At 38.8% G+C, this 144179-nt stretch overlaps 9 protein-coding genes and 2 long non-coding RNA genes across 25 annotated transcripts; 10 read left to right on the plus strand and 1 right to left on the minus strand.

The window, feature by feature from the left end:
* Positions 1–5086: 5086 nt before the first annotated feature.
* Positions 5087–6787, plus strand: LOC112554117. The gene is made up of 3 exons (XR_003097202.1): positions 5087–5257; positions 5894–5959; positions 6494–6787. It is a non-coding gene; the product is annotated as an uncharacterized LOC112554117 (long non-coding RNA).
* Positions 6788–8277: 1490 nt separating this feature from the next.
* Positions 8278–10611, plus strand: LOC112553767. Of its 2 annotated transcripts, none has more exons than XR_003097103.1 (3): positions 8278–8292; positions 9744–9903; positions 10354–10611. It is a non-coding gene; the product is annotated as an uncharacterized LOC112553767 (long non-coding RNA). The 2 variants fall into 2 exon arrangements; XR_003097104.1 differs by having other exon boundaries at positions 9748–9903.
* Positions 10612–11848: 1237 nt separating this feature from the next.
* LOC112553763 lies at positions 11849–18514 on the minus strand. Of its 2 annotated transcripts, none has more exons than XM_025221200.1 (7): positions 18301–18514; positions 17208–17637; positions 16707–16913; positions 16062–16201; positions 15091–15245; positions 14451–14568; positions 11849–13520 (listed from the first exon to the last, which is right to left on the minus strand). In XM_025221200.1, the coding sequence occupies exons 2-7, from the start codon at positions 17608–17610 to the stop codon at positions 13275–13277; spliced, it is 1269 nt and encodes a 422-aa protein (XP_025076985.1). In that variant the 5' UTR covers positions 17611–17637; positions 18301–18514; the 3' UTR covers positions 11849–13274. The 2 variants fall into 2 exon arrangements, with proteins under 2 accessions (XP_025076985.1, XP_025076986.1); XM_025221201.1 differs by having other exon boundaries at positions 17208–17651.
* Positions 18515–18622: 108 nt separating this feature from the next.
* On the plus strand, positions 18623–30812 carry LOC112553766 (major facilitator superfamily domain-containing protein 4A-like). Of its 2 annotated transcripts, XM_025221204.1 has the most exons (5): positions 18623–19125; positions 19931–20139; positions 20730–21015; positions 21794–22014; positions 30709–30812. In XM_025221204.1, the coding sequence occupies exons 2-5, from the start codon at positions 19975–19977 to the stop codon at positions 30727–30729; spliced, it is 693 nt and encodes a 230-aa protein (XP_025076989.1). In that variant the 5' UTR covers positions 18623–19125; positions 19931–19974; the 3' UTR covers positions 30730–30812. The 2 variants fall into 2 exon arrangements, with proteins under 2 accessions (XP_025076989.1, XP_025076988.1); XM_025221203.1 differs by lacking the exon at positions 30709–30812 and having other exon boundaries at positions 21794–22262.
* On the plus strand, positions 23278–53412 carry LOC112553761 (leucine-rich repeat-containing protein 61-like). Of its 10 annotated transcripts, XM_025221196.1 has the most exons (9): positions 23393–23698; positions 33001–33203; positions 46706–46792; positions 49531–49677; positions 50269–50329; positions 50728–50879; positions 51233–51301; positions 51657–51782; positions 52671–53412. In XM_025221196.1, exons 2-9 carry the CDS (start codon positions 33107–33109, stop codon positions 52757–52759), a joined length of 828 nt encoding a protein of 275 aa, XP_025076981.1. In that variant the 5' UTR covers positions 23393–23698; positions 33001–33106; the 3' UTR covers positions 52760–53412. The 10 variants fall into 10 exon arrangements, with proteins under 10 accessions (XP_025076980.1, XP_025076981.1, XP_025076977.1 ...); XM_025221197.1 differs by lacking the exons at positions 23393–23698; positions 33001–33203 and adding an exon at positions 45079–46183 and having other exon boundaries at positions 46700–46792; XM_025221198.1 differs by lacking the exons at positions 23393–23698; positions 33001–33203 and adding an exon at positions 45080–46183.
* Positions 30721–32400, plus strand: LOC112553764 (sodium-dependent glucose transporter 1C-like). Its single transcript, XM_025221202.1, has one exon. The coding sequence runs from the start codon at positions 30759–30761 to the stop codon at positions 31752–31754; it is 996 nt and encodes a 331-aa protein (XP_025076987.1). The 5' UTR covers positions 30721–30758; the 3' UTR covers positions 31755–32400.
* Positions 53413–55016: 1604 nt separating the features above from the next.
* Positions 55017–57732, plus strand: LOC112554289. 2 transcript variants are annotated; one of them, XM_025222008.1, is made up of 5 exons: positions 55017–55115; positions 55270–55419; positions 55601–55850; positions 56159–56405; positions 57011–57732. In XM_025222008.1, exons 2-5 carry the CDS (start codon positions 55288–55290, stop codon positions 57492–57494), a joined length of 1113 nt encoding a protein of 370 aa, XP_025077793.1. In that variant the 5' UTR covers positions 55017–55115; positions 55270–55287; the 3' UTR covers positions 57495–57732. The 2 variants fall into 2 exon arrangements, with proteins under 2 accessions (XP_025077793.1, XP_025077792.1); XM_025222007.1 differs by having other exon boundaries at positions 55025–55419.
* A 2404-nt stretch (positions 57733–60136) lies between these two features.
* On the plus strand, positions 60137–66931 carry LOC112554685 (probable G-protein coupled receptor frpr-1). The gene is made up of 5 exons (XM_025222629.1): positions 60137–62899; positions 63197–63446; positions 63993–64239; positions 65471–66117; positions 66912–66931. The coding sequence occupies exons 1-4, from the start codon at positions 62774–62776 to the stop codon at positions 66006–66008; spliced, it is 1161 nt and encodes a 386-aa protein (XP_025078414.1). The 5' UTR covers positions 60137–62773; the 3' UTR covers positions 66009–66117; positions 66912–66931.
* On the plus strand, positions 66021–71268 carry LOC112554686. Of its 2 annotated transcripts, none has more exons than XM_025222630.1 (4): positions 66021–67113; positions 68111–68358; positions 70069–70315; positions 70753–71268. In XM_025222630.1, exons 1-4 carry the CDS (start codon positions 67070–67072, stop codon positions 71234–71236), a joined length of 1023 nt encoding a protein of 340 aa, XP_025078415.1. In that variant the 5' UTR covers positions 66021–67069; the 3' UTR covers positions 71237–71268. The 2 variants fall into 2 exon arrangements, with proteins under 2 accessions (XP_025078415.1, XP_025078416.1); XM_025222631.1 differs by lacking the exon at positions 66021–67113 and adding an exon at positions 67207–67259.
* A 3442-nt stretch (positions 71269–74710) lies between these two features.
* On the plus strand, positions 74711–78570 carry LOC112554214. Its single transcript, XM_025221881.1, has 3 exons — positions 74711–75004; positions 75269–76118; positions 76950–78570. The coding sequence occupies exons 2-3, from the start codon at positions 75832–75834 to the stop codon at positions 77434–77436; spliced, it is 774 nt and encodes a 257-aa protein (XP_025077666.1). The 5' UTR covers positions 74711–75004; positions 75269–75831; the 3' UTR covers positions 77437–78570.
* Positions 78571–97183: 18613 nt separating this feature from the next.
* LOC112554173 lies at positions 97184–112703 on the plus strand. The gene is made up of 3 exons (XM_025221803.1): positions 97184–97313; positions 111511–111757; positions 112132–112703. The coding sequence occupies exons 1-3, from the start codon at positions 97244–97246 to the stop codon at positions 112625–112627; spliced, it is 813 nt and encodes a 270-aa protein (XP_025077588.1). The 5' UTR covers positions 97184–97243; the 3' UTR covers positions 112628–112703.
* Positions 112704–144179: the final 31476 nt, after the last annotated feature.

Raw genomic sequence — 144179 nt, forward strand, 5'->3', positions numbered from 1 at the left:
CTCTCCCTTAGGCCCTGTCTGTAGAAGACCGCGGCGCTCAGCACGTTGCCAGGGAGACCGAGGATGGTGAGCAGTGGTGTGAGTACCCCGCAACAGACGATGTCTACCCAGTGCAGCACCTGGATATAGACGTTAGGGTAGGTTAGTCTTAGCAAGATATTTTACATGAGATGATAGTTTGGTTTTGTTCAATGGCCACAGCTACCCTGGCGCCTCTGAGTCTTTTACAGCTGTTCTCACCTGTGTGTAGGTGTTGTTGTCCTGACTGGTGGATGTATGTACATCAGTGTGCTGTACCACCAGCTGTTCTCACCTGTTTGTAAGTGTTGTTGTCCTGACTGGAGGATGTATGTACATCAGTGTGCTGTACCACCAGCTGTTCTCACCTGTTTGTAGGTGTTGTTGTCCTGACTGGTGGATGTATGTACATCAGTGTGCTGTACCACCAGACACGGGCCGCTGTACTGCTGCTTCATGTCCCACACGCTCTGCTCGGATCTGGTGAAGACCGGGACTTGTGTCCACGTGGTCATGACGACCAAAGTACGTTGGTGCGCCTTGTGCCAGCGATCGCACCGCCTCCAAGAACACAGTGTACCAAAATCACATCAACTTAAAGAAGTCATCTCAGGTAGATGTCTCTGTGTTGTTTGCAGATCCTCTTTAAACTTATTAGGTATAAAATCGAAAAAAGCGAAAGAATTACTTACTTAATCGCGCGCACACACACACACACTGGTGTAGGGTGTGAAGGTGTGATGAAAAGAGTGAGCGCGAAACGCATGCTGTATAAATATAGAAAACTATTATCAGAAAGTACACACACGCAAGCACACATAAACATCATTAACGCTAGCGACAAACACAATAGTTGCAAAGATTTTTATGGATTTTAATTCATCCAGAGTCTTTCTCCTTTTTGTGTAACACTTCACATTTCTTTTATGAAACACTGTCAACACATTCCCAACAAAGTAGAATTCTTTATTGTCATTTCTTTCCTTATTTTCCTTCGCGGAATATTGTATTATTCATATTTCCAGCAAGGTAGGATTTGAAATATCATTATTAAAAGTAGGACTTGATTGTGTCTGTGGCCATGATGTAGCGATGCTTTGAGCAAACACTGACTCGCCAAACATTTTACTACTTTTACAGGTCCTCCACCTCGACAGCCAGAAAACTTCCCTTGATTACGATGTTTGAGTCTTTTCTGGTAAAAAAAATAGTTACAAGATTTATTTAATGGTATCCAAACAGTCTCTCTTTCTCAGACACAATCCACTAGTAAGCAAATAGACTTACAGAAATCAGGCAATCATTAGTTTATTTTTTGGGGAGGCGGCTGGAGGTAAGGCGTGCATCCCTACAGGCCAAGAGGCGAGTTTGAATGTCCTCCTGACATCGATGTGTATTAGTTTGACATGTACATTGTCTTCTTCTACAGTAGTGACATCAGCTGCCACATCTTTGTAAAGGACCGGGTCTTTCAGACAGAATAAGTTATTCTTATAAACCTTTTGCCTTGCTGTGGTGTCTGTTGTAAAGGTGTTTGTCTACCTGCTTGAGTAAGTGACCTTGCATACAAGCACTGGCACAGCTGACATGTTTGTAAATCCTGGCTGTCTACCGTTGCAACACATCCTTCAGTTTCAAAATCGTTGCTTTTAACTTCGGTACAAAGATCTTGTGAGCATGTACTTTAAGGTTCAAACGTCTGAGGTGACAGGTTGTGTTGGACAAGAACTCCATCATCTCCATCATCAACTGTGACAGCCAGGCCTGACGAGAGGGGGGGACAGGGGGGTCTGGTGTACCCGGGCCCGCGGCTGTCAAGGGGGCCCGGCCTTGGTCAGTGGATTTTTTTTCTTCTTCTCCTTTTCTTTTTCTTTTAAAGAAAGGTCTAAGGACAGAACACCCAAGCATTACACGTGCAGAAGTTGAGTTTCAAGTCTGTAGAATACAATTTCGGGGTGCTGGGGCCTGTCGTGAGAAGTGTAGTCAGCGGGTATCATATTCTCGCTGGACAAGCCAAGAGGTGACGGCCGCTGGACACTGAAGATTTTATGGCGTGTGAACCGCCCTGAAGAACGTTGGTGCCATGAGATTGCTGGCTACAGGTGCCACTACGGGGAAGGGTGGGGTGGAGGAGGGGGCGGGCCCTGCAAGCAAATCGGACTTAACAGTGGAGATCAGGCAGGTATGTTACTGATGTGTGGCCACTCTGTGAACCGACATGGTGGGGGCCCGCCCCTGGCGCTGCAGCCTGTAAGCGAGAGACATCAAGGCTGCTTTTTTTTGGTAGTTACTAAGCAACACTGAGACTCTTTTTAACCGTATCTCCATCACCAAACAAACAACTACATTAGTCTACACAGTAGATCCTTGCTACAATGAGACTATTTTATCCTGTAATACTATCGCAGCCAGCAAAATAGAACACATTATTGCAAAACATTTTAAAAACTGCTGTCCCGCAAATATTAGACATAAATTGATCACGGTGGTGTTGCGGGAAGTTTGGAGCTGGAGGAGGATGATAAAGAGGAGGCTGGCATGAGAAAGGTAATTTAAGTGTAGAGACAGTGTTCGCACGGTGGGTGGATGGCCCGGATAGAGGTAGGGAGGAGAGTTATGTCACCGGAAAGGGGAGGACTCTGACTACTGTAACTAAAGGTGTGGGACGATCGCACGACCTCCGGCGATGTACCAGCATCGTCCTGTAATAACACATCGGCCTCCGACCTTCTTTTGCTCTTTGCCGACAAAGCCCCCGGTAAAAAGGAGATACTATCTACCCACCATCCGTCCCCCAAAGCCACCTCGGAATCTTTCTTATTGTGCGCTAGTTGTCTTCAAGGAAGCTGTCATATATGATGCTGTATACAGTCAAATCTCGCTACTATGCCACCTACCGGCACCGAGCAAAAGTGGCATAGTAGCGAGGGTTCGTACAAACGGCTTTATTTGCTCAAGTTACTTGTCAGTCCTATGCCCTCAAGAATCGTCGGCTGGCGCTAGCTGTCTCCTCTCATTCTCTCCCTCACCTCTTCATCCTCCACCCCTCCCAACCACATCCGCGCACCTGCATCCTGTCGCTAGTCGACACCCTCCCGCTCTTCCTCTGTCACGTGACTGTCACCCGGCCAGCGACCACCCCCCATCGCCAGCCTCCACCCTCCCTGTGTGCGTGCTATGTTCCATCCACGTAACTGCAATGTCCCACACTACCATACAGTATAATAATCGAGCACTGCGCGGAATTTCACAACTTGTACCTTTTAACAGTCACACAAAAGTGGCATAGTAGCGAGAGTTCGTAAAAACGGCTTTATTTGTTTTTGACATCGCTGCTGACGTAACAGTCCTTACTAAGGGGGGGGGGGTCTGTGGAGCGGGGTGCTACAAGTCTGATCCTTTAACATCATTTGTCCTCATTTACTAACCACTCGCATGTAAACAACTTGATGTTCAAGTAGTGATGTAGATCCTAGTGCACTTGTCCTACTGTTTGCAGTCTATATTTCGTTACTGAATGTCACGGATCAGTCCGTGCCTCCTTTGTTTTTTTTTTGTGGCCATTGCGCCTGAGTTTGGTGAAAGGAAATGGAGGGTGGAGCGGGGTGGCGTAGCCAGCCCTGTGTGTGTTGCCCCTCTGCGATGGACAGTCAACGGCGTAATTAGTTGACGGATATAGAGGTCGTGAACCCCACGTGAGTTTCGGACCTCACGTGCGGCTGAAAGAATGCGACACCTCGAGGGGACTGGGGGTGAAGACCGTAGCGTCGGTCGGGGGGGGGGGGATACGAGTAACAAGAGGAAGTATCAAGCAGCGAGTTGAAGTGGGGGGGAGAGCCATCCAGCGATCGAGAAGCTGATTGATACAGCGGCGGCTGTTAATTGTGTTAATTGTGAGTGGAGTGGATTGATGACGGACTTGCTGTACCGTGTTTGCTACGGAGCCGCTGCTGTTGCTGTGTTTTGGGGATCGCAACTTGAGTAGAACTGCTGCTGAAGGTTCCTCGCCGAATCTGCTACTGGGAGCGGTGGACATCGCCGAGCTGAGAAGTTCCAGAGAAGAACAACCCGAGCCGACGACTATAGGCGGGCAGCATCTCATCACAGCTGGGGAGTGTTGAGCAAGTGGGCTCCACTCTCGTACTTGACAACGACGACGACACACCGACCGCGTGGAGGGCCGTCGCTGTCGTCTTTAAAAAGTCGTGCAATGGAGTGTCGAGGACACTGACGATTTGATTGTCCGCTGATGCCGACAACTCAAAGTAAGACTTTTGCCTTTTGGGTTTACCTCCAGAGAGAGAGAGGGGGAAGGTCGTACCCCCCATTGTTTATCTCCACCGTCAACGTTAGAGGGAGAATAAGACGGTTTACACGGACTGTGTGTATGTGTTTGATGAACATTAATGAGTACACGGACATTGCTGGTGGCTGGAAAGGTGCTCGGAGAGACGTATCGTTAGATGTGGATTGAAACGGACACGTGTATGAGAACTGTTGTAGCAGCCTGCGCGCTGCCGTAGTGTCGATGTTGAACCAACCTAGGATGTATACTTTCTGATTTAGAACGGATAACAGTGATAACAGTGCTGTATGGTTTAATTTGACCTGCTGGAAATTCTTGTATTACAATTTATGGGGGTTTTTTTAGTATTTTTTCTTTTTGGTGTATAATAAATAACAGAACGTCTCAATCTGAAGTGATCTCTTGTCGTTCTTCGTAAAGAATGCGCAATGTCCGACTACCGGTCGTGACACTGAATGAAGTGTAGATATTGAGATTCGAATTGTAAACATACATTATATACTGGGAAAATAATTTACGATTACAAGTACAAGGGGCCCGGAGAGGTCGTCTGTCCCGGGGCCCGGGCTGGCTCTCGGCGGCCCTGGTGACAGCTGGGATCGTTTCTGTGAAGACCTCTTGAGGGGATCGTGTATCGGGTCACGAGGTCTATTAAAGTTAAATTATGCGTGTGACCCTTCTCTGAACCGCCTCCTCGCTTCTTATTGGTGCAGTCATGGGTACAGTGTGCTCGCGCAGACTCTGACGTCAACAGGTAACATGGCGTCACAGAGGAATATAAAGAAGAGTGGAAACGTCACGCATTCTTGATAATATACTGACTGTGACATCTACCACTGTTTTCATCGTCATCATCCTCCCTGCCTCACACGTTTGTAACGGACCAGACTGCTGACATACTCGGTGTGCAGACTGCGAGTAATCTCTCTTTAAGTAAGTCACGAATTATTTCTTGGACACATTATTGTATATAGGGCTAGCAGAGCCGCCCTTAGTCACGTGATGCTTTACAATTGTTTTTTTTATAGAAGTTAGGAACAGATTTTTGTGAATCTTTAGCCTTTCATGGGTGTGCATGCTGTGTTGCACGCGTCTGAGTATGTGTTGTTATTATTGTTAGTTTATATTTTTCGTCAAATACCTTAGCTTACCTTTCACGGTGGGATAAAGAGCTGTATAAACTAACTTTACTATTTTTATTATTATTAAAAATATAACAGACTAATTTCAAGATGATGCATGTGTATGCCACCTTTTCCTCCAAACTCTACACCTAGAAAACTAGTCTATCCTCTCTTTGTTGCCAACCGCCGTGAAACAAATCATCTCGACAGAACATTCTAGAAGAGCCCGAAAGCGGCCTTCCTCTGTTTTAGGAGCAGAGTTTAATCTTGAGTCTTTTGCTGTAAGTCACAGTCTATGTGCAAGTTATCAAATGCCATAAACCGTGTGAAATTCCTGTTATGAAAGGTTTATCGACAGATATTGTTTATCACATTGATTCCTGTACCGTGTTGCTGTGGGTAAATTTACCTCCTCCGTCAGCCATGTGCTGTGGTCTGTCTTCAGATGATGAAGTGCCTGCTGTTGGTCCTCGTGGTGGTGGCTGTGGTGTGGACCGTCTCCGCGCAACATGTAAGTTAGTAAATGTGTTTGATTCATTCACTGAAGTCTTGCAACTTCTAGTTTCAAACGGAAATGAAATTACAGTTTGCTTGTAATGCGCCACGTGATTAATTAATCTTTAGTTCTTGTTTTGATAAATAGTGTCCAGTTCCTTATACTGTTATATTAATTAGACATTTCTCTTCCCGCACGTATATGTGTATATGTGTATATGTGTGTATGTGTGTATGTGTGTGTTCTCCCATGTAATTGTTTGTGTCTGTCTGTTTGTGTATGTGTTTGTGTATGTGCTTGTATGTCAGCCTGTCAGTGTGTCTGTCTTTTGTTTGAGCTTGCTGTGTATCTTTGTGTATGCCAGTTGAAGTCCTAGAGTGTTTACTTGTTTTCGTGCAATAATAATAATAATAATAATAATAATAATAATAATAATAATAATAATAATAATCGCAATATCTCAGGCAAAAATGCGAATATTCGCTGAGTTCCGGCAGTAAAAGGTATTTAAGAGTCTGACAGCAGTTGGTTGTTATGTGTTTTTATCAGTGCATAGAAGAATACGAAGAATGTGTGGTGGATGCCCATGTCAACGTTCCATGTTGTTCCGGGCTGACATGCGGCTTACTTGTCCAACATCATGGGTCTTCGAAGAAATACGGAAGATGTGTACATTAAGACAGAAAGTAGAAGATGTGGCAGCGACGTTGTCATCTCCTCTACACATCCTGCAGCTAATGATGATCTTATCATCGTAGACAAAAGTGCTTAAAGATAAAGAGCAGATCAATAAAATTTTGCTGAACCAGAAACTATCTGAAAAATAAAGGATATTTGAACGATTTCGTCTTCTTTTATGCTTGGTTATCTAGTCACGAACTGTACATACACAAGGTGTGGGACACTTGTTAAGTGAATACATATCTACAGGTACAGGTAAAGAGGGACTAAACTGTTTTTACGTTGAAATGTGTTGCGACAGTTTCACCGCAGACATTTTTCTTTTTACCTTACTCATTATCAAAATTTCATGTTGAAATACATATACAAAAATTGTAAAAACACTTGAAATTAAAAAAAGGAGTGATTGAAATTCTCCACATCCAAATAGAAGACTATCTTGACTAGGCACAGACTTGTTTGCTCGATGTGACGAGTTGTTACTTCTAGAAAGGTATGATCTGGAATGTCAGCACAATGTCAATCATTAGTGAGTATTGTAATCACCTGTTCGAGCTTCATACATCTAAATGTTACACACATTTCCAGTCGATTGTTTGTCAGACTAAACAGCAAAGCCAATTCATCAATCAGTGCAAGATGTACATTGTTGAAGAATAAAGCTCTGATATTTAAACAAAACAAGCTGAAAGGAACTAACATTTATATTGAGGTTCACTTCTCTCAGAAACTCACAGACATGAGAAAGTGTCTGTCTGTACATTTAAAAGCAGGGAAATCAGACAGAAAGAGAGATACTCTTGTGTATGATCAAATCCTGATGGAAGGAAAGAAGTTCAGATGGGAATTTAAAAGAACAAAGCTAGGATTCTACCGGCCAAAAGTTGTAGGGAGTTTGCCAGGTGTGGTTCCTGAGACACGTGATGTTGACGAGTGTCAGATAATTATTGTTAATCAATAATACACGTTAAACATAGTCATCATGTAATGGACAGCCCTCCTTATGAAGTGCAGTTCAATCAACAAACAGTAGGCTATGTTCAAGCACATCCCTGTGATAAAACAAATCATTAAAATCCTTTCTAAAACTATAAAATCTTTTATTTCTGAGTATACCAATATAATGCATCGGGAAAGATATTAGATAGCAGAATAATTAAGGAGACTGGCAGATATAATTCACTACGTACCATAAAGACACCTACTGCCATCAAAGATTGCGCCGGTCTTCATTTCTCACCCAACTCATGGCCAGTTGGTCTCTTTCTCTCCTCTTTCTCTCCTCTTTCTCTCCCTCTCTCTCTCTCTTTCGTCTTTTCCAGGCATTTCCTTCCTTTTCCCTTGTGTTTGTGGGGGAACCAATAATTGAGCAACACATGTTTAGTAAATAAAAATGATGTGCTTATTTTTTCAAAAATATTTTATTGCTTAATAAGATTTTTAAGATCACAGCAGCACTTTCTACACTACTGCGTCGATTCTATGACCAAGTGTGTGTGAGAGAGAGCGTCCGAGGCGTTTGTTGTAGTTGACGTGGCAGTCACGTGACAACGCAAGGTTCATACTTATGAAAGAAAGAAACTTAGACTCCTGACTATCTTTGATGCAGACGTTTGTGAAGTAAAGTCTTGATAACACAATTCAAGAATCTTTATCTGGAAAAGAAAGTATGTATAATGTGTGGATGTTTTCACTTGCCGACAGTACAGAGTTGCGAAATATTCTTGCTTAGACATAAGTATAATAACTTAACAGAAAATATTCATTTACTGTTACTCAATTGCAGAGGCGGCGTTAGGACTACGCGGGGCCTGGGGCCGGGGTATTGGAGTACGTGTATCAATATCCCTATTGATATGATGCCGGAAGCACTGATTTATAGACAGTTAGGCATGGATCAATTTCGCGAAATAACGCACGAATTTAGTGTTTTAATTGTTTGTAACCTTTCCCACAGTTTGTGACAGTAGCGGTTTTTTCTTAAAGCGAAATAATATGGTGACGGTAACTTAAGGTGCAGAGGGCTGCTGTGTTTAGGTACCTTGGTACAGTGATCGATGGGAGGCTCTCATTTAGTGATCACGTGAACCAAGTGTACAGACAGGCCCAGCAACGGCTGTACCATCTGAGGAGACTCCGCAGCTTCAATGTCAGCTCTGGGGTGCTGGAGACTGTGTACAGGTCTCTTGTTGAGAGCATCCTCTCATTTATCATCGCTGCCTGGTATGGTCACCTCCTCGTCAAAGACAAGGCAAGGCTGGCCAGAGTCATCCACCAGGCAAATAAAATTATTGGTAAATCACAGCTGCCACTTTCTGACTTGTACCTTCATGCAGTCAGAAAGATGGCAGATAACATCATTTCGGACCTAACGCACCCTCTCCATCCCAACTTCCAGCTGTTGCCCTCAGGCAGGCGCTGTGAAGTGCCACGTGTACGGAAAGCTGCCTACCAGAGGTCCTTCGTGCCATCAGCCATCACCATCCTAAATAAAGGCACAAGGATTTAGGAGGAATCAAACAGTCTGAAGAGAAGAGGGTGCTGACATCCATTATCAGCCATCACCTTGTTGAATGTGCTCTCTGCGCTCAATCTAACTATAATTAATGAAATGCAGGGATTTCTGTCACAGGCCAATAGATGACATAGATGACAATTTGTAATGCTGTTTGCCTGCAGGTGATGAAAAGATAGTAGTGATTATGTGTGCGTTAAATGTATGTATGAGTATGTATGCCTGCCCGTGTGAGCAAAAGAAAAATTTCTGTCTTGGTGTCTCCTCGACAGACAATAAAGTCTGATTTGATTTGATTTGATTTTAAACTGCTTGTTATTATTGCCGGGTTTAAAGTTAAGACATGGGTTCAATAATTTGCTTAATTAGAACTTAATTAGAACTTAAAAGTGTTTACTGAACGTCAATTTTTTGGTCACAACTTGTTTAACACAGCTGGCAATAAGTCATAAAGATGACACGGGGCTGAAGCGCGGGGCCCCTTCGAGAGCGGGGTCTGGGGCGGCCGCCCCATTTGCCACCCCCTAACGCCGCCTCTGCTCAATTGTCAGAATTTTTCATTGATTCATTAATAAGCTTATTCATATTTTTAATATGTGGAAGTAAGTCAATAAATAGTGCGACGTGAGTGACAAATCGGTTTACTTGACTCCCTCGAGCACCTTTGGCTGACATCGTCTGTACTGAGATGACGACACGACTGCTGTTGGCGCTGGCGGTGATGACTGTGATGTGGCACTTCTCAGTCGCAGAGCCCCCTCCGGTATGTTGCTCGATGTTACATGCGATTAGTTTACTACTTCATGTTTTCAAATTGTTGATAATAATTGAAATTTCACTGTGGTTTGCATTTTATGAGACACTTATCAACGCCAACAACAAATTCTCCCCATCCTGTGTATACTTGTACATTTTGTTGACACATATATTACGTTCAACTTTTAGAAATCAGCTTATTGAAAACGAAATGTATTTTATCGTGAAACAAAGTCTAACACTAGATAGGGAGCAGTCTTGAGTAGAGCTCACCAGTACTAGACAGGGACGAAGACACTGCTGTCATATTCTTAGGTTTATTTTGTATCTACCTTTACCTGCCATATGTTTACTACCCCTTGGAAATCATTCTTAGTGACTGAGTATGAATATGTATTTGCTCCATGCTGGATGAATATTCTTTGTGCGCGTGTGTGTGTGTTTTGCTTTGTTGCAGTGTTTAAAATACTTCGCACTTTGTGAAAATAGAAGAGACTCGTGCTGTGCAAACTCTAAGTGTGTGTACATGGTGACGAGGGACGAGCACGGCCTTCCTCAAAGCAACTACAAATGCGCTCCCTTGACCCCCACCTGGAAGCGGTGAATGCCAACCTCGGGTGGACAAATGTAGCTAAATATGGCTAATTTAAATAGCTACAGACTGTAGTTAGTAAAGCTTTCTGCCTTGCTGAATACAGAATAACTCACAAGAGACTACTTAAGCTGTGATTTAATCTTGGAGTGAGAGGGCGAGTGTTAATCTGCTCACATCTTGAGCTGTATCCAACGACAGTGTCACAAACATTTGCCAAATTATGGAGATTACTTCAATATACAAAATGTTTAAAAAATGTGCACTGCTACTATAAATCCTGCACTGACTGACGAAACGAATTAGCAGTGCTTGAAAAAATTTTGCATATGAAAGCCTCAGTAATTTATTCGGTAAGTACTACGCTAATTCTTTACATGGAAACTTTAAAGATCTCCACATGCTGTACTTGAAGTTGCAAACGACATCAATGGTTGACAGTTAAATACTCAATAACTAAATAAAATAAACAAGCAGTGAACACTAAACCACACTCACTCGTGAAGTATCCTCATTCTTTCAACAAAACGACTGCCTTGTCAGCTATCAAAGTCGTTCTTTATTAGTTTCCGGAAAAAAAAAAGGACGTTGAAATGGACAACATGAAATGCACCCTTCTGTCTTCAAGTTTCCCATACATTTAAGTTGCATTTTAAATACACGCCAAACACAGTGTGAAACCTCAAGGTGAAGGGATGCACAAAATCAGAGTGTGAAATGAAGAAACACATAAATCTCCTCAACCCCCCCCCCCCCACACACACACACACATGTATCAAATCAAATTCCATCCCTCACAGAAATAAACCAAAATCGTAACGATCCTTTCTTCTAACACAAACAATGGACACTTGCATTTTACCCTTTTGATCAGATAGGCGGTCCGGTGGTGCAACGGTAAACGCCTGTCATCAACACAGTGAGGGTTGGCTGTTCTGGGTTCAGCTCTCGTCTCGGGCACGATGTTTCTCTGAATGCAACATGTTTACAGGGCTGGCTGCCTTGCCGTAATATAACCTTAGTTGCTGGTTCGGCGTAAAATACCAATTCCCCTCCACTCACACTTTTTGATCAAATACTGAATACTACAAGTATATTTTAAGTGTCTTCACAGTCAGTTAAGTGTATTAATAATACACAGCATGCCTATCACCCTAATCAGATTCATGCCATCCTACTCATCTCAACCAATCATGCACCCTCACCTCAAACCACATTGAGTCCAATGCATGTCTTGGAATATTTCATACTCATGAATGAAACTATGCAAGTAACATTTTAGCATTTTATAATGGGGAAAAAATTACCCGCCCTACCTTACAGACACATTTAACCAAATGGATAACTGAAACAATCTGGATACATTTATATTATCCTTTATTGTCTGGACTCAACACTCAAATTACATTGTGATAATGTACTGCATAACTACATTGTCAAATGTACGGCATTGAAAATGTAACATGACTTTCATAAGAGAACTACTGAAGAAGAAGAGACTTATATATAGGCAATAAGAGGTGAGAACATCTCTTTTGCTGTAATAACAGTATGATGCATGATATATATTGCCTCTTGAAACAGACTGCTGTCTTACATAAGTTTCTCAGGTTTTACAACATACTTTTCTCTCCTGAACCAGTGTGAAGACAGGTTGTTTAAATTTGTGCATGCATATTAACAAGATATGGATCAGTTTGTCAGCACCATCCCATAATAAACAGTCAGTTGAATTTATGTGACATGTAAAGCCCACTGATCCTATGAAAACAGTTCAAGGCAGACATTTTAAAAAGGTGCTTAGCTGCTTGAAACTGCAGAGAGAACAATGTATAAAAGGTGAACTGGCAAGCAAAACAGAGCAGAATATGGAGTTGGAGTGTATTAGCCATTGAATAAAGTGAGTGGGATGCAGTCTGGAGGGTGGAGCAGGAAGACAGGTACTCAGGAGCATAGAGATGAAGACATTTACAACAAAAACAGTCTATGCAGTAAGTGATATTGTTGGTGACAGTCCATACATGATAGTAGATGATTTTGTTAGTGACTTTGTAAGTGATATTGTTAGCAACATTCTGCTTTGTTGTAAGTGACAAGAAAATGCACCCTAAACCTGATGACAAGAATATATTAGGATTAAAAATCGACATAAAAAAATCTGGATGAATAATGAAGAGCAATGATGCATTAAGTCAGCATGGACAGCTATGACAAGAAAAAAGCAATATGAACTTGACAAAAATGTAGCAGTATTAAAAATCATGCGGCCCTATGCTCCATTGGAGGTGATTAGAACGAGTAGGATTAAAAATCAACTTGGACGAGAAAAAATCATGATATTTTGTAGCTGCTATTTAGATTTGCCTCTGTTTTATAAACTACTTTTTCTCCAGCACTTTCCTTTCTTGTGTGACTTTAATATAACTGAAGTGAGGCAAAACTTCCTCCTTTAAATCTATGAAAGGTAAAATTTATACAGTTTAACAAAAAAAAAAAAAAAAAAAAAAAAAAAATCTGATTAGTCAACAAGCACACAAAATTGCCTCCCACTCCTAAAGAAGCTAAGAATCCCATTGTTTAAACAAACAAATACTTTGTGCTTGATCATCCTCACAATGTTTCTAATTTTGCCAATATATTGACACATGTCATGCTATTTGTGCACACTCATGCATACATGTATAGCTCAACACTTATGAAAAAGACATAAAAACAGTTTTATAGTTCTGCACACTAGCAAACATGGTTTCATTATCACTGCTTCTCAAAACAAAGGCAGACAATGCTTACAGATCCTTTGATGGTGTGGAGTACACAGAGCGCAAAGCTAAACAAAGACGTACGACTGGCGTGATGAGAACAGTTAGAACAGGAAGGCTGTAGTACTGGAGATATGTTGTCAGGTCATGTACAGGTACAAGTCCCAGTACCCATATCAACCCACGTGCTGTAGGTGGCAACATGCGACCCCGCCAGTACTGAACCATGATGTGCCAAGTACTCAGATCAACGTCATGCTCCACAAGCTCTCCCTGATTAAAAATATTTTTAAAAATCACATCTTTGATAACTAGAATATTATTACAATCTTAAAATCAGATACTTAATCACTGAAAAACGTTTTTTATACAAAAATATTAAAATTGATGAAGGCAAGTCTATGATGCATGTGTTTTTCATTTACTTGGGAAAAAAAAGTAGCCAAGTGGCTGTAGGGGCAGTGACTGGGATTTCTTTTTAGTTGTCAGACTTGGGATGTGGAAGAGAGTCCAGCATTGTCATTCTGCTGCCTTTTCTCTTCCTGATAAATGAGGCACCCATCACAAATATAGGAAGCAACATTATTTTCTGGGAAAGAAGTATCAATACATGCTGTCTAGTGTCTTCTTCAGTCTTTCTATAATTACCCCTATTAGGACTTTGCTGGGGATGGACAGGTCTCTTTTCTTCGCTAACTTGACCAGGTGGCCTAGTTCCCAGTCTGTTGGTACTAGCTCTTGTTCCCAGATCTTGTGTAGAAGGGGCTGTAAAATTGTTGCTGTTGTTTCTGGTCTGCCTTTAATGCTTCTAGGGGTATGTTATCCAGGCCTGCTGCTTTGCCACTTTTCATGCTTTTGAAAGCTTTGATGATTTCTGTCTTAGTGGGAGGGGTGCTGGTGACGTGAAGTTTTTCAGATGCTGGTGGTATGTCAGGTAAGGATGGTGTACAAGGTCGAGGTCAATTCAGGATCTCTTCATAGTGTTATTTACTCTTTTACTACTATGTTTCTTTCTTACATCTTTCGACATGGAAAGTAGAGATGAAACACACTAGCAAAGGCCTGTTTAATACACTGGGGCAGGCTATCGACTAATGTCATTATGTGACCTTTGTTCACTGTTAGCCAGTCAGAATTATGCAGCCAATAACTCACATCAAGCACGTAAAAGGCTAGGCTCATGCCAATATTGTTATTACTCACCAGTTTTTCTGACAGTTGCAGCACATTGTCTACCAGAGCAGACTCTAATCTTTGAGCAGACACAAAGAGAACAAACAGCATTATAGTCCACTGTGCAACAATCACCAGAAGACACACCCTATTAGCAGAAAGAAAAAGAATATTAGATGTATACTTATTTGCCACAAACAAAAGATATAACTGTTGATTGTAATGCATGACTTGAAATTATAACTTTAGGAGTACTTAGATAATTTTAAATCAACATGAAAATCAGTGCAAGTATTCAGTGCAGCTCAAAAGCAAATTACAGCAATCATTTTAACAAAACGTTTAGTTTCGGGTATTATAACAATAAGCCTAGATATCCTTGACAATCTGGAATTTAAAGATTGCTTCTACTTCTTTTTTTTAGATTTTCTGAAAACTACTACTACTTACGTGAAACATATGCATTGTTTTGTTTGTGTGAATTCCTGACTCAGAACCTGTTGCTTAGACAGGTATTTTTTTTTCCTGCCTGTTAAGGGCACTCAAACATGAGAGAACTAGTGTCCTAAAATGTTATAAAAACTAAATTTCTTTCATTACTTTATAAGGCTGCAAAATGGACAAACCCTTCTCTTGACTAAGAAATGACGTAACACATTACATGTATTACCATTTCTTGATACGCCCTGGAGACAATTTGCTCTTGGACCACATATTGTCAACCAGGAAGTAAACAAGAATTCCAAATGCCAGCAGGTATATTGCAATGTACACCTGATATCCAAAAGATGGCCTAGACACGTTCAGTTTTGTGTCAACAACTTCCTGTATGGGAAAGAAGGTAAGATGTCATTTAGATCTAAGAAATCAGTTCAACGAAAGGTTAATAATATGCTTCTACTAAAACTCAATTGTTATTTTATGTTTTCCATTTTGTTTGTAAACAACCCATCCTAATCTGATAAGAAAAATGTCTGAAATATATGGCGATTTTAAACTGAAATAAAGCAGAAACAAGAAATTGTACCTGTTTTAATTGTATTTTTTTTGATTGAGTTATAATTAATGCACACATGCACAAATATGTACACATTCTCTTGCCACGTACACACACAGTCCACTGTAATGTAGCGAACACATGAGAATATTTGAACATAAAGAAAAAACTTTTTCGTTTACACATACAAATATTACTTTCAAATAACAAGGAAATAAAACTGCAGTCATCAATGGCATTTACAATCACACTTAAGAAAAGCTACTGAAATATATACATTAAAAGTAGTAACTCAAACCATAATATATTGACTATTATTCATACAACATTTCTAATGCGACCAAAGAAAGTGACATAGTAATATCCATAAGTAGAGCATAACTAGTTAGCACACACTTTAGACACTCTACACAAAAATTATGTTTGCTAAGAAAAGGGAGATCACTGGAGTACTCTTGCTACCAGGGGATGGCTAACATTCTCTATATTCAATAGATTATCAATGCTTGGATCAAATAGATTCTGTCAAGATGCAGGTAAACAGTTGTGTAAAGCACACAATAAACACAGGCTTAAACTTACCTGTCGATGACTTAATTTTCAAACATGTGTGATGTTTGCTGAAGCATATTGTTGTTACTCACCAGAAGTCTCCGAAAATCTGCATGCCAGCCAATGATGGAGGCCTTCAGTCCTTCTGAACGCCCCATGTATTTCACAGAATGGGTTTTCGAAAATTGATTTGCATGTTTTGTAAGATCCAGTATTTCATTAAAGATGTCACCTAGAGATATTAAAGTATTTCAAGTCAATCACCATGCATTTAAAGTGAAATTCGGGTGTATTTAAGATATATCTGGGTACTTTGCTACCAGGAGAATGGCTTAAGTAAATGTTTAAAAAATATAAAAATATAGATATGGTCAAACATACTATATTCTTCATTATAAAATAATGTTCTGTCTGCTTATATGAATGTGGTATGAATGTACTTTCATCTGCATTTAATGGTAATTTCATATGAGAAACTGGAATATCTGGAAAAAACCCAGATGACCAGTTCTGTGAACAGATGTCATTTGAAAAGATCTGAGCCCACTTTCACCACTGTTCTTGTGACAAACTAGCATTTAACCACTGTACAACCAGTTCCCTATTTTTCTGCATAGTAGGTCTATTTAGAAGGACTATAGTTTTGATGACTTGAGACATTTCTATAACTAACACATTATGTAGAATGATAAAATTGGTAGATACTGAAGGGTTAGAAATCCCCTGGAGTTACTCACCATGCAGCAAAATAAACAACCATCCTGTTCCTGCTACCAACATAAAGCATATGATGATCAGGGAAATAATCTCCATCCTGCTTAGGCGCATTTGGTTCATGTTAGGCCAGAGTGTTACTCCTCCTCCAACGCTTAGTTTGTCGCTATGCTGTCTGATTTGCTCATGTTTGTGTATTAGCTCTCTCTGCTTTTCTTTCAAGCCTCTTCCTGTAAACGAATAAAAAACAAAACAAAAAAAGCCAGCATATGAAAAATAAATTCTGAATAATTAACTTGTTCATTTAACAATTTTTAAAGAAATTTTATCTACTTTAGTTCATTAATAGTACATTAATATTTTACCACATGATTCTCTATATGGCCAATGCCAGAGCCAAAAAAAAGACCCCCACCTTTGATTCCTTTATTATGGCATACTAATGCTTTACCAAGGTTCTACTACCATACCACCATTTTTAATGCCTTATCACAGCCATAACTAGTAGCCTTTCGAATTCTTACCAGGAGTGTTGCGTAACTGTGCTAAGCCAGGACTGACTTCAGCTTTGACTCTCGTCTCCTTGTCCAGCTCTGCTTGAATTTTGTTACGTAGACGTATTAACCCTGTTGTTTCTGTAAATGGAGTATCTGCAGCAGGGTCACCTGCTATACCAGGAGCACCTGCCATGGCAGAGACACTTGTCATTCCTGGCAAAGGAATTTTAAGTGGTGTAGCTAATGGGACCTTTTTGTCACTATGTCTGACAGCTTCCTCATCACTCCCTGCAGCTGAGCTTGTTTTCTTCTGATGATCACCTTTATCACCAGCAGCTGAGGACTCCATTTTCAGGTGTGTGACCTCCAGGTCATCATGTGGCCTTGGTTTCCCTCTGGTTGAGACTCTGCGCTTACCTCTTGATTCCATGATGTGTCTGGATCTGATGTCACCAAACTATTTACCACACACTTGAGCATTTATTAACACACACATGCATAAACACACCCAATTACATGTACAATATAAAAGGTATAGATTGTTAATAAGGTAATCTATTTTTTCTATTAGAAACTGTCAGCAAAGATCTTACAAAACAATTTATTCTAAATTGTGGCATAGTACGGTTTATAATTGTTTTAAAATCTACTATTAAATCTCTTACTAATAGATTTCCAAAAGGCTGTAACTGTTAGCAGTGATGGTAATGAATAATTATACTTTTTTCTGTAGTACTTCCTGAAGATCTAAAGTTTCTCCAATTTTAAAATGAAAGGTGTGGTAATATAAATCATACGATGAATTATTGAGCATAGAGTATAAAAGATGCATACCAAAATTATAACTAGTAGTTTACATTAAAAGTGGTAAAAGAATTAATTGATTTTCTCAGTTTCTACATTTACAACAAGGCAATGCCAATTTCCTATTGATTTTTGTGTGTTGGTGTGAAAGCTCGTGAATAATAGCTTTCGTTTATTTAAGCGTGCTGCATGAGCTAGTATAACATTTTCTAAGCGTGATTTGCTTCTTGTCTAATTGTTATATTACCAGAAGTATAACCACTGGAAGCAAAATTACTTAACTATGTAAATGTTAACCTGCCAAAAATATACATACAAATCCTTTGATTTAACCGCCACAGCGAAGACGCTTTTTGGATTCCTGTTAACTCCCTTTGGTGAAAGGGAGACAAATCATGAATATGATGAATATGTACACTGTCCAGAAAGCGATTAACATGCCTGCATTTTATGGAGAAAGTTTGTGGAATCGCAACTTGCAAAAATGTAGCTTTCTTTCTAAAGACAATCTGCACCAATACCCCTCCCCCATCTCCCGACGTCACCCTGACAAATTTTACACCATGCTTTACATATAGTTGCCTGCAGACCTGAAACTGTGGCTTTTGTCCTTTTCTTAAATAAGAGAGTTCTTGCCTTTCGTCTGCTTCACAGTGATCCGAGGTGTTGAACAGTCTTGTTGCTACTCTAATCGTCGAACACACACACAATTAAGCTGCATACATAGTTTCATCAATATTCATGAAATCCTATACTGTGATTGTGATCAACGTACAGTAAACAACACATGACGGAGGGGGATGTCAGAACAGTTCATCCCAACACCGAAAAGTCAATTAAATCATCCCAGGCTCTAAAGAGGAATCGACCAACGATGATCAAGTAGCTACAACATCAAATATTACCAAATGAGCCATACGTTGTCTGAACAATACAGATACGCTAGCTCCATAAGCTGCCTATGGAAATATACATAGCGGGGCGAAATGATCGGTGACGTCATCAAGCAGACGACAACGAAGTGCAGTTGAATAAATCTGCATGAGTGAGCAGCATCAATGGATATTTTCGTACATTTGAACTTTGAGAACAGTTGTATCGCATGCAGCAGTGATCTGCAAATCTATAAGAGCATAAGAAGGTCTTTTTTCATGTTTGTTTTGATCGAAGCTACAAATTAATTCATAATAAATTGGTCAGTTTGAAGTAGCGTAAGGGTGGTTTCATTTTTCATGGCGATTTGGATAGAGCGCGAAATACGATTAAATAGTTCGTGGTGTTGTCGATGGTCGGGAGAAGGGGTACGTGGAGATGGTAAAATATCATCTGTGTACTACAGACCGTGGTGTGTACGTTAACTGTGTTAACCTCGAGTTAAAAAAGAGCTCAAACAGATTTTTTCACTTTATTTTTAGGGAACAATTTTTAAAAAATAGAATTGACCGTAACTTCATAATATTATAATTTGTAGTTTTCATAACAGCTATAATATTATAATTAACTGACGTCACTGATCGAGTTTGAAATTAATAGGCTTTAAGTTCAAGTCATTTGGTTTTGCACTGGGTAAATACAGTTTTTGTACATCTGATGGTTTTTTTTTACCCTCCTCCAAGCACAAGTGGAAAAAAAAAATCTATACACCTCTTCCGCAAGCAATTCTACTTTGAACAACAAATTACTAAACTATAAATGTAAAAGTTAAAGTCAAAATTATATATATTTCGATCGTTACCACCAACAGCCCAAATTTTGTTTACCACACATACAACTTACAAAAGAGGGACACAGGAACCACACCTTTTATCCATCCTGTGCAAGGTATTAACTGTCTTTACTTAATGAAACTGTACACTAATTGCTATATTTGTCATTTATAATTTATTCTCGATTACTGTGGTGGAAATCCCAAGAACTTTAATTATCGAAGCAAACTTTTCTTTTAGCAAAGTACCAGTTGAGCGATGGATGTTAATGAGAGTATGAAGCTATGGTAGCTTCTACTTCCAAACCAACAGAAGAACAGATTTCTTCTGAGAAAATGTCTACTGACAGCCGAAACGCCAAATCAGATTTCAGAACAAAGCTGAAGTCTTCTGTATACAGGAGAAAATGTCTGAAAACTCTGTGGCTTGGATTCAGTTTCTGTGCACTGGTAAGCCATTAAACTCAGCTGGAAGTACATGTGTACATTCAGAGGGAGGTGACTTTAACAGGTTTTAGACCGTGCATCTATATCTTTGTTGATACACAGTTAAATCAATATGTTGTCCATTCAGGTCAAACTACTACTATTACTATTGGAGGTTTAGGAGTTGTAAAAGCAAAATTATTCGGAAAAGGTAACTAAACTTGAGTTTTTTGGTTTTCAAAGAAATTTTTCTGAGGTTTGAAGATAATTATATTTAACAGCATCAGCAGGAGTCACATGATTTCTTTAACAGCATTAACAGTGATGTCATATGATTTATTGAATTAGATTTAGCATAAATGGGGTATCACGTGAGGTCCAACTGGCAATCTGTTGCAAGATTTCAGTTTGCAATTAAAAGAGCTCTTAATTAATTACAAATCTGAAGACTCCATTGTCCAACTAATATAACACTGTCTACATGACTAATGAGGTTAATACAGGACCAGTTGGACCCACTCCTGATACTTCAGGTAATAAAACTGACTGATATCCTGTGATTGCTTTTTGTTTAAATTAACACTAATTCTTGGTTTTGTTAAACATTATAACAGGGTTTTTCAGTTAGCCAGAGGGGTCCTGCTTTCCTGGACATTCAGATAATCACACAAACAGATGTGGAATCTGCTTCCTTTTTCTTTACTGCTGCTTCTGTTGGCTATCTGATTGGATCCTTGACTGCTGGAGTGGTGTATGACAAGCTTGACAAGTCAATGTTGTTAATCATGTCACTGCTGGGATTGTCTTTCACTACTATAGCACTACCCTGGTGCTCACCCTATGCTCTCATGATCGCAATCCACTTTATTTGTTCCTTGTTTGGTGGATCAGTCGATACAGGTTTGCAGTCATTTTGACTTTAGTTTAGCCTTATGGTAATTTTAGAAATTTTGCCTTTGTTTCATGGGACTTTTAGACCATGGGTAATATTTTAGCTCTGTAATCTTGCTTTTCATTAATACCAACCATACACATATCTGCATACATATATATATATACACACAAACACATGTATACAGAGTTTGATCAGTAAGTATTTATGGAATGAAAACTTGTTTAGAATGTAAAACGATCAAATCACATGAAAAGTCAGTCTATAGGTCATTTTGTTGTTTGTTTTATTGACATGCAATTTTTTTTTTCTTTTGAAGAATTTGAATCACCCAGAATAGCTTTATGCAGACAAAAGTATCTTTTACAACTTTTCCTTAAGACCAACAGCACTAATAGTTTTAACATGCTTCACACTGGGTGTTGACTGCTTAATCCTGACAGTTCTGACAGCTATTACATCAAATAGGGGCAAATAATACTTGATTACTATAGCTAAGCCCGAGATTCTGTAAGAGAAGGATTGATGGGAGATGGTAGATATGTGTATATACTGAAATGCATGATTTATATTCTTCTGTTATAGTTCTGCAATCACTTTAAAAGCTTATATCTGTTATTTAGCAGTACATGTTCATTGATTAAAAGCACATACAAAAATTATTCTGTACACACACAAAAACTCATTCAAAAAATATGCACAAATAACCCAGATAAATGTTTTTGAAAACTCAAGATTTAGTTTGTAAATGTCAGGGTTTTGTTTTTATTATTTTCTTTTATTCAGTTGGGAATGCAGAGTTGGTGAGAATCTGGGGAAAAGAAGGGGAAATGGCGATGCAGTTTCTCCATTTTACTTTTGCCTTTGGAGGTGTGATTTCTCCGTTAATAACTATGCCCTTCCTGACAGAAGAAGACAGTCAAAGTATAGAGACAAACGCATCAATATCAACCACTTCAAATGGAACTAGCAACAGCACTGGTCCTGCACTACCACTGACTACTAAGGTGCACTACGCCTTCCTCATATCTGGCAGCCTGATGTTTTTAGCATGTGTTCCTCTTATTGTGCAGTGGTTTACAGATAGCCTCAGAAGAGAGAAGACAAAGTAGAGAAGATGAGAAGGAAGTGAAAAGACCATTACCTTCTGCTTTATTTATTTTTGTTTTGCTGACACTTTGTTTCATGTATTTTGTGTACACTTCCATAGAGGACACTTTCGCATCTTTCTTGTCCACCTTTGTAGTAAAGCATTTGTTGTGGAGTAAAGCCCTGGGAGCAGAAATTACTTCCATTTTTTGGGCATCCTTTGCTTCAGCCCGATTTCTTTCTATTTTTGTTGTGCATTACATTTCAGCTGTCAGGCTCATGTTTATCTGTGGCTCATTGATGGTATTTTCACAGTTTGGGTTCCTGTTGTCATCTCAGTTTCATTTTACAATAGGAGTGTGGTTTTGCACTGTCTTTGTTGGGATTTCTATATCCTCTATCTTTCCAACAGGGTTTATGTGGATGGAAGAAGACTTTGTCAGAGTGACAGGCAGTGTAGCATCCTTCATCCTTGTTGCCTCCTCCTCAGGTACTATGGTGAATCCAATAGCTCTTGGTTACCTTATGCAGCACTTGACACCAATGTCGTTTTCATACCTTCTTTCAGCTGAGTCTGTTTTGTTTTGGTGTGTTTTATTTTTCCTGTTTTGTCTAAGTCGGCTGTATATCCGCAGCATTATGCTTTGTCTAAAGTTAATGTACAAGAAATAGTTGCTCCCACAATCAAAGTGGATGGCAATACCTGCTCAGGACACACCTGATATTTGAGTTATTAAAGAATGATTTTTATTAGTTCATATCAATTATTAAAGAATAATTATTTTAAGCTAAAATGATAATTTTTAGTTCTAGCTGTAGAGTACAGAAAAATCAAATGTATTCAAACTACTGTTCAGTTAATTGTTATTTGTGCCATTTATAGTTATTTGCATTTTGCTTTTGATTTTAAAGAAGACATCCAGTCACTTACTAACTTCACCAAGACCTGTCAAAAAGAATTTGTTAATATGTTGTTTTTTTAGTATTTTTTTCGTCTTTTCCCAAAGACAATATCATTAGGGAAATGATAAATTATTGCAAACATGCTTTAGTTAGTGTTGTTTTTTCAGGGGTTTTTTTGTCTTTTCGCAGAGTCTCATTAGGGAAATGATAAATTATTGTAAACTTTCTTTAGTGCATTAAGTTTAAAGCATGGTGCGTGGTTCTCTTTTCCTTACAGTTTGACATTAATTGCTTCTAGTCATCGACAACTATTGTGCTAAGAATAGCTGCAGAATTTACATTTTTACTGCTTTAATTTTTAAATTAATCTACACGGAGCCTAAGAGTTTCAGCTAGCCTAACCAGACTGAATTCTTATATATGAGAAAGACGCATAATACAGAAATAATGTTTTCTTAACAGAAGTAACTCTGCATCCAGTGTTCATAACCTTGTTACTATAGAGCTTGTAATCAGCCGAAGTGCTTGAAGTAAGAGATTAGTATGTTTATATGCATCATTAACAGCGGTGATTTCAGCTTATGACAAAGTCAGCTATAGCACATTTAGTTTGCCACAATGTGTTTCGAGGTTTTCAAGATACCAGCACATTGATGATGGTAGAAAAGGGTTAAATTAGGAGGCTTTTCTTGTGAAAGGGTAAGAGATTGAAGATGTTTGCAATTCCGAGTCTGTTGTAATTGTTTGCTTTAACTATACTGAGAAAATCTTCCATCACCTTTGTTAATTTTATACTCAGCATACTTTGTGCAGTTTGCTTCTAAACATTTTATCTTGTACTCAAGACTTTTACATTTTGAAACTTTTTATATTCTGTGATCAAGATATGACAAAGAAACAAAGTTTATAAATTACTTCGTATATAAGTAAGAATCTGTTGATGAAGATAACATACAGAGCAAGTCAACTACACTAATAATAATAACAGGATTTGCAAGGCCCATGTGAATGTGAGCTTCATATATCACACATGAAAGACTACAAATGAGTAGTTTAAGTCTGTACAAGAAACACAAGCATCAGTAAACAGATGAAACCATGAGAAAAACATGAACTAAGTGCATGGATGAAGAATGTCAAACACTACTCATGAATATGCAAAATATTTCTTAAGAGATGAGCTTTGAGACTGGATTTGAAAGCTTCAGACACAGTTTGAAAAGGAAGGAAATAATAATTAAAAAAAACAACAGTGTGTCCTGAGAAGGAAACTGAACATGTACCAACTATCTCCTATCTGATGCGTGGCATAGAGAGGAGGGCATCCCAACAAACTGAAGAGACTGACTTGGGTCAGTCATTAGTAGCTCACACAGGCATGGTAGTTCAGGGCCATGAAGACAATAGCACAGTGTAGTGATGCTGTACTCAATGCAAGCTGAGACTGACATATATCCGGTGTATAGCGCTAGAGGTCACATCTACTGTATAGAGGTCACATATATCTTTTGAATAGAGCTAGCCGTCACATATATCTAGAGTATAGAGCTAGAGGTCATATCTTGCGCGTTGTACTGCATGCTCTGAGATACTTGCATGGTAAAGGTGTCATATATAGAAGTGTGAAGGCTAGCCATGTTTTAATATCAGTAGCGGACAGGCCCGGTTCTACCTATTAGGCGAACTAGGCAACTGCCTAGGACGCAGCGACCGAGGGGCGGAAAAAAATGGCGCTGCTGTCTTTTTTTTTTGGGTTTTTTTTGTTGCTAATTTTATGAAAATATCATTTAACAAAATGAAATTAGCAGGACACTTTTCCTCTGCTGTAGACTGATCACCACGCTAGTTTCTCAGTACATGTATGACAGAAAACCCCATATCGCATTATCCCAGGGCGCACCTGCAGTGACCACAGCTAACCGGCAGGCAAGGTAGAGGGGGGGAGAGGGCGGGAAGGCGCTGAGAGGCGGCGTTGGTGGAAGGCAAAGGACCAAAGGTGAAAGGCACCATTTCCTCTGCTTGTAGGTTGACTTCACCACCGATTCGCAGTTCATGTAGTGATGTAGTACAGCAAAACCCATTATTACAGGCGCACTTGAAGTGACCCTAACCACGGGGAAAGAAGAGGGCGGAGGCCGCGGAGATAACACGGAGGCGGTTGGTGGATGGGAGACTCAGTGCGGAACCCCTACGAGAGGGACCACATTCCACTAATACCAACCTCACCTTTCTTCTTTTATCCACTTTAGAAGAGGTCCACACTTATGCATTGAAAACAGAGTGAGATCAGGGACAGCAACACGACTTAATTTGCTACGCGAATTTCTCTTTGTATGACAACAGTTTAGCAGTAATTGTTTACTACGAACTTTCAACCCGAGAACTTACTAATGTCACGAACCGTTCTTAGTAATAATGATTTAAAGTAGCAGACAAACATCAAGTAGAACCTGAAGTTTATAACATATCTATTTACTGACACTGATGGCCTATAGTCTTGTACTACTGTGTGACTCATGGTCGTGAATAATTTAACTCTTATTAATATTAAATTTCTGTTGATTGGGTTGTATACGCTTAATTTAAGTTGCCCAAATTGTAAATGTTTATCTTTTATTATCTAAAGTGCATCTGTTTGTCTACAGTTTGAAAGCTTGTTGTTATGCTCCATTGACAAATATTTGAAATTGGTTATTAAGAAAATGACTACTAAGACCTGACAGTCGATACACTGTGCTATTACTTCTCCTTGTTTTCAACAAACCCTATGCTGGACACCACGCGTGTTGATCCCTGGACTGTTTGGGAGCTGACACCATGATACAACTGTTTGCATTGTTAGTGTCCAGAAGACTCTCTCTTGACAGACTCTCTCATTGCCGCCCACCTGTGACTCGCTGTGAGGTGTGACTTGGATGGAACAAAGTAGCTCTATCAGGTGGTTAGATGCTGGAAGCTTGTGATAGCTTGAGTTTAGACCACACAGCAAAATAAGCACCAGAGCAAGGTGCTACACATTCTTGTCTCCTCGTGTGCACTCCAAAAACCTTTTACACGAGTGTTGAAAATCCCGCTACTCATAAGTGTAGGTCTGATTAGGACATGCAAGTATCCATATGTGTATGATGCTAGCCTGCAATTGAAAAACAGGCGTACTTTTTCTTGACAAAAAAGTAACTTATAAGTTATTAATCAAATCTGACGAAAAATTCTCGAAAAAGATTTTAATTTTAATAAGCCATTTCTTGACACTTCTGGGTTCTAACGCCTCTGGTCGTAATGAGTGTAAAAACCGCTTTTCTACATTTTTAAGCAGCAAGCATGTAGTCAGTTCGGTTTTACTTCTTGTCGCTGTAAGATGAGAAAGAAGAGAACATTGAAAGGACCTCAGTGGGGTGGCTTAGTTGAGAAGGTAGAGATAAATCCCTACCACTTTAAAGACAAGTAGATCACATTACCCAGGGCGGACAGCCGAGACTGAGGAAAGTGGTAGTTTGAACATTTGACTTAAAACCCACTGGACATGTGAAAACCTCACTGTGACGACTGCAGACATCTCGTGCTGCTGTTTGAATTGACTGTAATCGTCTGTTCGGGTGCTTGGAGATATCATCCTTCCACAGCTGAGTCAGTAAAGTTGTGAACTGCCTTTAGCCGTGCAAGACTGAACATGCTGCTGTCTACACCACTTTCATGAGAGTTTGTACAGATAAGTTCGCATGAATTTATACACTGTGACATAGCGTATATTTTATTAAACACGATTTATGTCTTTCTTACATTAATTTCATTTCCTTTTTCTTATGGTGCTTATTTTGATTGTGTGGATGCAACGGGTTGCGATAGCGGTGGTGTCACTTTTGCAAAACTTTCATTGATTCAAACGGGTCCGGACAGTCTTGTGTCTTTAGCACATACAAGCGAGTTGAGTTCTGAGACAGAACCGCAGCAATCATTACTGTGAACTTAAGCCAGCTTTCTTTGAAATTTCTGATAAAAATAGAATTAAAACGTATATTTATTCCAAACGAGTACGAGATCTGTAATGTCAGTGACTCATAGAGTCATTTGACATGGGGAGGGGGATATATACATAGCGGTAAATAAATGATATAACATGGTTCACTTTTTGTGAGTGGGGGAGGGGGGGCGCAGAATTTTTCTTTCGCCTAGGGCGCAACACAGCCTAGCGCCGGCCCTGGTAGCGGAGAAGTGTGTCTGGCTTCTACACCTCTCTCTCCACAGTAGTAAGAGTCCAGCGCCTGTGAACAGTCCATCACTACCCCAATATGCTGATCGATGCTTGCCTACACTACTTCAGTCCGGAAATTCGTGAACTAGAGCTCGGCTATATTTTTCAGTGATTATTTCTGAGACCAACATTTATTATTATTATGTTTGTGTGTTTGTCTTTTTAGTAAAGCCCTTTGAGCCCACCTTTTAGTGGTGGGAAAATGTAAATGATAATAATATTAAATTGTCTGCCAGTGTTACGATTACATATACATCAGACGTATATTACCTGATGAGGTGGTACATATATATATATCGATGAGGAGATGAAAATGCACAGCTTCTTGCGTGATTTAAATCTTGTGTGATTTAACCCGCTAACACCAACACTACACGAGGATGCCTTATATTATATATAATCTTTGCGCTGATTGTCCGCAATCCATGACATTTACTTTCTCGGTTTTTTCTAATAATCTTTACCATGCACACAAACCATTATACACACAGCTGCATATATAGGAACAATTAAAATAAGTTTCATCAATATTCATGAAATCCTACAATGTGATCGTGATCAGTGTACAGTAAACAAAACATGAATGAGGGGGATGGTTTCATATTTCGCCAGTCATCTCGCCCCACAGCCTGAGTCAAGTCGTCCGATATCCATTTCATCCCATGTCAGAGCAGTGGTGGGGGCGAAATGATCGGTGACGTCATCAAGCAGACGACAACGAAGTGCAGCAACATCAATGGATATTTTCGTACATTTGAACTTTTGAGAACAGTTGTATCGCATGTAGCAGGGATCTGCAAATTCATAACAGCATAAGGTTTTTTTTCTTGCTTGTTTTGATCGAAGCTACAAATTAATTCATAATAGATTTGTCAGTTTGAAGTAACGCACGCGTGCTTTCATTTTCATCTTGTTAGTGATTTGGAAAGTGCGGGAAATACGATTAAATAGTTCGTGGTGTTGTCGATAGTGGGGAGAAGTGGGTACGTGGGGATGATTAAATATATCCTCTGTGTACCACAGACCGTGGTGTGTAAGTTAATTGCATTAACCTCGAGTTAAAAAAAGAACGCATAGAGCGTTGTGATTTTTTTCACGTTATTTTTAGGGAACAATTTAAAAAAAAAATTGAATTGACCTTAACTTCATCGATCGACGTTCTGATCGAAGGCCATGCAATTTTATAATTTGTCGTTTTCCTGACAGCTATAATATTATAACCAACTAACGTCACTGAGTTTGAAATTAATAGGCTGTAATCTCAAGTCATGGTTTTGCACTGGGTAAATACAGTTTGTGTACATCTTTGTTTTTTTTTTAACCCGCCTCCATGCACAAGTGGAAAACAAAATCTGTACAACTCTTCCGCAAGCAATTCTACTTTGAACATCAAATTAGTCAACTATAAATGCTGAAGTTAAAATAAAAATTATATAATTAACACTAATAGCCGAAAATTTTTGTTTACCACATATACAACTTTCAAAAGAGGGACATAGAAACATGCACATCTTTTATACATCCTGTGCAGGGTATTTAATGTCTTTACTTTATGAAACTCTATGAAATTGCTATTTGTCATTGATAATTTATTATCGATTATTGTTATGGAAATCCCCAAGAACTTTAATTATCAAAGCAAACTTTTCTTTTAGCAAAATAACAGTTGAGTGATGGATGTAAATGCTGTGGAAGCATCCACTTCCAAACCAACAGAAGAACAGATCTCTTCTGAGAAAATGTCTACTGACAGCCAAAACGCCAAATCAAATTTCAGAACAAGGCTGAAGTCTTCTGTATACAGGAGAAAATGTCTGAAAACTCTGTGGCTTGGATTCAGTTTCTATGCGATGGTGAGCCATTAAACCCAGCTGGAAGTACATGTGTACATTCAGAGGAAGATGACTTTAAGACATTTCATGGCATGAATCTATATCTTTGTGGATACATGGTTAAATCAAATGTTGTCTATTCAGGTCAAACTACTATATTACTATTGGAGGTTAGGAGTTGTAAAAGCAAAATTGTAGAGGAAGAGATAACTACACTTGAGGTTTGAAGATAATTATATTTAACAGCATCAGCAGGAGTCACATAATGATTTCTTTAATAGCATTAACAGTGATGTTATGTGATTTATTGAATTAGACTTAGCATAAAAAGGGTATCACATGAGGTCCAGCTGGTCTAGCTATGGCAAGATTTCAGTTTTCAATTAAAAGAACTCTGACCTTATTAGAAATTCTTTTCTCCATTGCCCAAATAATAATAACACTGTCTACAAGATAATGAGGTTAAGTCAGGACCAGTTGGACCCACAAGATACTCCTGATACTTCAGGTAATATAACTGACTGATGTCCTGTGATTGCTTTTTGTTTAAAGTAACGCTAATTCTTGGTTTTGTTATAAACATTATAACAGGGTTTTTCAGTTAGCCAGAGGGTCCTGCTTCCTGGACATTCAGATAATCACACAAACAGATGTAGAATCTGCTTCCTTTTCTTTACTGCTGATTCTGTTGCTATCTGATTGGATCCTTGACTGCTGGAGTGGTGTATGACAAGCTTGACAAGTCAATTTGTTAATCATTGTCACTGCTGGGATTTCTTTCACTACTATAGCACTACCCTGGTGCTCACCCTATGCTCTCATGATCGCAATCCACTTATTTGTTCCTTGTTTGGTGGATCAGTCGATACAGGTTTGCAGTCATTTGACTTAGTTTAGCCTTAGGTAATTTTAAAATTTTGCCTTTGTTTCATAGGACTTTTAGACCCTGGGAATATTTAGCTCTGTAATCTTGCTTTTCATTAATACCAACCATACACATATCTGCATACATATATACACACACACACATGTATACAGAGTTTGATCAGTAAATATTTATGGAATGAAAACTTGTTTAGAATGTAGTACGGTCAAATCACATGATAAGTCAGTCTATAGATCATTTTGTTGTTTGTTTTATTGACATGCACTTTTTTTTTCTTTTAAAGTATTTTAATCATTCAGAATAGTTTTATGCAGACGAACATATCTTTTACAATGTTTGCTTAAAACATTCAGTACCAATAATTTTAACATGCTTCACCCTGGGTGTTGACTGCTTAATTCTGACAGGCTATACATCAAATAAGAGCCAAATATTACTTGATGACTATAGTTAAAGCCAGAGATTCTGTAAAGAATAATTGATGGGAGATGGCAGATATGTGTATATACTGAAATGCATGATTTATATTCTTCTATTATAGTTCTGCAATCACTTTAAAAGCTTATATCTGTTATTTAGCAGTACATGTTCATTGATTAAACACATACAAAAATTATTCTGTACACACACATATGCACTCATGCCAAAAAAAAATACACAAATAACAGATAAGTGTTTTTAAAACTCATGATTTAGTTTGTACATGTAAGGGTTTTGTTTTATCATTTTCTTTTATCAGTTGGGAATGCAGAGTTGGTGAGAATCTGGGGAAAAGAAGGGGAAACGGCGATGCAGTTTCTCCATTTTTCTTATGCCTTTGGAGGTGTGATTTCTCCGTTAATAACTATGCCCTTCCTGACACCAGTTCAAGAAGAAGACAGTCAAAGTATAGAGACAAACACATCCTCATCAATATCAACCACTTCAAATGGAACTAGCAACAGCACTGGTCCTGCACTACCACTGACTACTACCGTGCACTATGCCTTCCTCATATCTGGCATCCTGATATTTTTAGCATGTGTTCCTCTTATTGTGCAGTGGTTTACAGATAGATCAGAAAAGAGAAGACAAAGTAGAGAAGATGAGAAGGCAGTGAAACAACCATTACCTTCTGCTTTATTTATATTTGTTTTGCTGACACTTTGTTTCATGTATTTTGTGTACACTTCCATAGAGGACACTTTCACAGCTTTCTTGTCCACCTTTGTAGTAAAGCATTTGTTGTGGAGTAAAGCCCTGGGAGCAGAGATTACTTCCGTTTTTTGGGCTTCCTTTGCTTTCGCACGATTTCTTGCTATTTTTGTTGTGCATTACATTTCAGCTGTCAGACTCATATTTATCTGTAGCACATTGATGGTACTTTCACAGTTTGGGTTCCTGTTGTCATCTCAGTTTCATTTTACAATAGGAGTGTGGTGTTGCACTGTCTTTGTTGGGATTTCCATGTCCTCTATCTTTCCAACAGGGTTTATGTGGATGGAAGAAGACTTTGTCAGAGTGACAGGCAGTGTAGCATGCTTTATCATTATTGCCTCCTCCTCAGGCACTATGGTGAGTCCAATAGCTCTTGGTTACCTTATGCAGCACTTGACACCAATGTCGTTTTCATACCTTCTTTCAGCTGAGTCTGTTTTGTTTTGGTGTGTTTTATTTTTCCTGTTTTGTCTAAGTCGGCTGTATATCCGCAAGCATTATGCTATGTCTATAGCTACTGTACAAGAAGTAGTTGCTCCCACAATCAAAATGTATGGAAATACTGCTCAGAACACACCAGATATTTGAGTTATTAAAGGATGATTTTTATTAGTTCATATCAATTATTAAAGAATAATTATTTTAAACTTAAATGATAATTTTTAGTTTTAGCTGTACAGTACTGAGAATATTAAACATTTTTTTTCAAACTACTGTTCAGTTAATTGTTATTTGTGCCATTTATAGTTATTTGCATTTTCTTTTGATTTTAAAGAAGAGATCCAGGCACTTAGGAATTCCATCAAGACTTGTCAAAAAGAATGTGTCAATGATGTTTTTTTGGGGTTTTTTTTTTGGTCTTTTCCCTAAGACAGTATTATTAGGGAAATGATAAATTATTGTAAATTTGCTTTAGTCAGTGCATTAAGTTTATAGCATGGTGATTGGTTCTTTTTTTCCTTATAATATGACATTGCTTCTAGTCAGCGACAACTATTCAAGTGCCAAGAATTGCTGCAGAATTTACTTTTTCACTGCTTTAGATTTTAAATTAATCTACACCGAGCCTAACCAGACTGAATTCTTATATAGAAGAAAGAAGTCCTAATGCAGAAATAATATTTTCTTAACAGAAGTAACTCTGCATCTAGTGTTCAAATCTTGTTACTCCAGAGCTTATAATCAGCCGAAGTGCTAAAGAAAAGATTAGTAAGTTTATATGCATCATTAACAGCAGTGATTCAGCTTATGACAAAGTAAGCTAAGCACATTTAGTTTGCCACAATGTGTTTCGAGGTTCAAGATACCAGCACATTGATGATGGCGGAAAAGGGTTAAATTAGAGCTTTTCTGTGAAAGGGTAAGAGATTGAAGATGTTTGCAATTCCGAGTCTGTTGTAATTGTTTGCTTTAACTATACTGGGAGAATCTTCCATCACCTTTGTTAATTTTATACTCAGCATACTTTGTGCAGTTTGCATCTAAACATTTTATCTTGTACTCAAGACTTTTACATTTTGAAACTTTTTATATTCTGTGATCAAGAAATGACAAAGAAAGAAAGTTTATAAATTACTTCGTACATAAGTAAGAATCAGTTGATGAAGTTAACCTACAGAGCAAGTCAACAACAGTAATAATAATAATAACAGGATTTGCAAAGCCCATGTGAATGTGAGCTCCATATATTGCACATGAAAGACTACAAATGACAGTCCATACAAGAAGCACAAGCATCAGTAAACAGATGAAACCACAAGAAAAACATGAACTAAGTGCATGGATGAAGAATGTAGTCGAACAGTACTCATGATTATGCAAAATATTTCTTTAGAGATGGGCTTTGAGACTGGATTTGAAAGCTTCAAACATAGACACAGTTTGAAGAGGAAGTAAATAAAAAAAAAAAAACCCAGTGTGTCCTGAGAAGGAAACAGAGCATGTACCAAATATCTCCTATCAGATGGTACATGCTCTGTTTGGTGCATGGCACAGAGAGGAGGGCATCCCAACAAACTGAAGAGACTGACTTGGGTGGTAAGTCATTATATAGTAGCTCTGACAGATATGGTAGTTCAATAATAGCAACATTGTAATGATGCTGTAGTCAATACAAGCTGAGACTAGCAACCAGTGAAGCTCAGAGATGATGATGATTCAGCATGGTTGCATTTTTGCTTCAGAAGTATATGCTATAAAGCTACGAGTTGTTAGCATTGCAGTCATAAAGTGGGACTGTTTTAAAGAGTCAAATTTGGATAAGAAAAAAAAACTATTTCTGAAAGTTACTCTACAGGAGAGAGGGTAAAACTTGAAAATACAAATTGAATCCCACAGACATTTGTGAGCGACAGATTTAAATGAGCGTTTTAAAAGCTTTTTTTTTTTTTTTGTCTCAATGAAAGTATCCAGTTGCTAATATCTGTAATCAAGGAATTTGACTGCACCAGAAAAAAAGTAAGTTGTTAGACTTGAGGAAATGGTAAAGTGATTTCTTTAAAGTAGGGGATGTGGGTGGGTGGAGGGAATGAACTTTAAACAAAACTTCATGGCCCCAACCTGGCCCTGCTTAGGTTTAAAATATGCCCTGCAAGGTGAAGCTCGTCATGACCCATGGTGGGCTTTGTAAGTAGAGTCCACATGGGCCCTAAGTTGCCTGTTTACCACAAAATATCACTCTTCACCACATTCATGTGGGCAAGCACACCATTGCACCACTTTAATACCACACTAGGTGGGTTGCCTACCTCTACACCACTTTCTACCCATCAAAAACCCACCCTTCACCTTTGTAAGAGTAAGCCTCTTTATTCTGATCTAGCTTCCACCTTTTTAAGCCCCTGTGGGCCTGGCTCCTAGTGCCTGGAGTGGACACCCAACCTCTCTTTGGTGACAGACTGCCTGCCTCTTTCCTCTTCACTGTACTTATTTCTGTCTCACAGGTACTTTCATCTTTATTCCTTTGTACATTAAATTTCTTATCTTTCCACTGCTAGTTTTTCCTGTCCTATCCCCCTGCCTTTTGGTCCTTCCCCTTTTCAGTATTTTCCCCAAATCTCTTTTTTGATTTCTGTTTTTACAGCGGTCTTCTTTCGGCTCCCTGCGCTTGCCATGCAGGGTGACCTTTGTCAGGGGAGAATGGGATCCTGGAGACTGAGGTCACTGATGGGTTGTGGCCTGTCATACCAACACTCCCCTTTGGCCAAACTTCTCCAAGGCAGTAGGTTGGTGCTGTCCTACACCAATCAATCGGCTGGTCGTGCAATGCCCAGGTCTGCTAGAAGGCTGCGGCCTGGGTCAATCTGATCCACACTCTTTTAGGTCATAATATTTCTCCTGTAGCCCTGGTGCAGCCCTGCTGGATAAACCCACGAGGTACTGATTGGCTGCATCCCATAGATGGACTCCATGTGGGGTGTGGAGCAGGAGAAATGAATGTTTCTTTTTCTTCATTGCAAAAAAAAAAAAAACCCTTTCAAACTCGGGAAAACGTTCAAGACCTTTCAATGATAATTCCGACAGTGAGGAGGAATGTGATTCAGCTACTAAGCTTTTAGATGGGGCATAGCCACATTTCTTGATTGTGGAAAGTGGGGACCATGAAAGACCCATCACAGGACTGTCCCCCTTTGCCACCCACAAAGGATTCCGAAATATCTCTGCAAACTTTACTTCGATCAAGCGTCTCACATCTGGACAATTTCTGATTCAGCGTAAAAATCAAAAAGCTTCTGAAGCACTATGACAATGGGACGGAAAACCCTTTATGGACTGTCCCATTAAAGTTTTAATTTTCTAAACTCTTCTAGAGGAGTCATCAGATATAGTGACTTGGCTACACTATCAGAAGTAGATATACGCTCTGAACTCACGATGCAAGGTGTATCCCATGTATACAGGGTCACCCTAAAAAGAGATGGAAAAACCATTCCAACAAATGCGTACTTTCTAACCTTCTCTCTTCCAAACCCCCCAAATTTTATCCAAATTGGATATCTTTGGGTGTAAGTGGCACTTTTCATCCCCTCTCCATTACGTTGTTTCAATTGCCAAAGGTTTGGGCATGGGTTAGCTGCATGCCGATCAGCATCACACTGTGTAAAGTGCAGCGATTCACACTCTCCTGACGAATGTCATGGAACACCCAGATATAGAAACTGTGCAGGAGGACATTCAGCCCCCTATTTCCAGGACTGTCCCCGCTGTAAGGAGGAAGCCGCAATCAAACGGATAAAAGCAGAACTGGGTTTATCTTACCCAGAGGTTCGTCGCCGTGTCCTGAGAAACGAAATTTCAAGTTCCCACTCAAACATCTGGAAACCCCTCTTTCGCAGGTGTGGTCTCTAGTAATGTCATTAGTTATGTCCTAACGACTGGGAGTTTAATTATGATTTGGTATGAAATAGTGTCTGGTCCTGGGGCCGACTGAGAGCACTTTGAAAGTGCTTGTTTAAGTTCAGACATTGGGAGGGCCATAGCTTTATCTTCTCTGCGAAGTTAAAAGTCCATCAGCACATCTAGAGATAAAAACTTCTTGATCATTTCCGACTCTTTATCATCCTTACTGGCACTCAATTCTCAACGTTTGGAGAACGTACTATTGGTGTAGTTAATTTTTTTAACTACTCCGTTGATTACAGACAGGAAATATTGATATTATTTTTATTTGGGTCGCTAGCCATGTAAATATTCTAGGAAACACTCGAGCTGATGATAAGGCAGCAAAAAGGGCCCTTCAATAGTCACTTGTAGTTCAGACAACTTTTGCCTCAGACTGGTATGATTGTAAAGATGTATGTTTTCCAGCTTTGGCAGTTCCAATGGGATTCCATGGAACACAACAAACTCCACTCAATTTTCCCAAAACTGTCTGACTGCATAAGTCAGCAATCTCTGAACCGACGAGAAGAGGTTGTCTTAATAGGCTAAAAACTGGCCACACATTTATCACTCATCTTTTTTTACTCATGGGAGAAAACTTCCCCCTCTGTCTTTGGTGACATGACACGTTAACTATAAAACATTTACTCCTTACCTGTCCTGAACTCTCAACAGTTCAACAAAACCATTTCACAGCCCAGACTTAATCACCCTTTGGTAAAGTCTTCGTCCACACCAATCATAGCTTATCTTAAGTCTATCCAACTTTTTCAGCTAATATAAAAAGACTGTGTTTTTTTAGAGAGATTCTTCTTGTATATAGCTAAGAAAAGAATAATGTCTATCTTCATATATCATATATCTTCATATATCTGTACGTCAACCTTTAAATGTTCCTGTACTTTGCTGTTGCCTTGAGACAGCCTCAGTTGCTGACGTGGCGTAAAACTCCAATTAATTAACTTCATGTTTCTAACATACCTCAATACCTGCTGACGTCATTCTCCCCATGATGTCAATGCCAATTAACTGACCTGAGCTACTGCTGCTACATCTTATCAACGACATTAATATAGCCTGACAACATTAAAGAAATCATTATAATCAACAATTAGTAATTCAATGTTACATGCAAGACATTCTGTCAAGATTGCAATGTATTTGGAAATCGCACAGGAGGTGGGCTTTGCGTGCCATAGCGCGTGGTTACTGCAGGCTGGACCTGCCTGTCAGATGCCGGGTCAGGTGTGGCTTCAGCGCTGGTTACATCGGAAGTCACATGTGGACCGACGCTGGCATCGTCCTCTCCTGTCTTCAAGAGCTTCGGTGCCTGCTCCTTAGTATTCTTTACGATATGTAGCATCATCGTCAGTTCGGACAATGTAGGACCGTACTGGCTCTAGAGTTTTGGATACCACTGTGCCTGGCTTTCAGGTGCTGTTCTTGTCCTTCTGCTTGCGAACAGTGTCTCCAGGCTTAAGAGGAGGTAAAGGCTGTGACAAGGCCGTCTTGTAATTCTTGGCTGGATGCTCTCTCTGTTTGCTGGCTGCCTGTTGGAACTGCTGCTGGTTCGGCATGCTTGGTCTATAGTAGACGTCTGTAGCTGGCAGTCTGGTTCTGAGACATCTGTTCACTAGGAATTAAATTGCGCTGGTGACGCACCTTTTGGTATCGGGGTACTTCTGTATTGTAGAATGGCAATGTATGGGTCTTGGCCTGACGCCTTTGCTCTCTTTAGAATGTTTTTAAGATCTGTATTTTACGCTCTACTAGGCCATTGGACTGTAAGTGCTTGGGCCTGGAAGAAGTGTGCTGAAATAACCACTCTTTAGCAAACTTTGTGAACTCAGTGTAGAGGTGATCTAGGTCTGTTGTCTGACAGTAGCTCTCGGGATTGCCATATTAACGTGCAAACCTAGATTTTATCAAGGACGTGTATAGGTGGATTGCTGTCTGTCTGCCAAGACCAGTCTATCACTACCCCAACATGCTGATCGATGCTTGCCTCCACTACTTCAGTCCGGAAATTCGTGAACTAGAGCTCGGCTATATTTTTCAGTGTTTATTTCTGGGACCAGCATTCATTATTATTATTATGTTTGTGTGTTTGTCTTTTTTAGTAAAGCCCTTTGAGCCCACCTTTTTAATGGTGGGAAAATGCGCTATGTAAATGATAATATATTATTATTAAATTGTCTGCCAATATGTTACGACTACATAATACACCAGACATACATTACTTGATGAAGGGATATATATATATACCGATGATATCGATGAGGTCATAGATGAAAATGCACAGCTTCTTGTGTGATTTAATCCAACCTGAAGGAGTTATACCCGCTAACACCAACACTACACGAGGATGCATTATAAGGCTCTTTGTGCTGATTGTCCGCAATCCATGACATATATTTACTTTCTCTTTTTTATGATCTTTATCATGCAGACAAACTATTATATACACACACAATTAACCTGCATATATAGGAACAATTAAAACAAGTTTCATCATTACTCATGAAATCCTATGCTGTGATCGTGATCAGCGTACAGTAAACAACACGTACATGACGGAGGGGGATGGTTTCATATTGCGCCACAGTCATCTCGCCCCACAGCCTGAGTCAAGTCGTCCGACATCCATTTCGTCCCATGTCAGACCAGTTGGCAGTTGATCGTCCCAACACCGAAAAGTCAATTAAATCATCCCAGGACCTAAAGAGGAATCGACCACCAATGACACAAGTAGCTACAACATCAAATACTACCAAAGGAGCCTATACGTTGTGTGAACAATATAGATACGCCAGCTCCACATATATAAGCTGCCTAAGGCAGTGGTTCTCAAAGTATTTCGGACCGAGGACCACTTTACTTAAGTAAAAAATATGGCAGACCACCAAGGCCTAAAAATCACTCTGTACTATGAATTTCAAATTTAAATTGCCGCATTTGTTTCATTACAATTCAAAACTAAATGTACTTCTGTACAGTAGTACAGTAATAAGTTGACATAAACCTACGTACCTCGTTCTTTGTGATTAAAATGTTAATGCGAGGAATGCATCATTTTAAACATCACTTTGCTGACTTATGCCGCGGACCACACTTTGAGAACCACTGGCCTAAGTAAATGAACATAGCTGGGACGATTTGACACATGCTGTGGAGCGAAATGATCGGTGACGTAATCAAGCAGACGACAATGAAGTGCAGGTCAACAAATCTGCATGAGTAAGCAACATCAATGGATATTTTCGTACATTTGAACTTTTGAGAACAGTTGTATCGCATGTAGCAGTGATCTGCAAATTTATAACAGCATAAGAAAGTTTTTTCTTGTTTGTTTTGATCGAAGCTATATAAATTAATTCAGAATAGATTTGTCAGTATATGGACTAGCGTACACGCGTGCTTTATTTTGTTGATGGTGTCGATAGTGGGGAGAAGGGGGTACGTGGAGATGGTAAAATATATGAACTGTGTACCACGGACCGAGGTGTGTACGTTAATTGTGTGAACATCGAGTGAAAAAAGAGCACAAAGAGCGTTGATTTTTTTAACATTATTTTTAGGAAACAATTAAAAAAATTGAATGGACTTTAACTTCATCGATCGACGTTAATGCTGATCGAAAGCCTTGTAATATCATAACTCATCGTTTTCATAACAGCTAAATTATAAACAGCTGACGTACGTCATTGAGTTTGAAATTAATAGGCTGTAAGCTCGATCGAATCATTTAATTGGTTTTGCACTGGTTATATACAGTTTTTGTTCATCAATTTTGTTCCCTCCTGGCACAAGTGGAAAACAATATCTATACAACTCTTCCGCAAGAAATTCTACTTTGAACATCAAATTTGTAAACTATGAATGTACAAGTTAAAGTCAAAATTATATTATTAACACTAACAGACCAAAATTTTGTTTATCACACATCATAAAACTTACAAAAGACTGATCGACACAGAAACCACATCATTGATACGTACTGTGCAGGGTTTTAAATGTCTTTACTTTATGAAGCTCTACACTATAATTGCTATTTGTCATTGATAATTCATTCTCGATTACTGTGATGGAAATCCTCAAAAACTTTAATTATCGAAGCAAACTTTTTTTCTTTTAGCAATTAAAGTACCAGCTGAATGATGGATGTTAATGAGAGTAATGAAGGCATGGAAGCTAACTCCGCTTCCAAACCAACAGAACAGATATCTTCTGAGGAAATGTGTACTAACAACCAAAATGCCAAATCAGATTTCAGAACAAAGCTGAAGTCTTCTGTATACAGGAGAAAATGTCTGAAAACTCTGTGGCTTGGACTCAGTTTCTGTGCACTGGTAAGCCATTAAACCCAGCTGGTAGTACATGTGTACATTCAGAGGGAGGTGACTTTAACAGGTTTCAGAGCGTGCATCTATATCTTTGTTGATGCACAGTTAAATCAATGTTGTCCATTCAGGTCAAACTACTACTATTACTATTGGAGGTTTAAGTGTTGTAAAAGCAAAATTGTAGAGGAAGAGGTAACTTAACTTGAGTTTTTTGCTTTCAAAGAAATTTTTCTGAGGTTTGAAGATAATTATATTTAACAGCATCAGCAGGAGTCACATGATTTCTTTAACAGTATTAACAGTGATGTCATATGATTTATTGAATTAGACTTAGCATAAACAGGGGTATCACATGAGGTCCAGCTGGCAATCTAGCAAGATTTCAGTTTTCAATTAAAAGAACTCTGAATTTATTAGAAATCTCCATTGCCCAACTAATAATAACACTGTCTACATGACTAATGAGGTTAAGACAGGACCAGTTGGACCACATGTTACTGCTGATACTTCAGGTAATATAACTGACTGATGGCCAGTAATTGCTTTTTGTTTAAAGGAACGCTAATTCTTGGTTTTGTTATAAACATTATAACAGGGTTTTTCAGTTAGCCAGAGGGGTCCTGCTTTCCTGGACATTCAGATAATCACACAAACAGATGTGGAATCTGCTTCCTTTTTCTTTACTGCTGCTTCTGTTGGCTATCTGATTGGATCCTTGACTGCTGGAGTGGTGTATGACAAGCTAAACAAGTCAATGTTGTTAATCATGTCACTGCTGGGATTGTCTTTCACTACTATAGCACTGCCGTGGTGCTCACCCTATGCTCTCATGATCGCAATCCACTTTATTTGTTCCTTGTTTGGTGGATCTGTCGATACAGGTTTGCAGTTATTTTTACTTTAGCCTTATGGTGATTTTAGAAATTTTGCCTTTGCTTCATAGGAGTTTTAGAGTTTTAGATCATGGGTAATATTTTAGCTCTGTAATCTTGCTTTTCATTAATACCAAACATGCACATATTTGCATACGTATATGTATCTGAATATATATACACACACATGTATACAGAGTTTCATCAGTAAATATTTATGGAATGAAAACTTGTTTAGAATGTAGCACTGTCAAATCACATGGTAATTAAGTCTATAGGTCATTTTGTTCTGTTTTTTTGACATGCAATTTTTCTTTCTTTTAAAGAATTTTAATCATCCGGAATAGTTTTATGCAGACAAGCAAATCTTTTACAACTTTTGCTTAGATATGTGTATATACTGAAATGCATGATTTATATTCTTTTATTATAGTTCTGCAATCACTTTAAAAGCTTATATCTGTTATTTAGCAGTACATGTTCATGGATACAACGCACATCCCAAAATTCTTCTTTACACACACATACACTAAGGCAAAAAAATATGCACAAATAACCCATAAATGTTTTTTAAACTCAAGATTTAGTTTGTAAATGTCAGGGTTTTGTTTTTATTTATTATTTATTATTTTCTTTTATTCAGTTGGGAATGCAGAGTTGGTGAGAATCTGGGGAAAAGAAGGGGAAATGGCGATGCAGTTTCTCCATTTTGCTTTTGCCTTTGGAGGTGTGATTTCTCCATTAATAACTGCACCCTTCCTGACACCAGTCCAAGAAGAAGACAGTCAAAGTATAGAGACAAACACATCCTCATTAATATCAACCACTTCAAATGGAACTAGCAACAGCACTGGTCCTGCACTACCACTGACTACTACCGTGCACTACGCCTTCCTCTTATCTGGGAGCCTGATGTTCTTAACATGTGTTCCTCTTATTGTGCAGTGGTTTACAGATAGATCAGAAAAGAGAAGACAAAGTAGAGAAGATGAGAATGCAGTGAAACAGCCATTACCTTCTGCTTTATTTATTTTTGTTTTGCTGACACTTTGTTTCATGTACTTTTTGTACAGTTCCATAGAGGACACTTTCACAGCTTTCTTGTCCACCTTTGTAGTAAAGCATTTGTTGTGGAGTAAAGCCCTGGGAGCAGAAATTACTTCCGTTTTTTGGGCTTCCTTTGCTTCAGCCCGATTTCTTGCTATTTTTGTTGTGCATTACATTTCAGCTGTCAGACTCATGTTTATCTGTAGTACATTGATGGTATTTTCACAGTTTGGGTTCCTGTTGTCATCTCAGTTTCATTTTACAATAGGAGTGTGGTTTTGCACTGTCTTTGCTGGGATTTCCATGTCCTCTATCTTTCCAACAGGGTTTATGTGGATGGAAGAAGACTTTGTCAGAGTGACAGGCAGTGTAGCATCCTTCATCCTTGTTGCCTCCTCCTCAGGTACTATGGTGAATCCAATAGCTCTTGGTGCCCTTATGCAGAACTTGACACCAATGTCGTTTTCATACCTTCTTTCAGCTGAGTCTGTTTTGTTTTGGTGTGTTTTATTTTTCCTCTTTTGTCTAAGTCGGCTGTATATCCGCAAGCATTATGCTATGTCTAAAGTTACTGTACAAGAAGTAGTTGCTCCCACAATCAAAGTGGATGGCAATACTGCTCAGGACACGCCTGATATTTGAGTTATTAAAGAATAATTTTTATTAGTTCATATCAATTATTAAAGAATAATTATTTTAAACTAAAATGATAATTTTTAGTTCTAGCTGTAGAGTACTGATAATATTAAATGTATTTTTTTCAAACTACTGTTCAGTTAATTGTTATTTGTGCCATTTATAGTTATTTGCATTTTGCTTTGGACTTTAAAGAAGAGATCCAAGCCTGTAGCAACTCCACCAAGACCTGTCAAAAAGAATGTGTTAATGATGTTGTTTTAGGGGTTTTCTCCCAAAGAGAGTCTCATTAGGGAAATGATAAATTATTGTAAACTTGCTTTTGTCTGTGCATTAAGTTTATATGGTGTGTGGTTCTCTTTTTCTTATAGTATGACATTGCTTCTAGTCAGCGACAATTATTTAAGTGCCAAGAATTTACTTTTTACACTGCTATAACTTGTAAATTTATCTACACCGAGCCTAACCAGACTGAATTTTTATATAGAAGAAAGAAGTCCTAATGCAGAAATAATATTTTCTTAACAGAAGTAACTCTGCATCTAGTGTTCATAATCTGTGTTACTCCAGAGCTTATAATCAGCTGAGGTACTTAAAGTAACAGATTGATATGTTTATATTCATCATTAGCAACAGTCAGCTATAGTTATAGCGCATTTAGTTTGCCACAATATACTTCGAGGTTTTCTAGATACCAGCGCATTGATGATGGCAGAAAAGGGTTAAATTAGAAGGCTTTTCTTGTGAAAGGATAAGAGACTGAAGATGTTTGCAATTCCGAGTCTATTGTAATTGTTTGCTTTAACTATACTGAGAGAATCTTTTCATCAGCTTTGTTATTTTTATACTCAGCATACTTTGTGCCGTTTGCATTTATACATTTTATCTTGTACTCAAGACTTTTATATTTTGAAAATTTTATGGTCTGTGATCAAGAAATGAAAAATTTTATAAATTACTTCACATATAAGTAAGAATCTGTTGATGAAGTTAACATACAGAGCAAGTCAAGAATAGTATTAGTGGTAATAATAACAGGATTTGCAACGCCCATGTGAATGTGAGCTCCATATATTGCATATGAAAGACTACAAATGAGTAGTTTAAGTCTGTACAAGAAACACAAGCATCAGCAAACAGATGTAACCATGACAAAAACATAAACTAAGTGCATGGATGAAGAATGTAGTTGGACAGCACTCATGATTATGCAAAATATTTCTTAAGAGATGGGCTTTGAGACTGGATTTGAAAGCTTCAAACATAGACACAGTTTGAAGAGTTAGGAAATAAGAAGAACAGTGGAGCCTGAGAATGAAAAGGGGTCTGTACCAGAGAGAGCAAATATCCAGTTGCTAATATCTGTAATCAAGGAATTTGACTGCACCAGAAAAAAAGTAAGTTGTTAGACTGGAAGGAAATGGTAAAGTGATCTCTTTGAAGTAGGGAGTGTGGGTTGGTGGAGGGAATGAACTTTAAACAAAACTTTTTCTTGAATTTCTTAAGTACATGCATGATGCTTGTATTTTTACGTATGATTATCAGTGGGTTTATTTGCAGTCCTTTTGTGTACAATTCACTGAGCTCACCTTTACATGCACTCTACAAATTCTATTCTTTGCTATTATTTTGAAAGAAAGGATGCCTTAGGTATTATGACCCATGGACTTAATATTTACATCTTTAAATTTACATTTACCGGTGAGCAAACATACTATACAGCTTGATATTTTGTTTTATTGCTTCTGAAGTTCATATCTGGTAAAGGAAAGAAAAAGGATGTATACAATGATTATTTAAAAAGTTTAAAATTATAAAAAAAGTTTTAAAATATGTGATTGTGTTTTATGTTGCTGATGCAAATGTGCACATTGAAACAGTCACTGCAGAAAATCTCACAGTTCTGTGGGGCTCCAACAGTAATTTAATAGGTCAAGATCAATAAAGTCGAATGAAAGAAGAATCTTCATTTGGCAATAAACCATTCCCGAACTAGAGATAAAAACATTTGATCATTTCTGATTCTTTATCATCCTTACTTGCACTCCAGTCTCATTGATTGAACAACCCACTATTGGTGCAATTTTTTAAAACTTCTCCATTCATTACAGACAGAAAATATTGACATTATTTCAGTAAACACTCAAGCTGATAATGCAGCAAAAAAGGCCCTTCAAACAGCCACTTAATTTGTAGTTCGGATAACTTTTGCCTCAGACTGGAATGACTCTGTAAAAATGTTTCCCAGCTTTGTCAACTCCAATGGAACACAATAAACGTCATTCTCCCCATGATGTCAATGCCAATTGACTGACCTGAGCTACTGCTGCTACATCTTATCAACGACATTAATATAACCTGACAATATTAAAGAAATCATTATAATCAACAATTAGTAATTCAATGTTACATGCAAGACATTCTGTCAAGATTGCAATGTATTTGGAAATCGCACAGGAGGTGGGCTTTGCCTGCCATAGCGCATGGTTACTGCAGGCTGGACCTGCCTGTCAGATGCCGGGTCAGGTGTGGCTTCAGCGCTGGTTACATCGGAAGTCACATGTGAACATACACTGGCATCGTCCTCTCCTGTCTTCAAGAGCTGGTGACCTTTTGGTATCGGGGTACTTCTGTATTGTAGAATGGCAATGTATGGGTCTTGGCCTGACGCCTTTGCTCTCTTTAGAATATGTTTTTAAGATCTGTATTTTACGCTCTACTAGGCCATTGGACTGTAAGTGCTTGGGCATGGAAGAAGTGTGCTGAAATCCCCACTCTTGAGCAAACTTCATGAACTCTTCGCTGCTGAACTGAGGTCTGTTGTCTGACAGCAGCTCTCGGAATGCCTCAACGTGCAAACGGAGATTTTATTGCCAGGGTGACATTAATCGTTCGTGTAGACTGCAACAGGAATACCTAAAAAAACTTGCTGTAATAATCAACAGTCATGAGGAAATGTGTGCCATCGTATTGGAATAGGTCCGTAGTAAGCTTTTGCCATGGTAACGATGGCATCTCGTGTAACATTCAAGGTTCTTTCTGTTGGCTGTTGTGATACTGGTTACAGATCGTTCCTCTAGTGACCTAGAAAAAAAAACCCAACCCAACAGGCCCAAAGGATATCCCATGAGACCCGGGCCTTTATCAACCATCTGGCCCAGAAACTGTTTCCTGCTGAAGTCGACGCTGGTTTCGTGCAAGCAGTGCAGCAACCTGTAAACTCCTGTCATTTTACAGCCTTTGTAAAGCGCATTAGGTCTGGCAGATGCTGGAGAAACACAAATGTACTCATTGTTATTATCATGACATCTCCCACATCTCCCAAGAAGGGAGATGAAACAAAGTACCTGGAGAAAAACACCGACAGGCAGCCCTGCGAACAGTAGCCCCATACACAGTGTCCCGAGACGAGGTTTGAACCCGAGCCTCTTACTGCAGTGGTGACCAGCGAGTGTTTTAGCCCTGCGCTCAGTCTCGGTCGTCAGTCGGGTGGCTGGTGCACCCGGTAGAAGGGCGACTACTCTCATCGCCTTTGTTTGTTTATGTCGCCGGCGGGTGTTGTCCAGGAATCGACTCACACCGAGTGTCAGTGTGATGATGCTTGATCTTTGGCATCTCTGCTGAGAATTATGGATGCAGCTCCTTACCTTTATTTTCTCCTTTTTATCCTTTAATTGAGTTTTGGTGACTTCAGTCGATCTTCGATCTACTTAGTGACAGTGGATCATGACTGCAAAGGGTAAAACAGACTAACCTTACGTATTTGTTTTTTGATATAACGTTTATTTAGTTTTTCACTTCTTTTCTGTGATTTAAGTTATGAGACACAATATTAGAATATTTATAGTTCAAAGAATGATAATATCCATTAGTGGATTTTAGGATGTCTGTGACTGTAATGTATTAAACCATAAAATTCCGTTGATGAGATTTGATGTTATTTCGAGTACATGTCATTTTATATATTTTTCACTTTTTAGACGTTGAAAATGTCAGACTTGCGTAGCTGGCATTCTCATAAATATCCATATGTGCATGGATAAGCTAAACTTAAAGGTTATTCAAGGTGCTGAAACCAATTTATTAACACTAATGCAGAAAATGTGGACAAAATGTTGAAAAAACAGCACTCACACCCAGTCCCAAATATGTTGGCCTTATTGTATAAGAAAAACAATAAATATAAAGATTAAATTTATTCAACATGTTACTAGTGTTCTGTGATATACTTACTCCTACTGTATTTGTGAAACATAATCAGGTGGAGCAATCACAAGGTCATTGCTGAAGATCACTACTGGAGAATTTGATATTGAGAGTATCCACACGCTGGCTTTGAAGAATCTAGGTATGTCTTTGTTTGTTTATCTGTCACTCAGTTGCAGAGTGTATGGAAGGGAGTGTGTGTATGAAAGAGAGAGAGAAAGAGTGTGTTCGTGTGAAAGAGAAAACTTCATGGCCATTGGCCAGCAAAACAAAACATAGATGATCAGCATCAACCTCACAATACTCCTTACCACAAAAGAAGAAAAACACCACATATACATCACCTCCACCTACCAAACAAACAGAAACAGCAACAATCTGAGATAGGGAAAGAGAGTCATTCATTCAAACTTTAGTACTATAAGTGCCTTTTTCCACTAAGGATATGGAGAACTGATCAGTCATTTTGCAACATATTGATAGACTTGCTGTAGCCATTAACCAATATACTTATCCGTTAAAAAATTTGTTCTATAAAGATTTGTATAGTAGGCACCATAACTAAGTATACATATACAAGCATATGTTTATCCTCTAAGGAATATAGGCAAAATGAACAAAGGCAGGCTACCTCATACTGAACGAAATGGTTCCTGTGTCATTTAATTTCTAAACACCAATTCTAAACTGAGCATAGACCTTTATTACATAAATCTTGCTTATAATATCTACATATAATTCTTGTTACAAGCAAATTTCAAGACTGATATATACAACATGGTGGGAAGTATTTTCCAAAATCCTGACAGAAAACACCACTTGGTCTTTCTCCAAACTTTAAGAAATCTTTCTCCATTCCCACCTGTTAGCACATCCAAAACCCATGAAGAACAACACCCTATGTATTTTGCTAACTTTCATAACTTCTGGAATCCATCAGATTTAGCATATCGTATGTTTTCAACAATCATAGCCAATATTTAATACATCTAGTGGATGAAATGGTATACAAAAGAAATCTTCTTTAATCTCCATACATAGTTTGTTGGATGTGCTCACTGAAACCCTCAGAAATCTTTTATATGCCAAAAGTTGGCCATAAAGTAAAAATGGGGCGTACTTTGGAGTAATTATGACGAAAAACTTCTTCTGCTTCCTTAATTAAGTGGTTGCCCTCTACCCATTGAGTTAACATTTAATTTAGTCTTACTGTAAAGGCTTTGCTTGCTATAACGTAAATAACCTGGCTAGTTGAAGTCGCGCCTTTTGTAGAGTTGAATAATAATTGGTTTAGTTCATTCATTGGGCCATGACCCCTGATCATAGAGTTGGGGGGGGGTTTGGTGTTTTACACCGTGTCAGCAACTAAGGCTATATTACGGCAAGCAGCCAGCCCTGTAAACAGATGCCACGTGCAGAGAAAGAACAGCGTGCCCGAGACGAGAAGTGAACTCTGGGCAGCCAACCTTCACTGTATTTGTGACAGGCGTTAACCGTTGCGCCACCGGACCGCTGTGATCATAGAGTTAAAAAATTTGAGGAGGAAAGGAGTTATAACACTACTTGCCACTTCTAACATTTCATTGGCCATCAGTATCTAACATCCCTTCATTTAACTTTGTTTGAAATGCTTTATCCAATCTTCACTTATTTGCCCCACTACAAACTGCCTTCTTCATCTCCTGATAGCATTCCAAAACTCCTTTTTCATTATTACTATGCATTTTTCTTTCTGCGTATAAGCGTTTATATCTTCCTATGCTTTGCTTTTTATAAACCTCCTCAGACACTTTCACACCAGCCTTTTCTTCTTTTGCATCTTTTCACACTTTCCTTACACTCCATGCATCACTGGTGACACGTCTCTTTTGTTGTAACTACTTAAATTCTTTATCATGCCATCAGTAGCCTCCTTCAAGGCCTCGTTAAACATAGACATGACTGTTTCAGTATCATTTGACATTATATTAGATGTCCTCCTTAGCAGATTGTAAAAGATTCAAACAGAACATTACCAACCAAGGTTTCAACTTTCTGCGTGTTCCAGATTAACTTCTTTATGACCTCTGGTTTCTTTAAGTTGTCATACCAGATATTAAACTCACCAATGGTTAAATCTGTAAATATGTGTAGAAATTCTAGTGGACCCATGCAATAATCTATTATGCTATTTCCTTATTCTGCTATGAATGTGAAAGACCCTGACTGTTGTTTGTTACACCATCCATTTAAAATGCATAGAACAGAACAAATACACAGATCTAATAATAACCTACCAAAAGCATTGCTCTACAGTCTACATCATCAGATTTTATACCATGGTACATTATCTCATATACTAGGTTCTTTCTAGTAGACGTTAATCTATTATTCTAACACCCTCACAAATTTGAATATTGGCTGCTTTTGCTTCTCTGCATAACAGAATATAAGAGATTATCAAACAATAACATAAGGTTAGTAAGGCATTGCTCAATCTCATGGATGTGTGTGTGACAGAGAGAAATTGATTGATTATTCTTTATTGCTTCAAAAGCATATCTCCCGCGTGGGTGTGAGCATCCATTGAACTAAACACACAACATCTGAAAACCATAATTCAGTTACAAACAAAAAACAGCTACAATCAACTTCTATCAACATAGCATCTAGGAATATATGGAAGACTCCTACTCATACATCACTGGAGACAAACACAAAACCAGGATGAGTATAATATCAGTTGACTAGCAGAATCCATGAAGGTTTCTTGTAAATGCACTATGTCAAAGTTTGTCATGTACCTTAAAGAGTATCCAAAAATGTTGAATGAGAGAGAGATTGATTTGAAGTGCAGCCACCTAAAATATATTTAAAACACATCAATGACATCTGCTGCAGATATTTCTGATCTAGGATGTATTGGTGAGTGTTTGGGACTTGAGCGACTGGACCTTTCATACAATGACATCACCAAACTGCACAAGCTTGCTGGGTTGTCTGCACTCCAGAATCTGAACCTGTCTGCTAACAGATTTTCTTCTCTGGGTTAGTTTTAGGTTATCTGGAATGTAATATCTGTATAACATTGAATCATGATTGAGTTTCACCATCTTAAAATGGATCTTTGGTTATATTTGTAAATGTTTTGGGGGTATGGTAGGAGAGGATTTTTATGTTTTGTGTTTTTATTTAGTTTCTTTTGGTTTTTATGTTATGTGCTTTTGTATGTGGTTAACATGGATTGGTATCTATGTGAGTTCTTTAGTTCTTTCTTTGTGAGGGTTAGCAAATGTACAATTTGATATACAGATATAGATAGATATACAGTTTCCATTAATGGTATATATATATATATGCACATTCTTATTTTTTTCTCTTGCCTTCAAACTTTTTATGCACTCTTGAATTATACAACACTAACATCATTATAATAATTGTTCATTAATGGTGTCTATATTTGCTCATCATTTTCTCTTGCCTTACTGCAAATTTTTCATGCACCATTGAATTATAAAACATTAAAATCATTATCATACATTTTTTATATTTGGCAAGTTATAAAAGCAGTTATGTTCAAAACATTGTTTTAATATAACCATAATGACATTTTGGTGCCATATTCATATTTTTTTTTAGACGGACTGCAGTCTTTGGAAAATCTCCATAGCTTAAACATAGCTGGAAATCTTATAGGCAGGTATGACCATAAGATTATACATTATTAGTACACGTGAGCACGAGAGTTAAAGGTTAAAGGATAGTGATGACCCAGGAAAAGGTCATAGAGTTGTAACTAGTCAGAAGGCCAGAATTTCATTGAAGCAAATGGCACTGAAAGATTCTGCAAAATTAACTCTGTTAGCCATAAACAGCTGTGGTGATGTACGTTTTAACAGCACATTCTAAAATTATTTAAAACTTGCTGACAATTTTAAAACAGTATGTCAGCTGTAACTGTTTTGCAACTTTCTGTTCATTAAACCTTTCAAACAGGAAAAATTAGCTTGGACCTACTTTAAAGTAATTTATAAGGCTTTAATTTTTAGTAGATGTCATAAGCCATGTACTGAAATGTTGTAATGGTTTGTTTTGCAGTGTGGATAGCCTTCAGTGTCTAACTGGTCTCCAGAATCTTAGGGAACTTCGACTGAAAGATGACTCAATCAAATTGTCAAATCCAGCATGCTTGCATCCCTCTTATACTGCAGATATTATTGAGATGTTTCCCAGCCTGGTTCTTCTTGATGGTACTGTATATGCAGTTTACTTTTACTGAACATAGATTCATATGGCGACTGGGACGTTTTTAATAGTGCCATGTCATGGAAAGTTGTGTAATGTGAATAAGTGTTTAAATGGAACAATTAAAAGTTTTACATAATTAATAAGTCTATTACAAGCAAGATTAGGAATTGTATTGGTAGGTTTTTATGGACTGGGCAGATTGTTAACAGATTGAGGAGAAAACAGTATCAAGTGGGACAGCAATTATAAAGTGTCCTGACATTGCTGTTGTAATCACACCTGAATAATTATTGTGGTAGGTATGTTTATTTGGCATAAAGTTTACCCTGGTTTATCATCATCATTGTTATTACAGGGCAGAGGGTCCGAGGGCAGGGAAGTGAGCTGTTCTACATTTGTCAAGAGATGGATAAGGAGCTGAAGAGTAAGCTAAGCGTTTTCTTTATAGAAACACATAGCGATAGTGCTCACCCAATCACTAGATAATGGCTAGAAAATATAAGAAAGTTATTGTTGAATGTATTCTTTGTGTGAAAGCTAAATGTAACTTAGCATTTCTAAAGCTAAATGTGATTTCATACTAAAGATAAATGTAAGCTCATTTAAACTAAATGTAAGTTCATATGTGCTTAGTAGCATGGTCTTGACGCTTCCCTGATTTTAGTTTCTTGTAAGTGAACATGTTAATTTAAACGTTACAATTTGTTTAATCACGTTAAGTTAGGAAATTTATTTTATCGGCCATTCATCTTTATATTATTGGCCATGTTTGTTTAAAGGTTTTGGAGAAGTCAAAGATATTGATATACCGTTGGTGAAAGTACAGCATCAGTTAACAGATTGTTGGAAACTCCCCAGCGTGGTGACAAACACAACTCACAACAAAGCCGAGGAACAGCTTAAAGGTTTAAAGATTTTATAGCCAGTGAATGTCTTCATGAATTTATTATTTCTGACACTCAAGAACAGTGCTTCCTTCAAAGAGCTATTTACTAATTCTTCTTCAGGATTAATTAGGTGATATCATATGTTAACATATGCCTCAGCACTGTGTCAGTATGCATAATCAAAGGATGTAGACATGTAGACATTTCCCGATCTCACCACAAGAGCAAACACAACACTATTGTGGGTTCCAAGTCCTTTTACTTTCTGTCAGTCGATAGTTCTGGCTAAGGTGAAACATCCACATCACACACTCGTGCTCTTGATGAGTCATAGCTCTCACCTCTGTGCTGTCCCCTCAATGTCCCTGTCAATGTGGATGTCTTGATGCTTATTTCCTATGTTTCCTATGAAAAAACCTTATGTAGCCCATTAGTGGTATCTCATTTTTGCTTCCAATAAATAAAAGAAGGTCATAATTTTGAAATGAATAGGAAATACAGATGTGCCAAGTGAAAAGTGCTCACTTTCTAGTAAGCCCAAAGAACTGTGCTGTGACATGGTTCACTGAAGGGTGTATGAATCTGTGCTGCCACAGGGGTCATTTTAGGCTATTGAGACTTGGGCTGTATGTACGATATATACATCAGTTTAACTATTAAAACAGTGCATTTTGTAACTGGATAGTATAGTTTTTGAACCTTTTTTTCAAAATCTTGAAATTGTGAACTGTAGCACCTCCTTGTAGTGTAAGAAATGCCCACTGTTGCTACTGGGAACAGTGTCTTGGTGACTTTGACATTCCTATCTGTGAAGTCATCTTAATGGTCTGTCATGGATGTCTGTTACTGTTAAGTTGTTCATACCTGTCAGCATTAAATCTGATGTCCTTGTCCTTCTGTTGACAGATTTACTTGCCAGTTGTCAACGTCTCAGTCAGAAAGCTGCAGACAAGCTAAAGGAGTTTGAAAAGCAAGCAAGTCAACAGCAAAATTAATTACAAACAGTGCTTGTGACAATTGTGACTCGATGTTTAACTCGCTCAGTGTTTGACTCCTGTAATGACTAATGTAAAAATATGAAAATGCATTGCCTTTTAAAACTATTTACAAGAAGACATTAGCTCAACATTTTTGTAGATTCCCCAGCCATGACTGTTTTGCAGACTCTGCCTGATGAGTCCCTCCAGCTACACAAACCATACCTTGTTGTAAGGCATAAACATAAGCTTGATTTTTTTCTTTCATCAGTTTTCCATCTGCTTGAGGAGTAGATCAATGTCTCAGTAACATGCATGCTGATGCACATGTTGTGCAGTGAATTTGTATTCTGTTCAATAGTCAAGCTTACAGTCTTCCCTCCAGTCACAAATAAAAATGTGCGGATATACATAGCAGAGTTTGTGCTAGCATAAATTGGCTGATTTCTGCTTATTTAATTTTGTTTATTCTGATGTCATGTTGTTACCAAGATTTTTGTACAGGAAGAGGGGAGAAAATTAATCCATTCACTCATTCTAAAAGAACATTAGGTTCCCAATTTCCTCCCCAAACTTAAACAATCAGATGTGTGTATAATTAAGATTGTGTTAAATCAGTTTTGTTTCCATATATCATGTAATAAATATGCAAGGAAGTCCTTGAGTTTCCATTCATTTTTGTGTTCTTTGTTGGTTTGATTTTTGGCAAGTATTTTCAGTAACCATGTGATTCTGGTTGCTCTGTATGGGTTTAATGTAAGATTAATATACAGTTTGTAAAATATGACTAATGTACAGTTTGTAATGAATGACTAATGTACAGTTAGTCTGTAATGCATAGACAGAAACGAGTAAAATTGGTGAGCATACCTACTGTCATGGACCGTAACACAAACTGAATAAACTAGCCAATGCAGAGGCTAATGTAACACTGTACACATCACAGGGTCACAAGTAGGTAGCAGGATATGATCAGGAAACATTTTCAGACATATGAGACTTGAGAAGATAGTCACAGTAGGAGGAAAACCCCATAAAAGCAGATGAACATTATTGCACGGATATTTCTTTTCTGTTGAACTTAAATTTTTTCTTGACTGCCACCATCTGACCTAGCTGTTGACCAGTGCATTGGCTGGGACAGCTGATATGGGACAGTGATGTCACGAACCTGGCAGGAAAAATCTTCTCAGGCAAGACTTCTGAAAGATGTGCACACCACCCTGCACATGATAGGAAAGTGACTGCTGCTATCACCTATATAGTATATAGAACAGAAGCTGCTGACATCATCTATATAGTATATAGAACAGAAGCTGCTGACATCATCTATATAGTATATAGAACAGAAGCTGCTGACATCATCTATATAGTATATAGAACAGAAGCTGCTGACATCATCTATATAGTATATAGGAAATCAACACAAACCGGGAGAGTAGATTATTCCTATTCCATCTTCAAGTCGATATCATGGCAACTTTGCTGATGAATCTCTAGCACTCGATTTAAAATATTTTATCCACTTTCTTTTGCCCGCTCGGTGTTTGCACGCGTAGTGTGTGGGTGTGCGTGTGTGTGTGTGTGCGTGAGTGTGTGAATATATGCATTAGCTGGAGCTGTAGGTCACTGGCGGACTACGATGGGAGTAAACAGCTTTTACTGACAGTGACATTGTCCACGAATCGAGTCAATATTTTTAGTCGACAAAAGTTTCTTTACCTGGCTTTTATTTGTTCTGTAAAGAACTTGTAGACATACCTGTTAGCTGAAGGAAATACAGGGAAGAGGTCGAGATACTCCTCACGTTTTGCAAATTCAAACATTTTAGCGGCAAGTATCTACAAGCTTTCTACAAAATACTAACCGAACAATGCTAAAGTCGATGATATAAAGGACTCATCCGTTTCCGGCAACGTGCGTGTGCTTGCATTTGTGTGCGTGTGTGTGTGTGTGAGAGTGTGTGAATGGATACAGAGGCTGCTAACACTATCTCCGAAATTATTTCTGGGGTAACTTTGTTTCCGCTGTAAAAGTTGTTATTTGGAGTCAAAAGAGTGTTACTTTTTTTTTATTTTTGCGTGTATATGTACAGCCTGTCCTGTTAAGACATGGGGAGAAATCGAGATAAAAGAACCTGTATACAGCACTGTCCTCTTAAAATGACTTTGGTAGATAACGGGTTTAAAATTTTTTATCTGCATGATATTTGTAACAGTCTTAAGAGTATTTAAATACTGGTAGAATATCGGAATATCGGCCAGACGGAGTGTAGGACCCCGACTTCCTTGTAAAGACATTTTAACTTGAGAGAACTACAAATCACAGCTCTCAATCTTCTTTTTTTGTGGTAATCTATCTAAATCTGCTTCAGGTAAGACTTCCAAAAATATGGTTTTTTTTTACATTTTAGGTATGTGATTGGCTAGAAGCTTAGATTGTAGATGAATCTGTTAACTAATGAATACAGACTTGCCGGATGGTATTATTCAATTAATTAAGACTGACTCATTATATATACTCATCAGATTGAGTCATTATCTACAATGTGGTCCCCGCCCACGGTTGTTGACAATGCCACACTAAGCGAGAGCAAAGAGAACAACGGCTTGTGTCTGGTGCTCGATGACAAGGGGCTCACCAGCAAAGACCCTCACAACAGCGGGGAGATGAAGCAGGTAATTATCTGGGGACGATAGGAACAATGTACATCCTGAATAAAACCCACACTCCAACTCCACCGACATGCTAGAATTGAAGGCGAGTGAAAAAAAAATTCAAGAGTGAATAAAAGTTACACGAAAGAAAGAAATTAAGAACAAAAAGTAAGATTAGCTCCTTGTGTTTGTCACATCCCAGATCGTGTACTGGACGATGGTGATCGTCAATGTGGCCCAAATCCTTGTTGTCGCTGTCCTCGGTATCCCGGGCAACGTCCTCAGCGCCGCGGTCTTCTACATACAGGGATTGCGGGAGAGGATCAACCTCTGTGTCTTCTCTCACGCTGTTGTTAATCTCGTCGTCCTCCTCGCCTTGTTCTTGATCAGCGCAGAGTACATCCACAGATACACCATCAGACCTTCATATGTTCTGTTCCCATACACATCGTGTGAGTCATTTTCTGTGACGATTGATATTATCCAAGAGAGTGTAGGTATCGCAGACATTTTCGCAGAAGGCAGAGAGCTGTTGTCCTAAGTTACATGCTGGTTACTATAGTGTGCTGTCCGTTATATTGTGTCGTTTGATTTTATGTTTTGTACTTATGTCATTTTTATATTTGTTTTGTTACAGAACTGAGTCCATGCACAGTCCCTCTCTCGATTTTCATATATTAGGTGATTAACTACATACAACACCGGAATATTAGGCGCTCTGTAACTATATTAATTTATTTTATTTATGTTGACAACACAGGTATGCTCGGCGCTTTGTGGGCCTCGCAGTTCCTGTCGGCTGTGATCGCCAGTGAGCGGTGTTTCTGTGTCGTCAGTCCCTTCCACGCCAAGAGGCTGCTCAAGACGTCCACCATGGCCGCCATCATCGTCGTCTGCAGCGTGCTGTTGACTGGGGGCATGTGCGCTATCGCGGGTCCCAAACACAAGGGCGTCTGTGTATTTAACCCAATCACTAACGAAACAGAAGAAACGGAAACTGTCACAGAGTAAGTTACAGGAAAGTGTTTAGAGAAGTAATGGGGAGCAAAGGGCGAGGTGCTGAATGATTTTCCTTAAGACAAATAGAGAACAATGGTATTTTTATCTGTTTCTGCGAAATAAACCCTGCACCCAAGCCAAACCTACACTTAAAACCAAGCTCCAGTCCTAAACAGTAACATCCATTGTCACTCAACTCAATCTAGTAAGCCTTGCAAAATATCTCCAGAAGAAAGAAATATGTATAAAATATGTATTAATCATGGAGAAAATGCGACTAGGAGACAGTTTGCGGATGCAAAATCTCATTTTCTTTTAGAGACGGTTCACTCTTGAAATGGAAAAATATGCTGTGTTGTTTTTTATAAGTCATCAGCATAACTGCATTTATCTTTCGCAGACTTCCAGTCGTTCTACTTCATAAGAAAGTATCTATGCAAGGTTAACAGTGAACAAACGAATTAGAAACAAACTATGACGAAGAATAAGAATAGCAAGATTACCATAACACAAATTCGTGTAAAGAATAAATTCCCAATAAAGCAAACATCGTTTAAAAAGAGAAAATGTACAAGCGTAAACTATGTAATGTCAACAATGTTTAAATTAACAGGTATTATCTACAAAATCAAGCGATCATTGACATCTTCGACGTCGGCGTCTACTCCACTACTCTTCCAGGAATATTTCTCGTTGTCATTATCGTCACGACAGTCATCACTTCTATCAAACTTCGCGATGCTCTTGCCTGGCGTCTGTCCATCGCCTCCAAGTGCAAGACAACAAGAGCAAGGACATGGACACGCGGCGAGAGAGAGAGGAGGATGACAAGTAAAGAAGTGAGTGTGACCATGATGCTGATGGTGACGTCTGTCCTGTTCATCGTGTGCATGACAGCCAACCTCGTCCTCCAGATTTGCATACTTGTAGTTCCAGGCTTCAATTTTACAGGAAGCTATGTGTCTCTAGTTTCTGCTTTGTGGGCGATCATAAATTTCTTATGGGCACTTAACTTCTCTCTCAATTTTGTTGTGTACCACAAAATGGGATCGAAATTCAGACACTCTGTTAGGAATCTGATTGGGTGGAAAGAATAGAGCATACGAAATCGTTTAATTTTTACTCGTCGAACCTTTTACAGTAGAAAATTGCGTATGGTCAGCTTTTCCATCCTTATCCATTGTATCCATTGTTATCTATTGTAATTTATAACTTTTGCTTCAGCTCGCTTTTAGATACTTATTTGTCCATTGTGCTGTAATGTTATGTCTAGCTCCTATTTGCCGGCATTTTGTCTAGTGCAAGCTAGAGTTGACTGTACCTCGTCTAACTACGTACCCGTTATTGAAGTGTGATGAATAGCATCGTCGGAATCCAAACAAGTTAAGAAATGTCTGATTATTTCTATGTTGTGAAATGTTCCTGGTCTGTAGTAAAATCATCCCCGAAACTTGAACTACGCTCATCTTTAGTAGTCTGGATTCTATTAAATATTGTGTGAGATCGGGTCGACCTAGAAACAGCACAGTAATCTGAGGTTTTCTGCACGTATCAATAGGTTTACTTTGGAAGTTTTTGTACATAATTACAATTAAATTGTTCTGGAAGTTAGTACAGGATAACAATAATGCATATATCGTTTGTGCAATAATTCTTATTTTAAGAAAATAATTTGGTATAATGTGTACTGTTAATGCACTGAAAGAGTGTTGATTTCTAAATATAGCATTTTAATTAATTACAGTAGTAGCATTGCAGATTAATTTACCATAACTGTGATCTGTTGCAATTCTGCTCGGGGTTTGTTTATTGTGAGTTATCAGCATGACTTCAAAAGAAAGCATAATTAGAAGATATGCAAATTTACATATTTTTTTTTACCTTTCTTTATCTTTTTTTTTGCACTGCACGATCTGGAATTTTTGAAGTGAGTTTAACTTTGGGCTTAAACATTTTGGCAGAAAGAAATAAATGTATAAACTTCTAGTTTGAAATATTTGTATGTCAGTAATTAAGTGGCGTTCATAGTTTTGCAACAACATAATCAGCAAAAGATTATAGGTATAAAGAAAAACAGTTTAGCTGATGCTTGAACTATCTGTGTAAAGACCTTGAAGTATAGTGTAAAAATAAAGTTTGACGAACTCTTATGATTAGCTTTCTGTGTAACTGTGACTTGTCGTTTGCTTGGCTGTAAATGTCAAACTGGGATGGCGACTTTGTTTCGGTTTGCATCAAGGGCTGCAGTGTTTGTACATTTGTCGACTTTTCACAGCTTTGTCTAAATATCCATTCAACACATATGCAGCCAGAAAATGTACGAACAAGGAAAACTCGAGTCAACTAAAGGTATAGCTAAGCTGATAGATAACTAAGTGGCGAATGGTTTTCTCTAAAACTTTGGGGTTTGAAAGAGCAATCGTCAAAAAACACAACTCAGATTCGACAAAGGCCATCATCATCATCCTCATTGTCAGGAAGGCAGTTTGTGTACGTATGTGAGTGTGTGGCGTTAAGGTGAAATACGTGGAAGTAAAAATAAACATTGATCGAGGGGAGCTCACTCTAGCGAAATAAAAAAAAAGCGCAGACGACAGGCTGACACGACAACCGAAGAAAGCAGACGTGTGTCTATAGGGAAGCTCAGAAGTCAGCGATTAAACAGTAATTCATTGCCTAGCCAAGGTAACATTCGTAAAAATATTCGTTATTTATTTTATTCTACTCCTGCGTTTTATTTTTGCGATTTAATGTGTGGAGAAATCTGTGAATCGGTAAGAGAGTTGACTGTTCACTGGTGCGTCTAGCATACATATACATGTATACTGAATGTTGCACTATAGACACAACTTTCAGGCAAGATAAGATACGACTTTATTTATAAATATTTATAAATTATATATATATATAAATATTTATAAGGGAGGTAAAGAATAAATTCCTTATTAGAGTTGCTTTTTTTTTTTGGTATCGCCGATTTCTGTGTAATGCGGCTTAGTGAATCTGCACAATTGTGCCTTCTGGAGACAAAACAGACGCGTTAAACCGTTCCTACTTAAGTTATAATATATTCACAATATGTGTAAATCATTATTTAAACCGGATACAGTAAAATATTATCCTTCCACCATTCGTTGTCATTTTCATTACTTCTTTCATTCTCTGTCCCACTCTCGATCTGTAGGTCTCGCATAGAGTAGAAACTTGATACACACTTCTTTAGGTTCTTTATAGGCTTTCCTTACTTAATGACATTTAACTCAATGAAGGGCAGACATATTCGTATTTCTACACATACTAACCTCCTTTCCATGTCCAGAATCAGGACGATTCAGGGTGAATGAATGTTTACCTATGAGCATTCGCTTTCTCGAGCTCCGTTTTTCGGGAGACTTCGCCAGTAGATAATTATACAGTCTTTCAAACGGACCTTTACAACGCATTAGTTGAAGGTACATCTGGAGTTTAGGCCACAAGTTTCAGTCCGAGTGAAATATACATACAGTCTCTTTATTATTTTTCTCTTTATTATAGAGCAGTACCCTTTAGAGGATTTCTGAAATATAACATGTATAGCTTTCACTGTGTTCATTTGTTGCACAGTTTTTACTGCTCATATTATTTATGTATATGATTAGCATTCAGAATGTAACCTTAGTGTTGTAGTTAGAATTGGTGGTAGTGTTAGTGGTAGTGTTAGTGGTGGTGGTATTGTCAGTGGTAGTGGGTTAACACACATAACCTGAGTACGTTCACATTCCTGTGTAAGTAATTGTATTTTTTTGCACTCACCGATTTTGGTTGTACTATTTTGTATATTTTTTTTGTGCCAAGTCTTACGTGCTCCGTCTTATGCGCTATACTATATTTATTATTCGCAATCTGTAATATTTCCTATTTTTTTTAAAAATATAGATTATTATTACATTGATAATTCTTGCCAGCTCCTTGCCAGAGCCACATAGTACATCACCACGAAACTAATATCGCTAATATACTGATATGAACTGGAAGATGGTTATCATTCAAAGCGTAATAACGATAACAGATAACGCTTTTACCTCTCCGTTTCTGTTGTTGTGAGCGTCTATTGGAACTGTCGCCGGTGATCAGCTTCATCCAAAAAAATAAAAATAAAAAATCTGATTTTCTCCTTTTTGTTATAGGCGCACAGGATGGACAAGACGTAGTTTGTTAAAGAGACCACTAGCTATAACATAAACTTTTTACCATTTAAGTACTGTCACAAGTCGATCCAGATTATATTAGCCCGTGGTTCTCAAACGGTGGGGCACGCCCCCCTGGGTGGGGGCGCGATGTGCTTACAAGGGGGGCGCGAAGGCTGTCATTTTTTAAGTTTCTTATACCGGTATTAGTGAAATTAGCTTACATCGCTGGCTAAGGGGGGCGCGCGGACTTACCTTTGTTCGTCAGGGGGGTGTCACAAGTAAAAGGTTGAGAACTGCTGATAAAAGCTAAAAAATATTAGCAACGTTTTCTGTTCAACACAAAATTTTCAGCGACTATTAGTTTCTTTATTTTAGAAAACTGCGGAAAACTCAGGAGAAGGGAACTAAGATATATTTATGTACTGAACACAGATATAGAACAAGAGAGAAAAAGAAAAGGAGAGTTAAGGGACGACAAAAGCTGACATTTGGACAAATTTCCACTTCAAAGTGTGCAAAAAAGTATTTTTTTGGCGGGAATGTTTACCATAATATGTCGAATCTTTCGGTTCAGAAACATTTCACTATTTGTCCAGATTACATATATGCTGAAGGCGGCATTGTGTACAAAGATCTTTTGTCTAGAGGAAATATGATGAATGACTATGGATTGACTCCTTTAATGTAAACTTGAGCAATTATGTCATATTTGACGCACATTTATGTAGGACTGAGCATTGCAAGCCAAACAAGAAAAGATTTGAAAGAACATAGTTTGTTTTTGCTTTTAAACACGCGCAAGAAATATTAACGTCTGAACAAACAAGTACCGTCCGACTGAACAACCTACTCTTTACAGACTTCACACGCATTCAAGTATAATATATATGTGTTTGAATAATAGTGTGTCTGGGTGCTTTTGGTACCAGCCAATGATAAGGAAACTATCAGATGTCAGAAGGGTTTGAGGGCAAAAGATATAGGTTGGTGGTCAGACACTGAAGATCGTAATCAGACTCAATCAACCAACCGGCTGCATCGATTTAAGCATGTCGCCAGGGCAGAGGGCACTCGGATACAACCGGCTGTCTTGCACACTTCATCCACGGTCCAGAACTAGTCACATGTTTAATACACGAAGTAAGATCTTTCTGAAAGTCTAGGAATGACATGTAACATGTCAGATGTTAGTGGAATGTCAAACGTGGTGACTGAGACCCTGATAAAGCTACAAAAGTAAAAGGAAAGAACCTCCGTGCCGATACAGAAACGTTGGTGAGACGACCGAAAGCAGTTCAGTGATCACAGTGCACTCCAAGGACTTCAGTACGCAGCGAGAATACAAGACAACACCAGTTCAGTAACGATCTCGGTGTATCAACTTAAACTCGACTCAACCGTCAGACCACGAACTTGTATTACTGGACTGCTTTCATGTTAACTACTAAAACGAGGCTGGTATATATACAACTTCCGGTTTAGCCAGGTTTCAGCTTAACTACTAGAACGAGGCTGGTGTGTACAAAGCTTCCAGTTTAGTCACATTCATTGTTTAGGATCTCTGAGACTAACAGTGGAGAACTTGGTAAGAGGCTAAGCTTTGGTCTCGGCAGACAGCAGTCCACCTATACTCGTCCTTCATTAGACTGGGATGCTTGCTGTTTGACAAGATCATTTACTGAACCCTTTCAAGACTATGAAATTATTTACGGTCTCTTGTCTGTTCAGTAAACTAGTTTCCTCTCTCATCCATACAAAAACAAACAAACAAACAAACAAACAAACAAACAAACAAACAAACAAAACAACAAACAACAAACAAGCAAACAAGCAAACAAATAAACACGCGCACATACAGTTTCTTTATTATTCCTTGCGGCCTTAGGAGGATTTCAGACGTTGATAGAAACGTATTTTAGTCATGAGCTCTACAATATTATTATTAATAAGTCATATGTGTATTACGTAACGAGAATGAAAGAGGATGGCTCCAAACTTTAAAGACGACTGATAAAAATTATTTTATTGATTCCTTACGGTGGATCTACTTGGAAAAATAGACATTTTCTTCGAGGTTCCCGGACGTATACGAGTGAGCAATTGAAGCCAATCTTGCGCTGTAAGTGTATGTGTAAACACTCACTGATACCTGTAAATATTTCTGCTTTTATCTTTGATACAAATTGGTTGACCGTTCTGTCACTACAATGACGTCTGTCCAAGCGATAGTTGACAATTCCTCACACAGCTCGTTGCAGCAGGAGTACAATGGCTCGTGTCTCAGACTGGACGACAAGATGTTTCCTATCGAGACCGTTTACGAGAGGGAGCAGGTAATAAAACATGTTATCTGAATTACGAAAACAACACTCTTCCCAAACGAAACCACGAAAATCATGTCTCAGGAGACACTTTACCAAGATCAGTGCGAACCCCTGTGTCCACAAAAAACTCAAAGGCGGATAAAGAGCAGATTAAGAAAAGTAACAGAGTTGTGAACATTTGTAGCTAGTTTATAGAAGGTTGATAAGCATAAAAGACTAAGAAGGAACAAGATGAAGAAAGTATTATCAAAGAACAAAATGTATTTAACTTCATCTGATTTATCCTTTGACTTCTTTACTTTGCAGGCCACGTACTTGACGATAGTCATTGCTGATTTGGCGCTGATTTCTGTAGTCAGTGTCCTCGGTATCCCTGGCAACGTTTTAAATGCCGCGGTCTTCTACAGACAGGGCCTGGGAGAGAGGATCAACCTCTGTCTTTTTGCCCTGGCCATCGTCAATCTCATCGTTCTGATATCACTGTTAATGTCCACCGCGGAAGAGCTGTGTTCACAAACCTTCGGATTCGTCTGGGTCGTGTCTCCCTTTGCATACTGTGAGTGATTTTTGAAGCATGCATTTCTTTGAGATTTGTAACTATTTTTTAGAGATCACGAGCGATAGTGTCGATACGAAAATTGTACTTTTGAGAATAAACCAAGTGTATGCCTCTTATTCTGTACTATTTTGGTCTGGATTGGTTATGTTTTTAAAGTTCTTTTAATATATTGTTTAATTTCACTCAAGATAGTATTCTTCACTACTGTTTTTATCTTAGTGGAACAGTTTTGACTACTACTTTTTGTCTTATACTGTAAAATGTTCTTGACTAGTTTCATCTGTCTGTCATATCGTCACTTTAAGACCTAATGAAAAACCTATAGATGAAATCTTTATGGCTGTTTCCAGCTATCACGCTGTAAGCATGCGAAGTCGCACCAGTTCACATCTCTTGATTATATCAAAACTTTGTTGACTTATTTATTTGATATTAAATAGACATATTATATTTTAATATTTTCATTAAAAAAATAATACTGCTCCTACTCCTCTATAAAAGATTTTGAACAATAAAGAACTTTCTGTTGTTTGTTTTCAAAAGGCCTAAGAGGTTTTGTGTGGGCCTCTCAGTTCCTGTCGGCGGTGATCGCCAGTGAGCGGTGTTTCTGTGTCGTCAGTCCCTTCCACGCCAAGAGGCTGCTCAAGACGTCCACCATGGCCGCCATCATCGTCGTCTGCTGCGTGCTGTTGACTGGAGGCATGAACACTGTTGTGTGCCCAAAGTTTAACAGTGTCTGTATATTTAATCCGAGTACAAACGTCGTAGAAAGAGCTATATATGTCACAAAGTAAGTAAACGTAAAGGGAAGAGCAATTAAAGGGAAATGTAGTTGAAGGGATGGCTGTATTTGGGTGGAAATAATAAAAGCAAAAAGGGAAAAAAGGGGCGGAGAATATTGGGAATTTCACTAACTCCAAATTATTTTTTTCCTCCATGACCATGTCATTACAGATTAACTGTCAATGAACGTGTTCCTTTAGACACGTGGTTCGATGTTTGTCCAGTACATGCGAAGTAACTCTTCCTGTTCTCCTGCAGAGGCAAATATAAAGATATTTAGAGAGGTAGTATGCAATAAACAGATTGACTAAAAAGGAGCAACGTAGACATTAAATGACAAAAAACTCCACTTTTGGAAGTAGGCAATAAGATATACTTTTAGTTCTTTGTGTAAATCAGCTCCATTCGCCATACTCTGTCCATCTGGACCACCAAAATTCTTTTCTGCTCATTTGTTTTGTCTAAACTCGACTACTGCAATTCTCCTCTTGCTGGCTGTCCACAGTGCATCACTGAAAAGCTTCAGAAAGTCTAGAGCTCAGATGCTCGTCACGTTTTGTGAACATGTCCCACCACTTCTTCACTCTCTTCATTGGCTACAAGTTAATAAACTACAAGCTGTCAACTCTGTGCTATGGATTCTTCGAAGGCTCCTTCTCCCACTACTTTACTGAAATCTTGTCTGTCCACACTCCTGCCCCAAACCTTGGCTCCTCATCAGACCCGCTCATTCTGGACAACGAACGCCCTCCCTCTGTGCTTCTAAGCAGTGGAACTCTCTTCCTCATCACATTCGCCACTCGGACTACAAGGCTACGTTCACACGCTCTCTGAAAACATATCTGTTCACAAAGTACTATCCTTGAATTACTATTCTTAACTCCCTGGCAATACTGTCTGTCATGTTAACCATCATGTAAAGACTCCAGCTTACACTGTTTATAGCATCTAAATCCCTTCATACCTTCATTCATTGCTTTACCTTCTACTCTTGTACCTCATCTTTATGTTGTTCAGTGTGTCTCTACGTACCTCACTGTGCACTGAGGTGTTTATCTTTCATTTATCATTATTGGTCTGCGCACAGAGTGCGATCTGCCTTTACTTGTAGGATGTTATAGAATTTTAAAGTCATAAAGTTGACAAAATCTGAATAAAATGCTACTTTTTGTTTTGGGAAATTATAATCTGTATAAAAAAACTTAACAAGAACTAATGCATCTTATGTGATCAAACAGGTATTATCAGGAGAACAAAAGAATACTTGACGTCATAGATATTTTCGTCTATTCCACTGCGCTGCAGGGATTCTTTCTCGTCGTCATTGGCATCACGACATACATTACCGCCATCAAACTGCGCGCTGCTCGAGCCTGGCGTCTAACCGTTATTTTCAAAATAACATCAGAAGCAGAAATGACAACGACACGACCAGAGGCAGACAGGAAGGACGTGAGCGTGACCTTGATGCTGATAGCAACGTCTGTATGGTTCACCGTGTGCATGACAGCAAACCTCGTCGTTCAGTTTGGCAGAATCGTTGCGCCAGGTTTCGAGTCTTACTTACTTTCTCCAACGCTAATATCCTCACTATGGCGGTTTGTCTTCCTCCTGTGGGCACTCAACTCATCTTTGAATTTCGCTGTCTATTACAAGATGGGTTCTAAGTTTAGAAATATGGTTAGTATATGTTGGGACGAAAATCGTCACGGACAAATATTTAGTAATGTTTTCGATAATCATAATTATCGTTCCATCGCCATATGTGTTAATTGATGGACCGTCGAAAAGAAAATGCATCACTATAAAATGTCTTGGCACATAGATTAAGGAAATTTGCAAAAGACAATCTTCCAAACATTGTAAAGATTACAGATAAAAAGCGGTGAGATTAAATATTTGTGTCCTTACAGACAATCTTCTTAACTGAAATTGTCTTCTCTACAGCGTTAGGCGTAGGCAGTAAGGATGTGTCAAAGATTTACTATAAACGCATTTTAAGGGACGCCTGAAATTACATAGTCATTACACTCAAGTCTTATTTCTTGTGCAAAAATTATTTTTAAAAATCTGTCAGATTAGGCATTTAAATACAAAATACTGAACAAAGAAAACAAGAACCCTGATGGAAATATCTAATTAAATTTCTCACGTTTTTAAAGGTTTGTTGGAATCAGTAAAAGCTTTATATATATTAAGAGCTATGTTCACGAGGAAAATGCTTTTAGTTTTAATTTTTAAATAATCATTATTTCTCTATTTACGATATTTGATGATGAAACATTGACCTGCGTATAATTTGTTTTAGTGTGTGTGTGTGTGTGCATGTATTGTTGTGTGTGTGCTCACGTATTTGTGTGTGTGTGTGTTTTCACATTTTGTTTTCTAAAATTCCGTAGCCTACAATTTAACCCATGCTTGCATTCTCTCCACTCCACCCATCTTACTGCAATTTTTTCCCCCGCGGTTTACATACAGAGGGCAGAGACTGCGATACGAAAATGCACATTGTAATAATTCCCAAAGAAATAAGAATTGATTTGACATTTGCAGTGTAATTGTCCACTCAATAGGTGCGCTTTAATCAATTACCGTAAATAAACACAACGAACACGACAGGCGCTCCTAGTGAAGTAGTGCTTAAGGAGAAATCCCTGCAAATTCTATAAATTTGTAAAGTTTTCAGTTTTGAAGAAGGGAGAACACTGGGATCATTCAAACCCATGTGGTCGTCATGACCACGTGGACACAAGTCCCGGTCTTCACCACGTCCGAGCAGAACGTGTGGGACATGACGCAGCAGTACAGCGGCCCGTGTCTGGTGGTACACCACACTGATGTACATGCATCCACCAGTCAGGACAACAACACTTACAAACAGGTGAGAACAGCTGGTGGTACAGCACACTGATGTACATACATCCACCAGTCAGGACAACAACACCTACAAACAGGTGAGAACAGCTGGTGGTACAGCACACTGATGTACATACATCCACCAGTCAGGACAACAACACCTACAAACAGGTGAGAACAGCTGGTGGTACAGCACACTGATGTACATGCATCCACCAGTCAGGACAACAACACCTACAAACGAGGTAAGGATGGAGAGTGTCATAACTGCACAGGAAGACGAGCAAGCGGACTAGCCATTTGATTAGAATCACAAATATTGACAACTATTGGTATGTTGATTAGTGTAAGAAGAAATGTTTCGATTCAAGTTTAGAGGATTCGATGGTAAGTAGATGGCAAATATGGAGTGGAAGATCGTTCCACTGTTTTGTATCACAATAACTAAAGTGGTTCCTTGGGTGACAGGGACAGTGAGCATACGGTCGTGAGACAAAGATTGTCTGGCTGGGACGAGAGAAATAGTCAAGTGAGAAGCCTGCAAAGAAATGAGAACACGGCACACACACTCTGTAGTGGATTCGAGAAAGGATAGGTAGACAATGCAGAAAACTTATGTTTAACGTAGACATGACACCTTCAAGCAATCCAGTGATTTCACACTAGTCACTCCACATCCAACTCTGTGTGAGGTGTTAGCGTGTTTAGGCTAGCCCCTCTTACAAACATCAGCAACAGTCTAGACCGTGGAGTTTTCTTTTGCTTCTAGCTCGGGGAATTCTTTACGGTAGCAGAGGATCTGAATTAAGATTTCCAACTGTCCTACAAACTTATTTTTTTATTCCTCAATTTTAGCAAAAAGTTTTATTAATGGTGGTCTCTCTAACACCGTGGTCATGTAATAATAATAGTAATAATAATAATCCTCATCATCCTCATCATCGCGTACCTAAGTATGTAAAAACAATGTAGTCTCCCTTACTACCTACAGGTAACCTCCCCTGAAACGCTTGATTTTTCAGGAACATTATTGGATTACCATGGTTTCCTGCGGGGCACTTATGCTGCTCCCCATCCTCGGTATCCCTGGCAACATCCGTCAGCGCCGCGGTCTTCTACAGGCAGGGCCTAAGGGAGAGAATCAACCTCTGTCTCTTCGCCTTGGCCATCGTCGATCTTGTCGTCGTGCTCGCCATTTGTGCTGTGTACTGTGAACTTTTGTACCGGGAGGTAATAGGACCATCGTGGGTGATCAAGCCGTACGCTGGTTGTAAGTTATTTACAGCTTTTGTTTTAAGCGTTCTCCTTCGTTCTATGTTAAGAGACAGATGAATAGAATAGACAATACTGCATAAACGCTCAAAATCTTGTACATTAGTACGCTATCTTTCTTTTTTGTCATTTGATATCGCGCTTTGTTATGAATGTCTTGTCTCTATTTTTTGATCGTTTATGGCTTAATATTATTGTTAGGCGGGCTTTGTAAGGGTAGGGGGGCCCGCACCCTCAAAAGCGATGACGAGGAGACAAGAATGTGAACCTCGTTTACTGTCAGTATGGAGTTCGCCCCACAAAAGCTGAGCATCTTCCTACTTCAGTGTTGTATTGACCTTACAATATTCCGCAATTTCCTGTCTATACAAATACAACAATCTGGCTCATCTAAAGAGTGTCTGAGTACCTGCTGCACTATCTGTACCTATAAATGCTGCAGTGCTGCAATTTTCTGTTATAGCCAACATACATTGTCACACTTGTGTACATCGACTTATCAGGTGTAGCTACCGCCCTTGGACTAGGAGACCTTCCTACGCGCTTCAGTTAAGTGAACGAGGCCTTCTTCGATGTTGAATTTTCACATCACATGACACATCCCCTCGTAACAGACTTTGTTGAATGACTTTTTGAAGTGGATGAAGTTGTCAATAAAAGTACAGCCGATGCTGAAAATGCTTCTCTTTAAGGATTTGACAGTTGTAGATCTGTTCAAATGGGCTTCATCGTGGTCTGAAGCCAGCCTGTTTTTCTGCTAGTTCCTGAGGTAGCGTGGATGTGGTTCTCTATGAACTTCAGCTTGACCTTGCTTGGGTGGCTGATAAGCCTTATGATTCTGTGGTACTGGCACTGTTCGTAAGTTTGGGTTATTATTTTTGCGTTTCCAGACTCTTTGGCACAGAACAATAATGGATTTTGTAGGTTTTTTTCCCTACCGTGCTTAAGAAGTTCAGCTGCAACTTTGTCAATGCCTGAAGACTTTCCTCCCTTCAGGGTTCTTCAAATCGAAGCGAGTTCGGGTGATGTTTAAGTTTTGAATCTTAAATCTTGACACTCGCATCGCTTTCATGTTTAGTTTCAGCTTTAAGTTCGTGGGGACAAGGCCATAGTCACTGTCTATGTTAGCGCCTGGGTACGTCCTCGTCTTGGTCTTGTTAATGCTTGATTTGAAACATCTCGGCAGCAGGATATAATCGATTTGGTTATGGACCAATCCATCTTGTAAGTGCCATGTGGCCGTCGTTAATTTCTTGTGGAGATGTAAGGTGTTGGCTAAGGTCAGCTGCTGACTTTTGCGCAAACCCTAGAGGTGTGATACCCCTCTAGTTAGTTTCTCCGAGGCCAAATTTACCCACCGTTACTTTCCATTGCTTGTAGGCGTCTGGACCGGCGTTTGCGTGGTACTCATTGAGTACAACAAGAATGTACTTTTTCGGTATATATTTTGTGATCTTTAGTACTGTGTTTTGAACCTTGATGATTGTTTTTCTTCACTGTAGTTTCCTTTTACCTCTTGCTAAGACACACCAGTGCACATCTCTGACTATATCAAACCAAGGTCAGCTTGAAAACTTTTTAAATTTTCTATTTTTAATATTAAATATTATTTTGAATTAAAAAACAAACAGGGCTACTGCTGCTACTCTGTATGATATCTACAAAGGAAGTTTGCAGTAAATCCTCTTATTTTGTTTCCCTTTAAAAGGCCTAACAGGTTCTGTGTGGGCCTCGCACTTCCTGTCGGCTGTGATCGCCAGTGAGCGGTGTTTCTGTGTCGTCAGTCCCTTCCACGCCAAGAGGCTGCTCAAGACGTCCACCATGGCCGCCATCATTGTCGTGGGTAGTACCCTGTTAATTGGAGGCATGTGCGCTATCGTGGCTCCCAAACATATCAGTGTGTGTAGAGTTGATCCTCTGACTAACATCACGGAGGATATCGTATATGTAACGATGTAAGTATAAAAAGAAAAAAAATGTAAAATGAGACATGGGAGATAACAGAACACAGAAGTGGGAATGAACAGGCATGGACACATGCACAGGATGTTGGGCTAAAAAGGAAATAAAATTATAGGGTACAACGTATGACACATGCAGCAGCAGGGATAACAACTTTGTACGACACATCAACACATAACACAGACGAGGGATCAGACTGACAGTGCCATGTGTCAAAAAAGGTGGCGATTTTTATATTACTCTGGGACACTAGAGTACGGACAAAAAAAGCATGGGAGCTGGTGGGTACCTTGCGTGATAGACTGTACACTTTGTAACTGCTTGCTGTCCCTTAAAGGTGAACAGTCTTTTTGCATAGATATTTCTTAAATATAATCATGATTGAATGATAGGAAAGAGCTTTTAATTATATCTTGTCACATATGTTCAGATTTTACCTGAAGAACAAAGCTATTGTTGACGCCTTTGACATTTTTGTATACGCTACTGCGCTACCGGGGATCTTTCTGGTCGTCATCATCGTCGCTACAGTCATCACCTCCATTAAGCTTCGAGCAGCTCTCGCCTGGCGTCACTCATCGGTCTCCAAGGCGACGACAGTGACGACGACATCCCCTGAGGGTCAAGGTGGCCTCAAGATGTCCCACAAGGAAGTGGGTGTGACCCGGATGCTAATGGCCACGTCTGTCTTGTTCATCGTGTGCATCACACCTAACGTTATCCTGCAGGTGACCACACTGGTGGTGTCAGACTTCAGCTACACAGGCCGCTACTACAACCTTATCGATGCATCTTGGGGCATTGTGAACTGCTTCTGGATGATAAGTTCTTCTTTCACATTCTTTGTTTATTTGAAAATGGGGTCAAAGTTCAGGGACACAGTTTCGAATATGCTGTGCAATAAAAAAGGCTAGGGTTTTTAAGTCACCAGTATTCTTGAAAACAATCTATTTTTGTGTTTACTTTTTATAATCACGAAAAAGGATTGAAATAGTAATAATAACAACAATAATAATACGGAGGAGAAGTTGAAAAAAGAGGAAGAAAAGTAAAAAGTAAACAAGTACAACGACATATTCATCTTCTCTCGGATGGTGTGTCGAGTGCTGTGGCAGGAGCTACACAAGCGACAAATCTTTAAAAATTTACATTAGTTACACAAACAGCAACATAATTTATAGAACAGATTATCCGCCAGTCTTCGTCACTCTGAGTCTCTGAATACCTTCAAGTCCAAACTTAAGACACATTGGTTTAGAATGACGACTTCACTGTGACTATGTCCTGATCCTTAGCGTGGCATAACGTGTGTCTGTCATGTGTGTTGCGTATGAGTGAGTGTGCGTTGTACAAGTGAGAGAAGTCTGCTATAAAATGTGGATGCCTGATTGTTAATGACTTAGTCTATGCATGATTTATGTAAAGCGCTCTGAGCAAATCTTTGGGAAAACGCTATATAAATCCTAATAATGATGATGATGATGATGATGATGATGATGATGATGACACATGTGTCAATCATGTTAACTGACACATGCAGTCAAAACATTTAGCAGTCATTTGACAAGACAACAGACAATGCCAATCTATCCGTAAAGAACGATTTTCGGTGACAAATGAACATAATAATCTAGGTGAATATGGATCACATGTAATATTCCTTCCTTCCACACAATAGCAGTGACTGTGGCATAATAAAGACAATAGAACTGAAACGGACTCGTTCGCGCACTATAATGTTTTATTCGGCTTCACAACACCATTAACTCAACTTCTTGCATCCATACAAGAAAAGTAATATAAGATGTATAGAAATTAAAGGCAAATAGAAAAATCGTGTGTATAAAATATATACAGCTATGCGACAGTATATAGAAATCATGCAAATTCGTGCTTTAAAGCAGAAAACTGGTTTTGTACTCCTTTTTTGTCCACTCCTCTAATCTGATTCGACTGGTCATTTTAACTGTGATCGATGTATCACTGCTCTTTCCCAATAAGGTTCGCTCTGGCACCTCGGCAAGTACTTTCAATCGTTCGAAAGCCCCACTGACCACGTGTTTGCTTCTTCAAAGTAGTATAAAAGTAGTTTTCTGCAAAGAACTCATTGAGACCAGAAGTGTTAGAACCCAAAGTGTCAAAGACAAAGAATGACTCATTAAAATTAACCCTTTTCCGAGTATTTGATTAATAATAAGAATTACTTTTTGTCAAGAGAAAGTACGTCCATTTGTCAATCGCAAGCGTGCATCATGCACACACGGATACTTGCATGTCTGCCTCATCAGCCTTTGACTTCAGAGTACAGGGCTTTCAAACACTTGCCTAACAGACTTCAGGGAGGAGCCACACGTCCATCGCACACTGATGCAGACAAGAAATCTGCAACTTCCTCTGGTCTTGTTTTGCTCTTTGGTCTAGAACTCCATCAGAGATGCACTTTTAGACAACATAAATAATGCTAAAAAACGCCAATGTAATTTGAAAACTAAATTAGGCATTATGCACTCATTGAACCGACAATAATAATATATGTAATAATTAAATAAGAAAGTTAAGTATTCACAGCCATGAGTCACAAATGAAATGCATGTACTGAGACACTCGCGTGGTGAAGTCAACCTACAAGCACAGGAAAGGTGTCCTGAAAATGTCTTCTATAAAAATGATATTTTTCCCCAACATTATTCATCGATTTGAAAAAACAAAGCAAGCAAACAAATAAAAATAGGTCATTTTTTCACCCCACTCCGTGACTGGGTCCTAGTCGACTGCCTAGTTTGGGTACGGGTAGAACCTACCCTGCTGGGTACAAGGTGACTGGCGGCTACACAACCAGACAACACCACAAGATCAAAGGTGACACACACGTGCAGCAGCTTCCCTAACTGCTCTCGTGCTGTCTGTCTCTCTACCACGTTTACTGCTCTGACTTTTTGTCACACACTCAGGGTGTAAATACTATGTACAAAAAGCATATAGAAACCTCTAGCATCTATTCGTCACACATGCGCTCTCGCACTGAACATCAGATAGATGTATAAAGAGAAAGATATGTTCGATGTTGGTCTGTCATTAAGATTGATATTTTAGAGCCGTTTTCTCAACCTTCTGTGATGCCCCCCAGACGAGAAAAGGTATGTCCGCGCGTCCTGTTGGTAAAAGGAGAAGATACTAAGGAAAGCAAATGGCATTCTTTTGTATGAAGCATCTCCTTTCAGATGTTTCCGATGTAAATAAGTCTAGGATACAAAACATTGCACCGTTGACGTTTGTTGCTACATAACGTTTTGCTTGTTTTTATTCCTACTGATGCGTAAAAAATTAAATAAACAAGATTTTGCGATTGAAAAATAAAGAGTTGCTCTTACTCGGGGTTTCTTTTGGGGTTAGTGTTTGTAAATACTGTTTTCCTCTCCTTGCATTCCTCAACACTTTACTGGGTCATAAAATCTGTAATCATGTAAATAAATAAATAAATAAATAAATAAATAAATAAATAAATAAATAATGTTTTTGTTGACATTCCATTTTTATAAGCATTAGTTTTTAACATATATCTTGTTACTATAATATTTTAAGAATCATTATCTAACGCAATTTGTAAATCTTTTGTTAATATCTGTTCTGTAATAACTAGTTTTTATCTAGGATCTCATTACTATAGCAAAGCATCGTTGTCGTACTTCTCTCTTTTTCTTCTTGAAAGCAGTAGTTACTCTTGATGTGAAACTTCTGTGCTTGATGTGAAACAAGTGTGAAAACACTGGCGTTTATATGTGAGCGTGCATGTGTGTATGTGTGTCTGTGTGTCTGTGTGTCTGTGGGTGGGTGAATGGACGCATACTAGTTGGTAGGAAAAGACCAATAAAAAATAATGCATTTTTCTTTTATCTTCATTCTTCCTAAAAGCTAAATACCATTTGGAAAAGTTTTTTGCGTCGGCTTAGGGCTTTTTACTTCAAAAACACGTTTTATTTGTCGAGACTAAATACACACTGAAGAAGAATTGTAGAAAACGAACGTCTCAATATTGACTCGTTATTGTAAATTTACCTGAACATGTTTCTTGTGTCTCTAAATATACCATGTGCACTTCTGCCACTAAGATACCCAAATCAACGACGAAGAATTTGTTAAAATTAAAAACAACTGTTTAAGTGAGGAGGCTTGAAAGGTTCTTTTAAGACGTTTTCCTGAAATATTGCCTTCGATTACACACGCATTCAAATACACATATACATAAATATCGCAAAACACACACACACACACACACACACACACACACACACACACACACACACACACACACACACACACACACACACACACACACAGAACGAAGAAGAGAAATATAAATGTGTGTTTAGGGCCTTGGGGATCTAAAAGAGAAAGGAAATTATGGTGGACGCGATGTTTGGCATAGTTAAATCTGTGTGTGCGTGTGAAGTTTTGAAAACAGCTGATAAAATATAAAATGTCATTATACTTAAAGTGTCAATGATCCTGTCCACCAGGTGGTATAGACTGTTGACAGCTGTGTCAGTAAGATGAGGTCCTCCCTTGGCGTTGTGGACGTGTCCACGCTGAGTGTGATGGCGCAGGACCAAGACAACGGCTCGTGTCTAATACTTGGCGACAAGGAATTACCCAGCGCCTACACTGGTGGCAACACGAGTGCGGTAACAATCATCAGCAGCGTGAAGACACCACACATCCTGATCAGTACAAATTTAATAGATTATAAAATAAAGTAAAGAATTACGAGATCTGCTTCTATAAGACAACTTGATGGTCTTTACAAAGACATGGTTACTTTTTTCCCATATCGGAGACTTATAGTTCTTATTGTAAAAGAAAAGAAAAAGAAATAGCTTAGAGACATCAGCATCTGGGAAATAATGAGATCGTTGAAAACAGAAATTTATGCTTTTATCATTTGGCAGGTCGTGTTCTGGACCATGGTGATCTGCATCTGGGGCCTGATTATCATTGGCACTGTCCTCGGTATCCCTGGCAACATCCTCAGCGCCGCGGTCTTCTACAGACAGGGTTTGCGGGAGAGAATCAATCTCTGTCTCTTCTCTCTGTCTATCATCAACTTAGTCTTTCTAGTATCACTGGTCTCAACTAGCGCTGAATACCTGTACAGACACACCATCGGACCTTCATGGGTCGTAACTCCCTACCTATCATGTGAGTTTTTTATCCTTATTTTTATTGTCTGATTTTTTGTCGTTTATAATTCCTTAGTTTACAAGAATTCATATAAACGCATATTAACAATATCAAAGACTTTAAACAGCGTACAGAAAGAGCCTCGTCCTGAGATGAAATGGAGAGTACAAAAAGTTTAAAGTAATAAACCTTGTTCTGTGATGAAGAGCTAGTTTTAGTATTTCTATTTATCTGCTTGCCATGGTATGATGCTGAGGAGAGTTCTCTATTATTGTGATTAATCAGCTTGTAGTTTTGTTTTGTTCTACCCAGATGTTAAATGTAATTTCACATGCTACGCATCGTATTGAATGTCTTCCTGTACAACAAAGGTTTTCATGGAGCATTGTGGGCCTCTCAGTTCCTGTCGGCGGTGATCGCCAGTGAGCGGTGTTTCTGTGTCGTCAGTCCCTTCCACGCCAAGAGGCTGCTCAAGACGTCCACCATGGCCGCCATCATCGTCGTCTGCTGTGTACTGTTAATCGGGGGAATGTGCACTATCGTGGTTTCCAAGCATAAAAGCGCCTGTGTATTTGACCCCAGTACTAAGGTCACGGAGCAAGCAGAGTACATAACAGAGTAAGTTAAAAGAAAAGTGTAGTGGTGATGTATAACCGCTGGTCAGTAACCTGGAGACTCACTGGTTCTAATTAAAGCCAACTGAAACTCGTCAGGCCACATTGTCTCTGTATTATGCACTGCTGATGCATAATTAATGGCTTTAAATAAATTGTATTATTAAAATTATTCTTGCCTAATTTATTTGACCTGTTCTACTTTTTTATTTTTACACTTAAGACAGTTTTGTTTCATGCTGATTTACATATATTACGCGAGTAGTACGATGGTAGTGTGGTGTCTACAGCAAGTTTATTACTGAGCGAGAGCAAGGTCTACTCAGTTCTAAACAGAGTGAAGCTAAAGGCTTTCCACTAGGTCAAAGTGTCTATGTAAACCAGAACCACAAGCTGTGAAAAAGACAAAGTAGATAAAACAAGAAGGTTTTTAAACGTAAATAAAAGGCTGTTTAAAGTAGGAACACCAGTAGCAGGAAGATTAAAAATAGGGAATACATTATGTAGAGTATATATTAGTGTCATTAATGGAAAGGGACATAACTTTGAAAATTTGAAATGGAATAATGCTAAAACACTTTGCAACTAAAACATGAGCACGTAATTCAGTTTATCAAAAAAGGCCTTCAATCTAGCTTTCAGTTTTTAGTTCAGCGCACCAAACGTATGGTGGCGTGGTGAGCGGGGTCAGGGCGAGTAACTGAGACTGTCTCATGTAACAGACGTCGACGGTTGACCTTATGTGACCTGACATTAAGACATCTTGACAGTCAAATCTTCGGCACAATTTGTTGAAATTGAAAATGAAGAAAAGTAACGAAGTTTGTTTAAACAGGTTCTATCAGAAGAATAAAGGTATAATTGACATCTTCGACATCTTCATCTACTCCACTGGACTGTCGGGAATTTTCCTTGTTGTCATTATCATCTCCACTTGCATCACCGCCGTCAAACTTCGGGCTGCTCTCTCCTGGCGTCTCACCACCGCTTCCGAGACAACGACGTCTGCTACAGCGACAACATCGACAGACAGGAAGATGAAAAGTAAAGAAGTGAACTTGACGTTGATGCTGATGGCAACGTCTGTATGGTTCACCGTGTGCATGGCGGCAAACTTCCTCATTCAGATATGTAGACTCACAGTTCCAGGTTTCAACTATGGCGGAGAATACTTTTTGTTAATATCCCCTCTTTTTCGGATTATCTATTTGCTTTGGGCAGTAAACACATCTATGAATTTCGTTTTATATTACAAAATGGGTTCGAAATTCAGAGATACAATGAATGAGTTGTTGAGGCTAAAATGCATCTACGCACATTAATTAATATCACCCTTAAGTTTTTGCTTCTGGGATTAGATATTATAATTAAATTTATCGTATATGCTCCACCACTTATTTTCGCTTGAAATCCTCTCACTTTTGTTACAAATACGTTCATCCGTTCTAGATTGGTACAGGCAGCCTTACATTTGCGTTTGTTTTCTTGACAACACGATAGCTATCTTCTTATGATGTCCTTTATTCTTAAACCAAATAACACAAACTTTAGAATTATATGTCATTCATACGTTTTTCACGCAGTTAGCCTCAAAACCTGTACATCGGCCAGTCGAGGAAAACGATTCCATTCGGACACTGCGAGTAGACAGACACCTCTTACATCTTGGACTGTCACTTTGTCGAGTGATGATGCTACCTGCAGTTTACCCGGGCTTGCAGGTGAACATTGTGCTCAAACATTCTAGCATATTCTTTAACCGTCTAACAGCTAGCTTAAAGCATCCCATTCATTCCCTTAGTTCTGAGTCAGCTAAACAGGGGTTGAAACTAAGCGGCGCGGACTGGTTTGTAATACTCTAACAACTAGAGAAACCATTTATTCCTGCAACACAGAAATTTCTACCTCGCTAAGATTCTTGTTCTTTTGGATAGAAGTCCAAATTAAACCAGAGTATTTCTTTGCAAACACAATGCCACTAACTGTAGCCCTGTTGTGACAAAGCAGATGACTCGTCTTTAGGGATTTGACCATTCCTTTGAAGACACAATAATCCTGTGGGTCATTTCTTAGTGTTGACAAGGGGCACTCAAAGGACGGGGTAGAGGTAAGGGACGGAGAGCTGTGGACACTAATATCCAGTGAGATCTTGTCTCTTTAATGAAAGTCTTATGATCTCAGTCTGGCTCCCTCAATGTGTGTGTAAACAGACTATAATCGACATCTGTTTTGTCTGAAATCTCTTCCACTATTGGTGCTCACAACGTAAGAAGGTTTGAGGAATTCATCATTTTTTTTTTTAAAATAAGGTGAATTTCAAAGTTAGACAATGTTAATTATTTGTCAAATATGTTTCTTCACACATTTTGTTTGTAAAATTCTGTTAAAATAGAACTGAGCTTTTGCGTTAACACCCTTTAAATTTTTGCTACGTTGAGAAAATCTGATTGCCTTCGGCTTTGTTAACTACTGCACAGAAGACAAATAAACAAAGAATTCTAAATTATTGCTTATTTTTCTGCTGTAAAATGCTGCTTTACGATTCAGAATATTTTTAATTGCTGCTTTATTTATTGCTTTAATTGGTGTGCTTTATGTGTGAAATTGTTAGACATGTTAGATTGTTTTAATAAATAATTAAAACCTGAAAATAGACGACATCCGACGACGATACAACAATGCATAGAGGAAAATTAAGAAAGCTTGCTCTTCGCGTGATTCCACACTATAAGAATATTACATGTTGTACATTTTTGGCGGCCAAGTTTTTACCTACTCGCAAATGACTACCAGAGCAAATGCCAAGTGACCCTAGTAAGAAAGCAGTGCTAGGGTAAGGAAATAAAATCATACCCTTGGAGTCTGGACAGTGCCCTACAGTTACAAAGACAAGACATTTTTCCTTGATATTTACTCATACTCCCTGTGCAACGACTTATTCTTGTTCCCTCGTCTAATATAGTGTCCGACATTTTTGTTTGCAAACAGCGCATGGTCGCTACAGTCTGAAGTCGTTTGCTGCTTCTGTCAACCTATGTCTCCACAGTACCAACCTTTTTCGCTGCTCTGCGGGCCATATCTTGTCATTTCAAGGTGTGGACAGCTTCTTGATGTTTTGGCAGGCGGGTGGACACTTCTCGCCGCAAAATCTTTTGGTGATACAAATCAAGATCAAAAAAAAGTGTTGAAGATGCGGATCTTGGTGTGTCGATACCAAATTTACTTATTAGAAACATAGTAAATGATCAAATACTTGGGATACGTTTTTTTTTTATTTTAGCTTTACGTCTACATCAGGAATGATAGCCATTAGATAGCAGTACAACCTGAACCTTACATTTGGATCCAAGCCTACAATGAATTGCATTATTCTGTCACGTGATTTTTCTCAAGACTGTAACGACGGATCCAAATAAATAAGATGACCACTTGTACACAATCACCGCAAACAGCTAATACAATAATCTGAGTTGCGGAATGGTGTAATGTATCAAGTAAGTCTTAATGACAGTCCAAGGAAAGAAAAGATTTACAAAATCAGAAGATGGCAAACAAAATCCAGACTGTGACCTAGACACAGTGACCCCTATCTGCCTCATGACTGTTCACCTCTCCAATGACCTTTAGTTAAAAAAGACCTCTTCGAGGGATGACTCTGGCCCCCTACGTGGGGGGACATTGAAACAAAGTTTATTTTAAGACTGTTTTTTGTATTTTAGGAATTCCTCTTCCATCTATCCGCTTCATTCAAAACTCCGTTTTGTCAAAGTTAACTGTAGATGTTCAAATCAATCGATCAGGTTGACTCAAAGTTTAGACTGTGTGATGGTACTTTGAAAACAGACCATCAATAGTCTTTCTCGACATCAACATCAGCTATTCATTAAATTATTGAGGCTAACTCAAGCTTTACTTTGAACTGTGTAGATTTTACCTGGAGAACAGAGTTAGTATGGACATCATCGACATCTTTATCTATGGAATTACAATTTTGGGGTGTTTCCTCATCGTCATTATGATTTCCACGTCAATGACCATCGTCAAACTATGTGCAGCCTTAGCCTGGTGTATGAGAGTTACATCAACAACGCTCACATCAACAATGACAACGACCTCAGTCGACGACAACCCCTATGTCACGATGTCCAGCAAGGACCTTAGTGTGACGTTCATGCAGGTTTTCACTTCCGCTTTATATATTGGGCATGTAACTACAAACTTACTTCTACAGACTTGCATTAGTCTTTTTCCAGATTTCAGTCCTACAGGGAGACATGACAATGCGGCTGAAACTCTATGGAAAGTTGTTTATTTCTTGCGAGTCTTCAACCATCTATCAATTTTGTTGTGTATTATACGATGGGGACAACATTTAGAGACACGTCAACGAACATGTCATGAAATAAAAATACACTGTAGCATTATAACTACAATATTGCAGGTACTTAGAGGACTGTATCTCCTCCAGTTGTACCCCGGTGCCTTGCTAGACACCATGGTGTTTATATTGACCTCACTCCGTGCTGATCTCCATGCCGCGCTGGCAGCGAGTTTGTCTGTGGGGGTCTGTAAGCTACTGACTGTCCACCACGAGACCAATGTCGTCACCAACGTGTAATTTATAGAGTGGCCTCCCCCCGATTGACACAGAGTAATGATGGTCCTGGAGTGTATCTACAGGATGGTGTTGAACATCATTGGGGAAAACGTGCCTCGATCTTGGCGTACGCCCTCTGCCGTGGAAAAGAGCTAAAACCCTCTTGACCATTGATTAATCACCACACCTGTATTTCCCCGTTCTCTTCCAAGTCTAATTTTTTCTTCTCACGCACATTATATATATATTTATACACACAGAGAGAAAGGATGCGTGTTTGTCACGAGTGTCCACAAACAGGTGGATGAATGTTAGTGCAAACATATACAAACGAGTGACAAGTAAAAAAAGAATAAAGCGCTAATGGACTCTCGTATACCGAAATTTATGGAAAATATTTTTAGGAATTCTGCTGCATTTGTTCGGGGTAAAGAAAATGTTTTACAGGAACAAAATGTCGATTAGAATGTGTGCCTGCGTGCGCACGCGCACGTGCACGCGCAGCAGTAAACCTATTTAACTTCGCGCTTAAGTCTGACAGAGACAGTCTGCAGACTCCAGTCGCCTAAGTTCTAGTACAGTGATTTTGTACTACAATACTTTGCCATCCTAGAATTTGGCTCCTGTATTGCTGCTTTTACCGACTTTGAAGGTGTATTGCTTGGCTAGTCAGTTTGTCTGGCTGTATGACTGACTCAACGATCGGTTTATTCCTGTGTTAATAGTATTGATAGTATTAATAGATGTAAAATGATGACTTGGTCAGAAGATTGGGAGGACAACAGTTCCTGCCAGCCTTTCATAGAACAGAAGCACACGCGCTGAGGACAGTTTGGAGAATTGCAACACATTCATAATCATGGAGCCGTTATACAGCAAGGAACGGTAAACAGGCCGTGAACGCTACCTTTCATTTAGAAATTTTTTTAAAAACATTTTTGTCCTTAACTTAAATCTGCTTAATTTTTTTCTACCAAATATATGTTGTATGTTACTTCGTGACATTCTAGAAATGTTATTAGATATTATTCAAACGATTTTAAAGCAGGATTTCCAAGAAAGAAACCGAAATTACAATTGAGATTTGAACTTTTTAAAAAAAAGAAATAAAGAAGATAACTAAATCACTTTCATTAGTACCTGAAGAAAATCATCATCATCATCATCATCATCGTCGTCGTCGTCATCGTCGTCGTCGTCGTCGTCGTCGTTGTTGCTGTCGCCGTTATAAAATACAGGTGACTGAAAACATAAGCCTCGGTAAACTGTTTTCTGTCTGTTCCTCAGGTCGAGTTCTGGATAACACTCATCACCGACCTGGGCCTGGTTGTCGTTGCTACAGTCCTCGGTATCCCTGGCAACGTGCTCAGCGCCACAGTCTTCTACAGACAGGGCCTACGGGAGAGAATCAACCTCTGTCTATTCTCACATGCTCTCATCGATCTCCTAGTCGATGTTTCATATCTCATGAGTTACATTGAAAGAATATACAGACTACTTGAAAACGGCCCATTCGTAGTCGCCGAACGTTTACACAGTGAGGACCTGTTATCTGCTTTGGGATCTCAGTCCTTATCTTAACAGTTTTTTTCCTCTCTGCTTTTCTCATTATCTAGGGGAGATTGAATATCTGAGCTTTTTATGGTTGTCATTTTCGATTAAATTGTAATGTGTACAATCTTTTAGAATTCTTGTTCTTGTTTTCATCTTTTCTTCTTTTGCTCCCTAGACCTACATCATTAAAGTCAGAGCAGGTAAGGTACAAGGTTTACTTTCAAGCTGGGTATTCCCTAAGCTGGGTATTCCCTACTTAATTGGCGAATACCATACATACTTTATTTCTTGTACGACAACTTTATTTTGCATCACTCACTGTGCAAATGTTGTGGTAAGTACTAAACAAGATCAATTTTATTAGAATATACATTAGAATTAAATATTACTTACTGTGTTGTTTGACTACAAATCCACGTCAAATTGCGTAGACAGCAACGTGATTTTTTCAGTGTATTCGTACAGAAGTTACGTAAGTGCGTCGGGCTGCTGGATCCGACACGCAGCGAGTGCCTTTTAAGTATTGTAGTGTAGAGACTCAACCAGCTGACTACAGATTGTTCCTTTTCCTGTCTTTAAAATTACCTGATGTACCACTCAGGTCTGGCAGGTGCCGTGTGGGCCTCGCAGTTCCTGTCGGCTGTGATCGCCAGTGAGCGGTGTTTCTGTGTCGTCAGTCCCTTCCACGCCAAGAGGCTGCTCAAGACGTCCACCATGGCCGCCATCATCGTCGTCTGCTGCGTTATCTTAATAGGAGGCATGATGGCGATCTTGTTGCCCAAATATACAAGCGGCTGTTGGTTCGACCCCGAGACTAACCTTACACACGACGGAACTATCTTAGCAAGGCGAGTGAAATAATAAAATCAGCACGTAGCACCAAGTATATTAAGGATTGAATTAAGTGTGTATGAATATTTTTTTTAATTTATGGAAAACTGTTAGCAAATCTATCGCAACATATTGAAATTAATGCAATGGTGACTAATTTTTGTCATAAAATGTATTGATTGTTTGATTAACTAAAATAATGTTTGCATAATGAATAAAATATTGAAATGTAATCCACCAAAATCTGATGTGTTCAAAATTAGAAATTAGTGTCCAATAAGCCGTACTTTGAACAATTGAACACGAGATAGATGTGTAATGACTATATATTACGTAAAATATTTATTCTATAGTTATATCGTGGTATGTCATTAACTGATAGTTATTCTACAGTAATTCCTATTGTGTAAATAAATATTTAAAATAATTGATATTTTTCTGTAATTCACCAGCTATTACCTAGACAACAGACTTACTCTGGACATCGTCGACATCTACGTCTATGGTTTCGCTTTTTCGGGAACATTTCTCATCATCATTCTCGTTACTACGTCCATCACAGTCGTCAAGCTACGTTCTGCTCTAGCCTGGCGAATGAGGGCTACATCGACGACGACGACAACGACATCGGCAATGTGCACAACTTCAGTGACGGAGCACGCTGACGTCATGATGTCCAGCAAGGACCTTAGTGTGACGTTAATGCTCATTGTCACTTCCGCCTTGTTTGTGGTGCACGTGACTCCCAACCTGTGTCTTCAGGTAAGCATACTCATTGTCCCAGACCTCAGTCCCACGGGAAAGTATGTCAGGTGGTATAATATTCTCTGGTATATGTTCCTTTTTATGGACTTTGAACTCCTCTTTAAACTGCGTTGTTTACTACAAGATGGGATCAAAATTTAAAAAATCCTTTAGGGAATTACTGAGAAATTGTTTCGGAGTCAATTAGCATGATAAATTTCTGTTTCTAATAAAAAAAAGTGGATGCCGATTTAGAGTAATTATAGAATGCATATACACTTAATTCAAAAAGACACAAAATGATTAAAATGTATATACTTCTCCATAAATACTTCATACCGATTGCACAGACACAGACACCCAAAATCAGACAAACTTGCATGGAAAGCCACACAAAACAAGTATTATTTCAAAGAAAGAAGTTTATGCTATCTTGTCATTTCCCGTCTAGCGCTTGCATTTTTTGGGACATGTATCATATATCTTAAATTACACAAATTATTATTTAAAAACTACTCTTTCATGACCATTTTATAAAACATAGAATGTATGTTGATTGGAAGAATAGAAGTGAAAAAATAAAGAAATGATAATGAGAAAGTATAAAACCAAGAAGTCACAGTCAAAGCTAAGCCCCTGGCAGTCATGCAGTACGCATGCGCAGAGTGAACTTCCAGCGTGCTTTTGCTTGTAATGTTAAAATTCCATGTGGTATGGCGTTGTGATAAAACAATTAAAAACATAATGTGTTTTTAAGTCTTTGTACTTTGTTGAACCGTAAAATGGAAGACTGGAACTAGTATTACTTAGTCATCACCGTCAAGTTATCTAATAACAACAGATAATAAAATTAGTAAATGTGCACATTAAAAGAGTAGTTCTAGCTGATAGTTCTTATAGTTTATAGCTCAAAGGTCGTTCTAGAGTTGTACTGAAACTATCTACGCGACAAAAACTAATAATGAAAGACTATTAAATAGTAAATACGTATACAATAAGTGTAGATGTCAACAGTATTGCTGTCTATAAAGCCGTTTTTACATTAATTCTGTGATTAATCTCATTCTTAATTATATTCAATGTAACAATTATGTTGGACTGTCCGTAAGTCGCAGCATAACAGTAGTTGAGGTACAACTCATCGTTACTCACCACATCGCTATCTACAGAAATAATCCCTCGTAGTTATTAATCAATTAATTTATTTTATGTGTAATTATTTCCCTTTTGAAATACTTTTACTCTCAGAATCAAATGTTTGCATGCAGACACGTTTTAAAGTTCATCCCAAGTAAGAACTAGACGCACCACTTGATGGCATCTTCGTTCTCGCCATCCTTCCTTCAAATGGACAATTAATTTCAAGGGCAGTAACTCTTTTAAAAATTCCACTTTACCACTGCATATATGCAGTATGTATTTCATGTTTTCATGTTGATTTAACGGTTTACGTCCTAACAAAGACTTAACCACATCCCTAAACTTAGAACCTATTTTGTAGTACACAATGAAATTCAAAGATGAGTTGAGTGTCCACAGGAAATGTACGATCAACCATAAGAAGGTAATCAGCGGAAGGCTATACAGTTCGTTATAGTTGAAGCCCGGAAGAGCAAGTAGACAAATCTGGAGGACGAGGTTGGCTGTCATGCACACGGTGAACAGGACAGACGTCACCATCAGCATCATGGTGACACTCACTTCTTTACTTGTCATCCTCCTCTCTGCTTCGTCTCCTGTCGGTGTTGTCGCTGTCACTGCTGTCGTCTTGGGGACGGTGGTCAGACGCCAGGCAAGAGCAGCGCGCAGTGTGACGGCGGTGATGCAGTTAGTGACGATAATGACGACGAGGAAGATTCCCGGTAGTGCAATGGTGTAAAGGAAGATGTCGAATATGTCAATTATCTTCTGATTCTTTATATAATACCTGTTTAGTAAGATTTAAAGCATTACATTTTGAACAAATCAGTTTCGTCATATTTGTCAGGTATCTTCTTACCTTAAAATTGCCATTTAACTAGTTTTAGGAAGCCATCTTTGTCATGCGTATTAAGCAGGGCTCGGTTAGCATGCACGCTATATATATCTTACTTTCCACAAAAAAATATTATGTATTACATCCGTAAAGATGAAAAAGGAGCTAATTAAAACGTGTTGCTAGAATTCTGCATTTCTCAACCTCATTAGCAGCAGCAACAGCAACAACAAAACACAGTAAAACTTTTTAAAAGTTAGTCTTCACATATATATGACTTTTTGGTGGCTCAAAAATATCAAAGCATTTGTGTGTGAGAGATAGGTAAGAAAAAATATAGTATTCATTTAATCCTTCCCTATTTATTGATATGTTTATTTATTTATGCCCATATCTATGTCATTAGTGCGTTCTTTTCTATTTTATTTACACATTTCCTTGTGTATCCCTTTATACATGTCATTGTCTATTTCATTTATACCTCTTTGTTTAAATAGTTATACATTTCTTTTTTATTTATTTAAACGCCTTTGTTATTCTATCATAAATGTTTATGTGCATTCTATTTGTAAATCTTTGTTCGTTACTTTTTCTACTTTTTTGAATGTGGGCACGTTTTCTTTTACTTTAATTTTTTTCCTCATTTAAAACAGTACGTTTTATTATACTTTTGGCACACTGAGCTATCCTTTTCATCTTGATCTCAAGTTTAAGAAAATATGTACCACAGTACTTGACATTTATGCTATCTGTTGCTGTACACCGTACCTCTACTAGACAACGCTTAGCTTACTCGGTGATGTACGGAATTTCTTCTACGGAGTTTGCCTTTGGGTCAAAGATACAGAGGGGTGTATGCTTGGGACAGATGATGGCCATCATGCCTGCAGTCAACAGCACGCAGCAGACGACGATGATGGCGGCCATGGTGGACGTCTTGAGCAGCCTCTTGGCGTGGAAGGGACTGACGACACAGAAACACCGCTCACTGGCGATCACAGCCGACAGGAACTGAGAGGCCCATGTAAACCCCTGCAAACCTGTTTTGTGTCAAATGAAAAATGAAAGGAGACACGGCATTAAAATTAAACTGTACACGTGTAAGAGCAAAAACCCATATTGATACAAAGATTAACTCTGCATATTAAATAAAGCAAATAAATCATTTTTAAAGAAAATAGTGTAAAAACAACACAACTAATTGCCATAAACTAGAACAAAGCAGCACATCTGACACCTCCGCTGGAAGCTCTCTCTTAGCTACCTGACTCCTAGGAGGCCCGACAAGGGTTAGCACAAACAGACATGTAAGGGAAAATATATACAAAAATGGTTTTGTACAGTCCTGTATGATAAGAGTTCATCTCACAAAGCCGGTCATCCATCACAATGACAAAATAGTAGCCAGCACAAGAAAAGAGCAAAAATACAGAAAAAGCGGCAAGAAAACGGTAGAAGCCATCTTGGACTTCCTGCAAAGTTTCTTTCACAGTTCTGACCATTTCTCCGCTTCCTGTATTGCTCCCCCTTCAGAACTGTTTTTACAATTTCACTATTCAACTGACCATTCGTAGTCTGTTGCTATACCCCCGCAACTTCCTCTTTCCACAAAGTAGAAATACAAGAAAACCAAGAAAGAAAACAATTTACATATACAGTCATATTGAACCAAAAAGAAACTTATGCACTTGCCATTTACACTTGCATATTGACCATAACAGTCATCGGCCAATAGCAATACTAACAAAACTTTCCTTCTCTCTTACCCACAACGGCTTATGATGTACCCAAATTCATACGACCACAGAACGGGTATAAAAGTTTTCTCCGGCACAAGTTGCACACAGCCTCTCACACATTGTGGACCCCAACGACACCTTCTACCCTGCTGCAGCTCACCACACCGCTACTCCGACAAGACGATGGGAACCAGCAGCTATCGAGGCAGGAAATCGCCCGGCAAATCCCTCTATGCCACCCTGATCTCACCTGCGGTACCCAGATCCTCCTGAAGCGTCACTGACCGAGTCCCCTCTGTAGCCGTGGAGAACTTTCGGAAACGTTTGGGGACATTGTAGTTAACCTTTTGAGTGTAGGTGTCGCTTAACGCGATCGGGCGTCCCCACCTACCCCCATCACGCTGGAGCTTAGAGTAAAGGTTATGATATGGTTTATCATAAGCAGAAATTACTGGCAATCCATGAACTGTCTATGAAAATGCACTTTAAAAATACTCACAAGTTGTGAAGGGATATAAGACCCAAGAGGACCCGATGGTGTCTCTGTACAGCGACTCCGCAGTGCTCAAAATGTCTCTCAGAACAGCGATGAGATTAACGATGGCCAAGGCGAAAAGACAGAGGTTGATTCTCTCCCTTAGACCCTGTCTGTAGAAGACGACAGCACTGAGGACGTTGCCAGGGAGACCGAGGACAGTGGCGACGAAAAGAAGGGTCCAGCTCAGGATGACAGATGTCCAGTGGAAGGCCTGCAAAGTAATAATAAAAATGCAAAATTTATAAAGCGCGTACTCACACTCCTAAGAAGCATAATCGTGCTTTAAAAAAGAAAATGAGACATGAACAGCATACGAGTGACAGAACAAAAAAACAACAACACATGAATGACGGAAGTATTTTTCTGAGAGTTATGTCCCTTCGAATAACTGGCCAAAGTGATCGCCTCCCCTTGATTTTGTTTGTGTTTTGGGGTTTTGCTTCGATTTGGATAAAAGTGTTGGACCTTCATGTTTACATGTGCTTCTGCTGCATTTTCTTCTTCTTCTGATTTGCAAAAGGGCTGTATAAATGTATAGAATATATATAATGTAAATGAGTATAATTATAATGTTATTTATATAAAGTTATTTATATAATGCTATTTTGAAGTGCAGACTGTTGGATCTATGGAGTCCACGCTTCACTCGCTTTGGAAGCGACCTTGAGTTGGATAAACAAAAGTACTCAGAGTAAAAGACAAATGCAGAAAACGCAAAAAAGAAACCAAGTAACAAGGACTGAGAGTATCGTGATTTACAAAAAGAAGACGAGCAGGGAAGAAGAAATAAGCGGGAAAAGGGCAAAAGGGTGTAACAAAGGACTAACTTGTGTGTACTGTTGTTAGGAGTAATGTTTACGGAAGAGGTACGTTTTCAGTGAACATTGAAAGGTTTCAATGGTGGGTAGGTGGCGGAGATGGAAATGGAGAATTTCGCTCCACACCGACTAACAATCCTGTGACTACATTTTGTTGTGTTGTTCTGGTGACAGGAAGAGTAAGGAGACGATCATCAGACGAGGAGCGGAGTTGTCTAGCTGGGGTGTAAGGGAAGAGCAGTTGAGAGAAATAATCAAGGCAGGTGTCAGCAAAGACATTAAAACACAACACGGACAGTCTGTACTGGATGCCAGAACGGGTGGGAAACCAGTTCAGAAAACCAAGGAGAGGGGTGGCGTGGTCCCGTTTCCTGGCTCTAAGCACCAGAAGTGCAGGGGATTTCCGCATGTTTTACACATTTTTCTTTCTTTTACTAATTTATTTAAATTTCTTACTATTATTTATTTCTTCTCTTTTTTCTGCCTGTATTTCTTGTCTATGCTCTTTTCGGTTAAAGTTACCTCTGCTTATCACAGATGTTAATCTATTATTTACCAGTCTGCAATATTCATCTGTTTGATATTTACCTGTCTGCAGTGTTATTAGTCTTTATGTTGTTATGACTACTGATTTTTCTGCTTGTGATGTTTACGAGACTTGCCAACTGGGAGGTGTGGGTAAACATGTCACTGAAGGCTCGGCATGCAGAGTGAGGACCAAACTGTTTTGTGGACACAAAATCTTTCCCCAGTCTCGATGAAGCATGTCCCTTGACATTATTTGACTTCATCTTTGTGGATACTTGTTTTGTTCATAATATTGAGATTCGGTGTCTTTCTTTATACCCCTCTCGTGTTGACGATGTTGAGATGCAGTGATGTTACCTTTCTTGTCGCTGATTAAGTTCTTGTCGCCCAGCACCAGACACGAGCCGTCAGACGTCTGCTGCCTCAGGCTGACTGTAGAGATGTCTGTAGTGGTCAGGGTGAACAACATTCTAGGGACCGACTGTCTGCCCTCTGCACTAAAATATTAATGAAAATCTACTGATGTTTGCAAGCATTCACATGTGAATCTTGTCACAAAACTTCCATCTAAGTTTGGGTTACCTCTCTCGTCTTTTGATGAAAGAGCGATGTAGGAAGCCTTGTGTCTTTCATTGTTCTCACTAAACAACGGGAACGACTCTATGAAATAACATGAGGTCTTTCAATGCCTTCAACCCAAAATGGATATGGATGAATACCCAGCTGACATCAAAATATCAACAGAATGTTCACTGGTTTAAAAATATAAACATACACAGCTGTACATACCAACGGAGTTCTGACCATCAAAGAAATGAAAAATCCCTTAACTTGTCAGAGTATCTATATATATAGTGTGTGTGTAAAGCTAAAAGCAGGTAAAATATTTGTCGCAATTTTCTTTTTTTTGTAAAGTTAAATATTACTTTAAAAGATTGCGATTGTTTTAAAAAAAGTATTTGTCCAGATTAAATATACGCTGAATGTGAATTGTAGGTAACGTGTTAGAAAAGTGAGACAGTTCAGTTATTGAGCTTTTTAATGTTTACTCCATCTCCAAACATACCATGAGCACTGCTGTTACAGAAATAAAAATAAACAGTAATCTGCGAAAAATGTACACACACACATATATATATAAAGAAGTTTGACAACACACGAAAAGAAAGATAAATAAAGAGAGAGGAAGAGGGATAAATAAAGTTTCCGCCATCACTGAGAGAAAAGTAAACCCGGTGGATACAGATAAGTAGTTAGAACTGATTTTGTCTCATATTTTAAAAAATAGTTCGTACTAATAAAAAGTTTCGTTATGGAACTCACACAAAGCAGCAAGTGTGGTCTCTTGGTGCAGATGGTTGACAGTTGTGACAGTACAATGAGGTCCTCCCCTAGTGTTGTCCACATGTCCACCCTGAGTGTCAGGGAGCAGGAGGACAACAGCTCGTGTCTACCCAGTTACTACACTGAGGGCGACAGGAAACAGGTAACAACTTACATATCAGCATAGTAAGGACAACACGTTTTGAAGGAATCAATAATATATATATAAACAAGATAATAATATAGTATATATATACAGAAGCACGTTTGAGAGATAAATAGAAGAGAAAGTAGAAGACATAACTTTCGTAAGACAACCACGTAGCCCCATAGGCTCCTTTTCCTCATATCTCCTTACTTAAAGTAATCTCGCCATGTCTTTTTAATTTGGCAGGCTGTCTTCTGGACGATGGTGATCCTCACCTGGGGCCTGATTATCATTGGCACTGTCCTCGGTCTCCCTGGCAACATCCTCAGCGCCGTGGTCTTCTACAGACAGGGTCTGCGGGAGAGAATCAATCTCTGTCTCTTCTCTCTGTCTATCACCAACTTAGTTGTTCTCGTATCGCTAGTCTTAGATCACGCTGAATACCTGTACAGACACACCATCGGACCTGCGTGGATCATAAGTCCCTACACATCATGTGAGTTTTTGTTATAGTAGCTTTACTGTTTACTTCCATGGTCATTAGTAGTTTCTTGTTTACCAAACTGACACTCCTTCTGTGATGTAATGAGCAGTCTGAACCGGGTACAGTTTCTTTGATGCACCTCTTCCCTTTCTGTATCCCTAACTGGACTCTGTTCTGATTATCTATTTGTTAGTTTGTAACTGAACAAGCTTCCAAAAGATATCATTGCTCAATGGTAATACATTGGTTAGTTACAATTTGTAACGAGTCTCGTTTTGAAAAAAATTGGAGAATATAAACAAAGTTTTGAGATTCATACGATGGTGGACACTATAAACGTGTATAATAATATACCTTGTCCAAAGATGTACTGGGCCATCGTGTGATCACGTATCTACCTTAACCTAACAATTTTACCTTATTGTTGCTGCAATGTGTGGCTTGAGGAAAAAACTGCATTGTCTTCTGTTACATTTTGTATACAGAAATATGCCTGTTTAGATCCGTTACTGTTTTCTTCGAAACAACTAGTTGCATTTTATGTCATTGTTTTGCTGCTTTCTGCTATTTATTTTGACTTATCTCTTGCCTAGTATTAGGTCGTATTTTTGCTGTGGTAAGTAGGTGGTAAATGTAATTTCTCATCCAATTCGTAAATCTTTTGTACAAAAAGGTTTGGCTGGCGCACTGTGGGCCTCGCACTTCCTGTCGGCGGTGATCGCCAGTGAGCGGTGTTTCTGTGTCGTCAGTCCCTTCCACGCCAAGAGGCTGCTCAAGACGTCCACCATGGCCGCCATCATCGTCGTCTGCTGTGTTATTTTAACAGGAGGCATGTGTTTTATCACAACCACAAAGCATAAAAGCGTGTGTGTATTTGACCCTAATACAAAGGCCATGGAGCAAGCAGAGTACATAACAGAGTAAGTAAAAGGAACAGTGAAGTGGTCGTACATACGCTGGTCAGTAACGGAGAGACTCTGGCTCAGCTAAAAGCCAACTGGAGCTCTTAAAGCGATATTGTCTCAGTGTATAATATGTTATAAATACTTTGTGGTGCCAAAATATCACTAGGGTGTCTACTTCCTACCTTTTGTCTTTGACCTGGTCTACCTCTCTGATTTCTAAGCTAAGGACATTGTTTCAGATTTTTGGCGAAATATAAAGAATTTGTTCAAATTGGCGTATGAAAAAACTTTATTTAGTTTGTCTGCACAAACTAGAAGAACTAAGCTATAACTGACATATTTGACATCTGCATTTACTCCATTGGGCTGTCAGGAATTTTTCTTGTCATTATCGTCTCCACTCGTGTCATAGTCGTCAAACTGCGGACTGGTCTTTCCTGGCATCTGACCACCGCAAACTTACACACTAGTTTTTAATTATTAGTTTAGTGCACTCACTGCACTGGGTAGTCAGGGTCAGTGACTTAGACTGTCCATCGTTCCACAGACATGGACATTTCGCCTCTTGTGAGCTGACATCCTGACATTTTGACAGTCAAATCTTCGGCACAACTTAGTGAACATACTGAAATTGATAAATAAAGAAACCTAACGAAGTTTGTTTGTTCAAACAGGTTTTATCAAAGCAATAAAGATATAATTGACATCTTCGACATCTTCATCTACTCCACTGGACTGTTGGGAATTTTCCTTGTTGTCATTATCGTCTCCACTTGCATCACCGCCGTCAAACTTCGGGCTGCTCTTTCCTGGCGTCTCACCACCGCTTCCGAGACGACGACGTCAGCTACAGCGACAACATCGACAGACAGGAAGATGAAAAGTAAAGAAGTGAACTTGACGTTGATGCTGATGGCGACGTCTGTCTTGTTCACCGTATGCATGGCGGCAAACTTACTCATTGAGATCTGTAGCTTCGCAGTTCCAGGTTTTCACTTTGGCGGAGAACACTCCTTGCTAATATCACAAATGTGGCGAATAATTTATTTCCTGTGGGTACTAAACTCGTCTATGACTGTTGTTGTTTATTACAAAATGGGCTCAAATTTCAGAGAAACAGTTCATAACTTCTTAAGGCTAAACTCTTTCTGCAAACATTAATGAAAATTAATTTTTGCTTCACGGGGTTAAATAGTATAATTGGATGTAAATTTAATTCCTTAATTTTGATTCATAATTTGCTTGCACTTAAAATGTTATCAGTAGAGTTACAGCACACGTTTGCACACCTTGATTGATGCAGACTGCCTGATATTTGTTTTCTTAAAAAGATGGTTACTTTGCATTCTACGAAGCTAACACCAACTACACATAAATACATGTATTAGCAATAAGTTTTATTCCTCTGGAATCTCTTACAGCTAGGCACAAGCCGTTCATTCATGCAACACAGAAATTCATATATCCAAAATTACTTGTACTTTCGGCAAAAAGTCTAAATTAAAAACAAAATTCCAGTCCAAATACAATGCACTAACAGTAGCCCTCTTGACACAGTCTGATGACTGGTTCCAAGCCAGATGATTCGCTCATCTTTAGGGACTCAACATCCTTTGAAGACGCACCAATCCCTTCAACCTAGTCTTGGTGCTGACACTAAGAAGACATGGCATCTGGACAGACAGGCTGTGGTCCTAAAGACAATCGCTGTAGACACACTAATATCCAGTCACACGTTTCTGTCTAAAGACAGCTTTACATGTCTTGCGATGACCATCAGCCCACCTCACTTTGACCCCAACTGAGGTCATACAGCCGTTCATGTATGTAAACAGCCTACAATCATCAACACATCCAAAACAACGATTTTTTAACTTACGTAATTTTAACTGTTAGACAAGCTGACAACATATTTTTTGTCACATTTTTTGTGTTAACACCCTGTATATTTGTGTTTTGACCTTTGAGAAAATGTGATTTTCTACGTTTTGCTAAGTACTGCAAAGAATACAAACAATAAAATTATAACTATTGCTTGTTTTTGTGAATGAATGCTGATTTATAATTTAGAATTTTCTATTTTCTGTTATTTAGTGTTGGGTTTTTATTGCTTTAACTGCTGTCCTTCCTGTGTGAAATAGCTGACACCTTTGAATTATTAAAAAATACAGGAAACGAATATGGAAGTAAACAGACGACTACAGAGGACAATTAAACAATATAAAGATAGAAATTAAAGAAGCTTTCCTTGACATTATTACACACATAAGAATATTGCAGTCAAACTTGCCCCTACTCCTAAACTTTAAACGGAGGCAGCGATTTCCTGGGGTAAGTAAAGTACAACCACTACCCCGGAGTCTGAACATTGCGGAGACAAGAAGTGTTTTCTTGATGTCTAGAGTTTCCCTCTGTGCAGCGACTTTTCTTCTCTCCCTCACTTAACACAGACAGTCCTTACTCTCTCCTTCTACCCACACGAGAGTAGAACATCGCGCGGTTACCTAACTACAACAGTCTGACGTCATTTCCTGCAAGTAGCGTCCTTCCGGCTATTTCTTCCTCATCGCGCTCCTCGTTATTTTTATCACAGATGCGACACGAGGTAAGGACAGACGTGGCGGCGACCATGTCATGACATCGGTGATCTCAGAGACCACAAGAGATGATGTAGTCATACAGAGTTACCTGCAAACTGGCCTCCAGACGCTGGGTGACGTCACCTGCCTTTTGTCACTGTGACCTCTACAGGTTCCCCTGTGAACATTGATAGAAATCAAGGCTTTAAGTGTAGACGAGAGCAGTAGTGTTGATGGCATGGTGTGTACGGGTACCTGGGAGCCTCACAAATCTCTGTACTTTCTCACAAAGTTGTACTTTGTGTGGAGGTCATCCCATCCTCTGATTGAGTGTTGACACAAAAAGCTTTCTTGCCACACCTGTCTGGTTATACACATCTTCTGACAGCGCAGGTACTGCGTCAAAGGCACACGACCACACCTGTTAGAAAATCAAACACACCGGATTTACAAGAAAAACCCTAAAAATAAATAGCTTCTATATATATATATACTGTGTGTGAGGCAAGAGCAATGCTTAACTAAACACTATTTCAAATGCGACAGAACACAGAGCAGAAACGAAGAATATATTTACGAAACTGTTAAACTTTTCCAACGAAAGAATTTGTGCAAATATTACATTGTGAAAGGAACATACATCAGAATGCAGAGTTTGCTTATGGAATGTGTGTAACCTTTCTCTGTGAAGTCAGAAGGTCAACTTTAAGCCATCTACGATTCAGAGACTGTGATGTCACTGCTTTGAGTTCTGTGTTCGATTCCCCCACAGCTGTGCACAGTACAGAGGTTTTTCTGGTGTGTAGACTAGGAACAGACCCACTTTATTTACAGCCCGTGTCGTACCAGAAAACTTTTAACATTGAACGCTGAGAGTTTGGTGAGCAGGGATACCTCATGAATCTTCTTTTACTCTCCTTTGAATGACATCTTCTGAAAACACAGTCTTAAGATGCGAATTGTGATTGTGTTTGCTGTTGTGAGGTCAAAACTCGAATATGGCTGTCTGGTCACTTTCTTAGATGGTTAATTGAATAATTAACTGATTGACACGTTTGGTGCTTTTGAAAAAATATCAAAATAAGTAACTTTGTCTTTTCACTGTGCTAGGGCGTTGGTCAGGAGAGCTGAATAGTACCGAGCAAACTGTCTTCTAAGTGAAGATTTACAAACTCTGCAAACAGACACCAATCAGACACAACATTGGCGATGTAAATTCAGATGTAAGTTCGAATGCACTATCACCGGCCTGCACGTTTTTGTGTCGAGGACACGAGTGAGCTGCTTTGAAGGAGGCCTGGGTCAGCACGGAGATGACATCAGGTCATATATGTATGATTTTCATGCTCATAAAAGTCTAAAATTATAAAAAAATATAAAAAGCTATAGAAAAGATAAATGCAATATGTCACGAGGGTTTGAAAGAAGCGGACAAAGATGCTTCTGCAAATAGACACAAATCAGAAACAGCGAAAAGGAAGAAGCGGTAATGGACATTCGCAAATGTACATTGGTTTAAAAATGGTCAAAACTTTATTTATGAATTCCTTTGCCAGTTGGACACGTGTATCGCTGGTGAGTGTTTAGCCAAAGGACCGACTCCCTGACCAAATCTGTCACCGACTAATTCAAATTTTTATTAGTATCCATAGATACAGAAGAATAATGTTGCTGGAACAGTGGGTTGTCAACAGTTCCAGCCTGCCTCTGAGACACATAAACACAAGCTCTGAGGACAGCTTGGAGAAAGGATGCAGCATCTTCGTCATCTCGGAACCCTATTATTATTTCAAAAACAAAATGGTAAACAGACGCACTTTCTTTCCTAATTTATTAGTATTCGATGTTTCTTGTGAGTCGTGTGAGTTGAGAATGTTTTTTATACCCAAATCTACATCGCATGTAGCATCCTGACCTTTTATGGTATTATTAAACACTATTGAAACTTAGTTGTTGTTGAACAAAAACAATAAAACTTAACTCCATACATTATTGTCATTGTCCTCCTCCACCTCTACCTCCTCCTTATCCTCCTCCTCCTCCTCCTCCACCTCATCATCATCATCATCATCATCATCATCATCATCATCGTCGTCGTCGTCGTCGTCGTCGTCATCGATGTCGCCGTTATAAAATAAAGGTGGGTAAAAAAAAGAAGCATCAGTAAACTGTTTTCTGTCACTCAGGTCGAGTTCTGGATAACACTCATCACCTTTGTGGGACTGGTTCTCGTTGCTACAGTCCTCGGTATCCCTGGCAACGTGCTCAGCGCCACAGTCTTCTACAGACAGGGCCTACGGGAGAGAATCAACCTCTGTCTCTTCGTACATGCTGTCGTCGACCTTCTAGTCGATGTTTCATATCTCATGACTAACATCGAAAGAATATACAGACTATTTGAAAAAGGCCCCTACACACTTGCAGAACACGTACACAGTAAGGACCTGTTATCTCTATTGAATCATTTTCTTCCAATATCTCGGTCCTTTCATCTCTGGTTTCACCTTATCACAAGCCCTGACACTGTAGAGTTGAGCCTTTAGGACTACATCTTGCTTCTAACAAGCTAATTAGTATTGTGGATGGGGGGACTAGGCACTGTCAGCAGTACCTGCTGACCTAAACAGCGCTCCCTCTACAGTATCATTAGGCTTTTCCTGTTTCATCACATCTCCCTCTGTTCATTATTAAAGTCAGAGCAGATAAGAGTCAGGGATTTATTCTCAGAATGTAAATGCGCTAGTGCATTGGCAAATATCATTGTGTTCATACTTCTCTTAACAATGTTTCAATGAGTCAGTAGTATGTAAGGAGGCAATGTGCTGTTTGAATATAGACTTTTGAAGTGTATAAACAAACCTGGGTAAGTCCATATCACATTGTTTATTCTTGGTATTAAAATTACCTGTTATACCACTCAGGTCTGGCAGGTGCCGTGTGGGCCTCTCAGTTCCTGTCGGCGGTGATCGCCAGTGAGCGGTGTTTCTGTGTCGTCAGTCCCTTCCACGCCAAGAGGCTGCTCAAGACGTCCACCATGGCCGCCATCATCGTCGTCTGCAGCGTTATCTTAATAGGAGGCATGATGACCGTCCTTGTGTCCAAATTTACAATCGGCTGTTGGTTCGACCCCGAGACTAACCTTACAGAGAGGGGTACTATCGCATCAAGGCGAGTAGAATACTAAATCAAACACATAGCAGTAAGTATTAGTTAATGATAGAGAATGTATATGTAGACAGAGTTGTAAGCAATTTTGAAAAAATGAATCATTCAGAAAGCAATTGCGATAATTTATGATATCATAAAAGAGATATTCATTACTTATTGAGTTAAATGTTTTTGTACAATGAACCAAGTATTAATATGTAATAATCCAGATATCGAATTCTAATTGATATGAGTGTGCAATAAGCAAATATCGATTAGGTAATTACACGGACATTGATACGTAATAAAACAGATATAAATTAGTAACTAACAGGAGGCAAAAAATTAATTAACTGCATATTAATCTATAGTGCGGTATAATATTAAAACAACTGTTTTGGTCCGATGAACCAGCTTTTACGTCGACAACCGATTTCTACTGGACATCGTGGACATCTACGTCTATGGTTTCGCTTTTTCGGGAACATTTCTCCTCGTCGTTCTCGTCACTACGTCCATCACAGTCGTCAAACTACGTTCTGCTCTAGCCTGGCGTATGAGGGCTACATCGACGACGACAACGACATCGGCAATATGCACCACTTCAGTGACGGAGCACGCTGACGACATGATGTCCAGCAAGGACCTTAGTGTGACGTTAATGCTAATTGTCACTTCCGCCTTGTTTGTGGTGCACGTGACTCCCAACCTGTGTCTTCAGGTAGGCATACTCATTGTCCCAGATCTCAGTTCTACCGGTAAGTACAGCGGTGTGTCGATTATCTTCTGGTTTATTGTTTCATTTTTATGGACGTTGAACTCCTCTTTAAACTGCGTTGTTTACTACAAGATGAGTTCAAGATATAGGGAAGTAGTAAAGGCTTTACTAAGCAGAGTAAATTGAAATTAATGAGTCCCCTCTAGAGAATACTTATGGTAACATTCTCACTTTTTGTAAAGAAGGGAATGAACTTCTAGAAAAATATGCACTTGCTAAAATACAAATAAACATGGAAAAACATGCATATTTCCTATAAAATAATATTCCATAATGATGGTACAGACAGACGAACATACATACAAACAAACAAACATACAAAGCCGTACACAAAACACTCATCACATTGAAATAGCGATGATCCACTATTCATGGGAATGATAACAGATTGCATGAAATTGTTACATTGTATGTAATAGTAATTTTAATGCATCGTGTGATCTAAACTAAACCCTATTTACAAGTACATTAGCATAAACGTTATATAAAACATAGAATGTTTTTTTAGTAATTGTTTGTATTTGTAACTAAACAATTGAGCAATTGCAAAATACTATTCAATGAAGATACCACCGGAAACTCTCAGTTTCTTTCAAGAATTCTGTGCAGGCGCAGAGGCATCCACTTGGATTATATGATAGAATGTTATCATTTATTGTGACAGTGTGTTGTAAAGTATTTTAGCATGTTATCATTGAATGTGGCATTGTGTTGTAAAGAAACAGTAAAACCTCTACCCAGTGTTTGTCTCTTCAGAGGAAACTCTTGTATGGTGTGTGCTGGAACTGTAACATGCAGCACTGTAACTGTAACATGCAGCACTGTAACTAACTGTAACTGTAACTACTCATCGCCACACTGTACTCAAGGTGCTATCTGTCCTAAACAATAGCAATAAGAGATACTAATAAATGTGCACATTGCAAGTGTACTTTCAAACTACTACTTTATAGTTAAACGTCCGTTCTAAAGCTATACTATAAAAGTATCCATGTTTTAAAAAATAATAGTAAAAGATGGTTAATATGTATGTAATAAGTGTAGATGTAAACAGTTTTACTTAATTTTTTAAATTAAGTCTGTGATTCATATAATTTTTAATTATATACAATGTAGCTATTATGTTGGACTGTCCGTAAGTCGCAGTACAACTCATCGTTACTCACCACATCGCTATTTTCAGCAATAATTACAATTTTATTTTATAAATTGATTTTTATGTAATAGTCATTACATCCATTGTCAATACTTTATTTTAAGTATCAAATATTTGCCTGTATGAGCGTTTTGAATCTCATTCTGTATCAGAACTAGACAAACCACTTGTGTTTCGTTTCCTCCATCTTTCCTTTAATAGAAAAATCGATTTGAAGGGAGGTAACTCTTTCTAGTATTATTCCGCTTTGTAATTCAGTTCTTCCTTCCCTTGAATATTTGGTCTTGCTCCAGGAAAAATAATATGCAAATAAAGCGACAGGTCGCCTGCAAACAAATCTCGTCTTTCGGAAAAAGACGATTTACATCTCTCTTCCCTATAATACGTGCCGGCCACAGGGGAGAGGCTCATTGTCATTGTTGTAACCATAGTAGAAAATGAAAAGAAAAAAAGTAATATTAAAATTCTAATGTATATTCTAAGAACATATATGCTGGTTTGGTACTTTCTGTGTGTACATATTGTCGAAATATTTTTGACCTACTTCACGATTTGTGAATTCTTTGTCCCATACAGTTACAGTCTTTCAGTTGATTTTACTACAAGAAAACAAAACGTGTAGTTGTTAAATTTACACACGGAAATGTTTTTAAAATGCTCTTTAAAACGGAGTATCACAGTTGTCTTTATTGTAGGTTAATGGATATGAATTTTTTAAAATACCAGTCGAAATTTCCTTAGCGGGCTTTCTCCTCAACAAATCAAAGTTTTTATCTTTTTACCTTTACTAAATAATCTTTTCAATACGGGGACATGTTTGCAATGCCAAACACACTAGATATGAAAATAACATAAGTCTTGAATTTATTATATGAAAAATACCTTGAGCTGTTAAATAATACCATTCCACAGCTGCTAATGGCAGTGAACCAGTGTCTGTTTAAGGTTTTGTAAATACAAGTTTATTAGTTCCAGTACCTTGACATTTTCTTACCATACCAAAGCCATATACTTACAAAAACGCTACGTTTTGTTATTTTGTTGATCAGTTGTTTTGAAATCCTACCATAGACGTTATAGTCAGTGCTATAGTCAGTGCTATAGTACATGCTGTAGTCTATGTTACAGTCAGTGCTATAGTCCATGCTATACTACATGCTGTAGCCTATGTTACAGTCAGTGCTATAGTCCATGCTATACTACATGCTGTAGCCTATGTTACAGTCAGTGCTATAGTCCATGCTATACTACATGCTGTAGTCTATGTTATAGTCAGTGCTATAGTCCATGCTATAGTCCATGCTATAGTCTATGAAGTGTTGGTGCCGCACTGCTGCTCCCTCCACAAGTCCGGCGGACGCGCCAGTAAACAGACCGTCAGAAGGTGGGAGGGGTAACTGTGGGGATGTGTTAGCGGTTGAGGAGGTGTTGCAGTGTAGTATTGACTGCAGGCGTGTGCACTATTGTGGCTACACAAGAGAAAGGGGTTTGTGTATTTGACCCCAACAGAAAGTTCATTGAAGTTACGGAGTACATAACGGAGTAAGTTAAAAGAACAGTGGACTTTTGGGATTTTAATAAAATATCATCATTGCCTACTCTTCGTTTGTGGACCTGCTTGTACTTCCTGATTTTGGAGATAAAGACAAATTTGCTTTTTGCTGATTTATACGATATTACGGAGTAGTGCGGTGGCTGCATAGTGGCTTCAGCAAGTTGTATTACTGCACACGGTCTAGCCAGTAGTTTTCAAATAATTAGACCAGATTGTACATCTCTACATCTTGTTTCCATTTAAAATTTCACCATTTGTGCTGCTGCGCACGTTCACCCACACAACATGACTTTTGCTATTATTTTCTTTTAAAAAAATTGACACCTGCTGAATGTGTAGGTCTTTTATTTTGATCATTTGTATCATATCAAACAACAGAATTTTCAGATATCAATTATCGCCAAGAAGTTTTTGCCTGTGGAATCCCTCAGAAATACATCTCAAATAAATATATTGCACCAATTAAGCTACTTTCAGTTGATACATTCTTTACAATTAAACATCATTGCACTTTCCATATTGTTGTAAAACTATTTTGTCATCACAAAGCATTTTGTGTGTAAACAGGTTATAAATGAAATCTATTATGTCCGAATTATTATTAATCTTTTACTTGTTTTCACAACCGTTTTGAAGGTTTTCATGAATACACACACAAAAAATTTCTTCAAAGTTTGAAAATGTTAACAATTCGATTATCTGTAGTTGTTTTTTTTTTACATATTTGTAAACTGTCTTAAAATAGAACTGTGTTAACACGATGTAAGATTTTTGTCTTTACCTTCAAGAAAATGTGGTTTTCTTCGGCTTTGATAATTATTGCAGACATAAATAAACTTAGAAATATTGGTGTTTCTTTATGATTGGAATTGTTTGACTTTCAAGTGTTCCATCCTCTAATTGCTGTAAAATCGTTGTTGTTTGAAATCGTTCATTGCCGTGAACCTGTAGTCCTGTTGCTGTCACCGTGCAGATGACCCGTTACAAGCCAGAGGATTTATCTGTCCATGTCTTCAGGGACTCGACGTCCATGGAACACACAACACTTCAGTCGCTCATTGCCTGGGGTTGACACAGGTGCACTAAACTGATGTCGCTTTTGAGGTAGAGGTTGCAGTCTTAAAAGCAAGCCCTGTAGACACACCGACACCTAGTGAAACATTTTCTTGCTAAAGACAGTCTTACGATTTCAATCAGTCCGTGTCACCCTGACGCCAACGGAAATGACAGTGTGACAGTCTGTGATTGGCTGGCACATTTCAAACAACATGAAGAACTTCAGTTTTCGTTACATTTATGTTTTACTTGACACTCTTACATTAACATGTAACAAGGGCCGTAATCACATCAAATATCATTGATGTCCTCGGCTTCTATAGTCGACACATCTGACGACGACTTGTCTAGAAGACTGACAGACATTTGTGCCGCTCTCAATACGTGAGGAACAACGGCCATTCGGTAAAAGATAACACGTGACCTCACGTAGGATCTCATCTATGGCAAGTTGAATCATGTAGTCACGCGACTTTTCCCAAGACTGTTTCAGAATAGTGTAAAACAATTTGAAAGATAAATACTCATTCACAGTCCACAAAAAGAGAAGAGAATAAAATAAAACGTGCTGGGTGCAAAGTTGCTACACTAATCTTCTCCCAGACACTCACAAACACTGATGTTCCCATAATGCGCCTTCTGGACAGATCATGGCTGAAGGTCTCGGGGAGAACTGCGATACGGGTGGGTTTGTGTGTAAAGATACCGTGAGTTGCAGGACGATAAAAGCTTCAACATTTGTTTTGAAATTTTCCGTAATTTTCCAGAATTTTTTAATATGATTTCGTCTGCGGATTAAAGCTGTTGACACAAACTAAAACATTATTACCACACCTGTTTGGTCACAAACTCCTGTGGACTGGCAGTTAATGCACTCACGACAACCGTTCACGCCGGTAGCGCTCTATCGAGATCAACGCTATACATATATAAAAAAATAAATTTGAGGACAATATTTGAGCAATTCTACTGCAATATTTTCAGAGTAAATACAATGCTTTAAAGGAAAACTTTGTTGACTGGAGTGCGAGAGCGATTGTGGTGTGTTGCGTTCGTGCGCGTGTTTGTGTGTGTGCGTCTGTGTACTTGTGCATCGAGAAAGTCAATCAAGGAATACCTTCAGTTTCTTAAATATGTCAACACCAATGTTTTCTTTGTTCTTCTATTAAAGTTGACATTAACATCTAACTCGGGGACACAAGCAGCGAGTACACAGATTCAAAAGCTGAGTGTACACTGTCTTTGAACAGTTCCTGATGTGGAACACGCTACACGGCCTCCACACGGGTGGCTACACAAAGTCTTTGTAGTGGTAAGCAGTCATGTGACACATTGTCTGACCTCACTGGACAGACACGGACAGCAGCGTCCAACACGTGTTTAAATGTTTTCTTCTGCTTTACGACTGAAAGTATACACACAGATTGATAGTACTACAATAGAGTGTCCAAAGTGCTAATTACCTTTACAGGTCTGTGTATTGTATGTAAATTAAAACTGAAAAGATTGAATTTATGCTATCGTAGACTTAAATTCTCGTCTGTTGCTCATATAGAAGAAGGGTGTGCTGATTGCTGACTTTGTATGTTTATTGCTTGGTTGGTTGGTTTGGCTGAAGGATGACTGACTCACTGACTCGCTGTTTGATGCATATACATGTATTCCCGTGTACATGTCTTGACAGACAGAATAACAATGTTGGGGGACCAGGTGCCTGTCAACAGTTCCAGTCCACCTCTCTCATCTGTGCACAGTTTGCAGGAAGGATGTGGTGTCATTATTCCCGCTGAGTCGCTTTACTATTTAAGAAACAAAGCGGTAAACAGAATTTTAGTCTTGGACAGTTGATCTGTGTTGTTTTCCACCATCATCTTTGTAATCATCGTTAACGACATTGTTGTTGTTGATGTCTTTTTGTCATAATAAAATTCCAAAGGGTTAAATTAAAAGCAGCAACCTTTATTTTCTGTCTGTTTCTGAGGTCGAGTTCTGGATAACACTCAGCACCTTGCTGGGCCTGGTTGTCGTTGCAACAGTCCTCGGTATCCCTGGCAACGTGCTCAGCGCCACAGTCTTCTACAGACAGGGCCTAAGGGAGAGAATCAACCTCTGTCTCTTTGCACATGCTGTCGTCGACCTCCTAGTCGATGTTTTATATCTCATCGGTAACATAGACAAAATATACAGACTTTTTGGAAGACACCCATACGCAGTTTCAGAGCGTTTGCAAAGTGAGGACCTGACATTCAACTCTTTCCTTCCTCTCTAGTGTCACATGATCGTTCTCATAGACACGACACTAAAAGAATAGTGTAACCTCATTGTGTTTGATTTGCGTTCCACGTGTCGTATTCTTCCCGAACTTACAAAATTGAACTGGCTGGAACTACACTTTTTATTAATTGAAGTTTAATTCCAACAGATTAAGTATCATTACTGTCTTTACCTGTTTTCACAAAATCCTTTTCTTCTCCATAGCCGTATCATATTAAGGTCACAGAAGGTAAGGTCAAAGATTTACTCTCAGGATTTGTGTTTACTGTTTTATTACGAAGTACATTTGATATAAAATCTCTGTATTCTTTATTTCTTTAAGATAGCGAGAACTATGCACCAAACCAATTCATATATAAAAAAATGTAAAATATTGTTGGTAGAGACAACACTAGACTTGGTTAATAAAGATTGCTTCTCTTTCTGTTATTCAAATTACCTGATGAACCACTCAGGTCTGGCAGGTTTCGTGTGGGCCTCGCAGTTGCTGTCGGCGGTGATCGCCAGTGAGCGGTGTTTCTGTGTCGTCAGTCCCTTCCACGCCAAGAGGCTGCTCAAGACGTCCACCATGGCCGCCGTCATCGTCGTCTGCTGCGTTATCTTAATAGGAGGCATGGTGGCGATCTTGGGTCCTAGGTATACAACTGGCTGCTGGTTCAATCCTGAGACTAACCTTACGGAAATGGTAACTATTTTATCAAGGTGGGCAAATTCGCTGTGCTGTTAAATATTGTTAAATAAGAAACTAGATAATTTTTGGACAATAAAATATATAAGTAAAATAGTATTTATTGTGCAACAAATCTGTTTATTGTTCTTTAATCCATCAGCTATTACACAGACAACAGATTTCTTATTGACATCGTGGACATCTACGTCTATGGTTTCGCTTTTTCGGGAACATTTCTCATCGTCGTTCTCGTCACTACCTCCATCACAGTCGTCAAGCTACGTTCTGCTCTAGCCTGGCGTATGAGGGCTACATCGACGACGACAACGACATCGGAAATGTGCACAACTTCAGTGACGGAGCACGCTGACGTCATGATGTCCAGCAAGGACCTTAGTGTGACGTTAATGCTAGTTGTCACTTCCGCCTTGTTTGTGGTGCACGTGACTCCCAACCTGTGTCTTCAGGTAAGCATACTCATTGTCCCAGACCTCAGTCCCACGGGAAGTTATGTCACCATATCTCAGGTTCTCTGGCCTATTGTTATATTTTTATGGACCTGTAACTCCTCTTTAAACTGCATTGTTTACTACAAGATGAGCTCAAAATTTAGGGAATCACTGAGGACATTACTAAGAAAAGTGTTTAGCCACGCCCCTACTGACTAGATTAGAACAATGACTAAGTGTGTAGATACAGAATTGTACACAGATGTTGTCATGTTAAAAATATACACAAATATTCAAAGAAGAACACGTGTTAGTTAAGGACAAGTACTTTTGCATGACCATTATATAAGACTAGAAAGTCAGTTGTATTGAATTAATAAAGAGAACTTAAGCAAACAAACAAATGATTAACAACAAGATGTCACTGGAAACGCTCTACTCCTGGCAGTTATACAGCACATGCGCAGACTGATGTTACGTGCTTCCCCTTAGTGCGAGTGTATTCCATTAGCAGTGTGCTATAATAAACAAGTAAAACCTACAAATTGTATTTGTAAGTCCTTTCAACGGAAACCTTGATGCGTATGCTTGAAATGTTACAACTGTCTTCAGTTTATTTATTTACTTATAAATTAATCATTTTTGTCCTTTTTTGACTGCATTATTGTCAGCATCAAACGCTTGTCTTTAGAAGCGCTTTTGACTCTAAATCAAAATTTGATATGGAAATATTTTTTTTTTCTGAATTTTTATTCAGCTGGAAATTGATTTCAAGCGACGTAACTCTTTCGAGAATAGATTTCGCTATTAACCGCAGCACTTCCTTCCCTTGAATGATTGGTCCGGTCACTCACTGCCACTCACCACCGCCAGCACACTCGAAAATCCACTTTTGAATGTCAAGGTGCTGTTGGCAAGTGTCTACTTACCTAGGTTAGACTCTTTTCCGTCGGGCGAATCCGAATGACCCCTAGCCTAGGTGTACATCCCATCTCCATTCAAAATATATTAACACACTAAATAAAAACAATAGGTCGTCAAAAAGACTTATTTTGCAAATGTATTAGAATTAAACAGGACTAACAGAAAAGCTAGTGTTCTTATCTTTAGTACTTAATATACAGCAGTGTTTGCCTGTAGAGTGCAGGGTGTCTAGGTGCACTGAGTGTGTGAGGTGTGACTGTGTGTTGTTTAGTACTCATGGAAGCTTCCAGTAAAAAAAAATCTCTGTGAACAGACGTAGACAATAAAGAAGCATTCTATCAATCACGCCGCCATGAAACTTTACCTATTTTTTTTTAAATTTTTTTATAATTTTAATCTCACGCCACGAGACCAAGTAATTTTTCATAATAATGTGAATACATATCACAATAAAAAGAAATTAAACTATAACAAATAATCTTCATAAAATCGACTTCTCTTGATCAGATTGTAATACATCAAAATGTTGCAGCAAGAAAATGTATTATAAATCCACACGTTAGGATATCAACAGGACTAAAACCCTTCAGAATTAAAGCAGGCAAAACACAATATCCAATAACTTCCATTCTAAAGAAACTTTAAAATATAGACAATTAATACGGACTTTTGTAATATTTAGTAGACAGGCTTACCACTAAAATGTATGCCTCAGTACAATTGGGAATCATTCAAGTGTATTTCATCCATCAAACGATTCAACGTTATCAACGTTATTTTGTTCTTTAAATTTTTTTTCAATCACACGTACACACATCTACACTCCCCTGAATAAATGTGGAAGTAAACAGACGACGTGAGAGGACGAATAAACAATATAAAGAGAGAAATCAAAGAAGCTGTCTCTCGACATGGAGACTGTAGTGACTTGTAACGGGTCTTGTATTGTGTCCTGTACAATGGCGTCTTGTGTGTGACGTCATATGTGCGTCATTTCTTCCACGTAACTTGAAGCAGAAAATGACGTCATATATATGAGAAAAGACGCCAAGTGAGCGGGCAAACAACGGTCTTCTCCGCCATCTTCTTTGTGACCTTCTCAGTGACATTGCTCTGAATTTATACCTCTCCGATTCGATTCCAATATCTTCATCCTCATCGTCATTTGAAGGGGGCTCGTCGAGCGTTGGTTGAGTATGTGTAATACGTCGTGCAAGATAAGTGTACGTTTGTCATATTCCAGTTACACACCTTAGAATATTCCAGTCAAACTTGCCCCAACTCGTAAACTTTAAACGGAGGCAGCGATTTCCTGGGGTAAGTAAAGTACAACCACTACCCCGGAGTCTGAACATTGCGGAGACAAGAAGTGTTTTCTTGATGTCTAGAGTTTCCCTCTGTGCAGCGACTTTTCTTCTCTCCCTCACTTAACACAGACAGTCTCTACTCGCTCATTCTACCTACACGAGAGTAGAACATCGCGCGGTTACATAACTACAACAGTATGACGTCATTTCTGCAAGTAGCGTCCTTCCGGCTATTTCTTCCTCATCGCGCTCCTCGTTATCTTTATCACAGATGCGACACGAGGTAAGGACAAACGTGGCGGCGACCATGTCATGACATCGGTGATCATGAGAGACAACAAGAGATGATGTAGTCATACAGAGTTACCTGCAAACTGGCCTCCAGACGTTGGGTGACGTCACCTGCCTTTTGTCACTGTGACCTCTGCAGGTTACCCTGTGAACATTGATGCAGATCAAGGCTAAACGGGTACATCTAGTGTGTTGATGGCATGATGTGTACGGGTACCTGAGAGTCTCACAAATCTCTGTACTTTTTCACAAAGTTGTACTTTGCTGGAAGGTCACTTCATCCTCTGATAGAGTGTTGACACAAAAAGCTTTCTTGCCACACCTGTCTGGTTATACACATTTGCTGACAGCGCAGGTACTGCGTCAAAGGCACCCGACCACGCCTGTAAGAACATCAAACACACTTGCTTCACACGAGAAAACCTAAAAATAAAGAAATCATGTGTTTATATATATATTTGTGTGAGGCAAGCGCAATGCTTTACTTAACACTATTTCAAATGCGAAAGAACACAGAGCAGAAACGAAGAACATATTTACGAAGATGTTGAACTTTTCCAACGAGTGAATTTGTGCAAATATTACATTGTGAAAGTTGCTTGCATCAGAATGCAGTGTTTATTTATGTAATGTCTGTATCCTGTCTCTGTGACGTCAGAATGTCTTATAGAAAGTCCACAGGGAGTTCTTAGCATCAGTACTGTCATTGACTAATATTGAAATGTGATCTGCTAATTAGAATTCCGAATGAAGTGAGACGGTTGGTACATCTGTGTAGTGCGGAGTGCACATTTCATAATCAACTAAAATACTTCCAATGTTAAGTTAGTAGTAATTAAGTGAACAGATGTCTGTACAACTGACTCCCCAATGCCATCTCAAACACTGAGTATGCCAAATAAATGCACATCGTGGTAAACAAAGGGTCTGACGCTGGAAAACATTGTCTCACTCAGTGAACATGTTGATTCCCAATGTATTGCGATCGATATATTCCATCATAATGATCATCGTCATCATTAAACGTCACACGAGGTGCTTCCTACTTTGTCCGTGCCCACATCGTCCACTTCCCTCGATAAACAACTAAAACATTCACTCTATCACTGACTTAGTGAAATATTAATGTTTGACTTACAGCGGCTATTTATACGGTGGGATGAGGCAGAAGGTATTTCTAGAAATATAACTGGAACATGGCTCACATTATCAAAATATTTCTTAGACACAGCATTGGCGATGTAAATTAAGATGTAAGTTCGAATGCACTATCACCGGCCTGCACGTTTTTGTGTCGAGGCCACGAGTGAGCTGCTTTGAAGGAGGGCGGGGTCAGCACGGAGATGACATCAGGTCATATATGTATGATTTTCATGCTCATAAAAGTCTAACATTATAAAAAGCTGTAGAAAAGATAAATGCAATATGTCACGAGGGTTTGAAAGAAGCGGACAAAGATGCTTCTTCAAATAGACACAAATCAGAAACAGCGAAAAGGATGAAGCGGTAATGGACATTCGCAAATGTACATTGGTTTAAAAATTGTCAAAATATTATTTATGAATTCTTTTGCAAGTACTAGGTTTTAAAGAAATAAGCTGTCAATATATATATAGTGAAACTTTGCATCACAGTCACAGACACACACAGCGAGTACACAAGCTTCAAACGTTGAGGTCCAGAACATTCTAGGGATCTTCTTTAATTCTCTAAGTCGAACTCTTCGTCCTTCAGACGGGTATCTACACAAAGTCTGTGTCATCGTAAGTAGCCAGTTGGACACGTGTATCGCTGGTGAGTGTTTAGCCAAAGGACCGACTCCCTGACCAAATTCATATTTTTATTAGTATCCATAGATACAGAAAAATAATGTTGCTGGAACAGTGGGTTGTCAACAGTTCCAGCCTGCCTCTGAGCCACATAAACACAAGCTCTGAGGACAGCTTGGAGAAAGGATGCAGCATCTTCGTGCTCTCGGAACCCTATTATTATTTCAAAAACAAAATGGTAAACAGAAGCACTTTCTTTCCTAATTTATTAGGATTCGATGTTTCTTGTCAGTCGTGTGAGTTGAGAAAGTTTTTTATACCCAAATGTACATCGCATGTAGCATCCTGACCTTTTATGGTATTATTAAACACTATTGAAACTAAGTTGTTGTTGAACAAAAATAATAAAACTAAATTCAATAAACATTTTATCATCATCATCATCATCATCATCATCATCAGCAGCAGCAGCAGCAGCAGCAGCAGCAGCAGCAGCAGCAGCAGCAGCAGCATATTCATTATTATCAACATCATCATCGTTGTCGTCCTCTTCATCGTCGTCGCTGTCGCCGTCAGAAGCATCAATAAACTGTTTTCTGTCCTCAGGTCGAGTTCTGGATAACACTCATCACCCTCCTGGGCCTGGTTCTCGTTGCTACAGTCCTCGGTATCCCTGGCAACGTGCTCAGCGCCACAGTCTTCTACAGACAGGGCCTACGGGAGAGAATCAACCTCTGTCTCTTCGTACATGCTGTCGTCGACCTCCTAGTCGATGTTTCATATCTCATGACTAACATCGACAGACTACACAGACTATTTGAAAAAGGCCCCTACACACTTGCAGAACACGTGCACAGTAAGGACCTGTTATCTCTATTGAATCCTTTTCTTCCAATATCTGTCCTTTCATCTCTGGTTTCACATTATCACAAGCCCTGACTCTGTAGAGTTGAGCCTTTAGGAACTACATCTTGCTTCTAACAAGCTAATTAGTATCATTAGGCTTTTCCTGTTTCATCACATCTCCCTCTGTTCATTATTAAAGTCATGGATTTATTCTCAGAATGTAAATTTACTAGTTTATTGGCAAATATCATTGTGTTCATTCTTCTCTTAGCAATGTTTCTTTCGAGCTTGAGTCAGTAAGGAGGCAATGTGCTGTTTGAATATAGACTTTTGAAGTGCATAAACAAACCTCGGTAAGTCAATATCACATTGTTTATTCTTGGTATAAAAATCACCTGATGTACCACTCAGGTCTGACAGGTTCTGTGTGGGCCTCGCAGTTCCTATCGGCGGTGATCGCCAGTGAGCGGTGTTTCTGTGTCGTCAGTCCCTTCCACGCCAAGAAGCTGCTCAAGACGTCCACCATGGCCGCCATCATCGTCGTCTGCAGCGTTATCTTAATAGGAGGCATGATGACTGTCCTGTGGTTCAAAAACACAAGCGGCTGTTGGTTCGACCCCGAGACTAACCTTATGGAGATCGGGACTATTGTATCAAGGCGAGTAAAATAATGAAAACAAACACATAGCAGTAAGTATTAGTGATAGAGAATGCATATGTAGACAGAGTTGTAGGCAAATTTAGAAAAAATGGAATCATTTGTGAAGCAATTGTGATAATTTATGATATGATAAGAGAGATATTCATTACTTACCGAATTAAATGTTTTTGTACAATGAACCAAGTATTAATATGTAATAATCCAGAAATCGAATTTTAATTGATACCAGTGTGCAATAAACAAATATCGATTAGGTAATTAAACAAACATTGATACGTAATAAATAGATATAAATTAGTAACTAACAGGAGGTAAATAATTTAATTAACTGAATATAATATTAAAACAAATGTTTTGGTCTAATGAACCAGCTTTTACATAAACAACCGATCTTTTCTGGACATCGTGGACATCTACGTCTATGGTTTCGCTTTTTCGGGAACATTTCTCATCGTCGTTCTCGTCACTACGTCCATCACAGTCGTCAAGCTACGTTCTGCTCTAGCCTGGCGTGTGAGGGCTACATCGACGACGACAACGACATCGGCAATGTGCACAACTTCAGTGACGGAGCACGCTGACGTCATGATGTCCAGCAAGGACCTTAGTGTGACGTTAATGCTAGTTGTCACTTCCGCCTTGTTTGTGGTGCACGTGACTCCCAACCTGTGTCTTCAGGTAAGCATACTCATTGTCCCAGACCTCAGTTCTACCGGTAATTACAAAAGTTTGTCTGCTATCTTCTGGTATATTGTTACATTTTTATGGACGTTGAACTCCTCTTTAAACTGCGTTGTTTACTACAAGATGAGTTCAAGATACAGGGAAGTAGTAAAGGCTTTACTAAGCAGATTATGTCGAAATTGATAATCTCCGTTTAGGTTACAATTATGGTAACATTCCCATTTTTTAAATAAATAAAAGGGTAGACTATATGCATTTCTGGAAAAAAATATGCACTTGTTGAAGTAGAAATAAAAATGTAAAACATACATACTTCTCTATAAAATAATTTTCCAAACTGATGGCACAGACATGCGAACGTACATGCAAAGCCTCACACAAAACTCACATTTCACAGAAACATTGATGTAACGACTATGCCTTGGAATGATAAAAGACTGTTAGAAATTTTTAGAATGTATTAAATATTTGTTTTAACGTATTGTGTGATCTAAAGCATTGTCACAAGTACATTTCATTAACGTTACGGGAAAATTAGAATGTTTGTCATAGTAACTGTATTATTGACTTCAAGAATTAAGCAAATGGAAAATGAGAAATGAAGATGCCACCGGAAGCTCACATTTTCTGGCAGGCATTTTGTCCATGAGCACAGTGATCTTGCTCACTTCCACTTGGAGCGTATGATAGCATGTTATCATTTATTTTGACAGTGTGTTGTAAAGTATTTTATCATTTTATCATTTATTGTAGCATTGTGTTGTAAAGCAACAGTAAAACCTCAACCTAGTGTTTGTCTCTTCAGAGGAAACTCTTGTCTGGTGTGTGCTGGAACTGTAACATGCAGCACTGTAACTACTCATCGTCACACTGTACTCAAGGTGCTATCTGTCCTAAAACAATAACAATAAGAGATAATATTCAATATGTACATCACAAGTACAGTTTTAACTAATAGTTAATAGTTGAAAGGCCGGTCTGAAGCGATACTGAAAACGTTGGTCGTCCATGTACACATCTTTGGTAGAATCAGTAAATTATTGTACTCATTCATAAAAGAAAAGCACATTTTACAGTATCCTATACGCAGGTGGGCAAAGTTCCCCCCTCTGGGAGGGAGCAGAAGTACCGTGTGTCGGAAAGTGAGGAAGATCTGAACACTGACTGATGTATAGAAAAAGTTTGTTGCGTTTGTAAAAACACCGGTGCACGGACATCCCGCGTGTTTCAAAATGAGCAATGAGTCCACGATGGACAAATAAGAAAAATGGCTATACACCCCCCCCTCAATACTTGTTTAACATGGGGAACACCGTGAGCTGAAAGGGACGTAAGCCAGACAACCATAGCATGACGTAAATCACTATTTACTCCCCTTTACCTTTAAAAAAAAAATATTGTTTTAGCTTTTTTGCCCCAGTGGGCAGTGAGCTAGTTCACTAAATGTAAACTTTCACCAAGACAAATTTACAGTCAAATTTTGAGCGGACTATAAGGTTCATCTATCGCGGATTCACTACTTCGCGGTTTTTTTGAGTGAAGTATCGATCGTTACTTCCGCGCTGGGAATTACCGTTCTACAAAATACCATAGATACTTCAACAGGAAAAAGACGAAAGATTTAGCTATATTAGTATTTCTATTAAAATATCATGGTAATTTTGTACATAGACGAAAGAAATAACTGTGTATGAGAATCCATTGCTATGCGTAAGCGACGAGCCACGATTGGTAGCTCCCATCAGCCAGTTCGCATCAGTTTTTTGGGTCGCTGAGAAGGTGAAACTTCTGAATTACTTCTGAGTACAGCTATATTTCTTTTACACTTAAGTGCTATTGTACTGCATTAATACCATGATTAATACATTACTTTGCACTAACATGATATTGTTTTATATGTATATATTATTATTGCATGTATGTCCCTAATTCGCGAAAATTCGTTTATCGCGGCTGGTCTTGGAACCTATCCCCCGCGATAAACGAGAGAACACTGTATACTGAATTTGCTGTACGGAAGAAACGTTACTCAGGTAACCCAAAAAGGCTCTATCAGAAGAATAAAGCTATATTTGACATCTTCGACATCTTTATCTACTCCACTGGACTGTCGGGAATTTTCCTTGTCATTATCATCCCTACTTGCATCACCGCCGTCAAACTTCGGGCTGCTCTTTCCTGGCGTCTGACCACCGCCTCCGAGACAACGACGTCAGCTACAGCGACAACATCGACAGACAGGAAGATGAAAAGTAAAGAAGTGAACTTGACGTTGATGCTGATGGCGACGTCTGTCTGGTTCACCGTGTGCATGGCGGCAAACGTCCTCATTGAGATCTGTAGCCTCGCAGTTCCAGGTTTTCACTTTGGCGGAGAACACTCCTTGCTAATATCACAAATGTGGCGAATAATTTATTTCCTGTGGGTACTAAACTCGTCTATGACTGTTGTTGTTTATTACAAAATGGGCTCAAAGTTGAGAGATACGGTTAATGACTTGTTAATGATGGAACGTTGCTACAAACCTTAATTTGCATTTTTGCTTTAACGATTTGAAATGTAATTAAAAGTAAATTTAGTTTATCATGTATATTTTATCGCTTTTTTCCATTTGAAATCTTATCAACTGTGCTGCTCCACACGTTCACCCACACTGTCTGACTTCTGCAATTGTTTTATTTAAAAAGATGACAGCTACTCTCCATGCATAAGTCCTTTATTTTAATCATTTACATCGTATCAAACAACAGAATCTTCAGATAACAATTATCAGCAAGACCTTTGTCCATTTCGAATCCCTCATAAATACATCTGAAATAAATATGTTTCACTAATTACGCTACTTTCCTTTGATACATTATTTACAATGAAACATCATTGCACTGTTCATATTGTTGTAAAACTATATTGTCATCCCAAACCATTTTTTGTGTAAACAGGTTATAATTGAAATATATTTTGTCAGAAACCTCTTTCACTATTAGTGTTCACAACTGTTTGGAAGGTTTTCATGAAAACATCACAAGTAAAAATATTTTGTCAATGTTGCAGTATTTAACAATTTAACAATCTGTTATTTTTACATAGTTGTACAGTGTCTTAAAATAGAACTGTGTTAACACGATGTAAGATTTTTGTCTTAACCTTCAAGAAATGCTGTTTCCTTCGGCTTTGGTAATTATTGCAGACATAAATAAACTTAAAAACATTGGTGTTTCTTTATGATTTTAATTGTTTGACTTTTAAGTGTTCCATCCTTTAATTGCTGTGAAATCGTTGTTGTGTGAAATTATTCGTTGCTGTGAACCTGTAGTCCTGTTGCTGTCACCGTGCAGATGACCCGTTACAAACCAGAGGATTTACCTGTCCATGTCTTCAGGGACTCGACGTCCATGGAACACACAACACTTCAGTCGCTCATTGCCTGGGGTTGACACAGGTGCACTAAACCGATGTCGCTTTTGAGGTAGAGGTTGCAGTCTTAAAAGCAAGCCATGTAGACACACCGACACCTAGTGAAACATTTTCTTGCTAATGACAATAATAATCATCTTACGATTTCAATCAGTAGGTGTCACCCTGACAGTGTGACAGTCTGTGATTGGCTGACAACTTTCAAACACCATGAAGAACTGCAGTTACATTTATGTTTTACTTGACTTAACAATGACTGTCACATGTTTAGACAGAAATTTGTTTTCCAAATAAAACCCAATTCTTTGCCCACACAGACGGTAGACATTCAAACTGACACGTCTCTACAGCAGACAACTCTTTGTCTCCGGCAGACGACACTCTTACATTATCGTGTAACAAAGACCGCAGTCACATCAAACATCATTGATGTCCTGCCCCTCTTTAGTATACACATCGGATGACGACTTGTCTAGAAGAGTGAAATGAACATCACATCACCTGACAGAACACCTGAAAACAGTTCCAGTTGGAAAACAGTTCCAATCGTGTAAAACAATTAAAAAGATAAATACTCATTGACAGTCCACGTAAAGAGAAGAGAAAAAAGTAGAAAGGGGCAGAGGGCGTCCATGAGAATCTGATCTCTCATTCGACACATCCTACGGTGGAGAACCAAGAAAGTTGTCCACAGTTGGTGATGATTTTGGCAATGAAAGTTAAGAACCTGATGGCGATAAATCACTGGCGTGTGAACGGTTCCGAGTTTTACCAGTTCCTCTTTGTCGATATCGTCCTTCTCGACTATCTCTTCCTCGACACCTTCCTCATTGTGTAACACAGATAACACGTGCTGGCTGTCATGCTGCTACACTAATCTTCTCCCAGACATTCGCAAACACTGATGTAGCATTGGAGCGCCTTCTGGACAGATCCTGGCTGAAGGTCTCGGTGAGAACTGTGATACGGGTGGGTTTGTGTGTAAAGATACGGGTGAGTCGCAGGACGATAAAAGCTTCAACATTTGTTTTGAAATTTTCCGTAATTCTCCAGAAAGTTTTACTTTCTATGAGGGGTGGGGGGATTTCATCTAGAGATTAAAGCTATTGACACAAATTAAACATTATTACCACACCTGTTTGGTCACAAACTCCTGTAGACAGGCAGTTAATGCACTCAAGACTACCGTTCACGCCGGTAGCACTCTATCGAGATCAACGCTATACATATATAAAAAAAAAAAAAAATTGAGGACAATATTTGAGCAATTCTGCTGCAATATTTTCAGAGTAAATACAATGCTTTAGAGGAAAACTCTGTTGACTGGAGTGCGAGAGCGATTGTGGTGTTTTTGCGTTCGTGCGCGTTTGTGTATGTGCGTCTGTGTGGATGTGCATAAACTCAATCAAGCACTACCCTGAGTTTCTTAAATATGTAAACACGAATGTTTCTTTGTTCATCTATTTAAGTTGACATTAACTGGCGGACACAAGAAGGGTTCACAAATTCAAAAGCTGAGGTTGTGTACACTGACTTTGAACGTGGCTTTGTAGTGGCAAGCAGTTAGTCATGTGACACATTGTCTGACCTCACTTGCAGGACAGACACGGACAGCAGGTCGAACACGTGTTTAAATGTTTTCTTCTCTTTTAACAACGGAAGATATACACACAATAGAAGATAGTACTACAATAGAGTGTCCAAACAGCTCATTACCTCTACCGGTCTGTGTATTGTACATAAATGAAAATTGAAAAGGTTAAATTTGCTTAAATTTCGGTCTGTTGCCCGCATAGAAGACCGGTGTGCTGATTGACTACTGGTATTGACAGACAGAATGACAATGTTGGGGGACCAGTGCCTGTCAACAGTTCCAGTCCACCTCTCGGAGCTGTGCACAGCTTGCAGGAAGGATGCGGTGTCATCATTCCTGTTGAGTTGCTTTATTATTTCAGAAACAGAACGGTAAACAAAATTTTAGTCTTGGATATTTGATCTCTTTAGGGTATTTTTCGATCATCATCGTCGTTGTCGTCGTCATTATCGTGATCGCCGTCATTATTATTATCATCGTAGTCATCGTCTTCGTCTTTTTGTCATCATAAAATTCAAGAGGGTTAAAATAAAAGCAGCAACCTTTAATTTCTGAATGTTTCTTAGGTCGAGTTCTGGATTAACCTCATCACCTTCGTGGGCCTGGTTGTCGTTGCTACAGTCCTCGGTATCCCTGGCAACGTGCTCAGCGCCACAGTATTCTACAGACAGGGCCTACGGGAGAGAATCAACCTCTGTCTCTTCGCACATGCTCTCATCGACCTCTTAGTCGATGTTTTATATCTCATGACTAGCATCGACCAAATATACAGACTTTTTGGAAGAGAACCATACGCAGTTTCAGAGCGTTTGCACAGTGAGGACCTGACATCTCAACTCTTTACTTCCTCTCTAGTGTCACATGATCGTTCTCATAGACACAACACTAAAAGAATAGTGTAGCCTCATTGTGTTTAATTTGTACTCCAAATGTGGTATTCTTCATGACTTACAAACACTTTTTCATTGAAATTTAATTCCAATAGATTAAGTATCCTTACTGTTTTTCCTGTTTTCACAAAATCCTCTTCTTCTCTGTAGCCGTATCATATTAAGGTCGAAGGAGGTAAGGTCAAAGATTTACTCTCAGAAGTTGTGTTTACTGTTTCATTAGGAAGTAGCTTTGATACAAAATCTCTGTATTATTTGTTTCTTTAAGATAGAGAGAACTATGCAAGGAACTGATTCATACATAAAATGTAAAATATTGTTGGTAAAGACAAAACTAGACTTGGTTAATAAAGATTGCTTCTCTTTCTGTTATTCAAATTACCTGATGAACCACTCAGGTCTGACAGGTGCCGTGTGGGCCTCACAGTTCCTGTCGGCGGTGATCGCCAGTGAGCGGTGTTTCTGTGTCGTCAGTCCCTTCCACGCCAAGAGGCTGCTCAAGACGTCCACCATGGCCGCCATCATCGTCGTCTGCTGTGTTATCTTAATAGGAGGCATGGTGGCGATCTTGGGTCCTAGGTATACAACTGGCTGCTGGTTCAATCCTGAGACTAACCTTACGGAAATGGAATATATATTATCAAGGTGTGTAAATTTGCTGCTTTATTAGATATTGCTAAATAATAAACTGAATAACTTTGTGCAATAAATTATATAATGTAAAATAGCATTTACTGTGCAACAATTCTGCTTATTGTTCTCTAATTCACCAGCTATTACACAAACAACAGATTTCTTATTGACATTGTGGACATCTACGTCTATGGTTTCGCTTTTTCGGGAACATTTCTCATCGTCGTTCTCGTCACTACGTCCATCACAGTCGTCAAGCTACGTTCTGCTCTAGCCTGGCGTGTGAGGGCTACATCGACGACGACAACGACATCGGCAATGTGCACAACTTCAGTGACGGAGCACGCTAACGTCATGATGTCCAGCAAGGACCTTAGTGTGACGTTAATGCTCATTGTCACTTCCGCCTTGTTTGTGGTGCACGTGACTCCCAACCTGTGTCTTCAGGTAAGCATACTCATTGTCCCAGACCTCAGTCCCACGGGAAAGTATATCGCCATATCTTATGTTCTCTGGCATATTGTTTCATTTTTATGGACATTGAACTCCTCTTTAAACTGCGTTGTTTACTACAAGATGGGCTCAAAATTTAGGGAATCATTAAGGACATTACTGAGAAAAGTGTTTAGCCACTCCCCGACTGACTAGATTAGAACAATGACTAAGTGTGTAGATACAGAATTGTACACTGAGGTTGTGATGTTAAAATATTTAAAGAAGAACACATGTCTTCATAAATAATTGATGCTGATCTCACAGACACACACAAATTGGAAAAAGCTACAGGCAATGCCACGCAGAACACATAGAAAGAAAGATGCACAGAACGATGGAAAGGACAGAATTATAAAAGTATGTAAATCTTTACATGTTCAATCTATCTGAGAGTATTTTGTTATTTAAGAACCTCTGTATCATTACCATTATATTATAAAATGTCTGTTGTACTAATTGAATAAAGAGAACCATGCAAACAAAGAAATGTCACCGGAAACGCTCTACTCCTGGCAGTCACGCAGCGCATGCGCAGACTGATGTTACGTGCTTCCCCTTAGTGTGAGTGTATGCTAGCATTCCATGTGACATTGTGCTATAATAAACAAGTAAAACCTACAAATTGTATTTGTAAGTCTTTTCAACGGAAACCTTGTATGGCGTATGCTTGAAATGTTAACTACAACAGTACAACTATCGTCAGATTATTTATTTACTTATAAATAATCATTGTTGCCCTTTTTTGACTACATTATTCTACGCATCAAACGCTTGCCTTCAGAAGCGCTTTTGATTCTAAATCAAAATTTAGTCTGGAAATACTTTTTTTTACAAGTTTTATTCAACTGGAAATCGATTTCAAGCGACGTAACTCTTTCTACAATTGATTTCGCTATTCACCGCAGCGCTTCCTTCCCTTGAATGATTGGTCTTCGAAATGAACACACTCTTCACTCGCGCACACACACACACGTCTGTGTTTTGTTTGTGCACGTGTGCACGCAGGCAGTAGGTCACAGCTAGAACCTGGCAAAATAAAGAAATGCGATTATCTCCCTTTAAAATCTCCTTGACAGCATTGGAGTTTAGCTTTTATTTACATTTTAGTTTTAATTTATAGTAACTTTTAGTTACACGCTTATCTACTCAGTTTTTATAGCACACACGGAAACGAAAGTGCTGTTGTAAAGGTGCATCGAGAAGTGAAAAGATGAAAATAAGAAGATGGTGTTTGATTTTGTGTTTGTTTGTTTTTTGTTGTTTGCTTTTTCTTTTTTTTTTTTTTTTTTTTTTTTCTTTTTTTTTTTGACAAAACACTCATTCAGCTTGTTTGGAAAGGAAAATCAATTTGTCAGCGAAGGTTAGTCGGGTCACTTACTGCCTTGACTACTAAACTTCTACCCACTAACCACCGCCAGCACACATAGAAAATCCACTTTTGAATGTTATGTTGTCGGCAAGTTCTACTTACCTGTGTCAGACGCCATCTTTTTCCGCACGGGCAAATCAAAATGACCCCCTAGCCTAGCTGTACATCCCATCTCCTTTACATAATATATTAACACACTAAATAAAAACAACTGGTCATAAAAGACTTATTTTCTCACTAGAATTAAACATATTGAGAAACTACTAGAGAAACTAATTCCTTATCTGTAGTACAGTAGTACTTAATATACAGCAGTGTTTGCCTGTAGTGCAGGGTGTCTAGGTGTACTGAGTGTGTGACGTGTGACTGTGTGTTGTTTAGTACTCATGGAAGCTTCCAGTAAAAAAAATCTCTGTGTAACAGAAGTAGACAATAAAGAGGCATTGTATCAATCACGCCGACATGAAACTTCACAATTTTTTTTTTAAATTTTTAGTCTCACGCCACAAGACCAAGTAATTTTTAATAATAATGTGAATACATATTTAAGTAAAAAAGTTGAACTATAACAAATAACCTTCATAAAAAAAACGACTTCTCTTGACCAGATTGTAATTCGTCAAAATGTCGGAGCAAGATAATGTATTATAAATTAACACATTAGGATATCAACAGGACTAAAACTAATTGAATTGAAGCACGCAAAACACAATATCCAATAACTTCAATTCTAAACAAACTTTAAAAAATAGACAATTGATACGGACTTCTGTAATATTTAGTAGACAGGTCTCACACTAAATGTATGTCTGAGTAATTGAAATCGGGGATCATTCAAGTGTATTTCATCCATCAAAGTTTTGAATGCTATCAACATTATTTTTTCTTAATTTTTTTCCTTTTCTCATACAAGTTTTACTGAGTATACAATTTTGACATTTTACATATGTTATTTTGAGTACATCCTTTGTGTTTGTTTTGTCAATGATATTGTATGTTCACGAACTATAACATTCAGTATGTATTATGGATGTGACACTTCCTGTGTTTATATTTATCTCAAAGGTTTTCGTCCTAACAAAGACTTAACCCCATCCCTAAATTTCGAACCTATTTTGTAGTACACAACAAAGTTCAAAGATGAGTTGAGTGTCCACAGAAAATGTACAACCAGCCATGTGGATTTAATCAGCGGAATGTTATACAGTTCGTCATAGTTGAAGTCCGGAAGAGCAAGTAGACAAATCTGGAGGACGAGGTTGGCTGTCATGCACACGGTGAACAGGACAGACGTCACCATCAGCATCATGGTGACACTCACTTCTTTACTTGTCATCCTCCTCTCTGCCTCGTCTCCTGTCGGTGTTGTCGCTGTCACTGCTGTCGTCTTGGGGACGGTGGTCAGACGCCAGGCAAGAGCAGCGCGCAGTGTGACGGCGGTGATGGAGTTAGTGACGATAATGACGACGAGGAAGATTCCCGGTAGTGCAGTGGTGTAAAGGAAGATGTCGAATATGTCAAATATCTTCTTATTCTTTCTATAATACCTGTTTAATCAAACATAATACATTACTTTATGGATTGAAATCGTATTCATGGCTTGAACAAAGCAGTTTTGTCATATTGGTTAAACTGGGCGACACTTGTTTAACTCGCTGGCATCAAGTGTGGACTTCTATAGGAGTGGTCTCACCTGGCCATTATGAAAAATATCAGAACCAGTCAAAAACCATTACAATTTCTTAACAAAAATACAGCAAAATTTCTTTAGAGTTAATGTATAGGCTTACAATATCTTTGTGTCGACTTACATATAGCTAAGCGCTTTTCCTATTTGTTTAACTATATTTTCTTCTTTATCTATTGAATTTATTCCTGTCTTTTTATTTTTATGTTCTTTCTATTTTATTTCTACATGTCCTTCTCTAAACATTTTATTGCATATTTTATTTAAACATGTCTTTGTGTATTCCATGTATTCATGTCCATTTCTATTATCTGTACATGTGTCATTATTTTTGTCTTTTCTTATAGATTTAGTTAAAACTTCTTGTGATCAAATACTCATCCTCGTTTTGGCTAAAACATTGCTTTTTTATAATACTTTTTACTTACTCGGATAATTAATATCTTACACTGATCTTTCATTCATGTACATTAATGTTACCTACAATGCTACCTCTTGTTGTACACCACACAGCACTGCACAATGTTTTACTTACTCTGAGATATACGCACTTTCTGCAATAGTCTTTGTTTTGGGGTCAAAGATACAGCTGCGTGTGTACTTGAGACAGGAGATAGCATCCATGCCTGCAGTCAGCAGCACGCAGCAGACGACGATGATGGCGGCCATGGTGGACGTCTTGAGCAGCCTCTTGGCGTGGAAGGGACTGACGACACAGAAACACCGCTCACTGGCGATCACCGCCGACAGGAACTGCGAGGCCCACTTAACCCCCTGCAAACCTGTTTTGAGTCAAATAAGAAATAAAAGGAGACACTAGACATGTCAGAGCACAAAATCACAATGGTATAAAGATTAACTTTGCAGTGAAGATAAAGGAGGGTCCCCAGATAACACGCAAGCGTTAAATAAGGAGCTGTTATTATTTTATCATTTATTATATCGATGGTTTGAAGTCAGGCTGCAAACTTAGTACAACGGAAAATTTTGTTTTGTTTACCATAACGTTCCTACAACGTACTCACGTTTTATGGGTAGATCAATAATCATTTGTTAAGTACACAGGTGTAGAACAACACACTAAAATGTAATAAATGAGTATGGAGCAGCACATCACCTCCAGCACATTCCAGCATTGTTCATTCTATAACAAAATAAATTCAAAAGGAAATTATTCTGCTACGTATTCTATAGTCTACATGAATTCGTATTCGTAGTGATTTTACTCGGTACTTCCGTAAAATACACCTTTACAAGATTTATCTTTCAGTAAACATATTCATTACCGACCTTCAATAGGCTTCACTATGGAAATAGACTTTGACAATACTCACAAACTGTGAAATAATCAAAGACCCAAGAGGGCCCGATGGTATATCTGTAAAGGGCCTCTGCAGTGTCCAGAAGCTGTATTAGTACCACGAGGACATTCATGACAGCTAAAGCGAAGAGACAGAGGTTGATTCTCTCCCTTAGACCCTGTCTGTAGAACACGACTGCGCTGAGGACGTTGCCAGGGAGACCGAGGACAGTGGCGACGACGATAAGGGCCCAACTGAGGATGATTGTTGTCCAGTACAAGGCCTGCAAAGTCACCAGCGCACTCTAAAAATTCTTTATCTCGTTCCTCATTTTCATGTTCCTTTCTGTTATTCATTTTTTTTTTACTATCTTTCTATCATGTACTTATTCCTTTTTTCTGCCTTTTTTGTTTTCTTTTTCTGAGAATGCTCACTCTAAATGTTATAAGACACTTATACTTATACTTTTGTCTATTATTAACTATTCTGGGATAGTCATCTGTCATTGTGCGAAGTGCAACAGTTCTTTTGTTTGATCGCGGTGAAGCTGGTCCCTGGACATAATTTGAATTTATTTGTAAAGACAGCTCTTGCTTATCATGTCGAGGCTCAGTGATGTTACCTTACTCTTGTCGCTTGTGAACTCCTTCCCACCCAGCACCATACACGAGCCGTTAGCCGTCTGCTGCCTGAGGCTGTCTGTAGAGATGTCTGTGGTTGTCATGGTGAACAGCATTGTCGGAACCGACTGTCTGCCGTCTGCACCAAATCTCTGAAAACAAAATTTACCGAGACTGCTGTTTGTAAACAAACACTTTGAAATCTTGTCACAAGTCTTCCTTTGATGGTTGAGTTACATCTCTCGTCTTTTATAAATAGTGATGTAGGAAACTTTACAAAAACTGTTTTAAGTATACAACCGAAGTGACCCCATGAAACAATATGAGGAGGTCTTCCAATGTCGACAGCTAGAGCCGTTTATCCCTACTACTAATATACAGACGAAATATCACAAAATGTTTACAAGTTTAAAAATATAAAAGCGCATCTGTACATATCCAAATGTTTCATCTACGACGACTTTCTTCCTATCAATAAAGTGCAGAAGCTCTGAGCCTATAAGTATATATATATTGTGTGTAAAGCCAACTGCAGAAATGTTTTTGACCTTTTTCTTTTCTAAAAAAAGCCCCTACGCATTATTTAAAACAATTCTGATTGTTTGCTTTGAAAACCTTTTATATTTGTAAAGATTAAATATACCTTGAAGGTGCAATCTAGGTAAAATGTTAGAAAAGCTCAGATATTGACTTAGTTTAAGTTTATCTCAATATCTTTCCCGCACCTCCAAGCACATCATGCGCACAAATATTACACAAATGAAAAAATAAAGAATAATCTGCGAAAATGCAATGAATATATACATGAATAAATCTCAAAATATACACAGAGAGAAATAGAGATAAACAGAGTGAAATATATGAATGTACTTATAGAGTTTGCCTCATCTTCGAGATAAAAGAAAACCCGTGAACACGATGTTTGAAGCAGTTACAACTGTTTGTTTCTGAAGTTCATACAAATAAAAAGTTTCATTTCTCGAACTCACACAAAGCAGCAAGTGTGGTCTCTTGGTGCAGATGGTTGACAGTTGTGACAGTACAATGAGGTCATCCCCTAGTGTTGTCCACATGTCCACCCGAGTGTCAGGGAGCAGGAGGACAACAGCTCGTGTCTACCCGGACTACACCGATGGCAAACTTATGCATCAGTAAAATGTAGAAGGCAAATTAATTTACTCAGAACGACAAATAAGAGATCACTAACATTAAGAAGATAGTAAGCACTGTTAACCACTCACCTGGGAAGGTCCGCCAGACTTACACGATTTTTAAAATGAAATTTATCCTTTACTCTTACATTTACAATTTTGTATCTCAAAGGAACATGATTTGTGCTGTAAGTTATTTGGTCAAGCGTGGTACACGACCACAGTAGCCACACTTCATTAGTAAAATATTTTATTTAAGATCAAGTGTTGGTCTCTCCTTTGGTACAATTAAGTTCGGTTCTGACCTTTGAACTAAAAACAAAGTGCAAACAGTCAGACTTCGATCTGCAGCTTCACATGTTCTGGTGATCATCATGGAACCGATAAAGGACCACAGCATGATGGACAATTTCTTTCCTTTTGTTATTGTAAAGTGTAGCTATTAGTTATAACTGCTAGTGCTCCATGTGAGGTGGATATGTTTACTAGAGTTTGTAAAAGACAACTCAATTGCTTCGCATGAATTTTATTGGTTTAAGATTTTGGTGATCGTCTAATATTTTAAAACTGTTGCTGAATGATTTATACATTTTGCTAAACACTATTAAAAAGTCGTCAGCCACAACCGATTTGCTTTACGAGCTAATTTTTACTTGCAGACAGCAAATCAGTGGCAGATCACTTTCCTGGTAATTATGTTAAACAATCATCTTGTAATCAAAGCTGTGCCAGAAGATGAGACAACTCGATGTTGGTCGACAGTAACAGTTCGCCATTTTTTTTCAACTGCTGTGCGAGGATTGAAATGCGCGTGCAACATCAACTAAGTCTCTTTCTCAGCTTTATTTAGTTTGGGAGGGTAGATGGGATGAAGAACTGTGATTATAAATATTCTGCACGATTCCTGTCTTTGAGTTTTACAAGACAATCATAAGCAATAAACTAATACAGGATATTTTAAATAGAGAACAGAGGCTATCCGACAAGATCACATTCTTTGCCTCTCCTCTATAGCTCCCTGGAGCACATGATGCAGGCAAAGTTTCCAGACCAAGATGAAATGGAAGATTATTATTGACAGTCGGTCAACACAGTCAGAGACAAGAAGTGAGAGATGCCAGCCGCCGCCACAAGTCCACATCAGTCGCGAGGCAGTGTCCAGGATGAACAGGTCTTGGCACACATCGAACTTCGCTATCCACTCAGGTTTCCCGAGATTTCTCCGCAGCTGAGCCTCGTATAATGTGCATCGACCATAATTCCTGCTAGACATCTTCCACACCAAGATAATAACTGTTACAGGAACACCCAACGGCCTGGGGACTGAAACGATTTTTGAATTTCTGTTCTGTTCGTTTACCTTCATGATTATCGGTCTTAACAACAAGGTTTGAAGTGTGTAACAACTTGCTCTGTCATGCCAGTGATGTGAATTAAACCTTTTGATTGCCTCCTTCTACACCTTTTCAGCTTCCTCAAGATTATTTTGGTTCTTCCATCATTTTCTCTTGTCTGCGTGTTGCGGGTTCAGATTCATGGACAGTGTCCTCCTGGTGTCGGACGGACGTGTTACTTCGCGATCCTTTTGGAGGACAAAGCATTGTAGGAAAAATTGTTGTTCAAAATATTTCCACAAATACTATCATCATCACATCGTAGATGTTCCTGAACATAGCTGACCAGTTCACCTGTTCCAGGTAAATTTACTTTTATTTCTCTACTGGTTATTGTCAACTACTTATCGTCTGTCATCGAAAACATTCTTAGATGCACATCATTAGCTATTTAACCTGTCTATTATTGTTAATTAAGTTGTGTGCTGGAGATTCTAGTGGCAGGAGAGGATGAAATGTGTAGTTCTCCACCTTAAATTCTCCTTCAGTCCTTGTCTGGTGCGTCTGTCAGGAGAGAGAACATCATACATTCACTCGGGACAAGAAACAAATCAACATTGAACATTCAAAAAGATTTATTACCGTCCATGACTACAATCGTATCAATTCGCCGGCCTCATCCTTTACAAATTACATTACTGCAAACATTCGAGGACACTTTCTTAGAAATATGAAAGTAAAACTAAAATTATGGAACCCGGAGCAGCTGCAAGCTCAACTGATATCGCTGTCAAGTGTAGAAATAATCCACCACATGCCGGTGGATGGCGCTGTGAGTCGCCTTTCAAACAGAGGCTGGGTCAAGGCCGATAGCAGGTCTCACGCCGTGATTCGAGCTCTTTAGAAACCACAAAGGGTCGGACATTTCCTTATATGGACACATGCATAAACATACTTTGCATATAGCCAATCAGAATTCACTAACGTCGACCTGGACGGGGTCATAGGTCACACGAACACGCCTCGGGAGTTTTCGGGTATCGCACAATGCACCTGTCATGGTTCAGGATGTAACTCTGAGACTAACTTTATATATTAAATGTTCACTGTGCCTCTCAGACGCTCATTTCCTCTCAAAGTACCACGTACGGAAGAATAAAAACGACGAGGACATTTTTAGACACTGAACTTCTATATAACTAACTAAACCTACAACTGTGTTGCTCAATGTCTGCAAAAACCATTTTTTTACTGTGTACTTCTCTGAAGCCTAGTCAACAGTTGGGTACACAACACAACCATGCTGACTTTTCTAAAAGTGAACAAAATAATTAATTTTATTAGTTATGTTAAAGTTATCTGTAGTAACACATTAAAATATGTTTCTGTTTTCCATTCCTCAGGTAAATTACATGAAAGGCTTAGATAAAATAAAGTTACTAAACTTCAACTTTCTGTTCCTCGTTTCTGTTACAGTTTGTTGACTTAATATTGACATGTGATACAGGAATAAATTTTGGTTGAAGGTTTCTTTATACATATCTACACATATCCGTGAGAGCTTTAAAAAAAAAAAACAATCAGTGGTTTAGTAGTTACTAAGATTTTACTTTGTTTTCTCTTTCCTTTTCAGTTTCTTGTTTCAGTAAGCTTGTTTAGTTCAAAAGCTTATAAATGAATATTGACATGCGATATACACCTGACATTTGGTTGAGTGTTTCTTTATACACATGTGAGCATTTAAATGAATGCACTTTAAATAATGCTTAGTAGTTTAGTAGTTACTAAGCTTTCAGTCTTTCTTTCCTCGTTTTCTCAGTTTCTTGTTTTGTTTATAGACTGTTTACTTCTAAAGGACAAAACTTCATATCGACAAGAGATTTAGACTTGTAATTTGGTTGACTTTTTCTTCTTACAAATTTAAACATTTCTATAAGGACCTTTATACGAAATATTAAATAGTTTGGAAGTTATACCATTTTAAATCAAAATTTCTTAAAATTTAACAAATTGTTTAAAACAAATCATAAGAAACTAAGCCGATTGTGCAAACTCCTTTCCCAAAGAAATGTAGATGTGTCTTTAGGTAACTATTTCAAACCGAATTTTTAAAGGATAAGCATTTTCTGAGGACGGTGCCCCTCATCTCTCTCTACCGCTCCTTCACATATTTTCAAAATCCCATATTTTGATATATTTCTATGATTTCTTTAACCATAACGCGTGTACGCCGCTTATCGTTGTCGTTAATGAATGATGATAACTTGTTTTAACGACATGATTCACAACTTGTTTAATGAAGACTACTGTCCAGTCCAGTATATTTTACTGTAGTGGATTCTGTGTGGACATCATTACTATCACATTGACTCTTAAGACTCTCACCAGTACAACAACACAATATTTCACCTAAACTTTGGCGAAATTTGGAGCCGAGAGCATAATACACACAGATATTAACTGAACAGTCAACAACCCGAAGCAGTAAAATCACCTGCCACATCACCAAGTAACTGTTGTAGTACTTGCCACTCAAACTCAGGTCAGGTATGAAGAAGGTGGTGACCTGCCCACAAAGTTCGGGGTTAAGCAACAATGAAGAGCATGGACGTCCCTATTAACATCCGGGTGACTGCAATCTCTCTGATTGAGAGGCTGACCGAGGACTTGGAATGTTCTAGTTTACCATCACTAGCCTCGTCATGCTCTGTCTCTGGGAGCTGGCCGAGCGAAGTGTGATGATGGTGATGACAGTGGTGACGACGATGATCAAGAGGAAGAGACCAGGAAGACAGGTGGCGTACACGAAGATGTCAATGATGTCCAGAATACGTCGATTCTCCAGGTAATACCTGTGTGAACAAACTACTGTTGATCAGTTACTGTGTCTAACGACCTGCAGTCTTACCTGTGTGTTGTCTAGTCCATGTCTGTGTATACAGAGGTGATGTATGCCAAAGGCAGGGTTTGTTTCTGAGTTTAACGAAGCCGGCGGATAGATTTTCCACAGGCATCGACTCACAAGTAAACAAAAAGTAAAGTCAGTCAGATAAGAGAGAATATAAAGAAGGGAGAGACCATTTCATATAGGTAATTACGAGTAATCTCCCTTCCCATTAGTAGCAGCAAAAGTGATGTCTCTTTAATCTTTGTATTACTTTTCAATATTAAAAGTGGAACATCTGGAACACACTACCACGTGTCAGTTTGTCAATGCTTTCTGATTTCCAACCTTGTGGCAATGGTAATTAAATCATTGTCATCCTGTAAATAATCTGTACTGCTCCATACCAAGTACTCATTCTTTTGTTCTTAGCCTGTTATCAAAGTGCACGTGCCAAGTTACATGACAACTATTTTACTAGTGAACTTAAACATTGATACGTAATAGTACAAGGAATTATGGGCGCAACAAAAAGGTTAATTTTGATGTTGATGCACATAAAAAATATGACAAAAATTATCGCTGACGCACAACCTCACCTACTCTTGGTCACAAACTCACATAAAACCTAAAATTTGAATTTTATCTGCCACACAACGGGTAAAAGTCAGAAGTCCAGGAACATTTATTCTTACTACCTGGTGACGTAGAAAATCTTTTTGCTGGTGTTGGTGCGGGGTCAACAACATCTATCACGGTATGTTTTGGACCCGCAATGGCGGCCATGCCCCCAATAAGGATGAGGCAGCAGACGACGATGATGGCGGCCATGGTGGACGTCTTGAGCAGCCTCTTGGCGTGGAAGGGACTGACGACACAGAAACACCGCTCACTGGCGATCACCGCCGACAGGAAGTGCGAGGCCCACACGAAACCAATGAGACCTGCAGACCATGATGGATCCCAGCAAGTATTATACTTACAACTTACATAGCAAGCATTATCTAAACAGTGACTACGATTTTACGATAATGATGTGATTATATGACTCAGTAATTTTGTGCTTGTGAAAAAAATACAACTACACTATAAAAATGTAATGCTTACTTGGACACTTCGGGGCAAAGAACCATGCATGAGGTAGAAACAATACTCGAATTTGACTCTCAAAGTAAGGGAGAAACAAATCCAGGACAACAACGAGATCGACGATGGCCAGGGCGAAGAGACAGAGGTTGATTCTCTCCCTGAGACCTTGTCTGTAGAAGACGACGGCGCTGACGATGTTGCCGGGTACTCCCAGCAAAGTGAAGAGTGGAATAAGGAACAGTCCAGTAGCAAGGGCAATCTTATTCTTGAGCTAGGAAATAAACATAAGACCATTCTATTCATCAAATAAATCAGAAATGTGTATCAGTCTCACGACTGAAGTTTAAATGTCATTTCACCGATAGTTGTGTTACATGTAAAATTGCTGTGCTTTGTTGTCTCTGAAACTGTTTATTTCTGATAAAATACTGATGCTTTCTAAAAGCAATTTTACTTCGTCTGATACTGACAAACTTTATTCTTCCTATTTTCCCTCTTTAGACCTAGTGACATATGTTCATATTTACTTGTGATGTCTCACATTAGGCAGTGGCTTGTGGGAGGCTTTTGTCACCTGCATAGTGATTTGTACAGTTTGTACACAAACATCCAAACAAGAGAGTGAAGGACTCGAAAAATGTGATTTTGCAGCAAGGTGTGAACCCAAATATTTTTCCTTATTTTATCATTGATCATAACTTGTATAGACATTATTTGTTATAAGTATACATCAATATGGTTTTCCATCAAGTTATTTCAGGAAGATCTGTCTGTCTGTGTGTCTCTCTCTCTGTCTCATGCTATTTCAAGGACCACCCTTACCTCTTCACTAATGGGGTCGACAGGATTGTCCCACACAGCGATGGCAGACTGGACGGTAACACCACGTGACTTCAGGCCTGAGTTGAAGGTCACTTCACTGCTGGAGTTCATTTTGTTACCTTGGCAACAGGTCAGAAATTACAACATCGTCGACATCCTCGTGTGTTCATTAAACACAACCAAACAAACCGACGATAGCGCTGACATTTCAATCCCCATAGCTAAATGTTTACAAGTTTAGCTAAGACTAAGTTGTTAACGAGCTCAGTACTCGTTCATATCAGTGAGTGGAAGACTATTTGTTCACACGACAAAGATGTAAGGTAGAAGTACTGTGAGAGAAGAGTTTGGGATACGCCTTCGTTTATTAAGCATTACGAAAGGATCGGTTACTAGGGCCGATCATTGTCTGCTTTTATTTTCCCTTTCTTTGTTTGTTCTCAAATTTTCCAATTTGTTTGCATATGATATCTTACGAAAACTCCAACGGAAAGTTTCTTTTCATCACAAACAATATACTCTCTTCATTCTGTGAAGGCAGGAATGTGTATCTGATTCAGTCTTTCACCCGACTGTTAGACTAAGAGACTCGTTGATGTCGTGTCAACATGACAGGTACTTGCATTGACTTCAAAACTTCTTTTAGTCAAAAGAGTGGATACTCTTCTCCAGCCCGATAATCTTTCTACAAAACAAAAGGCTTAAAGGCCTCAGGACATCTATGTGTGTGCTCTCTGTGTATAAAATATCAATTTCTTAGTATTACTTACGTGATGGCAGAATAAATACAATTAGAAACATCAAAAGAAAATATTTCATTTGCGACGAAGATAATATTACGATGCTTTACATACTACAAACTAAGAGGCATATACACAATACAGTCCCCTCCATCTTAGCATATCAATGTAGAAAATGTAAAAAAGACAACACAGGATTACAAATGAGGGAGTACGATGCCAAAGGACCGACTGGTCACAAATCTTGAATTTTCTCTAGTAAATGACTTGAGGTTAGTATTTATTCTTCCTGGTGAAATCGCTTTAACCATTTATTAGCATCTCGCTAATTAGTATTTTTTTTTGGGGGGGGTGGTAGGCAGAGGGATGTGACAGTAGTTTGATAATTGATTTTCTTTCCTGTACCTGTCAACTAAGTCCTTTACAATATTTGACGAGAAACATCGTCGACAGACGCTAAGGTTCAGGACATTTTACAAGAAGTGTAATTATCAAGAACTGTAAATATTTCCAACTATTATTAAAATGGGCAGAAAAATCTCATCGTCGCTTAAGTAGGTGAATCTTATAAAGAAATGTTTCTCGAGGAACAATTGTCAATGTCTGTAAATAGACATTCTTAGCTCTATAGTCTATACAAACATACATTTCATTAACAATAGGTACCTTCATCACAACTTTAAAAAAATGTCGTAATCAATGTTTTTCTCGGAGCCTTTGTGTGTTTATTTGTTTCTAGACTACACTGTGTTGGAGGTGGGATCACTGGGACAGACAGACACACACACAGATTGCTAATGACTACACAGGTGACAGGTATCTGTGCTTATTGAAGGAGACAACGAGTTCTAGTAAAGTCCTTTATTTGCCAATTTCAAGTAACGCCCATCCTAACTGTTTACTATATTTAAAATTATTATTAAAATATTTTGCAGACTTTACCGTATGTTCAAGCCTTGTGTTCTTGTCAGTGAATAGGTTAGAGAAGACAACAAGTTTGAAACTGTATTTGTTTAGTTTGAATATTTTAACATCCACTCGACATAAGAATCAACCTACGCGGCTGTCTTGGACAGGTGTCGCCACCTGGTGGTGGTTACCTTGTAGCATCACCAACATTCACTGCGACAAACGTCGTCCATGGCGTCTGGTAACGACACTACAGGTCTGTGTACCACGTGACAAAGTTGATCACTGAATGTAAGCATAATCTCGCTATTTGAAGAAACAGAAGACGGTGTGCTTCGAGTTTGTGATGTACAATCAAAGCAAACATTCGAATTTATTTATAATCTGAAGTCAAAATAAAATTATTGAACCCGTAGCAGCTGTAAACTCAACTGAGTTCGCTGATAGATGTTGAAGTCAATCCAGTTTGTTCCATTTAGTCGACTGTCTTTAATCATTGTCATAGTCTGCAATTGTAAAATTCTACACTTTGTAGTCAGAGGTATTGAGACTACTCAAGTCTCTTTCACTGAGCTTCTGTGATTATTATTATGTTGTCGGTCACACACAGTGGTACTCGAGTCTCACAGAAAAAAGCTGCTTGTCTAAGGATGGACAACTAAGACAAGTCATCTGAAAAAAATTATTAAGGTATTCACTTTTTCTGTTAAAAGATACTTTTTTCATAAAGCCACATAAGCATCATTGTTAAAGAACAATAAATTGTCTACAAATGTAAACAACCATTTTGCTATCAAGCATATTTTGCAATAACTTTTAATATCGACATGAAGTATTTCTTCCTGTTGCAAGCTGACCAGAAACTCAAAACAGTCTTAGATTACACCAGTGACATACACAAAGTCAATTGTATTGTCATCAATATGTTGCACACTTCAGGGCCTTCTCTTGAATAAGTTCTCCGTCTGTAAATACCTGGCCATTATTGTCTGACAGTTTTAATGGCATGTAAGGATGCGAGTTATAAATTCAATACACCTTTCTTTATCATCTTCTCTAGTAATTAACTTGTTTGCTTACTTGTCCTTTTATTAGAACTGAGCACGCTACGTTTAAGATCGTTTGTGTGTTCGGTGTTTGGTTGTTTATTTTTGAGGGATAAGCATTTTCTGAGGACGGTGCCCATCTCTCTACCGCTCCTTCACATCTTTCTAAACACATTTGAGATATTTTCTATGATATTGCTTTTCTTTGACCATACCGCGTATATGACTGTAAACTGCCATTTCTGTCATAGAACTGTTATCCTGATATACTTCAAACCTAACAAAGCTGCAATAGTCGTTAACATATATGACCATAGGTAGTCTGTGAAAAATATTACTATCATTTTAATTTTGTAAAAAGAGTCCGATAATTATTTGGATAGTAGTCTGAAATTAGCTGGAAACTGGCAGTAAGGTTAGCTGCATGCTAGCCGCTTTCGTTGTGGTTAATAAATGAAGATGACTTGTTATAACCATATGATTGACAGCTTGGTTAATGAGGACTACTGTCCAGTATATTTTACTGTAATGGATTCTGTGTGGACATCATTGCTATCACACTGACTTTTAAGACTCTGACCAGTACAACAACACAATATTTCACCTAAACTTTGGCGAAATTTGGAGCCGAGAGCATAATACACACAAACATTGACTGAACAGTCAACAACACGAAGCAGGGAAATCAGCTGCCACATCACCAGGTTCATGTTGTAGTACTTGCCACTGAAGCTCAGGTCAGGGACGAAGAAGGTGGTGACCTGTCCCACAAAATTCGGGGTTAAGCAAACGATGAAGAGCATGGACGTCCCTATTAACATCCGGGTGACTGCAATCTCTCTGCTTGAGAGGCTGACCGAGGACTTGGAATGTTCTAGTTTACCATCACTAGCCCTCGTCATGCTCTGTCTCTGGGAACTGGCCGAGCGAAGTGTGATGATGGTGATGACAGTGGTGACGACGATTATCAAGAGAAACAGACCAGGAAGACAGGTGGCGTACACGAAGATGTCGATGATGTCCAGAATTACTTGATTCTCCAGGTAATACCTGTGTGAACAAACTACTGTTGATCAGCCTCTGTGTCTAACGACCTGCAGTCTTACCTGTGTGCTTTCTAGTCAATATTTGTGCTGCGTGAGATAATAAGAGTTCGTACAGAGGCGATGGATGCCAAAGACAGGGATGGATGAGTCATTAGAATGGTTTCTGAGTTTTACAAAGTGGGCCGGATGGATTTTTCACAGGCGTCGGCACACAAGAAAACAAGAAATAAAGTCAGTCAGATAAAAGAGAGAAATGAAATAAAAAATTATTTAAGTGGCCGATGGAAGGAAATATAAAATGGAGAATGTAAAGAAGGGAGAGACACCGACATGTAGGTAATCACGAGCAACACAGTAATCGCCCTTTCCCTTAGTATTGTATTTATCAAGAAAAGTAAAGTCTCTTAATCTTCGTATTACTTTAGAATATTAAATGTGAGACATCTGTAACACACTACCACGTGTCAGTCTGTCAATGCTTTCTGATTTCCGACCTTGTGGCAATGTTAATACCTTCACTGTCACCCTGTCAATAAACTGTACTGTTCCATACCAAGTAATCATTCTTTTTTCTTAATCTGTTATCAAAGTGCGCTTGCCATGTTACATGACAAGTATTTTACTAGTGAACTTAAACATTAATATGTAATAGTACAATGAATTATGGACGTAACAAAAAGGGTAATTTTGATCTTGAAGAATATAAAAATATGACGAAAAATATCTCTGACCCCCAACCTCCCCAACTCTCGGTCAGAATCTCACATAAAACCCAAAATTTGAATTTTATTTGCCACACGACGTGTAAAAGTCAGAAGTCCAGGAACATTTATTTGTATACCTGGTCACATAGAAAACCTCTTTGCTGGTGTTGGTGGCGGGGTCAACAACATCTATCACGGTATGTTTTGGACCCGCAATGGCGGCCATGCCTCCAATAAGGATGAGGCAGCAGACGACGATGACGGCGGCCATGGTGGACGTCTTGAGCAGCCTCTTGGCGTGGAAGGGACTGACGACACAGAAACACCGCTCACTGGCGATCACAGCCGTTAGAAAGTGCGAGGCCCACACGAAACCAATTAAACCTGTAGACCATGATGGATCCCACCAAGTATTACACTTACAACTTACCATAGCAAGCATTATCTAAACATGGATATAGATTTTACGATAATGGTAGGAATGATATTTCTGACAAAAAATTGTTGTGCTTCTAAAAAAAAAAAATAAAAAAAAAAATACAACAACACCGCAGTGTAAAAAAGTAATGCTTACTTGGACACTTCGGGGCAAAGAACCAGGCATGAGGTAGAAATAATTCGCGAATTTGACTCTCAAAGTAAGGGAAGAATAAATCGAGGACAACAACGAGATCGACGATGGCGAGGGCGAAGAGACAGAGGTTGATTCTCTCCCTGAGACCTTGTCTGTAGAAGACGACGGCGCTGACGATGTTGCCGGGTACTCCCAGTAGTGTGAAGAGTGGAATAAGGAACAGTCCAATAGCAAGAGCAATCTTCTTCTCGAGCTAGTAAACAAATATAACACGATTGTATTCATCAAGTAAATCAGAAATGTGTATCAATCTCACGCCTGCAGTTTAAATGACTTTTACCGATCGTTGTTTTACATTTATAAATTTTTATGTCCTGTTGTTTCTAAAAATGTTTATTTGCGACCCAATAATGATTGCTTTCTTATCATTGTACCATAGTCTGATACTGACAAAGTTTATTTCACCCATTGTCACTGTTTGTAGCTAGTGACACATGTTCATACTGTCTTGTGATGTCCTCACATTAAGCAGTGGGATGTGAAACATTTCGTCACCTGCAGAGTGATTTGTTCAGTTCCTACACAGTCATCTAAACAAGAGAGTGAAGGAGTCGAAAAATGTGATTTTGTAGGCAGATGTGAACCCTAATATTTTGTCCGCATTTGGTTATTGATTGTAACTTGTATAGCAATTATTTGTTATAGTTATTGATCTGTACGGTTTTCCCTGAGAGTTATTTCAGAAAAATCTGTCTGTCTGTCTGTCTGTCTGTCTGTCTGTCTATCTGTCTGTCTGTCATTGACTATGCCTCCACCCTCTGGGACTCTGCTAGCGGAGCTCTCATCAAACCTCGATCACGTGTTCAAAGGCGAGCTGTCAAAGCCGTTCTTCTAAAACTGAAACTGGAATCACGTGACTTCACCTCTCTGAAAGACAGACTTACATTTAACAAATGTATTTTCATGTACAAAATACTGACAAGTAAACTATCGCCAAGACTCTCTCTACTATTTTCGTCCAATAACACTAGAACCTCTCCAAAATTAAATTTTGCCATTCCTAGACAAGACCTTTTTAAATCAAGTCTGACATACTCAGGAAGCGCGCTATGGAACAGCCTCCATCTCCATCTGAAGCAACTGAACTTCCTGAACTGCTTTCAAAGCCATCTATCTAAATACTTTCAAGGTATTATTAGATGAGGCCTCTAGAGATACCTTGCAACTCCAGCAAACTTTGTAAATATGTTTTTCCTAACCACTACTTTTGTACATATTCACCTTCCACTCTCGTTTGATACCTTATCTTGTGTTTTCTACTAATTATTTGCATAGTACTTAATTACTTCATTTACTTTGTTTATTCATTCCCCTTAAAAGGAGAGGGCTAACTGGAAAACAACATGTTCTTGCTTATTTTACCTCAAGCTAATAAACAAATTGTCATTGTTATTGGCATTGTCAAGGACCACCCTTACCTCTTCACTAATGGGGTCGACAGGATTGTCCCACACAGCGATGCCAGATTGGACGGTAACACCACGTGACTTCAGGCCTGAGTCGTAGGTCACTTCACTGCTGGAGTTCATTTTGTAACCTTGGCAACAGGTCATAATTACAATATCGTTGAGATACGTGTGTGTTTGTCTCACTCTCTATAACATCTTTTGACATTCCCATTCCTCTCTGGTCTAGATACTTCACCAACAAGTTAATTAAATATCCTTTAGTATATATATCTAAACTCGTTTCTATTGTTTTTAAATGTAATTATCACAAACCTACAGAATGTTCATTACTCTGTTTACCAAAGACAGCCAAACAAAGCGACCATAGCGCTGACAGTTTAGTCCCATAGTTACAGGTTTGTTAAGTTGAACTAAGACTCAGAGCTCAGTACTCGGTTAGGTCAGTGACTGCAAGACTACTTGTTCACACGGCAAAGATGGAAGGTAGAAGTATTGTGAAAGGAAGAGTTTGAGATACGCCTTCCTTTATTATTCCGAGCATCAAGACAGGCTCCACCAACGAGAGTCGATCATTGTCTGCTGTTTTCCATTTTTTTTTTTTTTTTTTTTTTGTTCTCAAACTTTACAATTATTAGGAACATTATATTTTTATGAAAACTCCAACGGAAAGTTTATTTTCATCAGAAGCAATATACTCTCTTCATTCTGTGAAGGCAGTAATGTATCTGATTCCAGTCTTTGTTGATGTCATGTCAACCTGTTGATGTCATGTCAACATCGACTCCAAAATTTCTTTTAGTCAGAAGGGCGGATATTCTCTTCCAGCACGATAATCTTTATACAACACAAAAGGCTTAAAGGCCTCAGGACATATATGTGTGTTCTGTATGTGCATAAAATATCAATTTCTCAGTATTACTTACGTGATGGCAGAATAAATACAGTTAGAAACATCAAAAGAAAACATTTCATTTGCGAAGAAGATAGTATTACGATGCTTTACACACTACAAACTAAGAGGTGTATACAGTATATATACAATACAGTCCCCTCCATCTTAGTATATCCAAACCTTACAATGTAGAAAAGACAACACAGGATTACAAATGAGGGAGTACGATCCCAAAAGACCGACTGGTCACAAATCTTGAGTTTTCTCTAGTAAGTGACTTGAGGTTAGTATTTATTCTTCCTGGTGAAATCGCTTTAACCATTTATTAGCATCTCGCTAATTAGTATTTTTTGGGGGGTGAGGACAGGTAGAGGGATGTGACAGTAGTATGATAATTGATTTTCTTTCCTGTACCTGTCAACTAAGTCCTTTACAATATTTGAAGAGAAACATCGTTGAAAGATGCTAAGGTTCAGGACATTTTTCAAGAAGTGTAATTATCAAGAACTGTAAATATTTCACACTATTATTAAAATGGGCAGAAAAATCTCATCGTCTCTTCGGTAAGTGAATCTTATAAAGAAATGTTGCTCGAGGAACAATTGTAAAAGTCTGTAAATAGACATCCTTAGCTCTAAACAAACAGACATTTCATTAACAGTAGGTACCTTCGTCACAACTTAAAAAAACACTGTGGTGAATCAATGTTTTTCTCGGAGCCTTTGTGTGTTTATTTGTTTCTAGACTACAATGTGTTGGAGGTGAGATCACTTGGACAGACACACACACAGATAGCTAATGACTACACAGGTGACAGGTATCTGTGCTTATTGAAGGAGACAACGAGTTCTAGTAAAGTTTTTTATTTGCCAATTTCAAGTAACGGCCATCCAAACTGTTTACTATATTTAAAATTATTATTAAAATATTTTGCAGACTTTACTGTAATTTCAAGCCTTGTGTTCTTGTCAGTAAATAGGTTAGAGAAGACAACAGTTTTAAAACTGTATTTGTTTAGTTTTAATTTTTTAACATCCACCCGACATGAGAATCAAACTACTGTCTTGGACATGTGTCGCCACCTGGTGGTGGTTACCTTGTAGCATCACCAACATTCACTGCGACAAACGTCGTCCATGGTGTCTCGTAACGACACCTCAGGTCTGTATACCACGTGACTCAACAGAAAAAAAAACGGTGTGTGTTTCGAGTTATAAAATATATTCAAAAGCAAAGTTACACGCAGAGCCAGAGCCACGACTGATGTACAGAGCCAGGCTATTAATAGCAGCAGTCTAGGTGTTACAGCGGCTGTGTACAATGTACAGTCACGTGAGTCATCTCCAGGTTACTTTTCTTCATACAACTTTCACACATCGGACAAGCTTTGTTTATGTCAGCTCATTGTGTCAGATAGACCATTCAAGAGGTGCTGAGTGCTCGCACACACCTACACACACACGTGTACATACACACACGTACATACCCACGTACACACACACACGTACAGACACACACGTACACACACATACACAGACACACACACACACACGCACGTACACATACCTGCGAAGAGAAAGAGGCTCAGGCTGTATACTTGTATCTCATACTTAATTTTACTATTGCTTGTCACTAACATTCAACTATCGCCCAGCTTCGTGCTAGGTAGCTGGTAGAGAAGCTAAGACTTGGATATAAACTCTCTTTATCAAAGAATGTTCACGATTACATATATGTACTGCCTCTTCCAATCTACCATCCACTTTAATGCCATGCAGCTGTCAACAAACAAACTTTCTATTTTAAAAAAACTACAGTTTGAGTTGAAGGTATTTTAAACCCTCGTCAGACTCACACCGAGGCTGCTTTAGCCTCACATTCTTATGCTTGTCTCTACTCAGCTCTTTTCATTATTTTAACATTACGTTTGTAATTTGACTTAATATTTTTATTGTTTTGTGTTTATTTATTTGTCTATCTGATTTTCTTTAGTCTGTAGTGGCCAGTGACATCTGACTTGAAGTTAACCTCAGTGCTGTGTTAACATGTTCTTCCTAAACCCAGGAACTCAGAACCCCAGACACAGGGCTGGCTTCTCATTCCACGGACTTCTAGCTCGCGGTGGCGAATCTTTGACTAAATGCTGGTAACTGCTGGTAAAACTTAACATGTTTTCATTGACATGTATTATGAAGACAGAATTGTAAACTGGTGAGGATCAACGATCTAAGCGAAGCAAGTATCGAGTCCCAAGAACCGCACAACTAAGAACCGTTTGTGAGTCTTTAAGACAATGAATTTGCAAGGTCTATGTTCCTCCAAAACTATCATCAGAATCTGTCACGAGCTGTTCTAAATAATAAAAATGTGAAACTGTTTACATCGATATCAAAGTTTTATCGTAAATTACACGAAAACAGAATAACAAAATATTTTCCATAATAATAAATGTCCATAAATCTCGAGTGTTCGAGAATAACTAATATCGCTTGACTTTCACACAAGTGGGTTTTTTTCTCATAGAAATCATAAGTTAGACACACTTACAGAAGAACCATGTATATTCTTGACCATAATTGTTATCCCGTATTTATTTGAGTGGTTGGTATATGGCATAAGTACTAGGGCGCTGACAGTTATAAGATTTTTTTATTTGGTTTGGTGCATCAGCAGCACCAGTTAGGTGATGTTGTCAAACATATACAAATAAGCTCTTTTAATTATTATGTAAAATGTACTTAAAGCACAACTTCAGTCTAGATATTCACACTAACACTCCTCCAACTTGCCTCTCCTCACAATCTAACGGTATTGGAGTGATCCGCGATACACTTTCTCTTTCTGTTCATTTTTCACTACTTCCAGTGATATTTCATCACTTTGACCTTTCCTAACAATAAATATGAGCAGTTCTGGTAAAGTCTTTATAGAACCGCTATCTCAAGACTGCCATGCGGAGTCCAACATTGGTTTATGTGAACCCGATTAGGGTTTGTTCTTACAAATAATAACAGAAACACAGAGAAATGTATACCACGTCCCTGTGTCATGCACATAGAGAAATGAAACATTGCAGAATAGGTTATAGGGAGAAGACACATTAAAATTTAGATAATCATAATACTTGATACAAAGTATTTTAGAGAAGTAATGACCGACCAACGCTTTTGGTTGTATTTAGAACAATGTAGTTACAAAGTAGGTGCAGCAGACATGACTTTAATATTGTCACTACTGTGATTGTACATGTGACCAGAACACGATGTACACATTGTGTGCAAGACATGGCGAAACTTTGAACCTAACATGTAATACACACAAAAGTTCACAGAGCAGTTCAAAACACGAAGAAATGAGACCAAGGACCACAAGACTGCGTTCAGGTTGCTGTACCTGCCGCTGACACTGAGGTCGGGCAGGAGGAAGGATGTCACCTGAACCACAAAGTTAGGAGTCAAGCAAACGACAAAGAGAACAGAGGTCCCAGTTAACATCCGGGTCACTGTGAGCTCTCTAGTTGAAAGATTGTAACTTTTCAGGTTTGTGTCCTTTGCTTTCGTCAAACTCTTTCTTAAGGAGATGGCCGAGCGTAGTTTGATGACAGTGATGAAAGTGGTGACAACAATAACAAGAAGAAAAATCCCAGAAAAAAAGGTGGCGTATACAAAGGAATCGAAGATGTCCAGAATACGTTTGTTGTCCAGGTAATATCTGTGTAAAGGGAAACATGACACTTATGAAAGAAGAGAGCGAGTGGACAATCAAACAATGAAACAGCTGTCAAAAGTTTTAGCCATCTGACCACCTATCTGCTATTTATTTATCCATAAAATCTTCATTTTACCAGCATTTCATCCATTCACAAGGCTTGTTTTTTTTTTTTTTATTTGTTTTTTGATCCCGACTCATCTCCTGTCAGGTTGCAACCATAAATGGTTATTCCTACAGAACAGAAGTAGTTTATTATATTCTACATTATAAAATTCTATAAAATGTAGACAGAGTATACTAAGATCCACCTGGTGAAGTAGAGTGTTTCTCTACTCGTATTGGTGATGGGGTCAAAGACCTCTACGACAGTGTATTTTGGGCCCGCGATAGCGCACATCCCACCAACAAGGATGAGCGAGCAGACGACGATGACGGCGGCCATGGTGGACGTCTTGAGCAGCCTCTTGGCGTGGAAGGGACTGACGACACAGAAACACCGCTCACTGGCGATCACCGCCGACAGGAATCGCGAGGCCCACACAAAACTGGTTACACCTGCAAATAGCAAAAGTTAACATAGAATGTTGTAAAACGCAGAACTAAATTTTATTATTCATATATAAATATTTGTGTGTATGTGTGAGTGTGTATGTGTGGATCCGCAAACAAGTGCCTAGGGACGCTGCTCTCTATCGCCTCGTGGTACAAAGCCTGGTCGCCACACCCCTAGGACACCAGGAGCCTCTACTGTAAGCAACCACACGATGTAAGTTTGTCTGCTCTGCCATGTCACCCAGCACGACATTTTGTGAAGATTGTGGTGGAAGGTACCTAGTGAGGAGGTCGACTCCACGGTGGCCAGAAAAAGAACTGTTTTACGATCGTCAAGGAGTGGATCACTTGTTCCGGAGGGTCTTCTTACCCTTGATAAAAGCAGGCCTGCGTTGTGGTCCTTGTCATCTGCCACATCTGTTCGCGTTCCCCCTCAACTACCAGTTTCAGTAATGGACTAATGGAGAAATATAGTGAATGTGTGTGTGTCCCAGCGCTCGCGCGATTAATAGACAGTACATACAGACATGTTTCTGCCCCATGTTGATAAAAAGTTAATAATTACCTATAAACAGAGAGAAAAACAGACAAAGTAAGTATATATGTATATAGATTGACTGCGCTAAGAATTAATGCTTTAAATTCATGTAGTGTTAAGAAAGTTTCACCTACATGGAGCTTTGGTGGTGAAAATCCAGGCATGAGGTAGGATTAAATCTCGAATCTGACCTTCCAGCTGGGTGGACAGCAATCCTAGAACAACAACGAGATCGACGATGGCGAGGGCGAAGAGACAGAGGTTGATTCTC

This window comes from Pomacea canaliculata, linkage group LG13 (assembly GCF_003073045.1).
Source record: "Pomacea canaliculata isolate SZHN2017 linkage group LG13, ASM307304v1, whole genome shotgun sequence".
NCBI lineage: Eukaryota > Metazoa > Mollusca > Gastropoda > Architaenioglossa > Ampullariidae > Pomacea > Pomacea canaliculata.

Bases quoted from the DNA above. Each gene is read 5' to 3' on its own strand.
- LOC112553763 (XM_025221200.1), bottom strand. From the start codon at position 17,610: ATGGAATCAAGAGGTAAGCGCAGAGTCTCAACCAGAGGGAAACCAAGG. The intron at 15,246-16,061 runs GTGAGTAACAAC...TTTCCCATACAG, and splicing joins CAGATTTTCGGAGACTTCTG to GAAGTTGTTGACACAAAACT. The intron at 14,569-15,090 runs GTAATACATGTA...TTCTGCTAATAG, and splicing joins CCAGGGCGTATCAAGAAATG to GGTGTGTCTTCTGGTGATTG.
- LOC112553766 (XM_025221203.1), top strand. From the start codon at position 19,975: ATGGTAGCTTCTACTTCCAAACCAACAGAAGAACAGATTTCTTCTGAG. The intron at 20,140-20,729 runs GTAAGCCATTAA...ACATTATAACAG, and splicing joins GATTCAGTTTCTGTGCACTG to GGTTTTTCAGTTAGCCAGAG. The intron at 21,016-21,793 runs GTTTGCAGTCAT...TCTTTTATTCAG, and splicing joins TGGTGGATCAGTCGATACAG to TTGGGAATGCAGAGTTGGTG.
- LOC112553764 (XM_025221202.1), top strand. From the start codon at position 30,759: ATGCAGTTTCTCCATTTTTCTTATGCCTTTGGAGGTGTGATTTCTCCG.
- LOC112553761 (XM_025221195.1), top strand. From the start codon at position 39,701: ATGATGGATGTTAATGAGAGTAATGAAGGCATGGAAGCTAACTCCGCT. The intron at 39,896-40,484 runs GTAAGCCATTAA...ACATTATAACAG, and splicing joins GACTCAGTTTCTGTGCACTG to GGTTTTTCAGTTAGCCAGAG. The intron at 40,771-41,404 runs GTTTGCAGTTAT...TCTTTTATTCAG, and splicing joins TGGTGGATCTGTCGATACAG to TTGGGAATGCAGAGTTGGTG.
- LOC112554289 (XM_025222008.1), top strand. From the start codon at position 55,288: ATGTGGTCCCCGCCCACGGTTGTTGACAATGCCACACTAAGCGAGAGC. The intron at 55,851-56,158 runs GTGAGTCATTTT...TTGACAACACAG, and splicing joins TCTGTTCCCATACACATCGT to GTATGCTCGGCGCTTTGTGG. The intron at 56,406-57,010 runs GTAAGTTACAGG...TTAAATTAACAG, and splicing joins GAAACGGAAACTGTCACAGA to GTATTATCTACAAAATCAAG.
- LOC112554685 (XM_025222629.1), top strand. From the start codon at position 62,774: ATGACGTCTGTCCAAGCGATAGTTGACAATTCCTCACACAGCTCGTTG. The intron at 62,900-63,196 runs GTAATAAAACAT...TTTACTTTGCAG, and splicing joins CCGTTTACGAGAGGGAGCAG to GCCACGTACTTGACGATAGT. The intron at 64,240-65,470 runs GTAAGTAAACGT...GTGATCAAACAG, and splicing joins AGAGCTATATATGTCACAAA to GTATTATCAGGAGAACAAAA.
- LOC112554686 (XM_025222630.1), top strand. From the start codon at position 67,070: ATGTACATGCATCCACCAGTCAGGACAACAACACTTACAAACAG. The intron at 67,114-68,110 runs GTGAGAACAGCT...TTGATTTTTCAG, and splicing joins ACAACAACACTTACAAACAG to GAACATTATTGGATTACCAT. The intron at 70,316-70,752 runs GTAAGTATAAAA...ACATATGTTCAG, and splicing joins GATATCGTATATGTAACGAT to ATTTTACCTGAAGAACAAAG.
- LOC112554214 (XM_025221881.1), top strand. From the start codon at position 75,832: ATGCTACGCATCGTATTGAATGTCTTCCTGTACAACAAAGGTTTTCAT. The intron at 76,119-76,949 runs GTAAGTTAAAAG...TTGTTTAAACAG, and splicing joins CAAGCAGAGTACATAACAGA to GTTCTATCAGAAGAATAAAG.
- LOC112554173 (XM_025221803.1), top strand. From the start codon at position 97,244: ATGACTAACATCGAAAGAATATACAGACTATTTGAAAAAGGCCCCTAC. The intron at 97,314-111,510 runs GTAAGGACCTGT...TGTACCACTCAG, and splicing joins ACTTGCAGAACACGTACACA to GTCTGACAGGTTCTGTGTGG. The intron at 111,758-112,131 runs GCGAGTAAAATA...CTAATGAACCAG, and splicing joins ATCGGGACTATTGTATCAAG to CTTTTACATAAACAACCGAT.